This window comes from Arachis ipaensis, chromosome B3, assembly GCF_059453495.1.
Source record: "Arachis ipaensis isolate K30076 ecotype BB chromosome B3, ASM5945349v1, whole genome shotgun sequence".
NCBI lineage: Eukaryota > Viridiplantae > Streptophyta > Magnoliopsida > Fabales > Fabaceae > Arachis > Arachis ipaensis.
The window spans coordinates 2,640,382-2,763,209 of record NC_142438.1 but is presented as its reverse complement, the minus strand read 5'-3'; the positions used below and the strand labels follow the sequence as shown (position 1 = coordinate 2,763,209).

At 31.7% G+C, this 122,828-nt stretch overlaps 11 protein-coding genes and 2 pseudogenes across 18 annotated transcripts; 5 read left to right on the top strand and 8 right to left on the bottom strand.

Moving 5' to 3' along the window:
- Nucleotides 1–17,917: 17,917 nt before the first annotated feature.
- LOC107629284 (Ring/U-Box superfamily protein) lies at nt 17,918–22,948 on the top strand. Its single transcript, XM_016332034.3, has 8 exons — nt 17,918–18,114; nt 18,681–19,775; nt 20,119–20,237; nt 20,591–21,520; nt 21,610–21,928; nt 22,076–22,241; nt 22,392–22,494; nt 22,592–22,948. The coding sequence occupies exons 2-8, from the start codon at nt 18,936–18,938 to the stop codon at nt 22,707–22,709; spliced, it is 2,595 nt and encodes an 864-aa protein (XP_016187520.1). The 5' UTR covers nt 17,918–18,114; nt 18,681–18,935; the 3' UTR covers nt 22,710–22,948.
- A 1,065-nt stretch (nt 22,949–24,013) lies between these two features.
- LOC107634124 (RING/U-box superfamily protein) lies at nt 24,014–25,562 on the bottom strand. Its single transcript, XM_021117749.2, has 2 exons — nt 25,457–25,562; nt 24,014–25,032 (listed from the first exon to the last, which is right to left on the bottom strand). Exons 1-2 carry the CDS (start codon nt 25,495–25,497, stop codon nt 24,369–24,371), a joined length of 705 nt encoding a protein of 234 aa, XP_020973408.1. The 5' UTR covers nt 25,498–25,562; the 3' UTR covers nt 24,014–24,368.
- A 3,952-nt stretch (nt 25,563–29,514) lies between these two features.
- LOC107632381 (putative methyltransferase At1g29790 pseudogene) lies at nt 29,515–30,621 on the top strand (annotated as a pseudogene).
- A 3,308-nt stretch (nt 30,622–33,929) lies between these two features.
- On the bottom strand, nt 33,930–36,297 carry LOC107634125 (PLATZ transcription factor family protein). 2 transcript variants are annotated; one of them, XM_016337699.3, is made up of 4 exons: nt 36,144–36,297; nt 35,887–36,057; nt 35,062–35,316; nt 33,930–34,261 (listed from the first exon to the last, which is right to left on the bottom strand). In XM_016337699.3, the coding sequence occupies exons 1-4, from the start codon at nt 36,144–36,146 to the stop codon at nt 34,043–34,045; spliced, it is 648 nt and encodes a 215-aa protein (XP_016193185.1). In that variant the 5' UTR covers nt 36,147–36,297; the 3' UTR covers nt 33,930–34,042. The 2 variants fall into 2 exon arrangements, with proteins under 2 accessions (XP_016193185.1, XP_020973409.2); XM_021117750.2 differs by lacking the exon at nt 36,144–36,297 and having other exon boundaries at nt 35,887–36,063.
- A 5,906-nt stretch (nt 36,298–42,203) lies between these two features.
- On the top strand, nt 42,204–48,147 carry SCPL51 (serine carboxypeptidase-like 51). Its single transcript, XM_088509767.1, has 12 exons — nt 42,204–42,635; nt 42,728–42,822; nt 42,919–43,026; nt 43,104–43,388; nt 43,502–43,569; nt 44,128–44,233; nt 44,321–44,547; nt 45,338–45,407; nt 45,483–45,533; nt 45,653–45,705; nt 45,826–45,958; nt 47,741–48,147. The coding sequence occupies exons 1-12, from the start codon at nt 42,524–42,526 to the stop codon at nt 47,807–47,809; spliced, it is 1,377 nt and encodes a 458-aa protein (XP_088365893.1). The 5' UTR covers nt 42,204–42,523; the 3' UTR covers nt 47,810–48,147.
- Nucleotides 48,148–50,169: 2,022 nt separating this feature from the next.
- LOC107629287 (coiled-coil protein) lies at nt 50,170–62,318 on the bottom strand. Of its 4 annotated transcripts, none has more exons than XM_016332036.3 (25): nt 61,622–62,318; nt 60,750–60,917; nt 59,760–59,834; nt 59,373–59,451; nt 58,883–58,947; nt 58,708–58,797; nt 58,351–58,440; nt 58,127–58,213; nt 57,848–57,931; nt 57,520–57,639; nt 57,272–57,300; nt 57,042–57,174; nt 56,118–56,582; nt 54,779–55,317; nt 54,612–54,675; nt 54,376–54,478; nt 54,123–54,283; nt 53,519–53,644; nt 53,135–53,205; nt 52,535–52,597; nt 51,943–52,015; nt 51,537–51,656; nt 50,915–50,992; nt 50,691–50,741; nt 50,170–50,605 (listed from the first exon to the last, which is right to left on the bottom strand). In XM_016332036.3, the coding sequence occupies exons 1-25, from the start codon at nt 61,874–61,876 to the stop codon at nt 50,504–50,506; spliced, it is 3,291 nt and encodes a 1,096-aa protein (XP_016187522.1). In that variant the 5' UTR covers nt 61,877–62,318; the 3' UTR covers nt 50,170–50,503. The 4 variants fall into 4 exon arrangements, with proteins under 4 accessions (XP_016187522.1, XP_016187523.1, XP_088365891.1 ...); XM_016332037.3 differs by having other exon boundaries at nt 58,883–58,942; nt 61,622–62,316; XM_088509765.1 differs by lacking the exon at nt 57,272–57,300 and having other exon boundaries at nt 57,042–57,188; nt 57,508–57,639; nt 61,622–62,316.
- Nucleotides 62,319–65,149: 2,831 nt separating this feature from the next.
- On the top strand, nt 65,150–72,878 carry LOC107629288 (vacuolar protein sorting-associated protein 41 homolog). Its single transcript, XM_016332038.3, has 19 exons — nt 65,150–65,766; nt 66,129–66,398; nt 66,516–66,695; nt 66,886–67,146; nt 67,721–67,853; nt 67,940–68,030; nt 68,628–68,730; nt 69,227–69,330; nt 69,406–69,499; nt 69,605–69,760; nt 69,840–69,902; nt 70,067–70,132; nt 70,475–70,675; nt 71,055–71,132; nt 71,214–71,333; nt 71,423–71,503; nt 71,649–71,734; nt 72,009–72,090; nt 72,187–72,878. The coding sequence occupies exons 1-19, from the start codon at nt 65,500–65,502 to the stop codon at nt 72,616–72,618; spliced, it is 2,868 nt and encodes a 955-aa protein (XP_016187524.1). The 5' UTR covers nt 65,150–65,499; the 3' UTR covers nt 72,619–72,878.
- A 4,191-nt stretch (nt 72,879–77,069) lies between these two features.
- On the top strand, nt 77,070–82,887 carry AGO5 (Argonaute family protein). The gene is made up of 22 exons (XM_016332041.3): nt 77,070–77,855; nt 78,003–78,232; nt 78,371–78,526; nt 78,617–78,750; nt 78,864–78,970; nt 79,218–79,321; nt 79,427–79,565; nt 79,638–79,754; nt 79,828–79,935; nt 80,020–80,091; nt 80,280–80,402; nt 80,498–80,648; nt 80,724–80,845; nt 80,935–81,072; nt 81,164–81,306; nt 81,388–81,450; nt 81,543–81,606; nt 81,760–81,895; nt 82,049–82,122; nt 82,223–82,317; nt 82,415–82,446; nt 82,547–82,887. The coding sequence occupies exons 1-22, from the start codon at nt 77,427–77,429 to the stop codon at nt 82,708–82,710; spliced, it is 2,901 nt and encodes a 966-aa protein (XP_016187527.1). The 5' UTR covers nt 77,070–77,426; the 3' UTR covers nt 82,711–82,887.
- Nucleotides 82,888–83,385: 498 nt separating this feature from the next.
- LOC107629290 (aspartic proteinase 36) lies at nt 83,386–87,477 on the bottom strand. Its single transcript, XM_016332044.3, has 10 exons — nt 86,969–87,477; nt 86,617–86,746; nt 86,246–86,496; nt 85,905–86,132; nt 85,363–85,525; nt 85,196–85,269; nt 84,989–85,085; nt 84,546–84,612; nt 84,165–84,236; nt 83,386–84,033 (listed from the first exon to the last, which is right to left on the bottom strand). Exons 1-10 carry the CDS (start codon nt 87,199–87,201, stop codon nt 83,876–83,878), a joined length of 1,473 nt encoding a protein of 490 aa, XP_016187530.1. The 5' UTR covers nt 87,202–87,477; the 3' UTR covers nt 83,386–83,875.
- A 4,245-nt stretch (nt 87,478–91,722) lies between these two features.
- Nucleotides 91,723–93,562, bottom strand: LOC107634126 (recQ-mediated instability-like protein). 2 transcript variants are annotated; one of them, XM_016337701.3, is made up of 5 exons: nt 93,401–93,562; nt 93,210–93,309; nt 93,040–93,101; nt 92,117–92,212; nt 91,723–91,982 (listed from the first exon to the last, which is right to left on the bottom strand). In XM_016337701.3, the coding sequence occupies exons 1-4, from the start codon at nt 93,524–93,526 to the stop codon at nt 92,138–92,140; spliced, it is 363 nt and encodes a 120-aa protein (XP_016193187.1). In that variant the 5' UTR covers nt 93,527–93,562; the 3' UTR covers nt 91,723–91,982; nt 92,117–92,137. The 2 variants fall into 2 exon arrangements, with proteins under 2 accessions (XP_016193187.1, XP_016193186.1); XM_016337700.3 differs by lacking the exons at nt 91,723–91,982; nt 92,117–92,212 and adding an exon at nt 92,628–92,920.
- A 1,076-nt stretch (nt 93,563–94,638) lies between these two features.
- LOC107629291 (GDSL esterase/lipase At5g22810) lies at nt 94,639–97,491 on the bottom strand. 2 transcript variants are annotated; one of them, XM_016332045.3, is made up of 6 exons: nt 97,380–97,491; nt 96,255–96,656; nt 95,990–96,120; nt 95,522–95,755; nt 95,107–95,362; nt 94,639–95,021 (listed from the first exon to the last, which is right to left on the bottom strand). In XM_016332045.3, exons 2-6 carry the CDS (start codon nt 96,508–96,510, stop codon nt 94,828–94,830), a joined length of 1,071 nt encoding a protein of 356 aa, XP_016187531.1. In that variant the 5' UTR covers nt 96,511–96,656; nt 97,380–97,491; the 3' UTR covers nt 94,639–94,827. The 2 variants fall into 2 exon arrangements, with proteins under 2 accessions (XP_016187531.1, XP_088366366.1); XM_088510240.1 differs by lacking the exon at nt 97,380–97,491 and adding an exon at nt 97,112–97,355 and having other exon boundaries at nt 96,255–96,715.
- A 14,370-nt stretch (nt 97,492–111,861) lies between these two features.
- LOC107632382 (putative phospholipid:diacylglycerol acyltransferase 2) lies at nt 111,862–113,564 on the bottom strand (annotated as a pseudogene). Its single transcript, XR_015907597.1, has 5 exons — nt 113,423–113,564; nt 112,877–113,209; nt 112,666–112,765; nt 112,204–112,463; nt 111,862–112,158 (listed from the first exon to the last, which is right to left on the bottom strand). The product of XR_015907597.1 is annotated as a putative phospholipid:diacylglycerol acyltransferase 2 (transcript).
- Nucleotides 113,565–116,019: 2,455 nt separating this feature from the next.
- On the bottom strand, nt 116,020–122,155 carry LOC110269878 (uncharacterized). The gene is made up of 4 exons (XM_021117740.2): nt 122,097–122,155; nt 121,770–121,970; nt 121,528–121,678; nt 116,020–116,049 (listed from the first exon to the last, which is right to left on the bottom strand). The coding sequence occupies exons 1-4, from the start codon at nt 122,153–122,155 to the stop codon at nt 116,020–116,022; spliced, it is 441 nt and encodes a 146-aa protein (XP_020973399.1).
- Between the last annotated feature and the right edge of the window lie 673 nt (nt 122,156–122,828).

The window sequence follows — 122,828 nt, the reverse complement described above, 5'->3', positions numbered from 1 at the left end:
GCCGCAGCTCCTCTTTCCTTTTCTCAGAAATCTCACACTCCACCGGTGCCATTATCTTCGTCACAGTAAGTAAATTATGATTAGGTTATACGTTAGGGCTATTCAATTAACACCACCATAATCAAATTGAGAAAAAAAAAATTATTCATCGTATAAGCCGACCTTATTTTATGTATTTTGTTTAATAATTTTTTAAATATTATAATTAATTATTTAATTAATTTAATTGAAATAAATATTAAATTATTTAATATTTTATTTTACTATTTTAATTATAACTAATCAATTACATTTATTATTTGATTTGATTAAAATAAATATATTTATTTTATTTAGTTGATTTCATCTTACATTTTTTAATTAATAGTTTTAATAGTATAACTAGGTATCCTTTAAATAGAATTTGGATCTTCTAAATTTTAAATTTTTATTTTAGAGAGTAAAGAGTGATTTCTCACCCTTAAATGATTTTTCTCTCATAATTTCTCTTGGTCTCATCTATAAAATAAATGATGAGAGATCATATTTTATCTTCTAAAATAAAATTTAAAATTCAAAGATATGTGAAAGTGAATATTTAAATAAATTAAAAAATAATAAATTTTAAAAAAAAATCGATTAAAAATTGAAATTAAAGAATAACTAATATTTCTGTTCAAGTTTACATGGTTTCGTACCTTAAAGTGGCGCCTACAGCTGAATCTTTTACCTTTGATTCTATAAGTGGGACCAAAAATAAATAAAAAAAGAATAATAAATGGTTAAATTAAACACTGCATACCATCCAGTTTTCTTTTCATTGGAGATTATCCACTCCGATAGTGAAATCGGAAACGTTCATATAATGTTACTTTTTGAAACAATACTATTCGACAAGTCTGGAGTCATTATATACGTGTCAGGCAGGAGAAGTGGGAGGCACTGTTCATTCACATGACATGCATTCATTCATACATACATATACATGACTAATCATAATGATGTTAGTCTTCTTCTTCCCACATTCTCATTAATTTATTGAATGATGTGGAAGAAAGAATATTGGTAAAGAGAAAAGTGGTGTTGGGGGGTTGGCTTGGCATGTGAGACTCACCATATTTGAGAGTGGATCCTCTCTGATAAAAAAAAAAATTAAATAGTGTTTAGTGTAGAATCTTACCTTTCATTGTTCTCTCTCTTCTATTTAATTTTAGTTCCACTTATAGAATAAAAAGTGAGAGATCATACTTTATTTTCTCAAGTATTAAAAAAATGGAGAGGATCCATTTCCTCGTATATAGGAAAACCCACAAGGAATATAATAGTAGGTTTTCATTTATTGGGCTTTGCTCATTCATTCTAAATGCTACAAGCAAAGAACATTTTTGCTTGTAAGTTTCATGCTATAAAACTCCAAAAGAAGAAATTAAAGCATATATACAAGAGCATACATCTCCAATACACATGAAGATCAATTTTTTCTTCCTTGCCCTGAATCCCAATGCCAAGTCTTCAATTAAAGCATATAAGAGCATACATCTCCAATAATCCATGGCTAATGGTTCAAGCTGTGGCCAAATATGGCTGAATTTAAAAGTGAAATTAGTTGGTTCAAGGCAAGGATGCGGTTCAAGGTTTTAGCTGTGGAAGTTTGATAGAGTGTAATAATCATTACTAGTTTTTCTTATTCACATGTGTTCAATGTAACTCTTCTAGTTGCAATTATGTTGAACATAAAACAAATAAAATCATACTATTAAAATTGATCTTCCATTAAATGTTATTTTCTGAGTTTAAGTACTTATCTATTGCAAGGGTATTTTATGTATAGCTGCCTTGAGTTCTACTTTCAGATTATATAACTTAGATAAATTGAATAAAAATTAAAGATTAACAATATTGTATTTATGTCAAATACTTGGTTAAGATCATTTAAGAAAATAATAAAAAAAAAATCTGAAACCTTTCTCATTCTAGTTGGTGATTTGCAAAAGTTATCTGCAGTCATTGGTAGAACTTAATTAGAATCATAAAGCATTAAAGCTCAATAAGATCTTGCATACAGAAGGTATTGTTTTTTTTTTATTTTTTTTTTACCAAAGATATAAGACTCGAACTCGCAACCTCTTAATTGAGTATGAGGAGATTATGCCATTTGAGCTATTACTCATTGGCATATAGAAGGTATTGTTGCAATCATGTAAACAAAATAATGATATAAGTAGCATTATTAAAACATGTAAACATTGATTTCTATAGGTCTCTTTAGAGTTATACGATAGCTAATAAAAGATAAAAAATTTGTATATTATAGATATGTTATGATGCACGGACTCTGACATAGTTAAATACGGGATACGTGACACGACATGAGACACGCGAACACACGAATTTTAAAATCTATATAAGATACATGGACACGACATATATATAAAATATAAAATATTTTTTTGTTAAATAATAATATATTATTTCTAAATTCATTTTTAAAATATATATTAAGAATAAGACTGAACACGCTGACATGTGATGATATTTATGTTTGTCCAAGTGTGTTTAGAGAAAAAAAATATTGAGACACGATTGGATACCGCAGATACGTGTTGGACAAGTATCGATGAGTGTCGTATCCAAAATATGTCTGATATGCGGACACGATAACTCAACAAAGCGTTCGTGTTTCATAAAAGATACATATTCATACAAAATAATAAGATATCAAATTAATAATTCAGATAAAGTAAACATTAAAATATAGATGCATATATATACACAAATAATTTATTTAGTACTTTATTTTTTGTCTAACACATAATAAGTTTGTAAATCCATTAATTTGGAGGTTGTGGGATTGGGGTTTTCATATTTACATGATTAGAAAACATTTTTTCCATCCTTTTTAGTGAAATATAGTAGGATTTTCAAAAAAGGGGGACCTTTTTCTTTTTCTTTTTCTTTTTGTTCTGATCTTTTGGTAAGCCTATATTTGGAAATAAGACATGAGCTGTATTTTTTTTTTCAACAAATCAGAAAACAAATCGTTAATTTATCTTGGGTTAGAAAGCAAATAATCTTTTGGGGCTATATTTCAATCCAATAATTAAATTTGGGCTTAAACTTGGACTAGAAAAAATTGGGCTTAGATGCATATTTGGGCCAATTGCCCATTTAAACTGCTAAAAAAAGGGGCAATTGCCCATTTTAACTTCTCAAAAATTAAAGGCACTAAAAAGAGAGGCATTTATTTGAAGGTGGCAATTGGCAAGAATTGATTGGTAGTGGTGTTAGATTAGTTGGTAGTTGGAAATGCACCTACCTCCTTTCAATTTAGCCAGCTCCTAATTAAATGCTGAGAGAGGAAAACAAGCAAGCCTAACAATTAAGGCAACACTAAATTAATTCAATGGAAAATGACATATACTTTGGTATATTTTTCCTTCCTTAAAAAAAATTATCTACAATAAAAAAGATCCCTTTTTGTTTGTTGTCACATGCCTCCAACCAAATTGAAAAATAGAGCAATCCTTATATGTCAGTAATTTTGGATCTAAGTAATCAACATCTCTTTGGACCTATAAGGAAAATTAAAGCCAAAGATAGGAACTTATGCTTCTCTTGGAATTTTTTTTTTCTTTTACATCAATGAAAGTTGCATAAAGTTAAAAATTGTATTCATCAGAAGTTGAAGTATACACATCTGTCTACGGTACCACACATGAGGAAGCTGCAAAATAAAACACTTTGCTGGCTTCATAATCTAAGCATCCTATGCAATGTACATTAATTATTAAATATATTTAATATTACAAATATAATATTAATCAAAATAATAAATATTTTACACTTTAATTTAGAGGTTTAGAGTTTAACCTTTTTCAAATGTCCATTATATATATAGTATATACTTATAAGGCATAAAAGTAGTGCTTTTAAGGCTGTGTTTGTTTACAGAAACAGGACACAGGGACACTGAGATACAAAATCGTGTTTGGCAGAGGAGACGTGGACAGAGACAATGTGTTCAGAGACACTGAATTAGTGTATTTTGTGTCCATCCTAACAGTAAGGACACGGAGACATTAACAAGAGACACAACTTTTTTTTTTTTTTCATTATTCTCGTTAATCTTTCATAATTATATTTTTTTTTTATATTTTTCATCTCAAAATTTTTGAATGAAAAAAAATGAGAATAAATTAAATTTTTATAATTTATTCTAGTTTATCATCAAATAAAATACAAGAACACAAAATTTTGTGTTTTTGTCCATTAATATCTTATCCTATTCTATTCTCAATGTCTTATTCTGTTATGTTCTTAAAAACAAACGCAGCCTAAATTTTTATGCCACCACAAAAATATTGTATCCGTTATAGTGTTTATCTTTTTTCTCTAAATAAATCTAAGTATATATAGTACTATTTTTCTCATCATTATAAATTGCATGGTGTCAAGTTTAGATGAATTTACACTCCGAAATGAAACACGTACCATAATTCTCATGCGATCTTTCTAGTGACAATGGAAATCAAATAAGTGAAGGCCTTACATTGAAATGAATGGATTGTATTTAATTTCTTAACTAATCATCTTTCAGTTATTATACTATTCAAGAGCATGACTATGACAATGTGATACGTGAAGATGTGAATAGAAAATAAAGAACAATGCTGTAATATCACATTCCTTTTTATTTTTTATTTTTTTCTCTTGGACAGAATTCGTCCATGTAAATATAATTCCGGATTCCACGTTTCTGAAAAGGGTCTCTCTTATATAATAATTAATCAAAGATACAATGAAATTATAAAGGAAGATAGGATCTATCTATATGTTCTCAAAAGGGTGAGGCAAGGGATAGCTACTACCCAAATGCTTTAAACTCTAGCAATTAGCATTTTTATAGGGTTATATAGGTGATACGGAAATAATAGATAAACATAGAGACAAGAATTCAAACTGAATAAAAAGATACATTAAAATTGAAATAGAAACAAAAATGATAGATTGAAATTGAGTACAAAGAGAATCACTCTACTTTCTACCCAATTTCTTGACGCAACAAGAAAGGGACTCCTCAACCTAACTTGTCAACGCCATGGTTTGGAAATTGATTCGAAGGGACTCCTCAACCTTCTAACCAATTCCCCGATGCAACAAGAGAGGGACTCCTCAACCTCAATTGTCCACACCATGGTTTCATCACGAAACCAAAAAGGGGTTTTGAAACCTCTAAAAATTCTATACTACGACTATAATAGCTAAGGAGGTATTTATAACCTCTTATTAGGTTAAAACAAATAAAAATCCTAAAGCCCATAAACATAAGGCCCAATCTAGTAATTAAATAAATAAAATCAAAATACATTAAATAAAATATTCTAAAAATGTAAACTAAAATATCTTCTAAATAACTCTTGAACTCTTCATATCACGAACATTTGAAGCACGTATCATTCTCCTCCTCTTCAAAAAAGATTCGTCCTCGAATCTTGTAGGTGAAAAAAATAATATATGAAAAGGACAATAATTATAAAGAAGATAATTTCTTTTTTTTTTTGGTTTTTTTTCTTCTTTTTTTTGTTTTTTTTTCACTTTATTCTTCTTCTTCTTTTTTTTTTTTAATAATAAACGCAGACGAAAACAAGAACACAAGAACAAAATGAAAGACGCGACAAACACTGGACTCTTTTTTTTTTTTATGATAAAAGAAGAACAAATATAGATTAATAAGAATTAATCTAATACCTGAGCTCTGATACCAAATGATACGGAAATAATAGATAAACATAAAGACAAGAATTCAAACTGAATAAAAAGATACATTAAAATTGAAATAGAAACAAAAATGATAGATTGAAATTGAGTACAAAGAGAATCACTCTACTTTCTACCCAATTTCTTGACGCAACAAGAAAGGGACTCCTCAACCTAACTTGTCAACGCCATGGTTTGGAAATTGATTCGAAGGGACTCCTCAACCTTCTAACCAATTCCCCGATGCAACAAGAGAGGGACTCCTCAACCTCAATTGTCCACACCATGGTTTCATCACGAAACCAAAAAAGGGTTTTGAAACCTCTAAAAATTCTATACTACGACTATAATAGCTAAGGAGGTATTTATAACCTCTTATTAGGTTAAAACAAATAAAAATCCTAAAGCCCATAAACATAAGGCCCAATCTAGTAATTAAATAAATAAAATCAAAATACATTAAATAAAATATTCTAAAAATGTAAACTAAAATATCTTCTAAATAACTCTTGAACTCTTCATATCACGAACATTTGAAGCACGTATCAATAGGTCTACTATATATGCATCATTCACTTTGAATCAAGAACTTATTAGGTCAAAATTGTGTAATTATTTATAAGAATTAAAATTTATTTTTGAATAAATATAAAAAATTAACCTTTTAATTAATTAAATTTTTTATTGTAAAATTATTTTTTAACTCTTATTTTTTTGAAAAGTTGAAGGCTTAAAATTGACTATAATTTAAAATAAAAAATAGGTTAATTATTCTGTTAGTCCCTATAGTTTCGCGAAATTTTCAATTAGGTCCCTGTACTTTTTTTCCTTTTAATTGGGTTCCTATACCAATTTTTTTTTTCAATTGAGTCTCTATACTTTTTTTCCTTTTATTTGAGTCCCTACACCAATTTTTTCTTTTTAGTTGGGTCCCTATATAATTAAGTCAATTACTACTAAGAGAGATCTAATTGGAAAAAAAAAATTGGTGCAGGGATCCAATTAAAAAAAAAAAGTATAGGGACCTAATTGAAAATTTCGTGAAACTATAGGACCAACAGAGTAATTAAACCTAAAAAATAAAATTTTAAAAAACTATATGTTAGTTGAAAAAAAATTCTAGTTGAATTTTTCTTACAATAGTATTTAAAACTTGCATATAAATAAAATCAATACTTAGGTTGGACCAGTTTGAAGAGTAAAAGTCACTGTTTTATTAGTCATGTAATAATAACTTGATCAACACCTCATAGGTTGGACCAGTTACAATTGGATTGGAGCCTTTGCATTGTGTGATAAATAATAAAAGAAGTTACATAATGAGACCTTAAATGCATATAGCATGGAGCTGTGTTTGGAAGATAAGAAATAAGAGGGGGGGAATTGAAAGACATCTAACCTAACACATTTAATATACCAACTTTTTTTTTTTTTAATCTTCTTTCCATCTCAATATAATGTGGTGGATGCATGTGTTTGTATTTTCATGGATGGATGTAACTGTGTGACCACTTGTTCTTGATTTTTCTCAGTTATATTCATTCATCACTTTCTTCTTTGACTTTATTTGGGTTGGGAGTATTTATTTCCAGATTGCCTAGCTTTATAGGCAAGCAATTGTACTTTATTACAGTTCACTGTTTGCTGAAGCTTCCTATATGAGTATCTATGTTAATTTCATTTAGTACTATGACCTATACTATATATCTACACTATTTATATTTCAACTATATTCATATTGATTAACTAAGAATAAGTGTAAATTTTTTATTTGTCAAAGTATCTTTCAATATAGTAACTAAATGACTAATCTGTTATGGATCTAACTTTCATTTAAGAAATGAGAGCCACTAAGATAAAAACGCTGAAAACGTCTTTTTATAAAGATGTTTTTTAATAATTAAAAGTTAACACATATAATTGATTAAATCGTATTATTTTTTGTCAAAATTAGGCTAGACAATTGATCTGATAAAAAAATGGTGAATTAAATCTTGAATTAGTTTAAATTAATATTATTATTTTTTTATAGAAAATGACTACAATACCCTATTATAAAAAATGACTAAAATACTTTTATTATATATATTAATTTTGATAATTTTAAATTTTAGTCCTTTATTTTTCTATCGTAGGATTAGGATTTAGAATTTTTAAAAAATAAGAGTATTGTAGTCATTTTTTATAAAAAATTAATATTAATTTAGACCAGTTCAAGATTTGATTTACCATTTTTTCGGTTAAATCAATTTGTCTAGCCTAATTTTGACAAAAATAACATGATTTAATCGATTATATATGTTAAATTTTAATTACTGAAAAACATATTTAAAAAAAGACGTTTTAGGCGTCTTTATTTGAGTGACTCCCTTAAAAAATTATGTGATATTCACTAAATGAGATTTGAACTTCTAATACTTGTTTAAGCAGACGAATAAATTAACAATTCGACTAAGTTAGTTCTAATTAATAAGTGTAATTTTATTTATATATATAAATATATCAAATCAACATCTTGTTTATTTCACATATAGTTTATCACATTATTTCAGTTGAGGTGTGTCTACAAATAAATTATGTTTTTTTTTTGTTGGATGTGCTTTAATAAGAGACTTTATTATGATATGTTATAGATTATTATGTATAACTATTAATTAACTAATAATAAGTGTAAATTTTTTATTTGTCAAAATATCTTTCGGTCTAGTAATTAAATGATTAATCTGTCATGGATCTAAGTTTCATTATTTAAAGAATTATGTAATATTTACCAAATAAAATTCGAACTTCTAATACCTGTTAAGCAGACGAGTGAACTAATGTCTCGATCAGATTGGTTCTAATTAACAAGTGTAATTTTATTTATATAAATACATCAAATCAACGTATTGTTTATTTCACATATAGTTTATCACATTATTTCAGTTTAGGTGTGTCTACAAATAAATTATGTTTTTTTTTTTATTTGTTGGATGTGCATCAAGTATGCTTCTCTTTATTTATGTTATGTTTTAATTTGTGGCCATGCGTATTCTGCTCCCTAACAGGAAAAATAAATAAATAAATAAATAAATAAATAAATAAACATCACAATAACCTTTTAATTAGTATATACTGAAAAGGATCGATATTTAAACCTCATATTTTTCAAAAACTAACTATATGGAGATACTATTATAACAAGATATATAGAGGAAAAAAACGTTACTTCCTTATCCACTTTTGTTATGTGTTAGGATCAAAATTGCTTTTAACGTTGTTAATTCAATGCCAAAGGTAAAAGGTCACTTTATTTTTATTTTGTGTGGCTTTAAATTGTTGGTTTTTGTGTGTCACTAATTCATATAAAATTGACACTTTATATATATATGAATTGAGTCTTCTTCTATTTTCAAAATTCATAGTTTACGTATAAATAAAGAATGTGTCACTTTTTAAAGTAACGTATATTGCTGGAATGCTGGATCGGATATCTACTATCTAATAATAATTAAGGGAAAAAAACACTAATTTACTTTTTAATACTAGCTATTTGAGAAAAAAAAAAAAACCAGTGAAAATAATATAAATTTATCTTATTTAGTATTTATTAATTGTCGCTATAATTAATAAATATTAAATAAGACAAATTTTAATTTTTTTTTGTCCTTCTATATAGCATATTATCATTTGGTATTGATATAAACTCTATTTTTAAGAGTTTTAATTTCGACACTGCTTTAAGTGGACTAGTAAATTATCGGTTAAATCAAACCAAGTTGGTTGTTATCCAAACTAACTAATGAAAAAACATGTCTTCCTACCTTAGCTTTTTCTAGACAAACGAATTAGTTCTTTTTATAGATTGATATACATGGTAATGTAGTAAACGTGACAAGACACAAGACATGACCAAAATACCGTGGCTTTAGGGGGATGCATGCAATGTGTTCGGAAATTTGTCACACATGAATTGATGATATTCCAATGTAAAGTTTTGCAAAATGGTGGGGTGGAGACCAAAGGGGTCATTGATCTTATATTTTATGGATTTAAACCATGAATCCATCCAACATTATAGGGTTCTATACTTTTCATTTGTTCTTGCATTGTCCTCCAACTAGGTTGATTGATTTATTATTTGGCTTTAATTTGCATGGTTGGTGTGTTTCAATATAATGTTCGGAACCAATGAGGATAAGTAGATTTAGATAGCCTCCAAATGAATAGTAGACCGATATATATCTTCATTTGCGAGCTGCATTATCTCTCTCTTTAAAAAAAAAAAAAGAAAAGAAAAAAAGATTATTCTATAAGGGTTTAATTGCATTATCTCTAACGTTGTCGGCATTGGCTTAGTTTAAGGTAACTGATAATTTTCTTTCAAGAATAAATATACAAAATTAATTTTTAATTTTTCTATATTTACAATAAATTTGGGTATAACAAAAAGATATCGAGTGTATTGTTTAAGAATTTTTGATGTATGTGTGCTGATAAGTTCCGCATAATTCAAAACTCTTACTCTTCCTCCTCCTCATCTTCTGCTACTTGTTCTTCTTCATCTTCTTATTTCATATTCTCATAATTTTTTTTGGAAAAAAAATCAAACAAAGAAAAAAAAAACATAATGTTGCAAAATCAATAGAAAGAGGAGGAGGAAAAAATGCAATAACAACAACAGTGATAAAAAAATGACAATAAAAATGAAACACGCGAAGAAAATGAGGAGAAACGCAAAGAAGAAGGAAGAGGAGGACAAAAAAAAACGACGTAGTTTTATGCACGCGTGATGTAGGTAATTTGTATGACTTGTATGTTAAAAAGACTTGTATGTATAACAGTACTCTTAATTAAAAAAATTAATTTAATATTATATGTATGATATGACATTAATCATTGTAATTCAACTTTCCTTCCCTATCATGGAGACATGTAATGTGGGTCAACTGCAAGAAACACAAAACAGGATTAGAGTGGTTGGTGATGGGGCAGCCAAACTTAAGCCAACCACGATTTAATGTTTGGTAACTAAAGAAAATCAGTCAAAAATAGTTATAATTTGTCTTATTTATTATTTATTAATTATTGTAATATTTAATTAATACTAAATAAAACAAGTTTTAACTATTTTTTTTGTCTACCTAACATTACGCTTAATTTTATTGGGATTGCTTTTTTTAACCCAAGATCGATGAGAAGAAATTTATTTCTTTATTTTCAAAAAAGTCATAAGTTAACGAGGAATCTATATATATTGTATTGTATATGTGTTCATATAAAGCAAACTCATGACTATGCTGAGGTACCCTTAGATACATGTTAATGAGTATCTTATTCATTACAATAAATTATTAGTATAGTGATTAGCAATTAATTTTGGTGATCGCTAAAATTTTGGTCACTAAATTTAAACAGCAATTCAAATTGATCGTTCATCATTAGCGACTAAATGTAATTTATCAATCATTTTTTTTTGTCTTAAAAATTTGATATCGATTGCCAAATTAATCGCTATTAATAACCAATTTTTTTAGTCACTAAAATCGATTATTATTCTAGTAATTTTTTTAATGAAATAAAAATATATTTTCTCTAATAGTTTAAACTTGGAGTTTATTGTTAACTTTATACCCAAATCTAACCATGGATTTCACAAATTTTACATAAACAATTAATTTATGAAAATGTTTAGTAACTAAAGAAAATCAGTCAAAAAAGCCATAACTTATCTTATTTAACATTCATTAATTGTCGCAACAATTAATGAATACTAAATAAGACAAGTTCTGACTGTTTTTTTTTTTTTTTGTCTCCCTAGCATTGTACAATAATTATAAAATGCAAGTGTAATGTAGAACAATTTTAAAAATATACTAAAGTACACTCGATTTTAAAACATTAATATTTACAATAATTAATAAGTAGTTATAGGTAGTTATATGAAACAGTCATATGTTAGAGGAATGCACCCTTTTTTGTGTGCTTCATGATAGCTATACTTTATTTCTCAATGATGATTATGCTCTCTTCTTCTTTAATTTTTATTTAATTGTGTTTCTTAACCCTTTCCATTTGAATGATCATCGTTGCACCAACATTTCTATAAGTTAGAGGATGACCAAGGATATTTAATTCACAGGCCCCTAATTAATAAGTACAAAAGACTATGATTAATTTGCCTTACTTTTCAGTTGTGTAAACCGGCTCTTACTTGTTTAATAATATTCTCAATGTGCCTTTTCACTTGAGAATAATATTTAATGTATTATAGTATATTATTAAACAAGTTATTCTCATTCTTATTTACATGTATTCATTACTCCCATTAAACACTTATTTACTAAAATCGAGTTATATATATATATATATATATATATATATATATATATATATATATATATATATATGGTTACGTTTAGGGCCTAATCAAGTTATCAAACCCTAAAATCGATTTTCTACAAAGAATTTTAAAACTTATGAATACAGAAAATATATATTATAATTTTTTTATTATGGTCCAGTATATTATATATCGGAATTGGACAAATATTGTTCAATACAACAACAACAACAAAATCTTGTCCCACTAAGTGGGGTCGGCTACATGAATCAAACGATGTTATTGTGCTCTGTCATGTATCATGTCTACAGAGAGACCGTTTACATGTAGATCTCGTTTGACCACCTCATGGATGGTCTTCTTAGGTCTTTCTCTGCCTTTCGCCATTTGTCCATCTTCCATCTCATCCATCCTCCTGACTGGATGTTCTATCAGTCTTCTTCTCACATGTCCAAATCACCTGAGACGCGATTCAACCATCTTTTCCACAATGGGTGTTACTTCAACTCTCTCCCTTATATCTTCATTCTTTATTTTATCCAATCGCGTATGACCACTCATCCATCTCAACATCTTCATCTCTGCCACACTCATCTTATGTTCGTGCTCCCCTTTAGCCGCCCAGCACTCCGTACCATACAGCATAGCCGGTCTTATAGCGGTGCGATAGAATTTACCTTTAAGTTTTAAAGGCACTTTTTTGTCGCATATAAAACCATATGCACTCCGCCATTTTGACCAACCTGCTTGGATCCTATGATTTACATCATGTTCAATCTCTCCATTATCCTGTATGATGCACCCAAGATACTTAAAACTTTTAACTTTTCGTAGGATGTTTTCTCCAATTTTCACCTCTATATTGGGGTTTTCCCTTCTCAGACTGAACTTACACTCCATATATTCCGTCTTGCTATGGCTTATGCGCAGACCATACACTTCTAGAGCTTCTCTCTATAACTCCAACTTCTTATTTAGGTCTTCTCTTGACTCTCTCATAAGGACGATCATCGGCAAAAAGCATGCACCATGGCACAGGCTCTTGGATGTGCTCTGTGAGTACTTCCAAGACTAATGTGAAAATGTATGGACTTAAGGATGATCCCTGGTGTAATCCTATACCAATAGGAAATTCCTCTGTCATACCACCTTGAATCTTTACACTAGTTGTGGCCCCATCATACATGTCTTTAATTGCCCGAATATATGCAATCCTTACTCTCCTCTTTTCTAAAACCTTCCATAAGACCTCCCTTGGTACCCTATCATACGCTTTTTCCAAATCAATAAACACCATATGTAAATCCTTTTATTACTACGATACCTCTCCATCATCCTTTTTAATAGGTATATCGCTTCAGTGGTAGATCTGCCTGGCATAAATCCAAATTGGTTCTCTGTTACTTGTGTCTTTTTTCTCAACCTCCGTTCTATCACCCTTTCTCATAACTTCATAGTATGATTCATAAGCTTAATCCCTCTATAGTTTTCGCAACTTTGTATATCCCCTTATTCTTGTAGATATGTACCAAGGTGCTCTTTCTCCACTCATCAGGCATCTTCTTTGACCTTAAAATCTCATTAAAAAGCTTGGTTAACCAGTTGATGCCTTTTTCTCCAAGACCCTTCCAAACCTCAATTGGGATATTATCAGGTCCTACTGCCCTACCATTTTTCATCTATTTTAGAGCCTCTTTTACCTCGAAGTCTCGAATCCTTCGATAGTAGTCAAAGTTTTGGTCTTCTTCCCTTGTGCATAATCGACCAAGGCTCGGAAGAGTCTTCTGTCCCTCGTTAAATAACTCGTAGAAGTAGTTCTTCCACCTTTCATTAATCTTCTCCTCTTGAGCCAACACCTCTCCATCATTATTCTTTATGCACTTAACCTGATCCAAATCTCTCGTTCTTCTTTCCCGGCTCTTTGCGATTCTATATATACATTTTTTTCCTTCTTTCGTGTCCAAAGACTGGTAGAGACCCTCATATGCTCTTGTTCTTGTTTTACTTACAACCACTTTTGTCTCTTTCTTAGCCGCTTTATATTTTTCCCAGTTATCTGCATTGCGGCATAAAGACCACTCTTTAAAGCATTCCCTTTTTATCTTTATCTTTTCTTGTATACTCGCATTCCACCACTAGGACTCATTGTCTCTTGGTCCTATTCCTTTAGATTCACCAAAACTTTCTTTTGTTGTTCTTCTAATAACTTCTGCCATCTCCCTCCACATCTCTTCCGCGCTTCCATTCCCATCCCACTTTGCCTCTTCTCCTACCCGTCTTAGGAAGCTTCTTTGTTCCTCACCTTTCATCCGCCATCACCTCTCCTTGGGTTCTTCGTATGATGTCTTTTCCTCAACTTTTACTCAACGCGAAAATCCATGACGAACACCCTATGTTGTGTTGTCAAACTCTCTTCCGGGATAATTTTACAGTTAATGCAAAAATTCCGGTCGACTCTCCTCAACAAGAAGAAGTCGATTTGAGAGCTTGTCATGCCACTCTTATAGGTTATAAGATGTTCGTATCTCTTTTTAAAACATGTATTTGCGATGAGAAGATCAAAAGTTAAGGAAAAGTCCAAAATAGTTTTACCATCGGCATTGATTACCCCGAAACCATGGCCTCCGTGAATACTCCCATATCCAGTCACTTCTCTCCCAACATGGCCATTTAAATCTCCTCCTAAGAAAATTTTATCTCCCAAAGGTATGCCTTGAACCAAACTCTCTAGATCCTCCCAAAACCTTATCTTGTGTTGTTCGTCCGAACCTACTTGCGGTGCATATGCGCTAATCACATGGAAAGCACCTCCCTCCACCACAAGTTTGATAGAGATGATCCGATCTCCCACCCTCTTGACATCCACTACGTCCTTCTTCCACTGCTTATCCACAATTATTCCAACCCCATTCTTATTCTTCACCTTTCCTATATACCAAAGTTTGAAACCAGAAGTATCCAACTCCCTAGCCTTTGCACCAACCCATTTTGTTTCTTGTAGGCACATAATGTTAATCTTCCTCCTTGTCATGGTGTCCACCACCTCCATGGACTTTCCTGTTAGAGTGCCTATGTTCCATGTCCCAAATCTCAATTTTCTGTCGCTTCGACCTTTACCTTTTACTTTGTGAACTAGCTTATTTACCCTCGTCCGTTTACGAAAACGCGAGAATCCTTACTCATTTAACACTATATATATTTATTAAAAAAATATATATATAAATTAATACAGATTCTATTTATATTTTTTAGAAATATATCTTATAATATTGTAACATTTTTGTGTAAATCTAAAAATTAAAAAGACTCAAATCTATCATCGTTTTTATCTGTTATTTTAATTTTTTTTATCAAAAAAATATTTCATTAACGTTATGAAATTAAATGAACGGTCCACTAGAAATTATACACATATGGTAAATTTAAAAAAAATCCAACAATGACTATAATGTAATTGAATTATATTGATTGAGTAAGTAGTCAAAAAAAAAAAAAATTGAGTAAGTAACTTTTCTAATTCATCCGTAAAAGTTTCCTTCTTCTCTCTCGCAAAAAACACCATGCCCGGTTCATCTAGATTATTGTAATCAAAATTTATATTCATTGTCAAGTTATAATTCGACATATAGATTATAGTTTATTCTTCTTTATAGTTAAATTTAATATATTTCTACACTTTGAAGTATCATTCGGCTCTTTTTTATGGATGAAACCTTATTTTCGTTTTAATAAGTGTTAATCAATAATTATTACACCTTGTTTGTGAAGATCTTAAATTCAACGTCAATCCAAACTAAGAGCTCTCAAACAGCGTAGTGTTAAGTTTTGGATTTCAAAACATTTTCTTACGCTCTTGTTTTTAATAAGGGCAGCAATTAACAGCTTTTATTTGTTCTAATTAATACACACCTAATGAAGACTTCGGATTTCTTCATTTTTTAGGGGGTGATCTTACAGCATTTGAAATTCAAATCTATGTTGAACTAACTTTACTCTTTTTTCCTTTTTTTTTGTTTTTGTTTTTGGAGAAGATACCTTATTATTTGTTCAGTAATAATAGTACTTTTGTAGTTTTATGGTTTCATTTTAATTTTTCTTTATTTTTTTTTACCTGTATTTAGAAATGGCAACACCACCCAAATCTGTAGATACCCACTCCGTCCCTCTATCCATTCGAGAGCGGGTTTTGAGCGGGGCGGATTTTTAGGCGGGACAGAGCAAGGTCGGATTTAGGTAATACCCGCTTATATCCGTCTCAGTATATATATAATATATATCATTTTAATATATAATATATATAAAATAATTAGTAAATGATTATTAATATTGTATCATATTTAAATTTTTACTTTAATTTATGTTATGTATGTGATGATGGTTATATAAATTTTGAAATTTAATTTTATTTATTAGATTTTAATAATTATAGGGGCGGGTAGGAATAGAGCGGGTATCCGCAGGGACAGGTTAGGACTCAACATTTTACTATCCACAAGTAAAAACGAAGCGGATTCTATACGAGTTGTTGTACGATAGTCGACAGAACAGAATCGAATAGAGCAAAAATCCACTCCTACCTCTGTTGTCACTCCTACCTGGTTTTCAATCTTTAGGTAGTATACTGCTATTTTTAAGTAGATTACACCCATTTATCTAAAAGTAGTTGATATACATACATATATATATATATATATATATATATATATATATATATATATATATGCACTTTTTAACAATTTTATGAAGTTAGTTAATTTCTTTCATTCTTTTAATTAAGAATGTTCACCAATAACGACCCAACGAGTAAGATAAGGGTAATATACATGCAAAAGATTTTAACATCCAAATTGGTTATTATTTAAAAGGTATAAAAATTAAAAAAAAAATAACGAATCTTAAATTAGATATTTTACCTTGCATTTTATTGAATTTGGTGAGATTTGTTACCGTTATTATCCAAATAATTAGTATTTTGACACCTAACTGTATCCTAAGAAAAGAATCTGTTTGGGAAAATTCTAGGCCCAACAATTTTAATAATTTTGATAATTATTTAGTCAGTATAAATATTAAATTATTTTTAATGAATATAAAATTTATTAATTTAGATGATATTATTAACCTTAATACTTTTCTTCGATGACCTTAAATTTTATTGAAATACCGGTTTTTTACACGGTTTTGGTATAAAATCTATTGAATTTAATTTCTATAGTAACTTCATATGATTAATTAATATAAAGTTGAAGAAACTAATTTATCTACGAGAATCTAGAATTTTTCTTATCCATGTATGGATCCAGATATATTTTTATTATATTGGCGTATTTTAATAAGATAGAAGTTCTTTTGAGGAAATAGATATAAAATAAAATTCATGTTTTATTTATAAAATTATTAGTTAAAAATTAGTTATTAAATTAATATTATATAATTATGTATAAATATATATTATTTAATTTATTGGGTTATGCTAGATAATCAATAATTTTCTTGAATAACATGAATAATAAGTTTTAAAATCGACCAAATTCAAGTAAAATACTGCACTTCAAATTATTCATCTAAATTTTAATATTAGAATAACTATCTACACACTTAATAAATTAAACATCCAAACACCTAATAAACATCCAATATATCAATTATTCACATTGTTTAATATTTTTATTGCCTATCTATATTTTTTTTAATTTATTTTATATAGAGTTACATTTTTTCTTAGTCCGTTAGTGTTACGGCATTTTCTATGCCAATGACAATAAGGCGTGGGCACTCCAATTGACGTGTCAAGATCTCTTTATTATATTATATTTTTTATTTTTATTTATTTATATATTTTTATATTTATAAATCGCCGCTCTTCCCTCTTTTTCTTCTTATCTCTCTCTCACTCTGCTTCCAATTTTTTTTTCCTTTCTTTCTTTCTCGTTTTTGTTGTCATTATTCTCATTCTCTCTCTATCTCTCTGCGTCAGAGAAGATTTCCTTCCATCTTTCTATCGTAGTTAGGGTTTCGTTCCCTTTACTTCCAAATCAAAAACCACACCTTCGCAGGTACGTTCATATTCACACTCGCGCTTCAACGTTACTTCAATTCAATACGCATTTTAATATTGCTTTGCTTCCTTTTTTTTTCTTTTTGTCCCCGCTTCAGTTACTGATTCCTCTGGATTCTGATTTGTTTCTCTCTGATATTTGAGCAATTTACAATGTGGATTTGAATTTACTTTTTCCTTTTTTTTTGTTTTTTAAATTTGTCCTATCTGTGGTTGCGTGTGGTTCATGATTATGGGTGAAACAGTGAGAAATGGACTTTCGAATTTAATTTTCTGGATTTATAATGAAGAATTCCAGCTCGTTGAGGTTGATGATCTGAATGGCTTGTTTTTGCCAAGACTTGAGGATATACTCGAATCTAAGGTTCATGAAACTGGGAATTTTGTTAACTTTCAGTCATGGCAGTTTTAGCTTAGCTTTTTATGTGCGTGGTATAGAAACCGTGGTGCCTTGTTGTTTGTGGTTTTCGTATTCAAATCATCCAATTTATGTTCTAAGTTTAAGTTAACATGTTTTATAAGTTGATATGGTTTGTTAATCTATTTGTACTTTCTTTGGTTCAGGCTGAATTATAGCTCGAGGTAATTAATTCAATTGGGAAGTTCCAAGTTTGTAATTCCTTTCCTTGATGGGGCTAGTAGTGATGATGATGGTGTCGAGGAAAGTAATACCATTGGCATATAGGATGGAGGTTAAATCCATGAGAGTATAAGAAAGATTTGTCTCTCAATGCTTTGGCTGCCATTTTTCTAAATTCTGGTGCATTTAAATCAGATGGGTTGAAGATATCTGAGTGCTTGCTAGTAAAGTAGCTTAGGATGGCTATTGCTGGTCTGCACAATGTATCTGTACTCGAGTCTTCTTTCCTGAGGGATTCCCATTCCCAGTCATCCAGCAGGCGGGGAGATGGAAGGAGGGGAGGAACTCGGTCATCCGCACTCTTGCAAATGTGGCAAGAGCTTGAAGATGAACATGCAGTGAATCAGGTTCAAGGAAGGCCTGGTGAAGTACTACTTGAACAAAGGAGTGATGGGTTGATTTCTGACCTCTCACAGGCAGATTCTCCAGGTAGCCATGAGAGAGGACAGGATCGAATGCTAGACGACGCAGTTTTGGGCGACACTGAATCTGAAACATGGTCACAGTCACAAAGTCAGAATGAATCCCATTACGATCATGAGGATTTAAACAACTCCAGCTGTGAAAACTCCTCTGATTTGGGAGAAGTTGAAAGGGAAAGAGTGAGGCAAATTTTTAGGGAATGGATGAGCAGTGGTGCTGGGGATCATGGATCAAACATTTCCCGGAGAAATAACAGTTCAAGGGGAGAATGGCTTGGTGAAACTGAGCAGGAAAGGGTGAGAATAATAAGGGAGTGGGTACAAATGAGTAGCCAGCACAGAGGTGTTTCTTCTGGGGAAACCAGGGAAGAGCAATCTGCTGAAATTGGTACACAAATTGAACGTGTTCGTGACGGCTTTGTTGTTAACCAGGGTGAGGGCCAGACTGAACATTTTCGTAGGGGCATCCGTAAATTATGCGGACGACAGGTTATGCTTGATATGCTGAAGAAGGCTGAGATGCAAAGGCAAAGAGAAATTCAAGAGTTGTTGAACCATCGGGCAGTATCTCATTTCCCTCATCGTAATCGCATTCAGGTTTGTTCTGCTCTGCAGATATTTTATTATCAATTGTATTTCTTCACTTTTCTGTACAATATGGTTGTTAACTATGAAAATTGGACTTTGAGCTTTGTTAATTTGAATTGGGTAAAATATTTGCATCACTTGAGATGGAAGTACTCGTAGGTGAGAATAGAATCAGAAAGTTCTTATTCAGAAGCAATATCAAATATAAAATAATTTGGAAAATCTAGGAAATGATTAAAAGCAGAAATACTATAAATGCTTCCAGGAAATATAATTCAAAATTTAAGATTTAGTATAAATTGGAGGTTTGTACTCAAATTGATGAATGCTTCAAATTTCAAAATGTTTTCAGGCATTGCTTAGAGGCTGGTTCTTGAGAAATGATAGATCTGTTGATAATAACAGGTCCACTTCTGTTGCTGAAAGTGAACTAGGTTTATTGAGGCAAAGACAAACTGTATCAGAACTAAGGTATTAATTTCTTTATGAACGAATTTTATGAGAACTTTTACATATCTATTTCTCTCTGAAGCCTTTCAGCTCTCTGTCCCCTCTTCTTTCTTGAATAATAATAACTTTAGTATAATCACTTTTTTCATACTTTGACCTTGCTTACATTTTGAAAAATAATCTTCTCCAGCCCCATTTCCCATTAGTCCTGTAGAATGGTAATTGTTCTTGTGTTGTTATACCAGTTAAGTTAATGCTACTGATCCTTGTTCTCATCATATTGGAGCATGTGCTGATATTTACCACCCTTTATTCATTTTAGTGGTTTCATGTATATTTTTATACCAACGACATTTAATTTGTCTTCTGAACAGGGAAGGATTCTTCTCCAGAAAGGATAAAACTGGTTGCAGTCAAGCAACTGGCAACGTATCTGATATGTCACCTAACAGTGATATTGAATTTAATACGATTGAACAAATCGGTGCTAGCAATTCACATGTGGTCCCCACTCTGAATTCTGAACGGTCTGAATCTAATACCAGAAGAAATGATGGACTTGAGATGTTGGGGGGCCAGAATTGTTTGCAGGAAACAATGTCTGACAATCCAGATCAACAAGATACTACTGGTCATGTAGAAGGAGCTCAGTTACAGAATTTGCAATTTGAACCAGTAAATCAGCTATCATCCAGTGTGGCCGTTGAAAGAAGAGATAGCACTGGGCAAAATGTTGATGTGAACCATGTGATGCCAGTTGAGGATACTGCTAGTGATCATGTGCAGCAAAGTTTGCAAACTGAAAATCCATTTCAGAGTGCTATGCAGGAATTCACTGAGGCATACAATGATCAACTTCGATCGGGTGATATAAGTAATGGTGTAAATGACTCATCAAACCCCAACCACCCCATGGAGGAAAATATTGTTGATATGAATCGGAATGAACCCGCTGCTCTGGTAGGAGAACAGCTGGAAGAAGATATTGAAAATGAAGGAAGTGTCTGGAATCAGAGTAACCGTGAATGGAGAAATAGCACGGAGGAAGGTGTAGATGATAATCAAGTGAGCAGTACATCAATGCAGTGGCCTGAAAATGAATTTGGAGATGAGGATGGAGAAAACTCTCGGCTGCAAGAAGGTCCTGAAGTCTGGCAAGAGGATGGTGGCTTCCAAGAGGCTGTAGAAAATTGGTTGGGGGCTCCTTCTGATCTTGAAAGTGCTCCAGTCGGTAGGATTCATGGATTTTACTTTCCAGACGACGACAATGTATATAGTGTTGAACTCAGGGAACTGCTTAATAGGTATGTAAATATGAGTGGAGAGTTTTTGCATTTATCCTTTTCATACTTGAAAATGTAATTTAAAATCAATATTTCTGTTTATTCCACAGGAGAAGTGTCTCCAACCTCCTCCGTAGCAGTTTCCGCGATAGTCTTGACCAGTTGATACAATCATATGTTGCAAGGCAAGGCCATAATCAGATGGAGTGGGAGCTACAAGAAACAACCCCGTCTTCTGCCTCTGTGGAACAGGACCTTGAACAGCAGAGTAGGGATCAGATTGTTGGTCAGGAGGGTACTGTTAATAGTCCACATGACCTACCTTCTTTACCTATTCCTCCTCCTTTGCCTCTTTGGGACCGGCACCCTCGCCGTGACAGCTGGTCACAGTCGCAGAGTGACATGAATAATCAGCATCTAGGAGGAATTGTACGTTTTTTTTTTGTTTCACATCTTTAATAAAGTTAAAGGTGTCTCTGGCACACTGGCACTGGCATGATAATTGATTTTTTATTAGTTTGTGTTAAAAATTTATTTGTATTTATTATTTGAATATTTTTTTCATTATTTTGGCAGGATTGGGAGGTTGTCAATGACTTGAGAATTGACATGTCTAGACTGCAGCAAAGGATGAACAATATGCAAAGAATGCTGGAGGCTTGTATGGATATGCAGCTGGAGTTGCAGCGTTCAATAAGGCAAGAAGTTTCTGCTGCCCTAAATCGTTCGACTGGTTCATCAGGTCTGTATTATTATTTTGCACCTCGAGGTTTCTTTTCCAGTGCCACTAATCTTTGGCCTTCTTTTAAACTTTATTTTTATATTTTACGTGATTGTGTTACTTATCTGTCATCAATTATCCACTAACGTGACCAACTTAATCTTATTTCAGGAACAAATGAGTTCGAGTCATCAGATGAATCCAAATGGGAATGTGTGAGGAAAGGGCTTTGCTGTATATGCTGTGAAAGCAATATTGATTCTTTGTTGTACAGGTACCATTCATTATCCCATGGTTGCATCTTTGCCAGTTTGCGCATGACTATAATATAGTCTCTTACAAATTACAATACCGTTGTGCATTGGTTGCAGATGTGGGCACTTGTGTACATGTTCTAAATGTGCCAATGAGTTGCTTCAAAGTAAAAGGAAGTGCCCGATGTGTCAAGCCCCCGTGGTGGAGGTTATACGTGCTTATTCTATACTATAGATTGACATAAATAAAGACCACACTCTTAACAAAATACAGGTTTCTAACAAGTTTTATCTCCTGGAAGTTTTCCAGTTACTCTATTTTTTATTTTTTAGTTTTTTCCTTCTGGTTTAATACCATGTTACTGTATTTAATTTATGTTGAGTGCACCAATGGAACACATGATGGCAAATTTTTGGTGGCCATGATTCTGATATCATTATAAATATAAATAAAAATTATGTTTTGTTTCTGAATTTTCGATTTTCTCCTTTTAATTGATATACTGGATAGAAGATTCTGTCCCTTTGTGTTTTGTGTGATTATAGTGTTCTGATATGTCATGATTCATGTCTGGGTTGTAAACTATACAATATTAAATCATAATTAGCTTGCCTCTGAATTACGTTGCTATGAACCTCTCCAATGTTGATTTGTTGGAAACCAGCATTTCCTGTTTTTTTTAGGTTATGCAGGTTAAAACATATTCAAGTGTTCCCTGATTGATGATAGAGTAGAAGTTGCTTTACAAAATGACAGCGTGTCACAACGGGAAAGATTTTGTTGGATCAGATATCATACATCGCGAAATGTTGTTCAGATCTTTTTAAAATTTTTTATTTGTTCTTTTTTACTTTTGCTAGGTTGGTAGTTTGGTGAGATACCAAATATTGACATCGCTTTTAAGTTTTAACAATTTTATTAGCCACGGTAACTAACTAATTGCGAGTATCATTTTCAGTTGGGTGTAGGTTTGTGAGTTTGACCCAATAACATCCAATATACACGATTTTGGGTATAAGATAAGATCACAGAAACCTAAATAATTAGGCAATTAGTAGGCCCAACATTGTCTTACGTAATGAATGGAACTCGTTCGTTGTATCGAGCAACCACAACCACACAACCAGGAAGGAATATAAAGAAAAAACTTATATATTGAGTTGATGTAGATTGCGTAGTCCAGAAAACTGAGTAATTTGATATTGTAAAGTGGGTTTAGGTTAGAAGTTAATTGGCACAAATCGAGATTTATTGTGCTTGGCAAATATGATATCTGTTCAAACATTTCTTCTGATGATTAAATAAAAAGAAAATGTAATTTTTCAAAGCAACAATTTTGAGAAATTTATAATCAATATAATTTTGTATTGAATGTGAATTTTTATTTTTCAAATGATACACAAACTTCTCTTTTGGCGTAACATATATGTGATATAACGAAAATAAAAATGTACACATTGAAAATTCAATTTTGACACATTGATATCCAAACAAATAAATATACTTCAAAAAAATGAAACTATAAATAGTAAGTGTGTTTAGTGTGAACTAGTCAAATCTGTAGAAGTATTATTTAGCTTCAAACTAGAAAATAAAATTAAAGAAATAACTAAACTTATGTAGCATGTAATTACATTACAGTTTACCCAACAAACTAGAGATCAAATAATATAGTCTCTCCATTCACACCTAGAGATGTTAGGTTCAAGTTTCAGTTAACTTTGAAAAAAAAAATAAAAAATTACATTACAGTTTACAGGTGAAGCCGCAAGTAGCTATCTCTCAAGTTCTCAAGCGTTTATGCAAAGAGTGGCTTGTTTGTGTTGCATGTCTACACTATGTATTTAATTTACACGTCTGAGGAAGCTGAATGTGAGGAAATCAAATTCATAGTCAGAAGCTGAGTGATCTCCTCAACCCAGTTACTTCTCTTCTCTCATCACTACTCACCGCTCTTTCAGTTTGAGACTCTTGTAACTGAATTTCAACTACCTCTCTTCTTATTCTTGTTTCTCCCTCATCATTCTCTTCTTCTTCTTCACAAACCTTGGGGCATCTGCACACGGGGCATGTCACGTGAGTGAGGAGCCACGTGTCAATGCAGTTAGGATGGAACACGTGCTTGCAGTGAGGTATCATTTTTACCGTTTCACCCTCGCGAAGCTCTTCCAAACATATCACGCACTCCTCTTCCTGCTCTTTCACCTTCCTCTTCCCCCTACTGTACGCAACTGTCGGCAGCGCCCACTTCTCCGTCGTTTCCTCCGAGCAACGGCTTCTGCTGCCGGACGACGAGAATTGGCGGAGGAAGAGGAGGATGAAGGCCAGGAAGAACAGCGTGGTGAGGAGGATGATGAAGGCGTAGGCTACGTTTGAACTGAAGATCGGACGAGCTGGTACTTGCAATGACGATGATCCATACATCGCCATCACCGGTGATGACGACGCTGGCGGCTGCGGCGGCGGCGGTGAAGATATTGGAACATCCTTGTTGAGGAGTAGTAGCACTCTGCGGTTCTGGAATTCCATCATCATCATCATGTATGTGTATCTTTCTCTGTTAATTTTCTCGGGAAAAACAAAGAAACAAACAAAAACGAAGAACAATGTGAAGAGATTTAAGAGAATCTAGAGAGAGAGAGAGAGAGAGTGTTACAGTAAATTGTGAAGTAGTGTTTAGTTTATCATGTTATTCATTTTCTGAATATATATACACTAAGGAATTGCATCCTCATATTCTAATTAACGAATTAACAGTAGTAAATTTTTTTTCCATTAATATTGATGAATATTCTAAGCATCATTAAGAATCATTCACGGACTCACTTCTTTTCTGTGGTTTCTCCTTATTTTGAGGTCCTGACTTAGTACACAATATTTATATAAAATTTTGATGAAATAATAATTACTACTAGAATTAAATATGTTAAATAGTATATTAATGTTTTGCATGGAATTTTATTTTATAATACCGTACTAACCTTGTGAGGATAACGAAGATTAGTAACTTTTGAAGGAGCATTATGATTGAAAAGAAGAGAGAGTAGAAATAGAAATGGAGTAATAATGCATCATGTATCGAAATGATTGAGATGTGGAGTGAGATGATTGATAAGGACAGAATGTGGAGACCACAACCATATGTAATTAAATTTGATCGGTGAGTCTGGACGATGCAGGAATGTTGCAGATTCACAAGGGAATATGAAATATTTATTATGATTTATCATTTCATACTATCATTTTTTCTTTTCTTTTCTTTTTGGACTCTATCAAAACAATTTTTCTTTATTACTCAACTGTCAAGTGTCAAGCCATGGACAGTTCATGTTAAGACTTCCAAGTTGCCAAGTGTTGTTTGCATAATTACATAATTAGCAATTAGTCAGCCATATTTAAAAATATAAACTAAAAATATGGACCAAAATCAATAAATTATGCTAACACTTAAACTTTTCTCTAAAGTTTCTATGCAGGAAAACAAATTGTTTTAGTTTTCAAGAATGATAAAAAACATAAATTATCATTGAAAATCTAACTAATAAATATGTATTAAATTATTATAAGTTAATTAACAGTATGTATTAATTAATTATTCCAATTACTTAACTCATTTTTTGTGGTTTCTTTCTTTGTCGTCCTTATCGTTTCTGACCTTGAGAATAAGCACTGTGAGTATCAGTATATTCGGATTTGAAAACATGACTGAACAAACATTGAATTCTTGTAATCTCTAGAAACCCCTTCAAAAATTTCATACCCAGACTGGCGCATTTCTCTATCCTCTATATTTTGTAGTAGTTAAAAATTAATTGTTGTCTAAATAAATAGCATAAATGTTTTTCTATTAATGAATGACAGAGAGACGCAAACTAAGTGCTGAACACAAAAACATTGCTGGGCATAAAGCCCAAACAATATTTAGGGCTGGCCCATCTTGTAGTATTGCAATTAAATTGGACCCAAACATGTTTCTCTCTCTCTCTCTCTCGTGGTGCTCGTGGTTATGTAAGATATGCATGTCTTGGTCCCCTGGGAAAGCAACGAGCGCTACCACTTACAACTGAACGTGACTCTTATTCTATCATATCACTATGATGGTAAAAACTCAGGTGAAGTCGACTTCGTGTGAAGTTGATACCTGAGAGCTGTTAGATGATTTGACTGATTTGACTAAATTTTCGTCCAACGGCTCTTAGATATCAACTTCACGTGAAGTCGACTTCACCTGAGTTTTCATCCAATAGGATATCAAACATGTGGAGACCATGCTTTCTCTCTCTCTCTCTCTCTCTCACTCCCTACTCCCTTATTAGCTTCTTATTTTCCTTCTGTTGCTTTCAAAACTCTTGTTTTCTTTTCACCCCAACATATACAAACAGAACAACAATATATAATCACCACCAATTAGATAAGTGCCAACAATAATATTTACCAGCTAGGATTCCTTAGAATCTTCTCCTTCAACTAATAAAGTAATAAGTTCTATTTACCATTCTGGTAACAAGTTTTTAGGTATTTGAATTTTGAGTTCGTACGGTTTATTGTTTGTTTTTCGTCCTTGTGCCAACAATGTATCTTTTGAACAAGATGGGATAAATTAATGACTAAACCGAAAGTTGAGAGGAATGGAACAATAATAATATAATGAACCTCAAATTCTTGGAAGATATAGTCTTTGAAACTATCATATAAAAGTGATGAAGTTAATTAATTAATTAATTAATGATATGGTTTTTGGAATATATATAGTTGAGTGAAAGCAAGATCAAAATTTGGTATAGTTAGACTCGATCATTACAAAGTATATATTGCAAACTGTCAAAGAATAACTAAATAAAAAAAATAACGATAACATCGATTGAATTGCAAACTAGCATCTTCGCTATTTCTATTTACATAAAAGTTATTATCTTAAATTTGAGAAAAATATAAGATTATATATAGAAAATAAAACTAGATAGAATCAATTTATGACTAAATAAATTAGATGATGGATTATCCATATATTCTTAACCAAAAAATGATTAAAAAAAAAGAAAAAAAAATCTCATATACTTTTACATCTCTTGTTATTGTTAACCCTAGAAAGCTCAAACATGGATTGGAAGAAAGACTCTACCTCCTCATCATCATGCTTTATCATCACTCCAAAGTTGAACTCAATCTCTTGTGATGATGATGATGATGATGATCTTTTCATATGTTGTGATGATCTTCTCCTTTTCTTTCTTGGGGCATTTGGACAATTCTCAATTTTAGGAATCTTGTTCCATTGCCATGTTGGGGTTTTGAACCCTTCTTCTTCTTCTAACTCCTCCACAACAACAACAACCTCTTCTTCTAGAACCTTCTTTCGCTTCGAATCTCCTTCTCCTCTTCCTCCTCCTCCTCGCATACGAATAACACTTGATTCTTCCATTGGTGAAGGATCTTGAATGAGCATAGCTAGCAAGCTTCAATAATATTATAAAGTAACACAAACAAAAAACACAATAAGATATAATAAAATAATGTATATATAGTTATCATATGATTGAGAAGGGATAGATAGTGATGAGTACAATAGCTTTTGGTACAAATTATTTGATACCTTTTTAGACTTAGTTGCTAAGAGACTTTATGTGAGGCTTTTTGCTTCAATGTTGAAACTTGAAAGAGGGAGTGACAGTGCCGTGCGGTTGTAGTTGGCATTTGGCAATGACAATTGACATATGCATGTGACAACAATGAAACTCACTCTTCCAATACCATTTTTGTGTAATCTAATTCTTCCACTCATTTCCCTCCCTTGTCTAATTGTATAATTCAACTCCGAATATATTTTTTTTTTTTACCAAAAATAGAAGATTCGAACCCATAACCTCTTAATTGAGTATGGAGAGACTATGTCATTTGAGCTATAATTCATCCGAATGTTACTTCCTATATTTTGGATTATCAATATATATTGTTAATGGGAAAAACATTTATTTTTTATTTTTAAATTTTGTAAAAAAAAATAAAAATAATAAAATCCTAAATATTTCTGTTTGTATCTTCTGGTTTTTCTTTTTTATTTAACAAAATTTTAAAAAAATATTAAAAATAAAAATAAAAAATAATAATACAAACCAAACGCATCTTTAATTTTTTTTTAGTTTGTGTTTTTGTGGTGGGCTATTTACTGCCTCAATAAAATATGTATTAGAAGTTTTAAGTGTAGTCATGATAGTTGCTATAGTTACTTGATAATTCTTATTTTTGAGCTTTTTTTTTAATTAAATTATATTTACACAGTTTTCATATAGTTTGAGTTTTATTTACCATGCATGTATATATATTTGATCAATGGAACGATATATATGTTTGTCGTATAAAAAATATCATCTAGGAAAACTTTGTAAGAAGATTGGTGAGAGTGTTTCTAATAAAAAGAAAACATATATTAAAGTATTGGAAAGCTTTTAAGTATATTGGTACATTAGTGTTGTTTTAGTCATTTTTAACCGTTAATCTTAATTATATATATTATATATTTTTTTTATAATTAAAATCAACAATTAAAAATTACTGAAATATCGATATACCGGTATATTTAAAAATTTTCCTAAAATATTTGGTAAAAAGTATTTAAACTTATGTTAGAAGTATGAGATTTAATGTTCATGTATCTTAAGTAATTAGATTCTCATCTTGCTCAAGAAATTCTATGCAGTCTGTTATTATTAGTGAACCATCGAGAAATATCAAAATTTAAAATTAGAAAAAATGATAAATTAGTTTCTGACTTTTTATTCCGTGAATATTTTAGTCTCTAACAATTGAAAAATACTTTTAAGTCCCTGACGTTCTTAAAAGTTGGATGAATCAGTCCCTCCGTCCATAAGCCACCGTCAGACCCAACGGAAAAGACTGTCGTGACTTCTCCTCTGCTTACCTGGCATTACGGCTTTCCACGTGGCATGTTAGTGGGATGAAACTTTTGAAAAATGGACACATAAGTTCCTGTCGCTCAAAATGACGTCGTTTTGTGTGCAGCAAGAAAGGAAGGGAAGAAATGGCTTTGGCGTTCACCACAATGATACTGAACCTTGTTCTTCTGATGGCAATGGTGGCCACCAACATCCTCTCACTCTATCACCTCTCTTCAACTCTCCAATCGCCAAAATCCCCAAACCACCCACTCCCGTCCCCGACCAGCTCCTCCACCTGCTCCACACAATACGCGCCACCATCAACCACCTCACGCGCCTCCAACACTCCATTGACACAACCACCACCTCCTCCACCATCCCACCAAATCTACTCCTATACTCCCACCTCAACCCGATAGCCTCTTCCTGCCACAACCACCCTGACCTCCTCCACAAGTACATGTCCTACACTCCCTTCTCCCTTTGCCCCTCCGACTCCGACCTCGCCGAATCCCTTATCCTCTGTGGCTGCCACCCCCTTCCCCGCCGCCGCTGCTTCTCCTGAACCGCACCACACAAATCCTCATCCCCTTTCCCTCAAGACCCTTTCCCTTCTTCACTCTCCGATTTCTCTGCAATTTGGGACCATTACCCTTGCAAATCCTTCGATTGCTTCCACCGCCAAAACCCTAATCTAGGCTTCAACCATTCCTCCGATTCGTCCAAGTTCACAACCTACAAGACCGATCTCGATCTTCCGATCTCGCAGTTCTTCCAGATCGCCAAGTCTGCAAAGTCAGTCATCTGGTTGGGCCTCGACGTCGGTGGCAGCACCAGGTCATTCGCCGCCACGATGAAGCTCCACAACGTGACAGTTGTGACGATGACTATGAGCGGTGGCGCTGAAGGGGCTTGTGCCACTTCACGTGCCGCTGTAGCAGCGGCTGCCGGTGTTCGACGGAGTGGTGGACCTTGTGCGGTGCGGGCGTGCTGTGAACCGGTGTATTCCGATGACGATGATGGAGTTCTTGCTGTTTGATGTGGATAGGATTTTGAGAGGTGAAGGGTACTTGTGGATTGACAGATTTTTCAGCAAAGGGGTGGACCTTGAAAAGCTGTATGCGTCATTGATTGGAAAATTAGGTTGCAAGAAGGTAAAGTGGGCCACTGGGAATAAGGCTGATGCTAGTAACATCAAGAATGCTGAGGTTTTTCTCACTGCATTGTTGCAGAAACTTACTTCAAGATGATCAATTTGAAGCTTGTTTCTTTACTTCTTCACTTACACAAGGATGAGGGCAGCACACAAAACGACGTCGTTTTGAGCGACAGGGACTTATGTGTCTATTTTTCAAAAGCTCCATTCCATCACTAACATGCCACGTGGAAAGCCATGATGCCAAGTAAGCAGAGGAGAAGCCACGTCAACCTTTTCTGTTGGGTCTGACGGTGACTTATGGACGGAGGGACTGATCCGTCTAACTTTTAAAGACATCATGAATTTAAAAGTATTTTTCAATGGTCAGTGACTAAAATGTTCGTAGAGTAAAAAGTTAGAGACTAATTTATTCTTTTCTCTTAAAATTATAAGTACAATTATTATAGGAGCCAGTAATTTTTTTTAATCATAAAAAAATACCCAATTTTTCTACAGAAGTAAGATAAAAATATGTGTTATACTTAATTTTATAGACTTGGATGCTGTGGACTGGTTTTGGCGTTATTATTGCTGAAAATTCTAATTGTTATAAAGAATGAATATGCATAATTGTGTTTTTTAATAGAAAATTAGAAAGCCTTGTTCTCAAACTAAAGACCTTATTTTTGGATAAGACTAATTTTATATTGAAGGTAGAGATATCTATTAGCACTTCACTAAATTTGTTATGACTATAAAAGAAAATATAATTATGGATAATTGAAGCCTGAGTGCCTGACTGCCAATCTGATTCTTAAAACTAATTTTTTTAAATTGAATTTGTCAAAGTTATTATGACTACGATTTTAATTTCGGTTACTAATATTGTTAACATTATCTTATGCAGATAAAAGAAGTTCTAGATAGTTTGTTAAGATTCTCTCTATTGTTTTATATTTTTAATTATATTACAAATTTTGAATCACGATACAGATAAGAACATTTATTATATTCTTCTAGCCATGAATTTCAATAAAATGGACCATCCAAAACTTAAAAGGAGTTTTATGATTGAGATTATTATTAGCTTTATACATTAGGATTATGTGTTGGGATTATATTATTTGAATTTACATGTTATGGAAACATATTAAAGACTTATTACTTGAATTTATAATTTCGTATGATTATAACTATATAAAACTTGCTAGATATATTATCTTTTGAAATACAATGTTGGGTATTTTTGTAAAATTCTACTTGTATATATATAAATTATTATTTATAACGAAAACAATTTTTGTAAAAAAAATTAATAAAAAAAAATTGATGTTAGAAAGATTGTGACAATTTTAATTTATTATAAACATTTAAAAAGATAAATCTGATGTTAGAAAGATGGTGATAATTTAAAATAGTCACTAAATATAAAAAAAATTATCATAGAAATTGATAATTCAGTGGTAAATTCAAACTATTGTGACAGTTTAAAATAATTACTAAATATATGAAAAATTGTTACATAATTTAGCAATTTAGTGACAAATTCAAACTGTCCCTAAATGTAATATAAAAAACACTCCGACAAGTGCTACAAACTAATGACAACAAGTGATGGAACTTGAAAAAATCTTTTGGAAAAATAAAAAATTTAACAAAAAATATTTAATGATAACAAAATTTAATTTTTTATTTTTTAATTAAAATTATTTATTATTTAAAAATCTTTATAAATTTGATATTTATTAGTCGAATTCATTAAATTATTTATATATCATAAGATAAAATTCAGATAAAAAAATATTAACGTGATCACTTAATTTTAAAGCTCGAAATATATGGAATATATCAATATTATTTTGTGTTATTTTAGAAATAATTTACATTAATAAATTAGTAAAACAAGTATTTTAAAAAGAATAACTTTTTAAAATATTGTAAAAGCTAATAAAACACAAGAAAGATATGAAAATAATTGGGAATGTGATTTGAACCCACAAATTTATAAGAGAAAACAAAAAACTAACTTAGTAAATTAGCCAAATCAACTACAAAACACTTGTATCATCATATGTATACCTAATAATTTTTAAAAACTTTAGTTGTCATAGCCCAATTGTTTCTATTAAACTCCGCTCTTCGTTATAATTAAATATTATAAATTAGTGACGATTTTAAATTTTGTCCCATTTTTTTAATGTATTTTATATTTTAATATTATTTTATATTAATAATTAATTTTAATATTTGATTTTAGTATATATCTAATATAGTTATGTAAATAATTTTATACATGATTTTTTTGTAATGTTATAAATTAGAGTTTAATTTTAATATATTAGTAATGTAATTTTTTTTTCCAATCATCTGATTTAATAATTAGATTTATATATTTAAATAATTTTTAAATAATAAATTTTTAAATTAATTACTCTTATTAATATATCAATACGTAATTAAGTATTTATGTAAAATTCCTTTACATTTATGTAAATAAAAAAATTAAATTCTATAAACTATTTTTAGATTTTCTCTTTGTCAATATCATGAACTTTTAAACTTCCCACTACTTCCCGCGTGTGGCACGATTAACATAATTAAAAGATTATTACTCAAAGAAGATATACCAATGATTAAGAATGAGAAAAAGCAGTTGCATCATTGTTTCCTTACATAAAACCATTCATGTGTTTGGGGTACATTTACACCTATCATGTTTAATATATTAATTTAAAGGAATGCAAAGAACATACATAATTGCACCTAAACCAACCTGCTATATCTACAAAAGCAACATATATTTTTCTTTTTTGTTCTTAAATTAATGCTACCCGTTAAGCCAGCTTAGAATGCTTGGTTTATGGGTATTCATACCCACATGGGCTTTGTGATCAAATGAGCTGGATAAAGACGCCAAATCCACCCTTCAAACTAATCATTTGCAATTATAATTAAATTTTATTTATAAATTTATTATTAATTAATAAATTATTGGTACATATATTATATAAGATTTCAACTTTTCACGTTTTCTTAAACTAACGGTGAATTAATCATTTAATATTTCAAACTAAATATAATATTATTATTACTCCTTATTTTATTTTATTTATTTATTTATTTTAACTACACTACATATTGGATCAAATGTAACAAATATATTTAGATGCATTGATATATAAATTTATTAAAAAAAATATAGTGACAGATAAAAAAGCACATAGACACAAAAGAGAAAAGTATCATATATATATATATATATATATATATATATATATATATATATATATATATATATATATATATATATATATATATATATATATATATATATATATATATATATATAACAATACTATTTAAACTAAACTACTATTTGAGTGTTTGAAACACAAAGAAAACAATAATAATCTTATTTTTCTTTATAGATCTCTTTTTGTTGGTGTAAAAGAGACACCCAAATGATGGTTCAAATAGCATTGGCGAAAAAAACAATACACATTTTTTTTTAATCAATTCTTCTAAGTACTAGTTTAGAATCCTAAAGGCGCCCTTTGAGGTATTCCTTTTCTTCTCCTTGAATTATTATTATGATTAGAGCAAGGAGTGTTTATTTGGTATACTTGTTGTTTTTGTTTGTGGATTACTATTATTCCTTCACGCAATAACAATTCTTCGTTTTCTTCTTCTTCTTCTTCTTTCTTTGCGCTTGAGACAAAGCTCCCATTCCCATTTTTCTTTATACCTACAAGCTATTATCATATACATACATACACAAACAATTACATCATGCATTTACAATTATTATTATTATTAGGTGGAAACTCAGGTGAAGATGACTTCACGTGAAGTTGATAACTAGGAGCCGTTAGATGATTTGATTGATTTGACTAAATTTTCATCCAACGACTCTCAGATATCAACTTCACGTGAAGTCGACTTTAGCTGAGTTTTCACCTTATTATTATTATACGTTTATCCAAAATAAATAAAAAAAATAGTAAAACCAACTACTCCAACATCACAGCTATATATGCTTCCACTTTATTTATTTATTTTTCTTTAATTAAATAAATAAAGCAAAACCAATAATAACTCCCTAGGAAAAAATATAAGTTTCTAGCTAGCTAGCTACCCTCATGCATGATTAATGTAGCTTCATGATGACTTTATTTAAATGAATTAATAATGAAACATTTGGGATTATATAAGCCAATCATCATATATAGAAGAAGATAATTGCAATTCATTATTTTACAATAAACTAATAATATAATTATCTAAATAAAATAATGACAAAAGAGTTTTCCATTTCTTTCAAAAATAAGTAAAAAAAAAAAAAGAAAAGGACATATTATTGTTAAAAATGTTAATATATATACAACTATTAAAAATTAATTATATTTACAGCAAACAAATCAAATTTTAATTAGTAACTCCTGCAAATTAACTTAAATAATTAATTTAATAACTTCTTCAGTTTGTGAACCAGTTTGCAAATTTTAGAAGGAAAAAAAAAAGGATAATTAATAAATTGAGAAGACGAACTAACCTTGCATCCCAAAGAGCAGAAACGAAAAGGATCAAGGAGATTTCTTCTACATATTTCACAAAAATGTGAATTGCTTTTACCATTATTATTAGAAGCACTATTATTATTATGATTGGCCTTAAGTTGATTCTGTGGCCTCTCATTGAGAAATAGAACTCTAGCACTGTTTATAACATATGTCTGAACACCACTTATGTCCAAAACATTCTGAATTTCCGTTACTCTCACTACATCATGATATGAAGACCTCCTTATCTGCATTATCATTGTTATTATTATTAATTAACGACTATGTTATGTGTCTATTAAAATCAGTTATCAAAATCAACTACTAATATAAAATATATGTTAAGACTGAGAGTGAGAAACAGAGACTAAGAGACAGAGACCGAAATAAATTTTAGTATTCTGTTTGGTGTAAAGTGAGTGACAGAAATTGAAATAAGAATAAAACTCTAATTTAATTTGCATAAAGAATAAATTTAGAATTAATTAATTAAAATGAGGATATTTTAAGTATAAAATGTTATTAAAATTTCAGTCTCCATATCTAAAAATTTTAGTCTGCTGTGTTCCTACTTTTTGGAAGTACTAAAATACTGAAATTTTAGGGACAGAGACAGAAATTTTAGTACCAGAATAAATATGATACTGTGTCTCAGTCTCCCAGTCTCTATCCCAGTACCTCAAAATAAATGCAAATTAAACCATACATATATTTATATACAAATATATTGGTGTACGAATAACATTTTTGAATAAGTAATTATAATATATATTGTATAATTAAAATGAAATGAAAGAAGATTAATTATATATACGCACTTGAATGACTTGATGATGGTTATGGAAAGAAGATTTGCAGTAGAAGCAGAATGCATGGTCCCCACAATCGAGACAGAACATGTTGCATTCGTTTCTTGGTGACTTCATGTGTTCTTTGCATATTCTGAAGAATGTGCTTCTCAATAGTCCTTCCAGCCATGGAGGTTCCACCTTCATCATACACACTTACACATATCAGATCAACAATTCTAACATATATATATATATATATTCAATGCTATATATATGTACATTACCATTTTGAAGCAATGTTGATTAATTATTAATGATAATAATTATATATAGTTGATGATAATGATGATTATGGAAGCTGGAATAATACAAGCATGGAGGAGAAGAAGAGAGAGTAATGGCATAAGATTCATCAACAAAACAATAGTAGCGGATGAAGCAAGGAACAAAGCAAGAGCATTATATATATATATATATATATATATGCATTTAATTATTTAATTAATATATATAATGTTATGGTGACGGTTCAAATGATGAGAGGATGGTAGGTCAAGTGGGTTTTGGATCGTTGGATTGGACGAAAATTATTATTTTAACATCTTAGTGTGTGATTATTTAATAGGTTTAATTACTCTGTTGGTCCTATAGTTTTGTAAAATTTTTAATTAGGTTTTTATACTTTTTTTTTAATTGGATTTCTGCACCAATTTTTTTTTTTCAATTAAGTCCCTCTTAGTAGTAATTGATTTCATTATATAGAGACCCAACTAAAAAAAAATTGGTGCAATGATCCAAATAAAAGGAAAAAAACAGTGTAGGGACTCAATTGAAAAAAAAATAGTACAGAGACCCAATTAAAAGAAAAAAATATAAGGACCTAATTAAAAATTTCGCAAAACTATAGAAACAACAAAGTAATTAAACCTATTTAATATCATATATGATGTATGTGTATTTGGATTTTGGAGGGGTTACGTTATATATATATAGAGCTACTACTAATAATTATGATTTATAATTTTTTTTTTTTTCAATTTTAGTAATAACTTTTGGCGTCTTCTTCTTCGTTGGTCTATCTTCACCAAATTTTAAGTTTCCAAGTTACGTGTGATTTGGGGATGGCAGAAAGTGGAATTGTGGAAAGGAAGATGAGACTGGATGTCAATGTAATTTTTTTAAACTTTGAAATTATCCAATTTTGACATTTATAATATCTAAAGATTAGGCTCCACCAAACCCCTTCTATTCCACATGACACAATCATTTTATAAAATTTGAATTTTCTTTTGAAATTATGTGTTGTATATTTATGATCATAGTTATAAAATTGTCTCGTTAATTACCTTAAAAAAAAAATACCCATTGTCATAACTTAAGCACAGAAAAAAATTTAACCCAAAATGATATTGATCTATTAAGTTAGAAAATATCATAACTTAAAGTGCATATATAATATATATATTAAACCTTATTTATTTACACAATGTAGAATTCAAAACCCTATTTTACCAAAATGAAGCTCCATGTGTAAATGTTTATTTCTCTTAATATTATCTATTATTTTAATATATTTATAAATTCTTACATGTGGATACAATTTATATTTAAATACACTAATTATATTACATACATTAATTTATAAATATACCAAAAATTCAAAATGTAGTGGTTAATTTAATTCTAATTTTAATATTTTGTCCCTTCTCAGCCCGTTGGTAACATAAGTGCAATTAGGGGTGGCAATGGATAGGATATGGTAGGGTTTGGAGCCAATCCTAACCCTACTCGCGAGTTGAGAATATCTCAACCCTAACCCTACCCGCTCTTAACCTGTGGGTACCCGACCCTACCCGCGAGTTATAAAAAAATATGCAATATTATTATATAATTTGATGATAATTTAAAATAGAACTGACTTTTATGTAAAAAAAATATTAAATTATAAATTAATGATCTTCTTTTAATGACTAAGGATCTTTTGCATTTAATGAGAGGTCTTTAATTCAACATCCATTTAAAAAATATTTATATATAAGTATATAACATATACATATATAAGGTGCGGGTTGATCGGATAGGATTGAGGCACAATCTACACCCTACCCGACCCACACCTTACACTATCCGCTACGAATCGAATTGACAACCCTACCCAATCGAATGGGATCGAGTTGAGTACCCGTGGATAGGGTACATGTTGCCGCAATTCCTTCAAAATTGTAGTGTGTCCATAAACTTTTTAAAACTATTACCTCTTTTTCTGTTAGTGTCACTCATGGACTTTTGTTTTCAGCCCATGATCTAGAGCCCTAAACCCAAAAGATACCTATGTTGACCAAAAACAAGATACCTGTTAAAATTATTTTAGGGCTAGCAAAAAATATCTTGGCCCAAAAAATAGTTTTTCTCCAGAAGAAAATAAAACTTTGTTCATAGTTCATAATTTGTTGAGGAAAATGCAAGTAGGTGAGTAGAGTATGTACACATTGCACAATGGTCCCATAATTGACAAGTTACTATTTTTTTATTTAGGCTCAACATGGTCCCATATTATATTGAATATAACCATGGTGTTTAGGGAAAAATTAATTACTATTATTGTTGATGATAGGCAACTCAAGTAGGACCTAAAAATTCCTTTAAGTTGTAACGACAATAGAAGGGATAATTAAGACAGCAAAAGTGATAATAATGTGCAAACATATGCTGATGATGCATAATTCTAATTCTGAGCTAGAAGGCCAGCTAGGTTCCCATTTTTTTGTCCCCTAAAGTTCTTTTCTACTTTGACAACGACCTTATACCATAAAAATTAAAAAACATCATTTCATCCCTCATATTTCGGGAACTTTTTTTGTTTTTTAACATTTTATTTTAAATAAATCCATGGTTGGTAGTGTTTGAAAGAGCTATATTTATATAATATAAACTCATCTTAATGTTAATATAATTATATGGTAATGGTAGAGAAAAAAATAGATAGAATTTATCTTATTTAGCATTCGTTAATTGTTGTTGTAACAATTAACGAATACTAAACAATAATGAACGAATGTTAAATAAGGTAGTGTTTGGTTGTTGTCCATGTCTCAAAGAGACATACACACGGCGACACACCTCTCCTGTTTGGTTTAGTGAGACACAATTTTTTTATGGATACGGAAAGATACGGATGGATACGGAAACACTAAATTTGTGTACCAAATAGCTGAGATACTAACACATAACTTGTGAGACACTAATTTTTTACAATTTTACCCTTATTTAATTTTCAAAATTCCAAATTCAATCCCCCATCCTCTCAAATCTGTCTCCAATTCTTCTCCCATGCATCGCTTCCCTCTTTGGCTGCCACTTCTCATTGTTCTCAGCAGCTCCATCCTCTATCCTTTCTCATTCTCCCACTGCCGATCGCCGCCTCTCCATCTTTCTCTTCGCAACGCCAACTGTTGCTTCTCTCCCACTTTCTTTTCTCAGCACCCAACACTCCTCTCTTCCACTCTCATCTTTGCTCACTGTGCCTTCTTTCTCTGTTTTGTCCTCTTCCTCGGATAGTCAGATCTGCATTCAATTTTTTTTGCCGTCGATTGCCATTGCTCCTCCATCAAGAACTGCTGCGTTTGCTCCTCCTTCTCTCTCGAAGGATTCGGACTACGGGAGTCCAGATCCATTGTCATTCAGATTTGCCAGCGACTTCAAGCTTGGATGGCGCTTCCCTCCACATCCTCTCTTTAGCGACGTCATTCATTCTTTTCAAAAAGAACGTCTCTAATCTTTTTCTCTTCTATTATTCCTTTATTAAAAAAAAAATAAATTTGTGTATCTTATTTTACAGATATGCAATAATATAAATTGAAATTTTTGTTGATTTTATTAAATTTAATTTAAATTGGTATATTGTTGCTTTTTGTATTTGGTTAAAGATTATAGTGGTATTGATGTTGATGATAACTCTAAAAGAAGGGATTGGACAAAAATAGTAGTGGAAAAGAATGGCAGAGATAAAATTGATATTTTAGTAAAATTTTGAATTGTATATTCTATTGTGTCTAAGTTATCAAACAAGATAAAAAATTGAGTGTTTTTTTATATCTATGTATTTATGTGTATTTATGTTTATGTCTTTATTATTTTGAAATATCAACCAAACAGAACCTAAAGGCAAATTTTAGTTGTTTTTGTTTAATTATTTTTTGTTTTCAAATATTTCCGTAATTATATATGGACAAAGATTCCTACTACTTTTGGCTGAGACTAATTAATATGGCAATGTAGCGTCACATGCATTGTAATAATCTTCAATTAGACAATTAGCAAAGGTGAAATTTTGTACACTTCGTTCATAGCTCATCAACTCCTACTCACCAAAGCATAAACCACTTTTATATAAAGAAGGACGATGACAAAATGAATATTAATGGGGAGTTTTTCTTCATACCATAAACAGATTTTGTTGACCAATTAAGAAATAAATAAATAAATAATACAAAGTTTCAAAATTTACAACTTCTTCCAAGCAATATAAGGGGCCTACCGTGAAAGGTCTCGACTACCAGAAAAATTTTGAGAGACAAGTGAGATAATATAAAATGAAAATATATCATATCTAATTTAAAATATTAAAATAATAAATTAATTAATCTCTTATCTTATAAATTTTTTATTTTATTTTATTTGATGTGAAACTAATTTTTATACACTTCTCATACTTACAATATTGACAATATATTATCCTGCTTTTGAGACTTCAATTCCGTATTAGAAAACAATTTATTATAGAACTTAATTAATTATTATGTATGCTGACTTTTGCCAATAAGGTTAGCAGCCACTGTGGTTATAATCATTAATGAGATCCAAATCCATAGCATGAGTAGTTTTCTCCGTAATAAACTTTTTGCATTCTCCACCAAAATGTTTGACCACTGTGTCTTTGGCTATAATAATAATAATAATAATAATAATAATAATAATAATAATAATAATAATAAGCCACCCAAAAGTAATAACTCAATGAAATGATACCCAAAAATATTTTATTAGCTAAAGTTAAAGTGCAAATAATTGAAAATAAGATAAATCTTTTACGCACTTTGTTTCTCTTTTCAAGAGCAAGTTGTTGGGGGGTTTGTATAGGGCATGCAACACGTGATTTATTTTGCAATAAATTAGTTGTTAATTAGGTGCTACAATTATAAATAAAATTATGTTTAGTTAAAAAAATATTTTCACCATATTTGGATAAATTCTTTTAATAATAGCTAGATCATCAGAAAAAAAATTATTTTGTTAAACTTATAGCTTTTTACCAACCAGAGTAATATTTTTTAAATAAAATATACTATAAAAACGAACAAATGTTTAATTTTTCATTAGTTAAATAAATTATAATTAAATAATATAACATGTAGTTTCTAAAAGTAAGGACTAATAATTAAAGTACCTTGAACTAATAATAAAGTATTCTCATTTTATTTTGATATTTACCCATTTTTATAAATAATACTGGAAAATAAGTAATATTTTTATAAAATGTACTATTTTAATTTTATTATACCAAATACCACACTGTATTAAAAGCTTATCAGATTTTATACCATCACACTGTATACCATTAGCATTTAATTATCCAATCAAATATTTGAAGTGGACTTGGAAAAAATTAATAAGCATCCATATCTCTTCAACCATCCCCATATTAATAAGACAATAAGTTTAGTAAAAAATAAATGTGAATTTTCTCTCTCTTTAATAAATTATACATTATCATCTAACATTCATAAGTTATATTTTCTCTTTCTACAGTATAATTTGTGACATTTTCTCTCATTTAATTTACTAGAAAGAGAGAGAAAACAAGATGATAATTACACGCTTTTTAATTTGAATATGGAAGCAAAGAAAGTGTTGGACTCGCGTATGGAGAGGAGGGGTGCTTCACCTCGTTGTGGGATCAGAGGAAGCAAAATTCGAACCCTGCGAGTTGTGTCCCTCAAAATATGAAAAAAAATTACCCAAAACAAGAAAAACGGATGGTTCGAATTCCATTCCATCAACTGTAAATCGGACCATGCGATTTGTGAAGTAAAATTTCATGACCAAAGAACTCGAATGGTCCGAGTTGTGTCCTCTGAGTTTTTTCAATTTTTTTAACATAAGGTCCGATTTGTGTACTCTGAATTTTTTTCAATTTTTTAAATACAAATTGGAGGGTTCGATTTGTATACTCTTACAATTTTAAAAAACACAAAAAATTACCATGTTAAAGTATATTACTCATTTTTCTTACATATCAAAATTTTTTAGCCATAATTACAATATAAGACTAAATAACTTCTCTCGAGAAAAAGACAATGATTTATGATGATAGTGAAACAAGACACAAAGTAAGTTAGTGTGGTTGGGTTTGTTGTTGTTCATGGATTCAGGTTGTGTTATGAGTGTGTGTGTGTGTGTGTTTGCAGTAACTAGTTACCTTGCTTTTAAGGATACCCTTTACCTTAAAGAACAGAACAAATAACCTACTTGCTTGACTCATCTTTTGTCTTCCTTACTGACACAATATTTTGACTCAACCACTCTGTCCATATATATATATAGGTACCCTTTTATATATCCTTTTATTATCTCAATCACTTTTTTTCCCACCTTTATTCTCCAAATGGCTAAGCTTCTTCTTCTCCTATTCTTTGCTCTTCTCTTTCATGGAGGAATTGGAATTAAGAGTAACCAAGATGGATCAGAGGAATGGGGCTATGTAGAAGTAAGACCAAGTAAGTCCACAAATTCTTAAATTCATTCCATACTCTCTCATCATCTCCAAATTAATAATTGAATTTGTAATTTTTTTATTATTATATTACAGAAGCTCACATGTTCTGGTGGCTTTACAAGAGTCCTTATAGAGTGGAAGATCCATCAAAACCATGGCCAATTATTCTGTGGTTGCAAGGAGGACCTGTAATAACTACTTATATATATATATATGTTATGGTTTTATTAGATTGAAATATTGTGAATAGTAATATATAATTGTTAAAACATTTTAATGAATAGGGTGCTTCAGGAGTTGGAATTGGAAACTTTGAAGAGGTTGGTCCATTAGATACTGATTTGAAGCCAAGAAACTCAACATGGCTCAAAAAAGCAGATCTATTGTTTGTGGTAAGTGGTGAATAACTAGTGAAACAATAATAATCAAATTATGACAACAATTTTATTTTTTTTGTTTTTTGATATAGGATAATCCGGTTGGAACAGGGTACAGTTTTGTGGAGGATAAGAGTTTGTTTGTGAAAACAGATGATGAAGCAGCGACAGATTTAACAACATTGTTAATTGAGTTATTTAACAGAAATGAGAGCCTCAAAAAGAGCCCTCTTTACATTGTGGCAGAATCATATGGTGGCAAATTTGCTGTGACGCTTGGATTATCCACCACTAAAGCCATTGAAGAAAAAAGACTCAACCTCACACTTGGAGGTGTGGCATTAGGTGATAGTTGGATCTCCCCAGAAGATTTTGTGGTATGAAATAATCTAATCAAATAAAATAAAATCAAATAGAATAATTATAGTTCATCATCCATGTGTTTTTGTTGGTTGAAGTTAACTACTTTATTCACATTCATATATTGTAGTTCTCATGGGGCCCTCTGCTTAAAGACCTTTCACGCCTTGATGACAATGGGCTACAAAAATCTAACAGGTAAATTCAAAGATAAATAGGCTTTTTTATTTTTTTTAATTTGTTTGCTTGGATTTATAAATTTTTAATCGAAATTAAATATTTATAGGCTTTTTAGATAACAAATGAAAAAAATAACTATTTTTTGTTGAGATATTTCGATATTTTTCCGTAATAAAAATACTATATATGCACTAAAATTTAGCTATTAAATGAATTATTATGTATTTATGTATGAATATATTTTTTATATATTTTAATATGTATTCTATATTTAAACATATAATATGAGTAATTAATTTGATAATTTATTTTAATTAAAAACTCAGGTATTTCAGAAACGGAAATATTTGGTAGCCAAAGAAAATCAGCCAAAAACAGTCATAACTTGTCTTATTTAATATTCATTAATTGTTGCGACAATTAATGAATACTAAATAAGACAAGTTCTGACTGTTTTTTTTTGTCTCCCTAGCATTACCCTTTAGAAAAAAGATATTAGGAGTTTAGGTATATTTTATTTATGGCGTATTGTTGTATATACATTAATGTTTGGATGAAAATATGAAACGAAATCAGTGTGGCTGAGAAGATCAAGCAACAAATTGAGGAGGGTAAATTTGTTGATGCAACCAACTCATGGAGTGAACTTGAGTCTGTTATTAGCCAAAACAGTAACAGTGTGGTACCTACCATAATATAATATTAAAAATTCATTATCACCTTCTAGAAGAATTCATTTCATTTAATTAATAAATTAAGCGTACGGCAGGATTTTTACAATTTCCTAGTGGATGCTGGAAGTGATTCAGTAGCGTTATCGTCAGCAATGGAGTTGGGGTTATTTAGGGAATTTTCTATGAATAGATACTCAAAATATCTGACTTCAATGAGGTTGAGTTCTTCCTCATCTTTATATCCCGGTGGTGGCAATGATCTTGACACTTTACTTAATGGGGTCATCAAGAAGAAATTGAAGATCATCCCCCAAAACGTTACGTAAGTGCAATTAATTATTTGTATGGAGATAGTAATTTAGATGTTAATATATATTATGTTAAGTTGTTTAGTTATGTTAAATTATTAAATAATTTTCAATTATTAAAATATTATCAAATTTCTTATTATAAATCTAAATATCATAGTTTTGTTTTTGGTGTCAAAACATCATAGTTTTGTTGACATAAAAAAGAAATGTTTACATGCATTTTCGGTAAATATAATAAGTGTAAGATAAATAATATAATAGTTAATAAATGTTACTTTTTTTTTATTGTTAGTTATAAGCATATTCACTTAAATAAATAGAATTATATATATATATATATATAAATAAAGATGTTTAAAATATTTTTTAATAATTAAAATTTAATATATATAATCAATTAAACTGTGTTATTTTTATTAAAATTAAACCAAATAAATTAATTTGACCAAAAAAATAATAAATTAAATTTTAAATTGTTATAAATTAATATTATTTTTATAAAAAATAACATAATTTAATCAATTATATATATTAAATTTTAATTATTAAAAAATATCTTAAAAAAATATTTTTAACATCATTATCTCAACACCCTCATCTATATATATATATATACTGAAATACTGATTAAAATGATCAATTATTTGGACATGATTTGAAGTCCGAAAAAGTAATGTTAAAATAATAGGAATAGAAGGACTTCAAAATGAAAAAGAAAAAGAAAAAGAAAAAGAAAAGCTTATGCACAGTTCCATTTTATTGGAAGGGTTTGATGACACAGATACTGTGGTGACCTGACAGGTGGGGAGGACAGTCTGATGGTGTTTTCACCAATCTTGAATCCGATTTCATGAAGCCAAGAATTAATGAGGTCAGCAAATAATTACTATAATTATAATTATATAAATGTCAAACCAACTAATTGTTTTTTTTTTTTTTTGGTTAGGTTGACCAACTTCTGGCTAAAGGGGTCAATGTGACCATCTACAATGGACAGGTAATACTTCTTTTAATGTCCACAACACTTCATTCTTGCTAATTAAAAATCTTGAGTTCTAGATTTTGGAATAGGAATTAGATGACTATTATTTTGCTTTAATTGTGATTATATTATAGGTTGATCTGATTTGTGCAACCAAAGGGACCGAAGCTTGGGTTAGGAAACTCAAGTATGCATCTATTATAATTTATATCCCTCTTAATTTATACCTTTTAAAGATTAGTGAAAAAAAAATCAATAATGCTTATTCATTATTTTATTGTATGGTTTATATTTGTTACTAATATAGGTGGGAAGGGCTTCAAAATTTCTTGAATAAAGAGAGAACACCACTCTACTGTGGAAGTGACAAAACAACCAAAGGATTTGTTAAGTCATACAAAAACCTACACTTCTATTGGATCCTTGGAGCTGGCCATTTTGTAAGTCAACATCTAACACCTATCTTATATTATATGCATGCCTTTTTAATTTGGCAATATTAACTTGCCGTGTGCTTCATCCCTCCCCGTTATCTATTAATAGTGATGGATAATATAACCACAACCAATTTTTTTTTTTTAATTGTATCATATATTTATTTTTTTTAATTTGTATTATGTGTTTATGTGATGTGAATAAATTATGAACATTTATGAACCTTTTGTTTAAGAGTTTTTGCATTTACAAGATTATTACTCATTATTCGCCAATGAGTTATAGCTCAAATGACATAGTCTCCCCATACTCAATTAAGAGGTTGCGAGTTTGAGTCTCCTATCTTTGGTAAAAAAAAAAAAATTATTACTCATTATTCTTTCTACTTATTTGGATTCTTTCGTATGAAGCTAAGCCACTAAATAATTTCCACTAAAGAGAATAAAACCCAATAATTAGTGGGAATCATTTTAGAATTGCATTTTTCAAGACAATAAAATTAAATGGCATATTACAAGATCCGATGAATTCTCATGTGTATGACAACTAGCATATTGGAGTTTATCTATTCCTCATGTGATATATAGAACAAAAACGAGTGTCTTGTTAAAATTTAAAATAATTAATTTAGGATCACTTTTCTGATTTTCTTTATCCGGAATAAAAGAGGAATGCTAGGGGGCCAGTAATTTTGATGTTTTGTAACCATCAATTGGCCATCAATAGTATTTTTAATGGTGTGAAATTACATCTAATGGTGAGAGATCACTCACTTTTGTTTTGATGGTTGAGTGCTGGTCAAAAAACATAAAAGTTGCTGGCCCTAAACTTTTCAAAAAAAAAAAAAAAAAATCATCCTTTGAATCTTGATGTGGATCTTAGTGGAAGGTACTGAAAATAACATAAGAAATGATGGCGTAATGATACTGGAATGACAAATATATCCAAGAGAAAAATGTACGAAATGATATGTAATGGATCATAATATTCGTCAACCACATGCCTATTTAAAGAAGAAATATAGGAAATTATTTTTTAATTAGTTAATTTTTTACTGTAAAATTATTTTTAATTTTTTTTAGAGAATTTAAAAATTTAAGATAAAACATTATTTCAAAAAATTAAGTGAAAGAAGTTGACTCCATAATTCAACTCTATTTAAATATATGTTTACTGAGACTATTGTATTTTATTAAGATACACAATTTTACAAATATTTAATATTTTAAGAATTGTAGGGTGCAACTCCATGTGTAAGAGCATATTTGGGAAGCCTACAAAACATTTTCTATTTTAAATATTTATTTTAATTAAACATGAATATTAAAGAAATTTAAATATTTAAACTATTTACATTGAGACTCTTAGGTAGCGTTTGTTTTGAGGTATTAGAACAGAGACTGAGAGACTGAGACAGTATCATGTTTGTTGGCTCAGAGACTGGTACTAAAATTTCTGTCTTTGTCCCTAAAATTTCAGTATTTCAGTACCTCCAAAAAGTAGGAACACATGAGACTGAAATTTTTAGAGACGGAGATTAAAATTTTAATAACATTTTATACCAAAAATATCCTCATTTCAATTAATTAATTCTAATTTTATCCTTTGTGCAAATTAAATTAGAGTTTTATTCTTGTTTCAATTTCTGTCTCTCACTTTACACCAAACAGAATATTGAAATTTATTTCGGTCTCTGTCTCTTAGTCTCTTTCTCTCAGTCTCAATCTTTCAGTCTCTGTCTCTCTACTAAAAGCTACCTTAATTAACTTGTTTGCTTTCTGGTGTAGGTGCCCACTGATCAGCCATGCGTGGCACTAGACATGGTGAGTGCAATTACACAGTCACCAGCAGCTTGAAGTTAACCATAGAAGAAAAAAGAAAATAATTAAATAAGAGTATAATTATTATTTGTACAATAATAAAGCGTACAAGAAAAAAGAAAGAAAATGATGATGAAGCAAGAAAGGAAGAGCCAACAATCAAACTAGAACAGAACAAAACAGAGCAGAGAATAGCAATGACCAGATGAATGGAAGAGCTATATATATAGGGATGCTATTTATTGATTTTTCAATTACAATGTCATTCTTTCTCTTTTCCTTCAAAGTTTTGGACATTCATGTCTTTGTTTTCTGATTATGAATGATCAATGAGAAATATAATTCTTTTGGTTGGCTCTGGATAAAAAACAAAACATGTTATTTATATTTATTTTCAGACACACTACTGACATGCAGCGATTATTGTTCAAACATTTATGGATTTCTACTTTATTCTGTTCATGAAGTTAGATATTTATAACACCAGAAAGATTCCTTACATAACATGAAGTTACTAACAAATTCACATGAAAACATCTGCACGTGAGTCTCTACCTGAAGTTAAACATAGCTAGACTTAACACGTTGTAGGGCATTGATAAAATCCTTTGCTTGCTTTGGAATTTAAATAGGAATTGACATCGTTTTTTTAAAAACTTCATCGTTGCTTCTAAGATTTGATTATCGATCGAGATGGTTTTCAATGTATAATGACAAAAGGTACCATGTTTGCGACAACTTGTTTGGTGCTGAGAGCCAAAACATAGAAAAATAAAAAAGCGAGGGTCACTTGAAGCTTCGGTTTTTAAAAGTAATTTAGAGACGGAAATATGTTGTAAGAACGTGATTTTATGAGCTGAATGGTTAATATAACTACAGATTAAAGCCATGTTCAACCATATATGGTATTCAAATTCGCTATTATAAGTTTATAACATTGAACTCCAAAGCTCATCTGTTATAGGCACAAAAAGTAATTAGAACATTTTTCAGACAGAAAGTTGAAGGTATATAATAAAAACAATTAAGCAGTCTAAAAATGCGATAAAAAAATTATAGCGGTATAAAAATGTTATACAGGTATGTAACCTGCAAAAGTTTAAAGCTTAGTGTTGATGGCATGATAGCTAAACCATGTGATTAAAAGATTCACTAGCCATATAATGAACATGAAGTCATGATTAGCCTTAGCAGCAGTCACATGGTATAACAAATTATTTTGATATTTTGTGCTTTTTCATTTAAATCCACAAATGCACTTTTGTTAACAAATTATCATAGGATCGGTGAGTTATCTTTAGCAATTAATTAACCTGGGATAATCTTATATTTTATTGTTTATTATTTTTAAATCTAAAGTGCTAGTTACTAGTTAGGATGTGCCAGATCCCTCACGTTTAAGAGCTGGTAGCTGAGAAGCCAATAAGTCTCAGTTACAGTTGACGACAACATTACTATTTTGATTAACAAAAATGCTATTTTCATACCAAAATTAACTATTAAAATTAATTATCACGTATTTATACGTATATGTATAATTTAATTTATTATTAATATATACTTCATATTCTAATGTTATATTCTATCTTAGTGACTAATTTTAATATATACTTATCATAGTTATTTATTGAATAAATTATATTAAATCAATGGCATGAGACTTTCCATTTAGATATGTACCGCCCCAATTATGCGACATGATGCTTATATTTGTAAGCAGTTTTAACGTGAAAGAAATAACCAAGAGATTGTGGTCAACGAGGTTGCTCGTAAATCTAATTTGGAGATTTTAAATCATGTCTTTATCAGCGTCGCTTGATAATATCTTCAGTACTGGTATCAAGTAATATATTTGTATGGTTATAGATATAAGAGAATGAATACAAAATAATGAAGCTATAAAACTCTAATGAAAACAGATGCAATAATATAAAGTCATGATTAAATATATTTATTGAGAAATATTTCACGTACTAATCTTTTTGCCAATTAAATTCAATCAAATTAAACAATAAAATATAATTAAATGAATGAATAACAGTGATAAAATAATTTGTTTTAATATTAGACTAACATGATTGAGAAAAAAAAATTATGCGTATAACATTACTCTTGTATAAAACTCTACAACACTAATATTGAACTGAAATTAAATTTATATTTTAATTATTTATAGTACATCCGTAAGCGATAGGAAGAGGGTTGACGCGTTGCTAGCTAATAATTATCAGTCTCCGATGGAAAATTACCCCACCGACAACCAAATGCTAATGAATATTGATGGTTGAATACGAAGTCTGCTATACTGACGTAATTACGAAAAATCTCAAAAAACAAATATTACAATTTTTTTTATTTGAGTAAAGTTCAAGGTACATAACTTTTCATTCAAGCAATTCAAATAAAATATTACACCATATATATTGACGCATTAAAGAGTTAGGAAAATACAGAGGGCCAACAAGAAGAATTATACGAGACTTTTATGTGATTAACATTATTGTACAATTACATGTTAATTTTCAAAGGACTATCTACAGCAAACCAGAATAAGCACAGATTTGGGAAAGACACTTCATAATTAATAGGGGATAAAGTATCGTGCGATTGATATACAATACCTTTACAAAGAGCTCTGCCAAAAATGGAAGGTGTGGGCGAAACGGAAGAAGCAAGAGATTCTGTATGCCTGACCTCATACGCAACAAGAAGCAACTAAGACGGCAACTCTCATTCAATCTTTTCCAGTACTTCCAACCTCGTTTTCCTCTTCCAACCTTTCATAGTGGCAACAAGGTTGATCAACCCAACAATCTGGCTTTTAGTGTATTCCTGCAAGGAAAGGATGCTTTCTTAAAACACATCGGCAATAAAGATAATGCATGGTAGTAGAACTGTAGAAAGGTGCTGTTCTTACTGGATGTGCACGTGCCCAATGTACATATTCTGTCTCTGGCAGGTAATAAGCCTGGTTTGAAGTCCAAGAAAATATGTCCATGAATAACCAATAAATGTTGATTGCATAGAATAAGACTGAATATTGCAACTGATCAAGGTAGCAACACGATCCAACTAATGCTACCCAAGTGACCAAAACTCACCTGTATTTAGAAACAATACAGTGGATAAGTTGTTACTTACCTTAATGAAAGTTTCAACCATTTGTAACTTGGGCCTCACATTAAACGACACAAAATGCTGTAAGCCATTGATCAAAACCTGGAAGAAAGACAAAAAACAAAGACCAACATAACTTTTAGAAGAATTACTTAATGAGCAAGAAGATTCATCAATATATTGATCATTGGCTGCATCACATAAGAATTTTTATTTCATAAGAAATTCATTTCTTCTAAGAATAGATTATTACTGCATCCATCAAATTACAATTTTTTAAAGGTTTTAAAACACATTAAGAAATCATAAAAATTGCACAAGACAATACTCTTATTTATAATAATACGGGAACCCTAATCTATCAGAGAAGGAAAAAATCATGAAATAAAAATATCAAAACATCCTGCAATATCACAGTAACAGATTCATATACGCCTTTTCAATGTATAATCTCATAATTTCAACAGGGTAAGCAGTATCTGTGGGTCTAATTTCCTACAGTAGATGCTGAAATCTTAAGAGACTTGCTAGTGGACGGGGATGATGATGATTGAAATGAAATGAAAGGAGTAATACTCTACCAAACAAGCTCCAAATCCAATCTATTTAAAGCACTGTAAAAATTTTATTACAGCTCAGAAACAACCTGCAGATCCAATGACATTAGAGCTCTTCCTTCGTCACTACATCTCTTCACCCGTGAAAGTCCTTCAACAAGAGTTTCTGCTACGATTTCGAGTCCATAATCCAATAATAGGTCTTGAATCTACACATACACAAAGCATAATTTTTGAACAAGTCTTGATGCTAGCAATTCTTATCCTCTGTTTTTCCTCCCCCCCCCCCCCCCTTCTTTTTCTCTTTTTCCCCTCTTTTCTAGGAGAGATAAATAAACAAACAAATTAAACAGAAAGGGTTTAACACACACTTGAAGAGTATGTCTCACTATAACGAGTAACTAATAATAAAAAAAGAATACCTCTTTCCGAAGTCCCACACACTTGAAGAGTATGTCTCACTATAACGAGTAACTAATAATAAAAAAAGAATACCTCTTTCCGAAGTCCTCCATGAGCAAGTCGTGTTTTAAAATGCTTAAATTCACCCAGCAACAAATCAACATACCTACAATACAAGAGCTTAAGTTATAAGAGAAGAAGACAGAACAAATGTAGGAAAAAAGGGGTCTGAATATAACTAAAGCTAAATGACACCAACATATCTAAATTTTCAAAGTTACTCACTCTGGTCCCAAGACTCAAATATCAATGAGAATCTGATGATATGAAACACATTCTGCAAAGATTCTTAGACTTGAATAGCAATACAAGCATGTGGAACTAAAATCCTAGAGTATAGTTTTCCTAAATTGAAAAAATATTAATTAATAGCTGCTAAACCGTTAGTCTCCCTAATTTCTTCACATAGTCAAAAACCCCATGTTTTCCTACTGTAAAATATCAGTGATCCAATATTGCAGATAAACTTTTGCAAGTACCTGTAATTAATTGTTTATCTCTTGTATAAATTAGCAACTAGCTAGACTTGATGTAATAGATTATAATATAAAGAGATAAAACTAAAAAAAATAAGAAGAAAAATAAAAAGGAAAAATTGGAACTCAGATAATCGCAAAATACGAACCCATTATGCTCCATCCCAAGCTCTTTTACCTCCCATTTAGCATTGGCGACGCGCTCAACATACCTGTAAGAAATTGGCTAAAAATTGTAAAGCTGAAATTATAGTTTAAAGTAATTACCATGGCCATGCAATAAATAAATAGTTCACCCCAAAAATCATGTCGAAACCTGTTTCCCTGTAAACTATCATACATTCATACCCACTATAAGTAGTGCTCAATATGATGTCAAAGACACTCCAGCTTATCATCAAACATTTACTAACAGTTGAGATGGTTATATGCCCTTAAAAATATACTTAAAGAAAAGGAATCCTTATTCGTTAAAATCTTTATACAATCCAAAAATACAATATAGATTGTATTTTCCGCACGCTTTTTTTTTTTTTTGGTAGTTTACAAGAGCAGGACACATTTCTTGAGTAATTAGTTCATTTTAGTAGTTTATGCAAAATATAAAAAAAAATACAATTCTGTTTCAAGTTCTCTTCAAAGATGATCATTCTACTATTGTGTCAATTCAATTGCAGAATGATCATATTTATTAGCACTCTGTCCAAAGCAACCTTGCAGACAACTAGCTTCATGTACTTTTGTCTTACCCATTAATGTGCAGCAATAATCTAACTGTTGTCCGATTAACATGCTCTACAAGATCAGGTACAGCATCCACCTAAAGAAACCATTATATATTAAAGATCATTGTTATCCATAGTTCAACATATCAGAAAATAGCCAACACAACCTTATGATACATAAAGATAAAGAATCAGACAAAACTATATCCTAACAATCCAATCCAAAAATGAAATTCTACAGGACCTTGAACCTTGATTAATATGTATGCATGTGCAAATCTCTAACTGATGTCATATTGTCATTATACAAATTTTTTAATAACACTTGACAGAATCAAGTTAATAGATCTGTCAATATCTATTTACAGAATAGCTTAACCATCACATGGATATTAAGATTCCACTTACCAGATGCACAAAGAAATCTTCAAGTACAGTTGAATTACTTCGCAATAGCATTGATTGGAGATGAGCTTTGGATCTATTCAATATTTGAGCAACAACAGAGATAGTGTCAACAGCTACACATCTTTCCTGAAAAATAGAATTTACAGGGTCATGTGCTTATACTACAATGCATCTATATTTTAAAATCTAAACTAAAAAAATAAAACAAGCCACAAGAGACTGCAATATAAACAATAATATGAAGCAAGAGAGGAAATATATTTCCTGAAAATAAAATGTCTCCTGAAGTGTAGCCTGGACAATAAACAAAGAAATAACCACAAAATGTTTTATGATGGAGTATATAATGCAAGTTGCAAATAAAAATTAATAAAAGATCTGCTCAACCAAATCTGAGTCCAGAATACTTTCTGTGCCAAATTCCAGAAAATAATAGTTTACACATACTATACAGATGGAATTTTCTAAATTATAACCAAATAAATAAATAAAAATAACAAAAAATTGAAAAGTTGAAAAGCAGTGGATTTTAGCTATGTGAAAACCTCTATTTTAGAACATGTGAGTCACTTTTCTTTGCCACGGAATAAGTTAACATGAATACCTGGAGACCAAAAGAAGTTGCCGAAGAGTGACTGAAATTTGTGCTGGGAGGGCTCGTAGGCTTCAACTCTGCATGTACAAGAGATGATGGTGAAGATGAGTGGGTCTTAATCCACTCATCACAATCTTGGCTTATTCTTGATAAGGCTGTCTTCAACCGATCTGCATCCACAATTGAAGTCAATTGCTATTTACAATAGCTCAATTGTATGTCACTACCAATGTGCAAGTATGTAATACACTATGCCACTTACAGTTGAGAGAGTTGCTTGAGCTTTTTCCACTTGAATTAGTGTTTTGCTGACCAAATATTTCATATATAAAATAGAAAAAAATTTCAAACAATTGGCACATTCCCTGCATCAATATACTCAATCAGGAAAAAACATTTAAAGAAAAATAAATAGATAAAGTACCATCAAGTTTATATGTGTAAGTTTAAGAGGAACGGGAGGAGGTGGAAGGTAAAGTGGTGCAAACTAAAACCCACCTTAAAGAACTCAACATTTATTACTTCTAACTTCTGCATAAGCCTTGCATATTTATCCATAGATCTGAAATGTTCAAGACATAGAACATCCAGTTAAATACTTGAAACAACATAAGTATACGGAGGCCAAAAATTAGTTTTCTAGTCAAGAATGCAAAACAATTCACCTTAAAAGACACAAAGAAGATCCAGTTTGTGTAGTATTATCTGCATCATTACCATGAGAAGAGGGAACTCTTCGATGGGGTTTAGAACGACGACTTGGCAATTGACTGTCTTCATCAATAAAGTCCGCAAGAAGATCCTCATTTTCATCTTCTGAAACAGAATTGCCACCATTCATCTTGTTGGAATCATTCTTTCCAGGTGACTCTTTATCACCATTAAAGTTATTTGAACCTCCCTCAAGTTCACTATGTATTGATCCATTAGATTGGGAATAACCATGACCTTCTCTAGAGGCTGATAACTTATGCAAAAAAGGGTTTCCACCTTTAACCCAATTAGAGAACCCACTCCTTCTAGCACTGGTGTGAACCATGTTCATTGATTTGTCAGACTGGATTGCACCGGAATTAAGTGATTTACCACCAGATAAAGAAATTAGCGGTGCACCATCACCAGTAAGTCCAGCAAAGCTGACTAGTTGCACTGTATCTGGGGGTAATTTTAGCCAAGTCTCTTTATCTAAAACCATTTTTAGTGCCTAAAAAGAAAAAAGTAACAAAACAAATTTAATCATAAATATAACAATGGAAACATTATAGCATCATTTGATCTACGTAGCCAACTCCACCTAGTGGTATAAGACTATGTTATTGTATATATAGTAAAGGAGACATGCACATCCATGAGGCACAGAACTGGGCAATTCAACAAGCCTGAGAGATTTAACAACTTTAGAGCCAATTAATTAGCATTGCAAGATTGAGTACCTCAACAAAAAGTAGAATTAATTAATTTTATAGCAAGTGACAAGTTATTTACTTTGCAATAGCTTTATCAAACTAGCAAATGTTCATGATTCTCCACACAATTATAGCAGAAGAATTTATAGGATTCTGAGCATTCTGGTATTTTAAGAATACATTACAGAAAACCAGCAGCGCCACAGATCGTGGAACAAAATGTATAGGTCACCATTTTTAGATTGAGAAATACAAAAATGAAAAATCTCTGTAATTTTGGTTATTTTATATCACAATTAAATTCATTAGAATACTGAACCAAAAAAAGATGTGCCAGAATGCCCAAACATGCAACATAAGTTCAAATTTTATAACAATGAAAAATATTGATGTTAACATAATCATCTTCAAAGTTGCAACATCACCCACTTAGAGATTACATATGATGCTAGAAAGCATATGAAACAGGAGACTTCATATGACACTGTACCTGCACTTTACATATCATACAAGGCTCTAAGGCACTGTATGAGACATTGCAATCAATATAATGTGAGTCTAGCATCCATGTAGAATGAAAAGCGATAGGGTTACTTACATGCACATTTTGTCGATGAAAAGCGTTGAAATAGTTTTCACAAACGACCTTCAACTTCTGCCTGAACTCAACTGCTTCAACTCCACAAAAGGCTTCCCCAGCCAAAATGAAAACACTTAGATCTTCATAATTTCTCAAGAATTGGTGAATACTTGCAGAACATGCTGCAGGAGAAGAAAGTAAGACTGACATACGACTTGCAGTGAGATGCCACAAATTCTTGCGACCTCTTTGAAGGGTTTGTGAAACAAATGCTGTAGCTTCTTTGCGAAGATGGTACCATGGGGATTCACTGCTTGATGCCACAATATCCTCCTTACTAGCCTCATTTATGGGATCATGAGAATCAATGTATGATGGTCCAGTAGCTTCACTGTTTGTTGCAGGTTCCTCCCCACAATTGCTGCGGCTTCTTTCATCTGAATCAACTTCCTGGGCCATAGTTGAAGTTTGTGCTGCTGACTCCTGATATTAATATTGACCATATGCATTAAACTAAATAGCATGTATCGACAACTATAGACCCTTTAATCATGAATTTACACGACATAAAGTAACTTGCTTCCCAATCTCAAGCAAATGATGGATGCATAAACTGAAATTTTTTGAGTTGAGAAAAGAATAGTCTGTGAGAGAATGATGATTTGCTCAACTCATCAAAACCAAATCAAGAAGTTATCCAACTCATATGTTGAATAAGATATTAAGATCATTTCTTAATCTTGACTGGTTCATAGAACAAGAGAGTACATCCAAGAATGATTTTTAGCCTCCAAACATCTCAAAGAAATTTGAAAACATAAATAAACGCCAAATTTGACAGAAGTTTATACATACATATTTGATAGCTTAAAGTAGAATTAAAAAAAAAAAACACAACAAATGGGGAAAATGTGTTTACTTCTAACGAACAAATAAATTTACCTCTCTCTCCAGCTGAAAATCCATAATTTCATGGTATGAACGCATAATGTCAAATAGTACAGCCAATGTTCTTAACAAGCATTGCCTAAATTTAGACTCAGGTATTTGAAGGCATAGGTCGCTGTAAGTGAGCCTGGAATTGAAAAACTAACATATCAGTCAATCTAATGTAATATGAACCAAAGAGCGATTAAGAAGGGAGTAAATATGCTTGCAGATGAGAAATGTACCTACTATTTTGGGAAGCATCCTCCTCATCCTGCAAAAAATACTGATTAAATGAGTCTTAAAGGACCAAAATATGTAAACTAAGAGCAACACCGGTAAGCTTCAGCAACCAAAATGTCAACAATTCCACACTAAATTTAATTCACTTGTCAAGTGGGAAAAATATGCTATTAAAATATCATGCTTCCTAAACAATTGCTTAATACAGATTATCTAAAAAGAAAATAGGCTAGAAAACATGCTCGCATACCTCAAGCACAATAGCCTTCAATACAGTGTGTGTTTCTGATATAACTTCTTGCATGAAGAAACTCTGTATCTTTTCAGCAAGACCAGCAGTATCCCCTATCAATGCATATGCATCTATTACCTGTATCACATCTAAGTGTTATTTCATTTACAATATGTTTCCAATAGCCTAATTGTGAATCACCGCATAACATAAAAGGTAAATGGGAGAGCATTGAAACACATCGAGTGCTGGTGTGGAGAGAGAGAGAGAGAGAGAGAGAGAGAGAGAGAGAGAGAGAGAGAGAGAGAGAGAGAGAGAGAGAGAGAGAGAGAAAATTGAAACTCACTGTTATATAGCCATTTTCCTTGAATTGCTGACATACCCCCAATAAGAGAGCATCCAGCATCTGTAAAGTTTTTCCCAGCCAAACCTACATCGATAAGAAGATGAAGAATAACAGTCAAGTACACAAATAGTAACAATGTCACCAGGAATATGTAAAGATACATAAGTAAATGTGATTTATTCAATTACACAAATTCTAACAAATAAGGAGAATCTCAAGGACAAATCACTGCTCAATTTATCTTTGCCAAATTCTTCCTAATAGTCATTTAAAATTCACCTCCACACCCCGGCTCATCTCTTGTATTACTGAAAGCTCTGACAAACTATCCAAGAGTTGCAAATACTCAGAGAGGACTTGAAATGCCTACATAATAATCAAATATAAGAAAAATAAACAACAGAGACATTGGATAAAGTCCGTGAAACTAAGAAACAAACATTTGATGTAAGTTGGGACTAATTATATGCAATCCCCATATTAAAACGTATATAAGAGCCTACTTTGCAGTAATTTCCTTCTTCCGCAAGAGATTCAAGTGTCACTTGCATGTCCAACGCACGTTGAAGCTCACTCAAGATTGGAAGAACGTCCTATAAGGAAAATCATGCATTCAAGAAGTTATCACCATATATTATATGAATGCACGGACATACATCTTCCATACCCCAACCCAACACCACCCCCCCCCCCTCTCTTTTCTCCCACAAGGAAAAGGTGTCCTTGGCTAAATTACATTTATTTCCCCACAATCAATTCATGAATAACATGAAAATCAGTTTTGACAGTACATCATAGAACAATGTCATGAAAATAGGGAAAATTTAAGCACAAGCATTTTATAAAAGAGAGAAATATACCAGAAGTGCTTGTTTCTTTTTTGAATGTGAATTCACAATGAGATCCCTTGAAACCTCATTCATAGATGAGGTCAAATGTCTTCTTCCATTCTGCAAACCATTAAAAAAATAGAGTAAAGGACATAGAGAGCATTAGAGCAACAGTAATATTTGCTGACACCGTCATGATACTTACCATGCATATGACATTTGCAATTCTCAAGTCTTTTTCTAATTCTCTGACCAAATCCATCCCCTTCACTGACCAAAAGTAAGTATCAGCTTCTTAGCCAAAAAAATCACAATAAACAAAATCATCCAAAGACGGAACTAGCATTGCTTGCACCCAACTTCAAAATTTGTCAATGAACTTAGACAAAGAATGTTGATTATTTAAACCAGAAATGATACGCCATACTTCCAAATATATTAACTCATTAATTATAGAAATAGGATTCAAACATTATCTGGTCAACCAACAAGCTATTGACTTATTTATACAAGAATCTATCCGATACCCAGGAAAATCAACAACCAATAACCCCAAAATAAGCAAATGTGAGTGTACAACAGAAAAGAAATGCAAAACAATATTTATGTCATGCATGGTTGATGTACTGCAAGTCTATAACTTGCACATAGAAGGTGACCAAATTCTCTAAATTCAACTCGAGTCTTGATCTTACCCATTACTTCATGATGCTGCATAACATGCCGAGATAAACGTTCTGCTACTCTGTCCAGTTGTGCTAATCTAAGGGCAGCCTATATGAAAGAGGTCAAAGCACCTTGTTAGGGGAATTCATAACATGTAATGGAACTAACTCAATGGACTAACAAGAATCACACAGAGAATAATAACAATAATCATGATAGTGAAACCAAACTAAGAAAAACCGCAATAATCATGAAACAGCAATTTTCCGCGAGCTGATAATCATATGATGGATGCCTTATTTTTTGTTGAACAGAAGAATGACATAACACAGGACCCATAGAACGATTCCCCCCTTAAAGATAAGAAAGAGTTAAGCATACCCCAAAACAGCAGGATTGGAAAACATGAACTATACCTGTTTTTCTAAATATGTAAGCTCGTCATCTTCAGCTGGAGTGTGCTCTAGAACATGCTTAATTGGGTCAAAATCCTGTATAGAAGTTTATATAAATATTTTAGTGGACATTTGCACAAAACTCACTCACCTTGTAGTGATGATGTACAAATGCAGGTAAATTTTGAATAATCCAATTAAACATGAGAATAAACAATTATATAGCCTTTTTACCCCCCCCCCCCCACAAAAAATATTTTTAGCATTATTTAATGTCATTGAATTTTTCAGTTTTCTCTAACAATGTTTCAAAAAAAAAAAAATTAGAGGCAACACTACTAAGAATGATTTATTGTTCCCTAATAGTTTGTAGATAGACATGGTTTAGACACTATGGAATTGCTTGACCATTTAATAGTGAGGCAAGGCTCAGTTGTTACATCATCAGTAATTCAGTATATATGTGAAGTATAAAGCTTATATAAATAGCAGTATGTCATAATGTCAACAGGAGAAGTTATAAGCAAAGGTAAAGATGGTAATAGAAAGACAAGGTTTTGCAAATAAGCCATGAATCAAAAGAAATAAATTCTCAAACAGAAATTACAAATGGATATGGATTCACATTGGCAGAAGCTCGGTTCTAAATAGGACTATCATATATTAGTGAGGGATAAGTTTGCAGGTACCAATTTTTACCAATTTTTCTAACATGAAGTGTAATATCATTAGGTTAAAGCTACAAGACTAATTCTTACAAAGAAGAATGCCGTGCTCTAAATTCTAGTGTTCACAACCATGTCAAGTTTTCTTGAAACAGATAAATACTCAGAAATTCCTACAAGTTTTTTTTATAATTGTACAATCTTCCAATAAACATGGACACATTTAATAGTTCTCTTCTGATTAAGCAACATGAGCTCCATATAACAACAGTTTCATTGTCACAAGGGAAGTTGCAAGAAAAAATCAATATGAAATTAAAACTAAATAGATACATGCAAGCAGCACCTCCTCATAAAATTCATCCTCTAGTTCCTCCACCACTTGGCTATTTGGTCTGCTACCATATATTGAACTCAGTTCTTCTGAACTTGATGAAAGACTATACCTCTGATGAGGAGGTAATCCTGCAAGAGCACGAGCTACAGCAGCTGCAGCAGCAGCTCGAGCTGGAACCTGTTCAACAAGATTTATAAAACATGAAAACAAATCAAAAAAGAAGTCGTTCGTTTGAATAACTGAACACTACCAGCAAGAATGCAAATGTGAAAAGCATCATAATTACAGAGCGCATTCACTGCTAGGTTCACTGGTAGGCTTAAGACATTATCAAAATATTAGTAGACCTAAGCTATCCAGAATTCAGAACCATCAACTTTCTGGACAATAGCTCTTCATCCTCGCTAAAGAGTCAAACTACTGCAATATTAGAACAAATTTCCTAACAAGTTGCAAGTAAATATGAGAGCGGATGCAAATGTCATCCAAATTAGAACAAGACTCCATGCGTATGCAATGCAACCACGACTTAAATCCATGATCTCATGCACTTCTATGCCGAAGCACACTTACAAACTTTTACATCCTAACCTCACAAGTTCATGCACGAAATTTTAAAGTGACTTATAATCAGTGCTGCCATAACATCAAAATTAGAATCCCGCAGTTTATTACCAAATTCAAAACTCTGCATTACATACATATAAACACATTAGAAGCAACAGAACTTACGCATCATCACATTCCCAAACTAACAATATCCATAACCAAATCCTCCTCACAGTTCAACAATCCAATCGCACTACATTATCCAGAACCAAAACCAATAAAGCATTACCAAATTCAGCTCCACGTGAATTTCGAGTGACAGAATCGATTACCTCGGGGCGATCGGAGACGGAAGGGATCAAGCCGAGAGACCTAGCGGACCTAACGGAACTCAAGATCTTTTCGCCGACTTTAGAGAGATCCATAGCTCCTCCTCCCTGAGAGAGCAAGAAGAAAGGGAGCAAGAAGAAAACCCTAGAGCTATCGATCCCCTCGCTTACTTCGCCATTACCAGTGTTGAAGCTACTGGTATTGAGTGTGAACGGATTCCCGAGAACGCTTGCAAAGGGGAAAAGATTCGGCTGCATAATCTAGCTCAACGCCACTCTCATGGTTGTTCACTGGAGAGCGAGTGAGATCTGAGCGGTTAATGGTTTATATACTAGAAGCGAGTGAGACATAGAAGCTCGATGAAAAAGAAAAAGAGAGAGTGTGTGTGTGTATATAGAGTAAGGTGTGGTGGTTGGAACTTGGAACTAGCTACTGATTGTGTGGATGCGGTGGTGGTTGTTACTTGTTTGGCGGTGCTTTGTGCTGAAGAGGAGTGGATTGGAATTTTATTCTGATCGGAGACTGACTTTTTTAAGCGGAGGAATGGGGATTAGAAATCAGAAACTATGAAAAATCATGGCACTATTTTTTTTTTTTTTATCGCCTAGATAATTCACGTCGTCCCGGTGGAATTCAAAAAAGAGTAAAAAACTAAAAATTAGCTACGCGGAAACTCTCTTACCATTTTCGATTTTTCGCTCCTTTTTTCCGGTTTCCCCCTTTCTTATAGTTAATTTTTTGATCAACCGGAAGTAGTAAAAATCATAAACCTGGCAATGCATACTAAATCCTATAAAATACTGTAAATAATTTAGTAGGGAGATCTTTGAATTTAGGTTTGAACTTTATCGTTATAATGATATATTGATATTCATTCTTTTAAAATAGTAATTGTGAATTTAATTGTTTTACAAATTTGTATAAGTTTTTCTTTCGTAATTTACACTAATATTTTATAAAAGAGAAAATGACATATAAATTGTTAAATTTTTTTGAGATAATTTCATCCCTCAATATTAGAAAATATAACACCATCTCTTACTATTTAAAATGCACGACGTATGAATTTTTTTATACAATTTTTTTGACGAAACGTAATGGAGTTGATGTGTCCGTAATGAAACTGATATGATCTATTTAAGAAAGGTTATGAAACAACTAAGTCCTAACATCTAAAACGACGTCATTTCAAAAATAGTGAGTGTAGCCCTTAAATTTAAACACAATACTATGAATGCCATTATATATAATCACACACACACAATTATATCAAGCCCTAGTACATAGAAGAGTGACGTTGTCCGTAAAAAAAACAATGATTGATCGTTGTTGTTCCACTATTGCTGTTTTAGGAAGTAGCTATGATCAAGCTTTGTTGGTATAACTGTTTTTGTCTTGCACAGTAATAAGTATATTTTTCTTAAAACTTATGGTATAGTATTTAATATTTGTGTTTTTTGCTAAAAAATATTGCAAATAGGTGATGTATTTGTTGTTTCAGCTTTTTGTCGTAAGACTACTTTTCAAAAGCACCCAGTGGTGAGTTAGTTTATCTTCATAGTCAAATTGAGATGTTTTCACCAATGAACTTTGATTTTATCAATTTTGGTGATCTGATTACACTGTTCAAAAAAATTAGTTATCAATCATAAGGAAACCTACTGTATGATCTTAAGAGAAAGGACATAAAATTCGAGGGGTGATACAAGTATCAATCGAATGGGATCGGCTAAAACGAAAAACAAAAACACTTATGAGTTTTATATATTTTTTTTTATCATCCTCTTTATATATTTTTTGATCATCCTAATCATGATCCAGAGCTTGCAGAGATTGCTAATAAGAAAGATGTGGATCCAGTTGAGGGGGAAAGCTTAGGTAATTTATCTTCTATTTATGATAGCTATGAGATTGTAGAGGATGAACATCTTCCTCCCGGTTATGAAAATAACTATAAGAGTGGTGAATAGGGTGATGATAATGGTGATGGTGACAATATCATTAAACTGTCAAAAGAAAAATGAAAGAAGTATCACTATCTTTTAAGAAAAAGAATAAGTAAAAAAAAAAAAAGCCAAAAAATTAGTCTACACAAGTGTCTAAAAAGAAGAAGTTTAATGCAAAAAGAGGAGGTTATAGTGAAAAATGATCCTCAAAGTTGAATAGCTTTGCTGATCAGCCTACTACAGATGATTTGAGAGAGGAGGATTTGAATTTGGTACAAGATTTGTTACAATTGAGAGGTTCAAAGCGGTTGTTAAGGATTTATTTATTGTTGAAGAGAAAAAATTAATTTGGATCAAGAATAACAAGAAAAATGATAAAAATTGGGTGCAAGGATGAAGAGTGTTATTAGAGTTCCTTATTTGTCTTATAATAAGGTATTGCAATACTTCCAAGTTAAAACATATAAGATTGAGCACATTTGTACATGAGAGTTATAAAGTAATATAGCTAATCAACACTGGATCAACAAAAAAATGGAAAAAAAAGATGACCGTCCATCCACACATGACTACTCATGAGGCCATAAATTTTATGAGAAAAGAGTTTGACCTAACTGTATATCCAAAGATGGTTTATAAAGATGTAAAAGAGTTAAGAGAGAGGATCATTGGTAATGAAAAAGAACAATACAAAAAGCTAAAGAACTACTTGTTAGAGATAAAAAATAATTAAAGATCTACTACACTATTAGATGTAATTCCAATACCATAATCACTCATTTTTGACAAAATGTATGTTTCAAAGCTTGCAAACTTCGGTTTGAACTTGGGTTTCCTGCATAATTTTATGTGCTTATATTTTAATCTATTTTGTTGGATAATTTTATTGGGTATGTTGAAAGAATTTTATTAATCGATTCAAAGACTAAGTCGTCATAAATTTCAGCTCTATTTAATGGTTTGTTATTAGCTAATGGATTGCTGTATGTACAAAATGCGATTCAAACTCCAAACATTTATTTGAACGGACGAGTGAGTTAATCAGTCAACCAATTCAAATTGGTTTAGTGAGAATATTTTAATTGGACTATTAAATCCATTTTTACTCATTTACATTTACAAAACAAAGGCCGAAACTCTAAATTTTAAATTTTATTTTAGAGGGTAAAGTGTGACTTCTTATCATTGGATAGTTTTTTTTTCATATTTTTTTAGGTCTTACCTATGAAATAAATGGTAGATTATACTTTACTTTTAAAATAAAAATTCAAAATTTAGAGAATCCAATTTATAAGGTAATAAAGCCCACGACCTCCATTGCATGCACCAAGCACCAAGCACCATGCACCAAATTTAGCGGGGAGCCTGAGGAGGTGTGTGCTGGTTTGTTTGTGGGCTTAGGCCCTGTCCACGAAATGACCCAAAAAAAAAAAGGGGAAACGCTGTTGACCTCACAAAAAAAAGGGGAAAAAAATCAATAAATAAGGACTGCAAGTCTGCAACGCAAAAAATGAATAAAAAATTGCTTCTCACTAGCACAGCACAAAATTACAAGTTTACAACACCCTTGACGTTCTATCCTTTGTCGTTTACCCCGTTAATTAATCACCCTAACTACTACAGTACTCCTACTAATGCTAGTTAGCTAGCTAAGCACCGTTTCTAAGCATTTTCAATTCAGGAACCTTCCATTCATCACTTCCCACTTTTCCCCCTTTGATTCACCATTCAACTTCAACGACAATTTTCCATTTCAACCACAATTAAGAAGAATATATATAACATAACAAAATAGTAAAAATAAGAACGGGGATAGAAAGAGAAAGAAAAAGGAGGAAGGGAAAATATTTTCTGCTGCAACCAAACAGATCCGTTCTCTCATCGGAGGAGAAAAGAAGTCCAGAACCACGAGGCAGCCGGGGATAACCATCCGAATGGCTCCGATTCCGTCAGAGAACGGTGTAGATGGAGACGACGAGAGAGAAGAAGAGGAAGAGGAAGAAGTTGAAGAAGACGAAGAAGAAGAGGAGGAGGAAGAAGAAGACGAAGAGGAGCCACGGCTTAAGTACCAGAGAATGGGAGGGAGCATACCTACGATGCTTGCCACCGATGCTGCGTCATGCATCGCCGTCGCCGAGCGGATGATCGCGCTCGGCACTCAGGGCGGCACTGTTCACATCCTCGATTTTCTCGGCAATCAGGTTCACTACTAACCTTTTTTTTTTTTTGTAGTTGTCGCACTTTGTTCCTAACCTAATTTACTGCTTCAGCCTGTGTGAATTCGAGCTCTTATTGCTCAAATTGGACCTCGATAGATCGAATTCGAGGGTGAATACTGAATACAATTAGTTCTTGTGTTCGATGTCCATCAATATACTGGTTTTGAAGTTTGTGCAGCATATTCGGATAAATTTATGATAGCTAGGTTTCTCAAATTAAAAGTATTTTTATGATAGCTAGGTTTTTAGTTAGCTGTTGTCACTTGTCATCTGATAGTGATGGCAGAATGCTTGGATGATTGTGGTGTTGCTATTTTTTAATTTGTTAGAGCCACTTGTTGCAGGTGAAAGAATTCGCCGCCCATGCTTCCGTTGTCAACGACCTTAGCTTTGACATAGAAGGGGAGTTTATTGGAAGCTGTTCCGATGATGGATCAGTTGTTATAAACAGTCTCTTCACTGATGAGAAAATGAAATTTGAGTACCAACGACCAATGAAAGCGATTGCATTGGACCCAGAATATGCAAGGAATGCGTCTAGGAGATTTGTTGCTGGTGGTTTAGCAGGTCATTTGTATTTAAATTCGAAGAAATGGTTGGGCTATCGTGACCAGGTTTGTAAGATCATTTTAACTTTTTCATCTATCTCTCAATGTTACTTTTTGGTTTGTCAGCTAAATAAATACCAGCACTATACCTAACCATCTTCCCACATCCAACAAAAAATAAAGGTTTTGCACACCGGGGAAGGTCCAATACATGCTGTGACATGGAGAACAAGTCTTGTTGCTTGGGCAAATGATGCAGGGGTGAAGGTTTATGATACTGCCAATGACCAGCGTATAACATTTATCGAAAGACCGCGAGGAAGCCCACGCCCTGAGCTTCTGCGTCCTCACTTGGTTTGGCAGGTTTGTCAACAATTTATGTTGGAATGCTATTGGGTTATATCATGCTGGCAAGCAGAGTCCACTGCTATGATTGAAGACTTGTTTAACTGCTTTGAAGTTTGAATATCAGCAGTAGCATTATTTCATTTGTTATTGCATCTTGAGAAAAAATGTTGCAAGTTGTAACTTAATATCTGTTTGATGCTTACAGGATGACACCCTCTTGGTTATTGGCTGGGGAACATCTGTGAAAATTGTTTCTCTAAGGACAAATAACCATAAAGCAGCCAATGGGACATACAGGCAAGTTCCTTTGTCTGGTATGGTGCAGGTTGATATTATGGCATCCTTTCAGACTGGCTATTTCATATCAGGCATTGCCCCCTTTGGTGATGTATTGGTAGTTCTAGCTTATATTCCTGGAGAGGAAGATGAAAATAAGGATTTTAGTAGTACCGCTCCTTCGCGGCAGGTAACATATATTCGTTTCATATGATGGAAAAATCGAAACTCTAACTTAATGCTCGCTGTACGTTCCTTTCTTTACCTCTTATAAGCTATAACCATTAATTTGAGTTCATTCTTCTGCATTCTCACTTAAAATAAAGGGAGCTGTTTTTGAGAATTTTAATTTACACTTGTCATTCTGGTCCACAATACTTTGATATATTGGAAGTTTGGAATTTATTTTATTTTTATGTGATGTATATTAATTGGAAAATCTTACATTTCTTTATAATATTGGATAAGGTACAGTACCAAACTTATTGAGGGTATATATCATTTTAATTAATATTTTTTGTAATTCAATTCCTAACTTGCATAATTTGCTTCTGTAGAGAGTGTTTTAACACATAATTGCATATTGTTAGCTGCATTTAATTACGTGATGAATAAATAAATTAATTTTGTATTTAACACATAACACATAATTCCATGTTGCATGTTTTAGAATGGAAGAGAAGTGAGGTGTACTTATGTTGTCCTCCTCATTTAATTTGGAGCTTTGCTATGTTTGTAAGGCAAATAAATATAATTTTCAACAGGGCAATGCACAAAGGCCAGAAGTTAGAATAGTATCATGGAACAATGATGAACTTTCAACTGATGCTCTACCGGTACATGGGTTTGAGCATTACAAGGCGAAAGACTATTCTCTTGCTCATGCTCCTTTCTCAGGTTAAAGTTTGGTTAGTGTTGTTTAGGTTTGTGTTTTCAGAATGGAGTAGTTCTACCTCAAAATATTTGTTTTCATTCACATGTAGGTAGCAGCTATGCTGGTGGTCAGTGGGCTGCAGGTGATGAACCACTTTACTATATTGTATCCCCAAAAGATGTAGTTATTGCAAAGCCAAGGTTACTTTTAGTTTCTTTATCCTTATTTGATGTTATCAAGTTTTGATGCATTCACATTGAATTATCATCACCATTCACCATAAAAAAGATGGTAAACATGTCACCTTGACTTGCCAGCTGACTGGTTGGCACGAAAGAATGTACCGACCATTCTGTTTCACATATTGATGTTGTCAATGATATTATCAGGAACATCATTGGTTAATCTTTTTATTAATAACAGTTGATGTCTCGTGGTGCCTACAAAATATTGCTCTCCTCTGTGTGAGATTCTTCAATTCAACAATTGCCAAAGGAATACAATCCTTCTTTAAAATATTTTTTTTTTTTGGTTTTCAGCCAATAACTCACTTCCCCTTCAACGTAAGCTGTTATTGCCATTAGCACTGTGAGCAAATTACTTCATTCATCACTACCCTCAAAGGACTTGAACTGTTGAACATTCAAGTCAAAGCAAACTAAGTTTGTCCTGGGTCAAACTTCGCTGAAATACTTTATATTATGTTTAAAATGTGAAGCTTGTGCTATAAGATTCTATACAGAGTAAAAAATAGTAAATTAAAATTTGGATAGAAGTTGATGCATTTTAATAATCAGGGATACGGAAGATCATATTGCATGGCTTCTTCAGCATGGGTGGCATGAAAAAGCTTTGGCTGCAGTTGAATCTGGTCAGGGACGCAGTGAACTTCTTGATGAGGTAGAGATTTTTCAAGTCTTTTTATAATAATTAAAGTTGGATGTGTAAAAATGTAGAATAACATAGAACATAACTGGAATAAGGACATACATATATGCCACTGAAGGCACTTGTTTATGTTGATTGCATGTATCTGAAGGTTCTTCAAATATTCTGTTTCTCAGTAAATCTTTTACTTTTTCATAATTTATTTTGCTCCCAATAAAACTACATAATATTATACACTCAAGATGCAAGCTCAAAAGAAAATGAAATGCAATCTCTATATCTGCCCATTTAGTTAATTAACATTGCATGTATAAAATTGATTTCTTTAATATTGAAGCTTGATTGGTGTTCTATTTTTCATCTCATTTTAATATTTGTTTCTATAGAAAAGCCATACCATATGTCATGTATTACATGTCTTGGTCAATGAATTGTTACCTTCTGCAGAATTTTCCCATTTTTTAGCTAATTAAGACTTAAATTTTCATTTTTACTACTATCTTTGCAGGTAGGATCGAGGTACCTAGATCATTTGATTGTGGAACGAAAATATGGTGAAGCAGCTTCTCTATGTCCCAAGTTGCTGCGAGGATCAGCTTCAGCATGGGAGAGGTACTGCATGGCACTAGTAGTTCTGTTTGCAGTTTGTGATTTGTTATTCAGTTACTGATGGAATGTATTCAACAGATGGGTATTTCACTTTGCCCACCTTCGTCAACTCCCTGTTTTGGTTCCTTACATGCCAACAGAAAACCCTAGACTACGTGATACTGCTTATGAGGTAGGCTAAAACAAAGCAGTCGCTTTCAAAACTGATGTGCTTACGTGGTATCTGTTTTGAGCTGATGTGGGACCAAAAACTTTGATTTTGATTTTGGTTCTACAGGTTGCCCTTGTGGCATTGGCTACAAATCCATCTTATCATAAGGATCTCTTGTCCACTGTGAAATCATGGCCATCTGTAATTTATTCTGCGTTACCTGTAATTTCAGCCATCGAACCTCAGCTCAATACTTCATCCATGACCGATTCGCTCAAGGAGGTTAGCCTGATTATTATGTTTTTCTTCTTTGAATCTTTTTTACCATTTTGGACATTAACTTGTACTTGTTCTTTGTCAGGCATTGGCAGAGTTGTATGTTATTGCTGGGCAATACGATAAAGCATTTTCATTTTATGCTGATGTACGTTTTCTGATTAATTTTTCCAGTGTTCAGGCAGCTATTAAATTAATTAAATATCATTCAAATGCTTTGATAGTAGGATAAATAGTCTTTAGTCTATTTTGTTTTGACTGTTAATTCACTTCCCTTTTCTTTTTTCTTTTTCTTTTATTTGAAATTTTCAGCTTATGAAACCAGAACTCTTTGATTTCATTGATAAATATAACCTACAAGATTCAATCCATGAAAAGGTAAAATTATACTCTGTAGCAATTGATCTTCAAATTTCATGTTTTTATATGATTTTGTGGTATTCTCTGATGTGCAAAATCATATTTCTCATCTTTGTTGGCATTCTATTGCAGCATCCGATGAGTTTCATTTACAAGCTTCAGTGTAATATATTAGAATCTTGAGCAAACATGTTTGCAATAGTTGTGGATTGAGATTGAACATTTCTCAGACATTTATAGGGTTAAAAAAGTAGATTGATCTTCTTCTTGAAGATGGACATATTTTCATGTTCTATCTTGTTTTTGTTCTCATTAACTGATAAATGGACTGTTACTTGTTTACTTTTGCTTCTTGTTCAGGTTGTCCAATTGATGATGTTGGATTGCAAGCGTGCAGTTCCTTTATTGATCCAGCATAGGGACTTAATAAGTCCACAAGAAGTTGTGAAGCAACTTCTAAATGCTGATGTTAAGTGTGACTGCAGATACTTTTTACATTTGTATCTCCATTCACTATTTGAAGTAAATCCGCATGCTGGGAAAGACTTTCATGATATACAGGTAGGCTATTTTCCTTTCATTTAAGCATTGCAGGCTTCCTTTTGTTTGGGAGCTAAGGTGAACCTTATTGCTGCAAATTTGTGTTTGCAACCTTTTAGGTTTTAACAGACTCTAGCCATGCCCTGCTTTTGTAATGCATTTCTTTGTGATAATCCAGCTACTTCATTATGTGCTTCAATTGTAATACCATACCCATATTCATATACCATATGCATTTCGGTGATGGGGTTTCCCCCATTTATCTTCAAATAGTGCCTGGTTGTTATGATATTTGTTTTGTGCTGCTTAACATGAATAATGGTTCGTATGTGCTGAATGCAATTAAAAGTTACTTTTTATGACATTCAATAATCTGGTTTTTTTGGTCTTATGTGCATAGGTAGAACTCTATGCAGATTATGATCCAAAGATGCTGCTACCTTTTCTACATAGCAGTCAGCACTATACTCTTGAGAAGGTTTGTGGTGAACCAATGGCAACTTTGACCATTGTATGTATGCATTCACATGTGAATCAAATTCTCAATTCATCTTTTCAGGCCTATGAAATTTGCACTAAAAAAGAGCTACTGAAGGAGCAAGTTTTCATCTTAGGAAGGATGGGAAACTCAAAGCAAGCCCTAGCAGTTATTATAAATAAACTGGGGGACATTAAGGAGGTGTTTCTCTTTCTCTATTGAAGTGGTTTTCTGAATCTTGAATCAAGATTTAGGGATTTTAAGTTTGAGGTGGTTTTTATGTTATACAGGCTGTAGAGTTTGTCACTATGCAGAATGATGATGAACTCTGGGAAGAATTAATCAAGCAATGCATTGACAAGCCTGAAATGGTATATCATGATAACTGGATTGTGCATTTAAATATGGGCCTGTTTTGTTGCTTTTAGAATAATTTGTTCCCTCTAAAATAATTTGTTGCTTTTAAATATCCTGCTCTTTCTCAGCCTACTCTGAACGTGGTTTTTTGAACAACAGGTGGGCATGCTATTGGAGCACACAGTTGGAAATCTTGATCCCCTCTACATTGTAAATAAGGTTCCCAATGGGTTGGAAATACCTCGGTAAGTAATAAAATTATAAAGGTGATTTAATGTAACAGCAATCATGGAACATACATAGGCAAATTGTTGGTACACATAAGATTTTCAATGGGTTGAAAATACCTCAGCAAGTAATAGATGTGGTTTAAGGCATATTACATTATCTAATCATAGAACATATGCAGGTAAAAGTATTAGTATTTGTAGTTCTCATTAATTAGGGACTACCTTTCTCACTATTTCTGGTTATATGCTGCTTGTTTGCAAAACTTCAATTCTGTTTGCTTTTCTACAGGCTTAGGGATCGGCTGGTTAAAATTATCACTGATTACAGGACTGAAACTTCGCTTAGACATGGGTGCAATGATATCCTTAAGGTTTGTTTTTCCTCTTCACTCGTCATCCTTCACTAAGCAGAAAGGAAAATTCTAGAATCTCATGAACTTGATACCTTACAATATCTCACTGAATAGGCGGACTGTGTCAACCTTTTAATCAAGTACTACAAGGAGGCACGGCATGGAATTTCTTTAGGTAGTGAAGAAGACGAGCCACGAATAAAAAATAGTGATACTCATGATTCTTCAAAATCCCTTGGTCTGAGAAACATGGAAATGAAGTCAAAGACCAGGGGAGGTGGAAGATGTTGTATATGTTTTGATCCTTTCTCTATACAGAATGTTTCAGTCATTGCTTTCTTTTGCTGTCATGCTTACCACACAACTTGTCTCACGGATTCGTCGTACACTAGTAATAATAGCAAGAAAGAGATTAAGAGCAATTCCCGAGAAACATATGATGATTACAATGATTATATGGATGAGGAGGAGGAGGAAGAGGATGAAGAAGCCGAATTGGGTGCCCCTCGAATGCGTTGTATATTGTGTACTACTGCTGCTAGTTGAATGTGCTTGTGGTGTTGTATGTGTCAACGGCTTTTTTGTTTGCATGATTTGAGGTTTGAGTATAGTTCCCATGCACGAGGAATGTGTGTATTATCATCTTGTCAATTTTTTCAATATGATTATATAGTTTTTCTTTTTCTTTTTCTTTTTCTTTTGTGTAATTACCTTTTTGCGTAGTTTTTCTTTTTCTTGAAATGTGTTCTTTTCGAGAGATCACGATAAACTTAGTAGTTGAATGAGTACATTTGGAATTTCAGCAAGTGGTTTCAAATTCGTAGTATTCCATCGAGTGATAGGTACTTCAAGAAGCGAAAAGTGAATTATTACTAAATTTTACATCTGAATTTCTTCGTGTCACCTTCAATGCTAAATGACCCAAAAGAAACATCGTAACACCAGTAAATTCGAAGGTATGTTACGATAGGTGATTCACCACATTCACAATCTTCTTGCCCCCTAGGCATTAACTCATTAATTTACCATTATAGTATTTCGAAGAACTGGAAATGCTGTATTAAGCAAAATGCTTCAATTGGGGTGATTAAGACCCTTTTCATGTATACACATCGAGAGTTCAATTTAGAATGTTCAATGCTGCTTTATAACAGGCATTTATCTTTTGAATTCCTCAACGTAGCTTTCTTAAGACCAGGTCAGTGGTCATGATGATTATGGCTTACTAGAGTTTTAGAGTAATACTATGAAAAATATGAAAATTTTCGCTAACAAGTATCTTAGTTTTAAGGTACAAAATTGGAAGAATAAAAAATAAGTATTATGCCTAAGAGAAAGTCTAGGGGCCCGGCAGATTTTGTAATTTTTAGTCATCAATGATGTTTTTAATGGTGTGAGATTATATCTAATGGTGTAGAATCATTCAATTTCCTTTTGATGGTTAAGTGCTGGCCCTTAACACTCCTCTTATGGCTAATCTGATGTCTATAATAAGTTGAAATTCTTAATTACTGCATATAATCATCAATTCGAGAGCAATTCATGAAACATTTTAACTCTTTGGGCATAATACATGAGTAGAGAACATAACGCATGATGCTATGAAATGAGGGAAATACATCCAATTAATAGTCAAATTCGTGAAATCAGTAAGTTACTATACAATACACACAAAATCAAATCAATATTCAAATGTAATATGTTGGTTCGAATCTTCTTTGGTTGTGCCTGCACGGCATAAAAAGCCAATATACTCCATCTATGGTTTTCAATTATTGTCCTTGATTTTCACTCTTTTCTTGACTTGTATTTACTTTCTCCTTGAAACTATACATTTGTGTTATGGAATATGTGTCTTTATGCTGCTTGTCTTGTTTTTTAGAATCTCAACTCCCAATTTGTATCCATTCCATGTAACTATTTTACAATGTATTTATTATCAACCATCAATTTTACACCTTTTTTGCCCATCTCTTTGGGGACAAATTGCAAGGACATTTACAATCCAACTAGTAATACATCTCCCTTTGACTCACCACTCACCAAATCGCCCATATAACAATGTATCTCTCCATTTGATTCCTATAAATACCCACTAATATAAAATATATATATTTCTATCCTATTTATACAAAATACAATTTCACCATATCCATTTCCTGTCTTCCTTAAATTGGATAACAACATATTATGAGAGTCAGTTACATAAATAATAATTCTTTTAATTTATTTAAAAAAACATTTTCACCAAATTAATTATTGATGACCATTAATCTTTTTTATAATGCAAAATATGAAACTAGTTTTTAAGAGATTTTCTAGCAGTATTTTTTTTTCATGAATTGAAATATCCTTACAGTTCATCCAGGTAAGCCCAAATAAAAAAATAACTATACCCATTTAAAAATAAATATAAAATTAATTAAGATAATAAATACTTTAACCAATATAATATACATTATGTATTTCAGGGTATTGGAAAAGCTTATCAGACAGTCTTATTGTTGTTGTCACTGTTAATGTTATTAATATATCAACCTTAACTTCTTTACTATGAAAGAGCAATTTTAGTTATTTGCTATGTATTAATATTGTTATGCTTATGCATAATATATATAATTGCATTGGAGCTAAAATTATAAGCATTATTACTGCGAGGTCTCAATGCTTTGACATATTTCAAGCAGAACAAAGTGACCCACAATGGCTGGTCAATCAGAGACAAATTGAAGTCAATATAATTACAAGTGGGATTGTTCAGCATCAAATTGATCGATTAGTAAGTTAATAAATAAATTAAAAACCCATAATAATAATAATAACAAGAGTATTTTCATAAATATATGTAAGGTGAAAAACTCAGGTGAAGTCGACTTCACATGAAGTTGATACCTTAGAGCCGTTAGATGAAAATTTAGTCAAATCAGTCAGATCATCTAACGACTCTCAGGTATAACTTTACGTGAAGTCGACTGCACCTGAATTTCCACCTATATGTAATTATGTGTTATGTTCCATTGACTTGTATCAACATAACGTGTAGTAGTGATATCCAAGTAAAGACGAATTTCATGACAACAACCAAAGCAAGTTCCCAAGCATAAATTAGTATTTGTGCAAATTATTATTCAATCGGATCAATGACATATTTAATTCATACCAAAACAAACAAAAAAATGAAGCATATTCTGAAATCCCAACTCCCAAACCGTTCTAAGACCATGCAGACACCCCACATGTTCAGCCATAAACGCGCTGCAATGACCCATATTGGCTTCTAGGCACTAGCTATAGAGAATGTACCATCAGATGAGAGATTCCTTACATCCCATAAAATATTCCATCCCTGATCCCTTAGCTCCTATGATTTCAATGATTTCCTGTTGAAAGTGTTCTTGTAAGAATTGAATATCCCATTCCCCCCTGTCAGTTAGAGCCATATTAAGATCCTCCTCCATGTTACTAGAGGTTTTATGTATTAGGCTTGGTTCATTCCTAATCCATGATCTTCATAACTTCGTAACAGATAATTCACACATCTTATGGGTTGTGACTCGTGACGCAAGATTACGTTACAATGATGACTTCACAAATCACCACCTTTTTCTATGCCACGTAACCAGTTGATCCATAAGCAGTAAGTAGCGTGTGGAAATATAAAAATGGAATTTTAAATCGCATAAAGTAATATAAAGAGGACAACAAATTGAAACAGAAAGTGAAATTTGAATGACTTTCATATTAAACATATTATAATGGGATCGAGTAACGCTATATACATAATTTTGTGTGTTTTGTGTTAAAAATAATTGATAAAAAATGAAAACATAAAACAATTGTCTTTTATAGAAAAAAATATGTGCATAAAAATTTGTGTAAATATTATTTTTCAAAGTGATCCTGTACCTAATGATTGTATCATTTTAAAAATGTTTTTCATCTGTCTTAAAATATTTATCTCTATTCACAAAAGAAAGGTCCTTAATTAAAATGTATTATACTCAGAAGTAATGAATATATACCTTCCCTCTCCAAACAGGATTTATCATATACTTAAAATCTTAAAAAGAATAATGATCAAAAGAACGTCTATTGAGTATTGACGTTCAAGTTTGGCTTTTCTTTTGAGCTTCCATGAAAAAGCAATGCAATTAAGGAGTTGCCATGTAAGCACTAAGCAGCCTCTCTATCTCTCTCTCTTCGAAGCTTCCAAAATCAAACTTCAAATGCCAATGCCTTCTTAATGAAGTTGTCAACTATACGGACGCGCATGGGAATTTGTTTCTTTTCTTCAACTCCATCCATAGGCCCCCTTTTTTTATTTGCTAAAAAAAATATTATTTCCAAGAAAATAAAATATTTAATTACAATCATGCACAGAACATTTTTACAATCATAGAATATTTAATTATAAAATATTTGCTAATAAGTGTTGTAACACTTAAGAAAAGTAATATCGTAGTTTTTACAATCATGCACAGAGCATTTTTGTGTTAAGAAAACAAATGCAAATATTTAATGGAATCTATAAAATTATCAATTTTCGGGTTCATCAACCTTATAATCTTAGAGCAGTAATGGCTTAAATTGTATAATCTCCCCGTACTCAATTAAGAGGTTGTGGGTTCGAGTCTCCTATCTTTGGTAAAAAAAAAAAAACCTTATAATCTTAGAAGAAGTTGACCCGTGTTTTTCGTTTCAATTTTGTATGGAAATATGGAATCCATATAAATTGGTGGAGCTGGAGCTCAGGGGCCGCAGTGTTGTGTTTTAACTGTCAAGTGTAAACTATTGAGGAATTTGAAATAATCAGAAATAAATGTCCTTGATTTTCCTCATCCATTTACCTCACGCGCTTCTCACTCCACCCTTCGTTTATTATTCAGCTTGCTCCACACGCCATTCACTTCTCAGGGAGCGTGCACGTTCTTCGCCACCACCGTTAGGTGACATTCCCCTCAACATATATAATAATAATAATACCAACACGCATAACCAAATTTAAATATAATAATAATTATTGCTATCAATGTCGAATTATATACTAATTAGTAACTTTGATTTCTGATTTTCGGTTTATTGATTTTATTCGACTGTATCATTATCAATACGGAAAAGAGAGGGAGGGAAAATAAAAAGAAAATAAAATAAGAGCAGGAGCCGAAAAGCTTTCCAATTTCGCCACTACACCACTCGTCCCTGTTTCTTCCGTTTCGTACGGTTTAGTGTGACTCTTCTGTCACCAAAACCGTGCGCTCTATAAAAACACACAATCGTCACTACTAACCACTCGCCACCTACACTCTCTATCTCTATAACCGCTTCCACTTCCTTCATTTCCTTCTTCTCCGACAATGTCCCACCGTAACAAACCTTCTCCACCTGATTCCGCCGCCGGAAGAGGCCGCGGCCGTGGTCGTGGACCTGGTCCGGCGCAATCCGTTCCTGCTGTTCGTCCGTCAGCTCCGAAAACGTCATACGCTCCTCCTGATCCGTCAGTGCCATTTGCACCTACTGCTGCGCCCGCACCGGTGATCGGTTCATCCACCTCGATTCCTCCTCTCGCTGCTGTTGCTTCTGCTTCCGCGTCGAGCTCGACGGCGCCAGAGGCGGTGACTGCCGGCGTTGAGAAGCTCGCATTGCAGCCGGCGGCGCCACTGTCGTCGTCGAAGGCACTGCGGATTCCGAGACGGCCAGGTTTTGGAACACTCGGAAAGAAGATTCAGGTTCGCGCGAACCACTTCCTGGTTCAAGTTGCTGATCGTGATCTCCACCACTACGACGTGAGTAAAATCTTCTCAAAGTTCTCTTCCATTTTTCTCTTTTCTGAATCTCTTTACTCTTTCTCACTCTGTTTGCCTGCGTTGAATTTTGAAATTAATGTAATGTGTCATGAATTAACATGCGTAAAATTAATTTGGTTTCTTCAGGTTGCTATCACTCCTGAGGTAACTGCTAAGAGCATTAGAAGAATTCTGGTGAACCTACTGGTGACGAAGTATCTTAAGACGAACCTCGGGAATCGCATTCCAGCTTTTGACGGTAATAAGAACCTCTACACTGCTGGACGGCTACCGTTTGAGTCGCAGGACTTCGTCATCAAGCTTTCCGATGATGATCGCAAAGGTTCTTCTGCTGCTTCTGCTTCTGGTTCGGCCAGGTTTGTGTGTGCTTAGAAAACTTTGTTGACTATATATTTCAGCTCATTTCATCCTTCTAGAGAATGTATGTTATGAAATTGCTAAATAGTTATTTGTTTTTGTGTGTTTTTTTTTCACATTTTATTTTTATGGAGCAGCAAAAAACGCGAAAGGGAGTTTAAAATTACGATCCGATTTGCTGCGAAGGTGGAACTTCAGAATCTTATCCAGTTCCTTAGATGCCAGCAACGGGAAACTCCACAAGATACCATACAAGCTCTTGATGTTGCCTTGCGTGCGTTGCCATCCGAAAAGTGGGTTTCACTCTATCTTTGGTGTTGCATTCCCATTTTTGTAGCTCAAAATAGGTTCTATAGTGATGTGTTTTTTGGTTCTGTATTTAGGTATAATATTTCGGGGAGATCGTTTTTTTCGCCATTGCTGGGGCAACAAGGGTTGCTTGGTGGTGGGATAGAATACTGGAGGGGTTATTATCAAAGTCTTCGCCCCACTCAGATGGGACTTTCGCTTAATATTGGTTTTGCTTCTTATTTCCCGTTTTAGTAGTTTGTTTACATGCTGTTCTTGGTCTTGTTGATGCTAAGTGCATTAAATAACTTACTGTGACAACTGACTATCCTTATTCTGCAGACGTGTCAGCAAGGTCCTACTATGAACCAATTCTTGTTACTGACTTCGTTGGGAAACACTTCAATCTTGATTTGTCTAGGCGTCTGTCTGACCAAGATCGTGTTAAGGTATTTCATTATTGGACTTTTTCTGTTGTAATCATCTTGAGTTTGCAAAATTCCCTTGGGAGACAGATACACATGATGAAAGTTTGTTTCCTAAATGGCATTTTAAATGAATTTGGTTTTCTATAGACTATAGAGTACTATAACTTGAGTATGTGAAAATAGACAGGAGGGAAACTGAAACAAACCATTTGTTGTTCTTTCACTGTGTGAACTGTCTCTTATATCTGTTATTTGCCTGGGAATTTAGATTAAGAAAGCTTTAAGAGGGATCAAGGTAGAAGTTCGCAACAATGAGAATATTAGAGGCTACAAGGTTACTGGAGTCTCAAAGGAGCCCTTATATGAGTTAACGTAAGCAGTTTTTCATTATGACTCAATTTGTACCATTATCTTTGTTGACTTTCGCCATTAAATGTAATGACTGACTATTGGTCTCTGTACTTTATTGCTTCTTAGGTTTACTCTTGATGATAATGCAACAAAAAAATCAGTTGTTCAATACTTTCATGAGAAATATGGTATTCAATTGAGATATCTGAATCTTCCTGCTATCCAAGCCGGAAGTGATGCAAAACCTGCCTATTTGCCTATGGAGGTTTATCTCTTAACTAATACTCTTGTTTAGACTTCATTTCTGCTTACCTTTTTTTTTTAAATTTTACTGTAGGTTTGTTGGATTGCTTCTGGACAGAGGTACACCAAGAGATTAACTGAGACCCAGGTAACTGCACTTCTGAAGGCAAATTGTCAGCGTCCTCAAGAAAGGGAAAACTACATCAAACAGGTAGCTTTGTATTGTATTGCATCATTGTTATGTGATGGTGTGTACAAATATTCAACATTTTGTTACCTATCAGATTGCTAGGCAGAACAATTTTAACAATGACAAATACGCTCGGGAATTTGGGATTAGTGTAGCGGCGGATCTGCCATTGGTTGATGCTCGAGTTTTGCAACCTCCAATGGTATATGCATTCCTACTTGAGAATAGAGATAGTTTTGTAGCTTTTCTTCCTCTTTATTAACTGATGTTTTTACCTTTCTTGCAGCTGAAATATCATGACAGTGGAAAAGAAAAAATGGTTAACCCACAGATGGGTGCATGGAATATGATTAATAAGGTTAGCACATGAATATGAAAAGTTTCATTTTAATGGGTGTTTTGTACTTAGTATAATGGCTGATTTGCAATTTTAACATAATTACTTTGCCAACTATTTTAATAAAGTTGAATATTATTTTACTTTACAATATTGTTATTTCTTTTATATTTTCTTATTTAATTTTCTTATATTTTGATATTTTATAGAAAATGTATGGTGGTGGGACAGTGCAACATTGGACTTGTATCAATTTTTCTAGAAGAGTGAACAGAGATTTGCCATCTCAGTTTTGTGATGAATTGATCAGCATGTGTGTTAGTAAGGGAATGGTATGATATACTTTAGCTACTTGCATGATTATTTTGCACGATTTACGAGCATCTTGAACATAACAACATTGTTTTATCAATTTTTATTTGGACAGATTTTCAAGAGAGAGCCTCTAATTCCTATAATTTCAGCTCAATCCAATGCAATAGAGAGAGCTCTTGCTGAACTTCATGATAAGTGTAAGAAGACGGGGAAGAACCTTGACCTTTTGATAATAATTTTACCCGACTCAAAGGGGTCTTATGGTAAGTTCTGTGTACCCCAAATCAAAATCCAAGTTATAAGATTTGTTTCTTCATTGTTTACTGGTTTCCTTGTAGGAACAATAAAGCGGAAATGTGAAACAGAACTAGGAATAGTGTCTCAGTGCTGTCTACCAAATCATGCTTATCAGATGAAGAAGCAGTATCTTGAAAATGTTTCTCTCAAGATAAATGTCAAGGTAACCTGAAAAATGTAGAGCTCTGTATTGTTTCTATAAATTTTTTGTATTGCTTCAAAATTATAAATTTGCGATTGTTGATTGTTCAGGTTGGTGGAAAAAACCTGGTGTTACATGATGCAGATCTCCGTAACATTCCCTTTTTATCTGATATGCCAACTTTAATCTTAGGAGCTGATGTAACACATCCACAACCAGGGGAAGACTCAGCTCCCTCTATTGCTGCAGTAAGCAACTTGTCTCTCTCTCTCTCTCTGTCTCTCCCTTACTGAAGTTTTATACTGGAGCTTTTTTTCCTACTGTGTATTATTTTTGTAGGTTGTGGGATCCATAGATTGGCCTCTGGTCACACAGTACAGAGCAATTGTTTCTGCCCAGATGCACCGTCAAGAAATCATTCAGGATCTTTATAAAACTACTGTGGTTCCGAATAAGGGAATTGTGCCTGGTGGAATGATCAGGTAAGTGTGATTATAAACGTGCAATTCCATTTCCACTTTTGAGGGAAACTTGATTGATAGTCTCATTTAATTTTTTCATAGGGAGCTGCTCATGGCCTTTTACAAAAAAACAAATCGGAAGCCTGACAGGATTATATTCTACAGGTTGGATTCTGTCTCAACAAAACATGTAATATAATTCAATGATCATTTTTTTAAAAACGTTTGATTGATTATATCAATTCTTGCATTGGCAGAGATGGAGTCAGTGAGGGACAGTTCAGTCAAGTTTTGCTTCATGAGATGGATGCAATAAGACAGGTGTGGCTTGCTAAAGAAATTTTTTGGTGCAATAACCTTGTGCCTTTTAGATGGAAAAAATAGAAAGAACTTCCCAAGTGACTAGTATTCTTTTACTTGTATTTTTCAAAATACACATGTTGAATGTGTGTAACAATTTTTGTTATTCCCCAGGCTTGCGCCTCCTTGCAGGCAGGTTATCAGCCCCGAGTTACATTTGTCGTCGTTCAGAAACGACATCACACTCGCTTCTTCCCTGCTGATCACAGAAGACGGGATCAAACTGACAAAAGTGGAAATATACTGCCAGGTTTCACATTTTCACCAAAAGAACTTTGTCATTTGATTATTTTGTACCAAATTGGGTTCATATCCTTCGACATGATCTCCATGTGTTACATTGGATTTCTATACGCCCTGCATTGTACTAAGAGTATTATTTTTATGTATAATCCTATAAAAGGTACTGTTGTGGACACCAAAATTTGCCACCCTTGGGAGCACGATTTTTACCTCAACAGCCATGCTGGAATTCAAGTAATAATCACTTTTGTGCTTGACTCAGCTATTGGTTATTATTCAATTACGCATTTCATTTATTACAATTTTATTTAATCATTGAAAAATTATGACTCAGGGAACCAGTCGACCTACTCATTATCATATGCTGTTTGATGAAAACGACTTCACTGCTGATGGATTCCAGACTTTGACTAATAACTTATGTTACACGTAATTTTCCTCACTCAAATATCTTTCCTATAGTCGATTTGTTTGGTTTGTATATCCGTTTATTCTTATACCGTTGTTATTATTATAATACATTCAGGTATGCCAGGTGCACTCGTTCAGTATCAATAGGTTAGATCCTCTCTATTTGCTATGTATCTCTAATCCTTTGATTATTCTTATACCGTCATCATCATCATTTTAATAAAAACAAATTGATTATTGTTTGCAGTTCCTCCTGCATATTATGCGCACTTAGCTGCTTTTCGAGCTCGCTACTACATCGAAGGTGAAATGTCAGAAGGGGATTCTGCGAGTAGGGGCGGCGGCGGTAGAGTGATGTTAGACTTGCCTGCAGTGAAGGACAATGTCAAGGAAGTCATGTTTTATTGCTGAAATGCGCCTCTAGTTGATTTATCAGTTTTCAGGCAACTAAGTTAAGCTACTCTTAAAGTACGAAAGAAATGGATTTTATTACGTGTTTTTGGGTTATAGAACTGCATGGATTTAGGATTATATTAAGAACTCATTATGGGAATAAAAGTTTAGTAGAAGATCACATATAATTGGAAACGATTGCTTTCTTCCCCAATGCACGTATAATTTATGGTTACACCAAGCTAAGTTATTAAACAATTATGTCACAGGTAACAAATTATATGTTCGTTGTTATTATAAGCTGTATAATATTTAATCTTTTTATACAAATTACACTCAATAGGTTACTCTTGTTCCAGTGAACTTGAAAATCAGCAATGCCGTTTTAATACACCACCATTTTCGTAAAGTTGAATCATATGTTGTACTATAGAGGAACTAGGATCGCTAATGTGGTGCTGCACATGCCCTCAATCAATAACAATGTCAAAGCAGTAATATTTTAATTGTCAAGAAACTATAGGATATAATTACCATGCAGATATTTTTGTATATTGAACATAAAATATTTTGAGATATACTCTAGCATGTCGCTAAGCCATTTTCAACAATCATTTTATGCTGACTAATAAAAAATAACAATAAATAAATAAAATGAGAGTGATGCAAAATGCAGCAACCGAAAAAATGTACCAAATATGTGCATATAGCTTTTTGTAAGTTGTAACTACAACTCAATATTAACCACCTGTGAATTTACAATGTTACCCCCAAAGAAGAATAAAAAGAACCCCGAGGAACAATTTGATTCCACAGGGCTCTAAATAAAGAGCTGTGACATAACGAAGCAGGCACCTGAAGCTAAAAAATCAAGCCTATTGCACAAGTGACAACCCAAATAATGATGTGTGAGAAACTAAGGATAGATCTTCTAATTTGGAAAGCTTTACATGATTTAATCATGTGTAGATTTTCACTATGAATTAGAATTTTCAGTGGAATCAAAATTTTAACCACCTTCCTAATCAACGGTGAGAATCTACACGACTAAATTACGTGAAATTTTCACTATGCATTCCCTAATATGTGATCTTGCCGATTGCCACATCTTAGGGCATACATATACAAGGCCAAAAAGAAAAGAAAAAAAAGAAAAGAAGATATTAGTTACAATTTTCAAATGCTACAAAACTAGAAGGTATAAGAAGAAAGCCATGACTCCAATGTGTATCAACTTGTGAGGTCCATCTTGTAAAGAAGTGCTTCCACTTAGCTCTCCTGCATTCACAAATTCACTTCTTCCTCCCCCCGTTGATGCAGTGACGTTAACGGACAATGAACCTATAGAATTTTTAAATACAATCATATATTGGCTTCAAAACTAGCATCCCATGCTCTTTTTTTTTTTTTTAAACATTCAATTATATAACGCCACATCAATAAAGTGTCTGAGTAGTGTAGCTGTAACTTACAGTCATAGTTAGTCCACCCAATGCGCTGATGAGCAAGATCATAGATAAAAATTTTATCTTTTAATACAAGGTCTGTAAGAAAAGAATGCAGTGTTATCAGGGTCTTAGCATTGAAGAGAAGAAATAACAAGGATCACTAAGATAAACAACTATTTATGAAGAAGAGTAATGTTTTTTAACTGATATTCTGGCATGTTGTGTGTAGAAACATATTCATAATTTGATTATGCATAGTTTGTGGGTAAGAAAAGCTTATCAATATGGCACATTTTCATTCTAAATAAAGCTTTTTAAAGATTCAATTAAATATGCTATCAACATATCACCAAATAACACAGCATTATTGTAGGACTTAAGAAAGATTCTAAACTATCATTATACCTCCTAGAATTGTTATGCCTTCACCTGGGATTTTTTGAAAGCCAATACACCACACTGCTCCATCAACCTGTACACATAAGATACATCATTATGAGGAATAAGCATGAAGGTAGTTAATGCCTTAAACCATGTCTATGTTTCACTGTGATGATGCTCTGGAATGAGTATTAAGACTTTCCCCTACGATAAAAGTCGATTTGATGGTGGTGGTGGTGGAATTAAAAGAGATGTTTTTCTTTCCCCCACAAGAAGTTATTCTATTTAAGAAGTTTTCATGGAAATTGAATTATAAAGTAGCAGGCACATGACACATCTTTATAAAGAGTGGCAAACAAGTGGAAGGAAAGAAAAGAATCAGACTGATTGATGATGAATCCTCATCAATTGTCAAATATAATTCACACCAACTATGAAAAAGATGTCTTTGCAAAACAAGTTCTTACAATAGGATTCTGTTGTATGAGGTAGTCCTGTGGTCTTAGAACCAAAGATGCACCACCGGCAAAATTCAGACTTACTTGAGGAAATGTGTCGGAAACACTGAAAAATTAGAGAAAGAGAGTGTCAAGATCCTTGAATTTTCAGCATCCAATCAGGAGAAAAAGATTGTAATTAAAAAAAAACCACCATAAAATATCTGCAAACATAACCTGCTGGATATTAAGAAGCACGGACTTCCCTTGGAAAGAACAGTGCGTACAGATGGTGGAACTGCAGCTACAATCTGCATGAACAACGTTGTCATTTACACAGAGTTTCGAAGCAATATCGACCATTGACAAATTGGACAAAAAGAAATTATCCCATTGAAACTCACCGCATTGACAAATGGGTTGTAAGCCTCTTCGGCAAGGTATGCCAAAGTTGTTCCAGAATCTATAATGGTACCTCTGTTGCTTGATGTAGCAAAAACTGTAGGATCAATTGGCAATGGTTGACCATTGACAGAGATGCTCTGCAGATTTAAATTGTAATGAGGCCTGAAAATTTTTCCAAGTAAGCAATTAGTCTAATTTCTTTTCTCAAAGAAGATTCCTTCTAGAGATCATTTCAATTGTTTTAGCAGTGATATTCTTAAAATACGGAATTCTAATTGAACTTCTGTATGATATTTAAGGATGCATATTATCGATTGAGTTTAAGCTTCATATGAGGAAGAATTTCAATCTTCAAGTCAAATTCATAACCTAAATGATAAAGATTGTACTAAAATTTCATTAAAGCCATCAATCTATGCTCCATTTATCGAAGAATTCATACAATCAACAGCATTTATATAGTACTTAACATACACCAAAAAAGCAAGTGATATAAAGAAACCAAAAAATCAAGCATTTTAATACCAATGAAAGAACTTACTGTGATGGAACAAGTGGACTATAAATTATGTTTGGTTCCACAATATCTCCGAGTACCAATATCCCCCCACCACTATTATCACCCTTCAGGCAATGCGAGAACACTCTGGGGGCTATTCCTTGCGAGGAGAGCTGGGAGATGACAGACATTTCCTGCTGCCCAAATCCAAATATTCCATCGATCGCTCTATCAGACTTAGTCAACTCCCCGGTCTGTAGATTGCTACAACTGCTCCATACCACAACATACAAAGTAATTATTTCCTTGTTTAAACTAATAAACACTGGGGGATAAATTAGGGAATGCTGCTTTCAACTATTCAGAGGCTTGTGATTTCTCACCCGAAAACTATAGGCGTTGAAGAATTTGCTGTCACGGATCCCTCAAAAATACTTGCAAAATGCATCAAGTCTGATACATAATAGCCTGAAGTCCCACTACCATCTCCATACTGGAATGTGTAAGTGCATTGGTTGCTCTGAGTAGAACAGCTTGTATCCGAGGACTCCTCTCCACTCCTACACCTTTGGTCCAAACAAGAGATCAATGAGGATGTTGATGAACTCCCCGGGTCGAAATAATTGAGCTGAATCTGCAACAAAATTCTACCAACAATGATAACATTGACAAGTCCTAGCATTATATTGGACCTACTGTAACATTTATATTGGCATTGAGCTTAATCTTTCAAATGAGTCAAAACTGAACTTACTTGAAGGCCACTTGTCTCAGGGCAACCATTGCAGGAACCACAACTAACCCAAAGAACATCACTGCCAGTGTCAATCTGCACATGAAACTCCCTTGGAGGAGAACCCAACCTCACCTTTGTATAGTAAAGCCTACAACAACCCAAATTTTGATTGAACAAGCTATAAATAAAACAATTCACTCTGCTACCATTACAAAAAGAAAAATTGAGAACTGATAATAACAAAAAGAACTAAACAAAAAGCTTTAATTTTGCATTTTAAATTAAAAGAATCTTCTTTGACAAAGACCGATGAGAGTAACTGAGTAACAGAAGAATGAAGCAAATTTGGAAGTGAAATTGGAGAAATTACCCGACTTGGGATGGATCGAAGGTGCCCCTAACAGGGAAATCGACAACATAGGTAGTTGTTGTTTGCTGCAACAGCCTTCGATGTCTGACAGAGTCCCATGCTTTGAGCTGGCTCAACTCCACTCCATGGTTGGTCGGAAAAGCTCGCTCGAGCGGGAGAGTCACCGGAGAAGGCCACACCGCCGGAGCTAGAAGAAGCAGCAGTACGGCGGAGAAGAGAAGTGCGGCAGGCATGAGTGTCGGTTGTTGGCGAAAGAATAAGAATAAGAGAGGGGAAAAAGCAAAAGTGGGCGAGAGAGAGAGAGAGAGAGAGAGGCTAGAATATAAGAACAAAGAGTAAAAGAGAACAAAGGTTAAGGTTATCGTTAAGGAGGTGGTTGTTATTTTTGGTTGGATTCATGATCGTAATTTTTGGAGATACAGAAACAGAGAGAGAGAGAGAGAGGATTCGAAATTGCAAAGTCCAAGTTGGAAGTTGGCAACTGCCAGTTCCAAAACAGACTCATCAATTGGATTACGTATAATGCCTGCTTTTTATATTACACTCTGTCACAATTAAAATACTCCTTTTTTTTTTTTAAATAAAATAAGTCATGCTTAGTATTATATTAGCACTTCATTTGGCAATTCGAATCATGTGATTTGTGAAGCAAAATTTCATGACCAAAGAACTCGCATGGTTTGAGTTGTGTACTCTGAGTTTTTTCAATTTTTAACAGGTCTGATTTGTGTACTCTGAATTTTTTTTAACTTTTTTAACACAAATTGGAGAGTCCGATTTGTGTACTCCTACAATTTTAAAAAACACCAAAAATTACTATATTAAAATATATCACTTATTTTACTTTCATATCAAAATTTTTTTGCCTTCATCTACAATGTTGGATGTACATTACAAATCAACAAATATTAAAAAATATTACATGCACAAAAAATTAGTATATATATTAATTAATTTAATAACTAATTTTTTTTTGTATATGTAATATTTTTGTTTAATTTCCACACAACTTTTTAGTCTTTCAAATACAAAATAATCAAAACAACTATATACAGAATTTAGCCAAAGATGACCCAAAAACATTGTTAAGAGAAAGATTTAATTTTTTCAATATATTATATACATAAAAACTTACAAACTAATATTTTATTTATATTTTTATAATTTTTTTGTTATTTGACTTTGGGCCAAACCAAGCCTCTTTATTTTTAAAACATATAATTAGCTACTAGGTTTCAATTTAAAAGATGTATCAAGTCAAATTTCACATTTTAAACCAATAAAATAAGTTCCCCATTGGTCAAATCAGGTCTTAGGTTCCCCTAAATAGTTTCTCCTATGTTAAGCGCTGTGCATGAGCTTAGTAGCTACTCTCTTTAATGCATGAAAGATAAAATAAAAAAAATAAAAATAAAAATAAAAATCATATATATTTAGGTACAGAAATACTAATATTCGTCCTATAAATGATAAACTCATGCTTAATGATTAAGTCATCTTAATTTTGGACACAAATCTCTAGGTAAATACTACTCCACTTTCTTTTTGGTTTTTACTAAACTTGTAACTCACTCAAATGATTGGTTTTGAACTTTGCCAGAGACAGAAGTAGAACAACTGTGCAACCACAATAATTTTCTGCATGAAAATTATATTTTTCTTTTCAAAGTTATTAAAAAAAGTTATAAGTTATGAAATTGAAACAATGAAATTCGTCCGCCAAGATGAGAGACAAATTCTATAGTGCTTATAATTTTGGTGTCGAATAAATTTTAAATATTAAAAAATTATTTATTTTTTTATTTTTAATTTAAATATTAATTTTTATCTTTTTTTAGTAAGTTAGACAAATATAAATAGAAACTTAAAATGTACTAAGATGAGATATTTCTGCTTACCAAACACAGTACCCGCACGCCAGCAGCCCCACCTTTCTTATGTCGTTCTATAAAATTGCTGTTTTCAAATATATTGGACTTTTTTTTTCTATAATAAAATGACTTCTTTTTATTTTTTTCATTTTAGTGAAGTCCATCGATTCATTGAACTCTATTATTACAAATTTAATTAATATTATTTAAATTACAAAATAGATATGGATGATTATTTATATTATTATTTAATAATGGTATAATTGCAAAATAGATATGGATGATTGTTTATATTATTATTCCTATTTTATAATTAAAATTAAATTGGTAAAATTATTATAAAAAAATAAAGTATATTTTTTTTCTGAAATCTACTAAAAATTTTAAAAACACCCACTATTTTAATTTATTTTAATTTTGTTCCAAAAAATTTTGATTTATATCAAATATATTTTTTATAGATAAATTTTAAAAAAGTTTAGGATTAATCTAACAATAATGCATAATATATAACTATGACTAATTTGCTTATATTAAAGGTTATTTTTGTAAAATTGTTATTGAATTGGTCTTAATTTTTTTTAAAAATTAGCGGTTAAAAATATATTTGATGCAAATTAAAGTTTTTTAAAACAAAATAAAATTTATGAGTATTTTTAAAGTTTTTAACAATTTTATAGACAAAAAATATACATAAAAAAACGTTTACTTACAATCATAATACTTAAAATATTATTTTAGCTTATAAGCTAATTTTTAGTTTAAAATTATCAATTTTGATTATAAAAATTTATTTAACAAAAAAAAAATGCCCCAATTTATACAGACTTAAACATACATAGGATTTTCAACATAAAAAATACGACATAACCAAAAAAAAAGTTCAAAAGTAAGAGAAATATTCTTTATTTGTTTCCTTTATTTTAAACTAGTAAATTATTGGATCAAACGGATAATCCATCTTCCTTTAAAAAAATGGGTGCCACACTTGGGTGAAAAATATCATTAATCTTATATAGAATCTTGCTAACAATGGTTCTGTTTATTTTCTATTGGTGAGTAGAATACTAGTATAGGAAAAACACTATAACTCAACCTTTACTTTATTTTCTCACAACTTTATTTTTGTTTTTCCCCAACTATATATATATATATATATATATATATATATATATACCATATAATATAACTAAAGCCAAGAATACTCTCACATCCTCCAGGTGGTGAGCCAAACATCTGTAATCCAAAAGTTTGAAAGTAACAACAGAATCTGTCATCCAATCAATTACTTGATATAACATCAACACTTTGATAATAAGAGGGGTCAAATATGTATGTAGGTCACAAATACTTTCTTTCAGGAAAATAAATAAACAAAATAAAAAATTCTTTCATATAGTATTTTCCCCTCAAAATGAAGTTGCAATAATATAAATATTTTCTTAGAATATATGATGAGAACTACTTAAAATATATCTTTTGCGTGATAAAACTAGCTATATAACCAAAAAGCTATAATTATAATTAAGAATTTTAAATAATTACTTAATCTATCACACATCATATAAATACATAAAAATTTAAAAAGTCATAAGAAAGGGAGGGATTGGAAAAGTATTTTGATCTTTTGCTATATGTTCAATTTTATATCACTTTTAATAAATGAAGGTCCAATCCCAACTATCTAAAATTTTAAAATTGACATTAGGTTGTCGGTTTTTATAAGGAAAATGCCTTCCACATCCTCTGTCCACCATATTCATCTTTTGTGCTGCAATGTGGAGGATAATTATATTTTATATAAAGCCGAAAATAGCCAAAGTTCCTATATCCCTATTTAATGGAGTAGCAGTAGTTGTCTAATGATTATTTGTTTTTTGTTTGTCTTATTTCTCCTTACAAATATATTGCTTTTGTTAACATATATCATTTATTGATATTTGGTCAGACTTGTTTACAATAAGACAAACTAAATTGATAAAAGAATATAATGCAAATCTAAGACTATATCAATAAAATCTTATACCATTCTAAACAACAATAATAAGCACATACAAGACCAAAAACAAATCTCCATGCTTCATTCACATTTTGATAACCACAAAACATATTTTGAGCTCATCACACTGATCATATATCTTAGATGCGATATAAGACCCACTATTTATTTATTTAATTTTTAAGTAGTAATAAAAAAAATGCATGTGCATGCATGGGAAGTGAACAGAAGAAGAGAGAGGGCATGGATTTGCAATAGTGAGGTGAAAGGCATTGCCATTATTGTTTATTTATTATGCAGATGCTGTGTCAGAAAGTTAGGAAGCTGCGTGCGGAGAAGAGAAACCGTGGAGGACAAGTACTTAGTACGGTTCTGTTCTTTCTCAATGGACAATGGACAATGCCCACGCCAGATATTTATTTTTTTAGAAAACAGAAGTTTGCTTACCAAAAAAAAAAAGAAAACAAAAGTTTAGATAAATTCATCACAAATTCGTATGTCATATTTCCACAAACCTAGTGTATTTTAATAGAGAAAATGTGAAATTAAGGTTTTCTTTTTTAATGAAATTGAGTATGTTTTATTAACTATATGAACCGTATCAAAAATCAATATAAAAATCATAAAGATAATGCAACTTTTTTCCTTCTTTTCCCTATCCAGTTAAAATTGACCGAAAAGTGCTGGGAAAATAGTACCATTGGATGAAGTGATTGATAGAGTAAAGTGGGCTATATATAGTTTCATTTGCTTGTGCATAAGGGTATACCATATCAGCTTTTTGCTTCACCAACTTATTCTAAACTTTTCTTGCAAGATATACGTGTCTGATGCTCCTCCACTTACATCAATAATTAATTGAAAAATCACGAAATCTCTCTCCCTTGTACAATGAGTTGTTCGTCTTAATCAATGAATTATGAATGTAATGTTCAATAGTAATCCATGCTTGTGTATTATCAATATTCTGTAGTCGTAGAAAGAAAATGTTAGGGTCTCTTTAGTCTTTACTAGGAAAAGAAAATCTTTAGGGAGTGGGTCTATTCTCTAGTAAGTAATTGTTGCAAGACTCTTGCCACTTTACGTTGTTTGTTTCCTCTTTGGTCCCTTCCACTTTATAAAGGTAAAGCTGCCTCTGTCTAATCTGTATAGTAGGAAATTTAAAAGACAAAAAGAAATTCAGAAGAACATCAATTTAAGTTCTTATCACATTTGGGTTTCTTAATTATGTATGATGTCTATAACAAAGTTTAATATTCAGAGATCATAGGGCCCTACCTGTAATAAACGTTAATATTTTCAATAGTATCCAATGATTGGTTGGCCGTTGGCGTCTTGGCGAAAGGCGATTACATATCTTCTATAAAAAAATCTCTGTGGACAACAAACATATGTGTATTTTTAGTCCAAAAATTGAGATGCATCAATTTGCTACGTCCTGTCTTATGGCCCAACTTAGCAATAGAAAGATTTGGGCGCGAAAAAAATTGGGCGTTCAACCTCAAAGCACAAATAATTGACAGATTTTTTTTTGTTAAGAGACTTATCATAAAGAGAAAAGAAACAAAAAAGAATAGATGACTTCTCAGTTCTCACCTTCGCATGTCTTCACGTAAAACTCATACTTATCATATAGGAAGAGTTTGAAATTCGGTGTTTCAATTGTTTTATCCATAGATTTTGATTAATATATATTATATATATTTTTTATAATTCAGATTAACGGTTAAAACAACTAAAAATATACCTAAAAATTTTCCTATCATATAATTGGTATTATATTAAATAATTTAATAAAAAATATCAAATTATCTAATAATTTTCCATTATCAAAAACACTAACCATCTAAAGAATATTGCAAACAATATTTAGCACAGTCTATTCTCTTGCTTTTACTACATATTTTTCATTCCACGTCTTTTGACTAGAGTGATATACATTGCTCAAGATTCATAATGTGTTTGGGATTAGATGAAATCTTCAATAAGAGGCTGATAGAAGAGTTTATATGCCTCCATCACTTCAAGATACCACATTGCCTCTCGATCAGGCCATGATGAAAGATCAACAATCTTATGAACCTGTTATTATTATATTACAGTTCATTACTACATTTTGCTCCTAATTCCTTAATTAACCATCATGACAAGTTCTATAATCGCCTGATTCAATCAGAATTACAGTGAGAAATGCAAATTACCTTTACCATGGGAATGTCTCCGGTACCGACAACATAACCTCCAACTACCATCACATACATCCCTGCCATTGATGAATAAAAACAAAGAAAAACAATGAATTAATTAGTGAAACTAGATCTGAAAATAGTTGCAGATTTTGAGGAGGAAATGTGAGGTTGAGTTGGATGACCAGGTTGCCAATGGCGGTGGAGGAAATCGCGGCCGACGGACAGCTCAATGACTCCGGTGCCGTCATCGAGAACCAGAGGAGTGTCGGAGACCAAAACGCCCTAAGAAGAAGAATCGAGAATGTTATTTATGGTTGAAGTTAAACGGCGTCGTTTAGAGAGAATCGGAAACGGTTGAGAACTTAGTAAGTACCTGCAACCAAACGCGTTGGAAGAGGATGCCACCGAGTGTGTAACTGCTTTGAGAGTGATTTGGAACCTCACGCGCGTGCTTCAGCTGCGAGCACACCACCTTCAACGCTGCTACGTTGTAATCCATCTCTCTCTCTCTCTCTCTCGCTCTCTCTTTTCCCCCTCTCTCCGCCTTTTGCTAATTTGCTTTGCGATAATGGTGAAGAAAAAACCAGATTGGGCTTCAAAAACCTTGATTGGGCTGAAACATATATTGGGCTCCAAAAATCCCGATCGGGCTGAAACAAATATATTGGGCTCCGAAACCCAAGAAATAACTATCTTTGTTTTTACCTTTTAATTTGCCTTCTTATTTTCAATATTTTTTTGTATGAGATAAAAATAGAAAATAAAAAATAAAAATTAAAGATAAAAACCACACACATTCCAAATTATCAATAGAAAAATAATATTTTGTTTTTTGTAAGCATGTGTTGTTTTAATTTTGGTCCCTTATTATATTATTTTGATTTTGATTCCTTATTCTCTATTACTAATTTCCTTTTTGGCCTATTATATAATACTAAAGTGTGATGTTAGATGAATGTTAGTTGGGTAAAGTACTAAATTGGTCCCCTAGGTTTGGGCGTAATTCTGTTTTGGTCCTTAAGGTTTAAAGTGTTCTATTTGAATCCAAAACGTTTTCATTTAGCATCAATTTAGTCCCACAGTGAGGTCAAAATTAAATAATTAACAAAATGTCCTACATAACAACAGTTCAAGAACAAAATCGATAATTTGGAGAACAAGTACAAGCTCCAGAGGCATAAAATCAACCATTGATACATCAATATATTTATTTATTATTTTTTATAATATAAATAAAATATTTTCTATAAAACTAAAGAAAATGATAAATAAATGTATTGATGCATCAATAGTTGATTTTGTGCCTCTAGAGCTTGTATTTGTTCTCCAGATTATCGATTTTGTTCTTGAACTGTTGTTATGTAGGACATTTTGTTAATTATTTAATTTTGATCTCACTGTGGGACTAAATTGATGCTAAATGAAAACGTTTTGGATTCAAATAGAACACTTTAAACCTTAAGGACCAAAACAGAATTACGCCCAAACCTAGGGGACCAATTTAGTACTTTACCATGTTAGTTTTAGTTTCTCTTAACTCACCTCGTTTTATTGATATTAAATAGAGTTAAAGTGAAAAATAAAATGTGTTGACATGATAAACAATAAAAATATGATAAATTATGTAATAGTATATTTATTAGTGTTGTTCAATTACCCTTACAGAAAAGAGAACACACAGGTAACTTTGCAATAGAACATAAGAAACCAAATTTAGAATTTGACTTTTACATAGTATAATATAAGGCAAGTGCATAGAGCATTACAATAATCACAAGCATAGTGAATGTTTGTGATTAATTAGGATATGAGAGAAATGCCAGCAGCTAACAAATCATTGGCCAAAACTTGGTTTGCAGCCTCTGAGGGATGAAGACCATCCCAGAATACATACTCAGTTGCATTAGCACATGTTCCTATGGACTTCTTGTTGCACAATATTGCTGTTTCTACCAGCCCCGTTCCACAACAACCTTTCCTTGCTTCAGAAAATCCTGTCATAGTGTAATAAGAATCAGAAAAACTTGCAGGGATTGTACTGTTAAAGAATAATAATGTGACATGATTAAATTTTGGTACCATAGTCTTGGGGCTTAGTGACAAGGTCATAGAGAGGCTGATAGATATCAAGGACGACCAAGTTGAGTCCAGGAAGCATTTGTCTCAACTTCTGAGAAGTTGCATTCAGCTTTGCATTGAAGTTGATAGCATCATTGTTGAAATTCGACACGCATTCGTTGCTGTGAGGATTAAACAGAGTTATGCATGCTGGCAAACAACCCATTGGAGGCAATGTTGTTACACCTATTCTCCTTGCTCCTAGTGCATGCAAATTCTGTTCATTACTAAATATTAATATTCTTTTAGATAAATGCACATACCCTTAAGATGAATAAGCTCAGGTCATACTATTTCAATTTATTTATTCAATAACCAAACCTGCCCTTGGATTTAATTACTAATAATAAGATGTCAAGGTTGAGAAAAGACATGCCTGAATGAAATTGGAGTAGCGTTGCAAGAGAAGATCCGAGAATTTATCAGCTGTATAAACCTTGTTTAGCAAAGGATTTATGTAAAAGTTTTGAATAAAGTCACTGCTGCCTGCGGTAACAATATATATAGCATCAGATATAATTGATGCAGCCTTTGATTGCCCTGCTGTTTCCACCAATTTGTTCTGACAATCCTTGTAATATTCCAGCTGATGGCTCAATGGAACAGCATTCTACACCCCAAAAAAAAAAGGTGGGAAGAAAAATTGAAGATCAAGGCTCGCTAAGATGCTGTTTATATTCACTATTGTCTCGCACACCAAGCTGACACATTCTTTTGAAGAATTATATGCCAGTTCGATGTGCGAGATAAAATGAGTACACAAAATATTTTTCTACAATGAGAAACTAGGGAGGAGAATTGAAAATTTTGAAAGAATTGAGTTTTAAACTTGTAAATTGTTTACATATAGTGTGGCTGTAGCATCTAAGTAACCAGAAGCAGCTGAGGCAAAGTTAGTTCCATTCAAGAGGTTTTTTCCTCTAGGCTTTAAGTCCATGTAAGCTGGTGGATAAGAGGTAAATCCAAGAATCTCAACTGCATTGAATGAATTAATGTAAGGAGAAAAGTGAGTTGATTTAGAATCCAAGAAAAAGTTTAGTTCAAATAACACAACTCTGTGATTAATCAAGGATTATGAGGGGAAAAGGAGAGAGTTAAGGAGAAAGCACCAATGAAATCTGTGGCCAGCTTTCCATTGCAGAACCTTCCCGTTGGATAGTGATTTTGGAAGTCTCTTCCATAAGGAGGGAAGTTTGCTTTAACAAGAGTTAATCGGTGGTTATTGTTGCCAACATCAACAACTGAGTCCCCAAATATGAACAATGCAGGAACTAGTTGTCCATTCCCCACATTCACCACCAAAACAACAAAAACAACAACTACAACAACAAAGGAACGAAATATAGAACTCCTTGAATACCCCATAAGTCACAAATTCCTCTTCAAGCAATGAGCTTCTTCCTCATGCAAACACACACACAAAGCAGATTCTCAAGATGGTTTGTAATATTGGAAAATATGTGATGACTTTAATTTACTCTTGTTATTTGAATATGGCTCTGCTAAGAAGTCTGCAAGTTCCAAGAATTGTAACATTAATGTATCAACTTATTATAAGAAAATTTAACCACTGACAAATTGACAATCATGCCTAATTTTTTTTTATATTGATTAAATATATGTGTAATACATTGTTATGGGAAGATTTGGTGTTTTTTTTTTATATGGTGTTTTATTCAAATTGGACGGTCCGATTTGTTTAAAGAAAAAAATAAATTACAAATCGGAGGGTCCGATTTTTATTTTTTATTTTTTTTATTTTTTAAAATAAAAATCGGACGGTCCGATTTTAACATTAAATTTTTTTTTATTTTCGAAATCACAAATCGAACCGTCCGATTTGTGATTGTTGGTTTAAAAAATGAAACAAATCGGAGGCACCATTTACGCCATACCATTATAAAACTCATCTCTTCTCATATGATTGTGAGATACACTCTTCTCTCTCATATGAAAAAGAAAAGGCGGACAATCATATCAACCTCAGAAGTATGCTTTGAATGTAAGAAGTAGTTGGCATTAAAAATCTTAGCAGAAATCAAGGAGATTAAAAAATAAATGGATTAAACTAGAAATCACAATATGTACTATTCACTGTTCCAATAACAATGTCACTCGTCAAATGATTGAAATACATGCATGGAATCACTTGAATCTGAATGAAGTATTCATCGTACAAGAAACTAGGGATAAACAATTACGGCAACATTAAAGGATGTTGGTTGGTTACTAACCTCAAATAAGTATAACTGTGTTGAACTATTGACACTTGATGTCTTGAATCTTGAGCTGTCTCAGGCTTCAATAACCTCCTATGACTAGGCCACACCAATATTATAAAAAGCTGTGGGGGCAAACATGAGATATTGACTAGTTGAAAGAGACTATTAGGAGCACTTTGCAATAATGCGGTTGTTGTTGGTGACCACTTAGTGTTTTTGTGTTGCGTGCCTTATTTATTATGTCGGTGATGGATTTGGTTCTTCTAAAGTTTGAATTTTATTTTAATAATTTTATAGAGTAAAGTGTGATCTTTTATCATTGATTTCATAGGTAGGACCAATAATAAATATGAAAGAGAAACTATTCAAAGGTAGAAGATCATACTTTATTCTCTAAAGTGAACTTCAAATTTTAGAGGATCTAAATCCATCAGTGATCTCTGTCACAATATTTGACTTGTTTGACTTTATAAGGATTTTTTTATGAACACTTAAAACTTAGCTGTTTTTGCTTTTTCTTAGTTGATAGGATACTAACTTTCTAACACATGGTGGGACTATTAATATGTTATTCATATTGCTATTTTTGTTGTATCTATCTATTTATTTATTTAATATACTAAAATTGGATTATTTTTAATTAATAAAAAAATGAGATGTTAATTTTTATATACTTATTTTTTTCTAAAATAAAAATATTATTCTTTTTTTTAAATTTATTTTTAAAAAATATCTTTATTATAATTATATTACAATTAGCATTTAATGAATAATACATAATTATACTAATTTAGAAAAATATTTTTATTATAATTATATAAAATTAATATTTAATACATTATCAACTAATAAAAGTAAGGTATTAATTTCTCATAAATTCATTTTTTTTCCAAAATAAATGCATTATTCTTTCTTCTAAATTTAGAAAAATATCTTTATTATAATTAGATTACAATTAGCATTTAATGAATAATACATAATTATACTAATTTAAAAAAAATACCTTTATTATAATTATATAAAATCAATATTCAATGCATTATTTATCTACTTAATATACTAAAACTGATTTTCTTTCAACTAGTGAAAAGGTGAGGTGTCAATTTCTCATAAACTCATTTTTTCTCTAAAATAAAAGCACTGTTCTCTTTTCTAAATTTATTTTAGAAAAATATTTTTATTATAATTATATTACAATTAGCATTTAATAGATAATGTATGATTATACTAATTTAGAAAAATATCTTTATTATAATTATATAAAATCAATATTTAATACATTATCAACTAATAAAAACGAGGTGTCAATTTCTCATGAATTCAATTTTTTCCAAAATAAATGCACTATCTAAATTTATTTTAGAAAAATATCTTTATTATAATTAGATTATAATTAGCATTTAATGAATAATCCATAATTATACTAATTTAAAAAAATATTTTTATTATAATTATATAAAATTAATATTTAATGCATTATTTATTTAATATACTAAAACAGAATTTCTTCCAACTAATGAAAAAATGAGGTCTCAATTTCTCATGAACTCATTTTTCCTCTAAAATAAAAGCACTGTTCTCTCTTCTAAATTTATTTTAGAAAAATATCTTTATTATAATTATATTACAATTATATTACAATTAGTATTTAATGAATAATATATAATTATACTAATTTAAGAAAATATATTTATTATATTATATAAAATTAATATTTAATATATTATCAACTAATAAAAATGAGGTATTAATTTCTCATAAATTCTTTTTTTTTTCAAAATAAATGCACTATTCTTTCTTCTAAATTTAGAAAAATATCTTTATTATAATTAGATTACAATTAGCATTTAATGAATAATGCATAATTATACTAATTTAGAAAAATATCTTTATTATAATTATATAAAATCAATATTCAATGCATTATTTATTTACTTAATATACTAAAACTGAATTAATTCCAACTAGTGAAAAAGTGAGGTGTCAATTTCTTATGAACTCATTTTTCCTCTAAAATAAAAGCATTATCATCTTTTCTAAATTTATTTTAGAAAAATATTTTTATTATAATTATATTACAATTAGCATTTAATGGATAATATATAATTATACTAATTTAGGAAAATATATTTATTATAATTATATAAAATCAATATTTAATACATTATCAACTAATAAAAACGAGGTATCAATTTCTCATGAATTCATCTTTTTCCAAAATAAATGCACTATTCTTTCTTCTAAATTTATTTTAGAAAAATATATTTATTATAATTTGATTATAATTAGCATTTAATGAATAATTCATAATTATACTAATTTAAAAAAATATTTTTATTATAATTATATAAAATTAATATTTAATACATTATTTATTTAATATACTAAAACTAAATTTCTTCCAACTAATGAAAAAATGAGGTCTCAATTTCTTATGAACTCATTTTTCTTCTAAAATAAAAGCATTGTTCTTTCTTCTAAATTTATTTTATAAAAATATCTTTATTATAATTATATTACAATTAGTATTTAATGAATAATATATAATTATACTAATTTAGAAAAATATCTTTATTATAATTATATAAAATTAATATTTAATACATTATCAACTAATAAAAGTGAGGTATTATTTTCTCATAAATTCATTTTTTTTCAAAATAAATGCACTATTCTTTCTTCTAAATTTAGAAAAATATCTTTATTATAATTAGATTACAATTAGCATTTAATGAATAATGTATAATTATACTAATTTAGAAAAATAACATTATTATAATTATATAAAATCAATATTCAATGCATTATTTATATACTTAATATACTAAAACTGGATTTCTTCCAACTAATAAAAAAGTGAGGTATCAATTTCTCATGAACTCATTTTTTCTCTAAAATAGAAGTACTATTTTCCCTTCTAAATTTATTTTAGAAAAATATCTTTATTATAATTATATTACAATCAGCATTTAATGAATAATGCATAATTATACTAATTTAGAAAAATATCTTTATTATAATTATATAAAATTAATATTTAATATATTATCAACTAATAAAAGTGAGGTGTCAATTTCTCATGAATTCATTTTTTTTCCAAAATAAATGCACTATTCTTTCTTCTAAATTTATTTTAGAAAAAATATCTTTATTATAATTAGATTATAATTAGTATTTAATGAATAATGCATAATTATACTAATTTAGAAAAATATTTTTATTATAATTATATAAAATCAATATTTAATGCATTATTTATTTAATATACTAAAACTAAATTTCTTCCAACTAATGAAAAAATGAGGTGTCAATTTCTCATGAACTCATTTTTTCTCTAAAATAAAAGCACTATTCTTTCTTCTAAATTTATTTTAAAAAAATATCTTTATTATAATTATATTACAATTAGCATTTAATAAATAATGTATGATTATACTAATTTAGAAAAATATCTTTATTATAATATAAAATTAATATTTAATACACTATCAACTAATGAAATTGAGGTGTCAATTTCTCATGAATTCATTTCTTCTCCAAAATAAATGCACTATTCTTTCTTCTAAATTTATTTTAGAAAAATATCTTTATTATAATTAGATTACAATTAGCATTTAATGAATCATACATAATTATACTAATTTAGAAAAATATTTTTATTATAATTATATAAAATCAATATTTAATGAATTATTAAATTAATTATCAATCGAAAATATTTTTAATCGTTTTAATTATATTGATACAGTTCTAATTTTTATTCATTATGTAATAATTTTATTAGTGGCAAATTGTTACATTAATGGTGACCCATTTATATTAATAATAATAATAATAATAATAATAATAATAATAATAATAATAATAATAATAATAATAATAGATATCATTAATTAAATACTAACATAATTATCAAACATTATCTATGATTCTAATCATGACAAAAATGTATGATTCTAATCGTAATAAAAATGTATATGATATGATAATGGTAGGGATTATTTTAATCATGATAAAAATCTATGATTCTAATTATGATATGATTGAATCTTATAATTTTAACAAAACAAATATACGATGTATAAAGTAAATAATAAAAAATTAATTTAATAATAAATAATTATATAATTATTTTTGTTCTAATAAAGGCATATAGTATTTTTTTGTGGTTCAAACTCAGAGATGTAATTTTAATGATGGGTGTAAGACCCAGAATATTTAAAAAGTCTTATTATGATTAAGTCTCAAATTATATGATTATTTATAGTCTTAATTTCAGAAATTATTTTATTAAGGATAATTAAAGCAAGTTTTGATTAATTGAATTTGAAATATTGTAAGGTCCCACATCGGTTGGGGAGGAGAACGAAGCATGCCTTATAAGGGTATGGATATCTCTCCCTAGCATGACGTATTTTGACGAGTGAGTGTGGGAGGCTTCGGCTATCATCCCTATCGTCAAATGCAAAATCGTGAGACCTTGTATGCCAAAGCGGACAATATCGTGCTAGCGGGTGGTCTAGAACTGTTACAATGGGTAATATATTCAAATTTTCTTATTTTAAACTTTTCATAATTAAAATAATTTTATAACATATTGTGATTTTTTTTTTCAGAAAGTACCGGCTTTCTTTTGCATCAATGCAATGCCATTGAGGGAAATAAATGTCAGTTTAGTTTCTTGGTGTGGCAATTCTATACCTTGCCACATTGCATGGATAGCGGATGATGAAACTTATTTAACAAGGGGATGGTATAAATTTGCACGAATTCTAAATGTTCGAACTTACGATATTGTTTCAGTTGATTGTTGTTACGAGAATGACTCTAATTTATACGTGTCTAAGGACTAGAATAGATTAAATATTATTTAAATAATTTAGTTTTAATATTAGCATTTGATTAAATTAGTTTTAAAAAAATTTAAATTGTTGCTTCAATTTATATATTATAACTATTTTTCTTAGATATATTATTTTTAAAACTTTAATATAAAATTTCTTTTTTTTTAATCAAGTAGAATAAGTGGCAAATTGATACATACATTAATGGTGACAAATTGATATTGATATCAAATAATAATAATAATAATAATAATAATAATAATAATAATAATAATAATAATAATAATAATAATAATAATAATAATAATAATAGAAAATGTCTAAACAGCACACATGTTATACTTTAAAAAAACAAAACATATTTTTAAAAGGATTAAGATATCAATTATTAAAAATAAAAAAATAAATATAAATTTATAATTCTAATTGCTATATATATGATACTAACGTTAATAGTGGTAAATTGATATTGATATCAATAATTAATTTCCATAATTATTTTTGTATTACTAAAGGTTATATATAGTATTTTCTTTTGCGATTCGTGGGTCTAGATCTAAGAGTCAAAGCATTCTTTTTTAACGTGGTATATAGAATAATAGAAAAAATTTTGAGAACTTATAATAAAAAGGTCATTTCTAAATCTCTTAGTCAAATTTATTAAAATTTATTATTATCAATTAAAAAATTAAAAAATTTTAGGTGCTAAATGGTAATACATTCTTATTCCATATTTACATCTTGAGAATATTAAAATGATCATAATATTATTTCAGGTATATATTTTGCAATCATAAAAAAAGTGTTAGGTTATTCTTTAGTAATTTTAAATTCTTTATTGTTTAATAAAACAAATTGTGCATTTAAATTCTCTACTAATTTATTATTGTTCATTTTAAGCTAATTTGTATATATTTTTACTTTATAGTAGTAAAATAACATATAAATATTTATTGAAAAGTTTAAATATTACTAAATTATTTAATTTGATATTGAGTATATATGTGTAATTTATTAAAAAAATAAATTAATAAAAATAATTAATAATTATATTAAAATTGATATATTTAATATTAAATTAAAAAAATATTTTAAAAGCATAATATGTATTTTTTTATTAATTAAATTATTATAATTTAAATTAATTTTAATAAAATAACTTAAAATTATAATTTTAATTTTACCACGTGGTATGCACGAATTATTACACTTGTATACTATTATTATCCTTTGCTAATCAGATATTAGCAATGTTCTAATATGAAAACATAATATAGGTTGGTGCCATCTACTGTAAAGATGCATTTTTACAGATTTTTGTCTTTTATGGCAAAAAAGCGTCTTACTAAAAAGTGTTGTTTAAAGAAAAAGTGTTACCCTTAATCGTTAACTTGGCTCTGATACCAATTTTTACCATTTCTATCCAATTTTTTACTAGTCCTTGATGTATATTGTGATTTCATTTTTATAGTTTTCAATCTTGTTTTAGTTTATAATATTCTTTTTTGCATGGATTATTGTATATAAAATCTTTTATCTGTTTATCTTTTTTTTTAATATAATTTCTCAAATTCTCAAAAACTTCGTTTATTTCTACACTTTCTGTTGTTTCTAAATACCTTCTTAATTTTTCGACTTCATTCTCCATTTTTTCTTTCAACAGTTTTAATTCTTTTAAGTCATAATATGGTTTTTCAGGCATTTATAATTTTTTTAAATTTAATTCCAACTTGTTTATATTTATTCTTATTTCTATCCTTTTTATTATAAGGTCATCAATTTCGATCTGAAGGTTATTTAATTCCCTTTTATACTCTTTTATTTTACTTTTTAATTTTTCCGCCCTTTTTCTTTTTATTTTATTTTCTGATTTTTCAATCTTTTTATGCTTCATTATTTATTTTAAAATTTCTGCAAACTCTATCATCGATTCATCACTATTTTCTAGAGATTCTATTAATTTTTCTAGCTCTTCAACTTCTCTTCTTAACTTGTCATAGATTATTTTTAGAGCTTCAAATGCTCTTTGATTTATTTCAGAAAACTGTAAATAATTCAAACGATTTTCTCTTTCAAAGAGCTCTTGTTTCTTGTCTTGATAAGTTACATATATTTCTTCTTTATTTATTGTCATAATTTAGTGTTTAGGGTTTCATTTAATTTTTCGACATTTTTTGTTAATTCTTTTATTTCAGAATTTTCTTCTTTAATCTTTAACTTAGATAAACTTAAAGGGCTATTAATTTTAGATTCTCTTATTTGAAAATTCGATGAAAATAATTTTCCTGATGGTTCTTTTAATAATAGAACTGGGTTTTCAATAGCTTTATATTTTGGTATTTCTGTTTTTACAATTTTCTGAAATAATTCATCGACATAAATTCTTTCTCTGTTTTTAAATATTATACTATGATGGCTATTTGTTAAAGCATAATTTATTGCATATGTAATTGAAAATGGTTCATCATCTTGTTCCATTAGATTCTTTCTGTGAAATTTATAAGCCAAACTTATAGATCTTCCAAGATTTTCAGTTGATAAAGGTATAGCATATCCAAGATGGGCATTGAATTTAACATTTACGTTTGCCAAGTTTCCATGAACAATTCCAATTATTTGATCTATTGGGTTATCAGTAATTCTTTTGTCACAGATTGCTAAGCTTATTGGTGAATTAATTCCTTTCATATATGTAGATTTGATTAAGACTTGTATAGTACTAATATGAATCCATCCAATTTTAGATCTTTTTTGTTGATCCTTAATTTTTCCAATCTGTTTACTTAATTCTTCATCATTTATCAAAGCTATTTCAAGTTCTCCATTGGCGGATTTTATCTTTATAGGGGCTTCAAGTTGAATTTTTCCATAGTATATTATATTTTTTCTATTAAAAACTTCTTTTAAAAGGTTCTGTTTATTAAAATTTTCATTTGATTTGAGATTTAATTCTGTTTTTAGAACAGCCTGTTTTTCATTATCTAATAAAGCAGTTAATCTATAATAATCAGATTCTTCTGTTAATTCTAAACTTTCTAAATAATTCATAAATGAAAGACTAGGATGAAGATGTACCTTTCTGGAGAAAAACTTCCTTTATTTAGTATATTTTACATAAGGTGTTTTTATCTCCAGAGGGGAGATTGTAAATACTAACTCCAGAGGGGAGTTTAGAACTATTTTTCCTAAAGGAATTCTTCCTCAGACCATAGAATCGCCTCGGCAGCTTCCTCCTTGCTCTCCTAACATGTGAGTACTCTTTGCCTCCTGCTTTCTATTTTCTGATACTTCTACAATTGCCTAAGCAACCTATTTATAATAGTTGGGTTTGATGGACAATTCCCATCCTTACCCTTCTTATGACGTCATTGCTTACGTCATTGTTTGCTTATCTTGCACCAGCTACATCGTTGGTGCTTTATGACCTAAGTGCTTACGTCACTATGCAATAATATTGAGAGATGCTTCAGATGTGTTGTCCTCCTCTTTTATCATGTGACCCTCAGATGCATTGTCCTCTTCTTTCATCATGTGAGTTGATTCCGTTTCATTATTGCTTTCTTCAGATAACTCTGAGGCACATAGCTGGCACTTGTGGTCTTCTCTGTTTTTTATCAAATAGCAGAGATTCCTCTTTATCCCTTCAGGGAGCTTTTCTAAAAGTCCGGATAAGTTGTAGAATGCTGATTCAAATTCCACCAAAAGTCTCATCTCTCTTTCTTCAATTTCATTTCTTTTGCTGGACACAAGCAAAGTATTTCTACTTTTATAATTAATCCTTGTGTGAGATTCCTTCGTTATTTTTTGAGTTCTTTCAAAGACCCTTGCTAATGTGCTGGCTAGCCTTCCTTCATGACTGTAAATTGTTAAGTCTTAAATCTGATCAATTGGTTGAAAATTTCCTGGGAAGACGGACATGAATATTACTTGGTGTGTTGGAACCAAGCATTCTTCTTCTTTATTAAAAATAGGTTGACTGTTTATAAATTTTAGGGATATATCCCTTGGATTTACATTGTCAATCATATTTTTAAATCTCTTTACTGCATCAATGAATCCTGCAGGAAACTCACTAATAATTTTTAGATCATTAAAAATTAAAATTGTATCAATTAATCCATATTGGAAAAATTGATAGGTGTCAGATGGGGAAGCATCTGGAAATATAACCAACTTTGTTAGCTATTCTTTGGCAATAGGATAATATCCCAAAATTGCCCTTTTTTCTTCAGTCCAATTCAGGACTATGTTAAGGGTTTCTCTGAGATTTGATCTGCAGACCCTTTTCTTTTCCTTTATTTCAGTCCTTGTAGGGATGTTTCTTATTATCCCTGTTCTCTGGGTTTGAATTGGAGCTTTATCTGCTCTTTTTAAGGTTTGTTCTGGATGAAGAGCTTCATATTCCCTGAATGATTCCTTTGCTTCTTCCAGTGTTAGAAACCCTCCTTTATGAATTATCCTTGATTGATGTGTGAATGGTGCTGCTTTTTCCCAGGCATCATATACTCCTTTCATGGGGCCATTATAAATTACATAATATTTTTTATCTTGGGTGGATTTTTAAATAATTTCAGCAATTGTTTTATTTTCCGAAATTTTTTCTTCACCTAATTTGTCCACCACGCTTGGCTGGCTGAACTCTGATGGTGTTGCTTGTTGTGTTGATTTCATTGCTTCAATGGCCTTCTTGAGGGATTGGATCTGTGTCCTTATTTGCTGACAATGCTTGCATTTTTCGAGTTCTTGCTCATATTTTTGAATTTCTTGATCTAATGCGTTGTAGACGAACTCCATTCTCTTGTTAATGTATCTGCAATAACATTTTTGTCACCCTTAATATATTCAATTTTTATTGGATATTGTAACAAAAATAATTGCCATCTTACCAATCGTCCATGATTATAATCAACTTTTAAATTATATCGTAGAAAACCTGTTAAGTAACTTGAATCTGTCGTTAATGTAAATTCTCTGGGTAGTAAATCAATTTTCCATTTCTTAAGAGATTTAATTGCTGCTAGAGTTTCCTTTTCATGAGTGGTATATCTTTGTTCTGTTGGAGTAAAAGTCCCTGAAATATACCTGTAAAGTAATTCCTTTGGGGAATATTTAGAATCTAGTGATTCTTTTTCTTGTTGTAAACTTTTTATAACTTTCTTAACTTTTAGACATCTTGACCAGGTTATGTCTGAAGCATCTGTATCTGTTTCTACTATTAAGTAGTCATTTTCTTCTGGAATATAAAGTTCTGAAAGTTTTTCACATAATTTTTTAATCTTTTGAATTTGCATACTGTCTTTTTCGTCCCATTTCCATTCTTTTTTAGTACTTATTTTTGGAAATAAGCTTTTAGTGTATTCTGTTATATTCTTTAAAAATCCTTGATCAGAAATATAATTTATACACCCTAAAAATCTTTGTAATTGTTTTCTATCTTCTATTTTACTAGGAAATAAATTTACCTTTTCTAGGACATTTGGCTGTAGTTTTAGCTTTCCTTGAGTGGATAGAATTAACCCAAGAAACTCTATTTCTTGTTTTGCTATTCTTGCTTTCTTTTTGCTAAGAACTAATCCTTTTTCTTTACATCTTTCTAAAACTATTAATAATTTTTGAAGATGATCTTCTTTATCCTGTTTTGTAAAAATTAGTATATCATCAATGTACACTAAAACAAATTCATTTAACTCTTTTAGATTTTCTTCCATAAATCTTTGATAAATACCTGGGACTTGTTTTAATCCGAATGATAATACATTCCATTCATAGAGCAACACACTTGTTGATTCTTTTGTTGGGCAAGTAAAAGCAGTTAATTTCTTTGTTTCTTCGTCTAAACGAAGTTGCCAATATCCTGATTTTGCATCAAGAGATGAAAACCAAGTTGCTCCTTTGATTTTTTCTAAAATAGAATCTTTTCTTGGAAGCTTATGAGCATCACCAATAGTTGCTTCATTCATCTTCTTATAGTTAATAACCATTCTTCGTTTTTCCCTTTTAATTTCATTATTGTTTTCGACATAAAAGGCTGGAGCCGCATGAGGACTTTTACTTAATCTTATAATTCCTTTTTCCAAAAGATCTCTACATTCTAATGAAAACTCTTCTCTATCTCTTGCGGAATAAGGAATTTTATTTGGAACATTTATCTCTTTTGTAGGATCTTTTAATTTAATACTTACTAATTCGTTATTTGTATTTTTAATATCTAAAGGATTTTCAGCACATATTTCATCCAAGAGTTCTTCTATCTTTATTTCAAGATTATTTTTTGGGATATTTATCTGAAAGTATAGATTTAAATAACATGTTTTTAAAATAGAGAATATTTTAAATTTTAAGATTTTATCTATAGTAGTAGTCGGTATTTTTATACGTTTTGATTTTTGATTTATTGAAGAATCGTGTGGAGCTTTTAAAACTATATATGTTAATTCTTGAATGAATGGATGATATAGCTTTAAAAAGTTATTTCCTTATGATAAAATCCATTCCAGAGTCTAACATATATATAGATGGAACAATGAACCTATAATTTTGAATAAAAATTTCAACCATTTCTGCTTTTTGGTCAATTTTATGTATTGATTTGTTAGCTATTCTAACTCTTAATGGTTTCTTTAATTTTTTCCAATCAAGTTTTATATTTGAACTAGCAAAGCATTGTGTTGCTCCAAAATCTATGAAAGCATTTATAAATTTTTCTGTTATTTTTATAGTAATAAATGTAGCATTATTACTCAGTCTCTGAGTCTGTTTCTGAGACATATTCAAAAATATAGTCTAAGTTATCATCAGATTCTTCTAATGGTTCCATGAAACAAGATTTAGCAATTTCTATTTGTTTAGTAAGATCCTTTTTATCCTTCTTTTTCGGGCATTCATTTGCATAGTGTCCTTCTTCTTGGTAATACCAACATTTACAATTTTCTTTTTTATTCGGGCAATAGTTATTTCTTTGTCTTTTGTTTTTATTGTTATTTTCCTTTCTAAAATATCTCTTTTTTCTCCAGTTTGGATAGTATTTTCTTTTTCTAAATTGATATTTTCTTTTTTTTTTGAAAATTTTTATTAAGACCATATTTTTGAGGTATCTCCTCATTATCCTGACAGCAAATTTTAATTATATTTGTAAATCTTTTTTGAGTTGCTTCTTGCATACAACGTTCTTTTATTTCCTCTCTTATTGCAGAGGTTGCTCCACCAAAATTATTTTCAATTGTCCCTCTATTTATTTCTCTTATAAATCTTCCCATTATAAATTCATTAGCAGGATATGGAAGTTTTGTTATATACATACTAAGATAATGATTTTTATCTTCTTCTTTTAATTTGTAATAATGTATTCTATATTCATATATATAAGACTCCACATTACATAAATCATATATCTGAATATTAGCTAAATGGTTTTTCGCTTCTTGATATTCTTTATTATAGACTTCTTGTCTATGATCTATAATATTTTTTCCAAAAAATTCTTTATATAGAATCATCATTATATACAATATCTTATCATAAGCTGATGTTTTTGTTTCTAATTCTTCTATTACTTGATTTTCTATTGATGTCATATAATCTCTTATAGTTCCTTTAGTATGAAACCCTATGTAATTCCAAATGTCTCTTCCAGACAATTCACTAAGTTTTGGATTAGTAAAGGCTTCTAATAAGAAGGAATTCAACCAGTTTTCGAAATTTTCTTTTTCATTCTTTTTACAATCTAAATCGAGCATTCTATCTCCTTCCATTTCCTGGATTTTAGGGATGTATTTTGATGGTATTTTTGTATATTTTGAATCTTTATTTATAAACCCTTTTTTAAAGGCATAATTATCAAAACCTGTTTCCCATTTAAATTGAGATTGATTATCTTTAGATGTTCCAGCTTCATTTTTTACTTGTATTGGAATTGCTGGTTCTTCGTCACTTGAGTAATCTAGGATGTGTTCTTCATTTTCTATATTTTCAGAATTTACTAATTCTTCTTCTATTTGAAATCCCTGTTCCATAACATTATTTTCTTGAGTCATTTTTAATTGTTTAAAAAGTATTGTAACTTCTTCTAATTTTTCTTCAATATTCATAATTTTAGTGGTGGTTTTACTTTTAAATCTGTTATGTTGATTATATTTTGGAAATTTTCTTCTTTGGAATATTCTTTTTCCTTATTTCTTTGAAATTTTATGGATACTAATATTTCTTCAAGCATGTCTACTATAGAATTTAATTGTGGGTTAAATGTATGATAAAGATGTGGTGAATCATTTCCATGGTAACATTTTTTAGAAATTTCGTGTGAGAAATAAGTTTTTTCAGGTTTTTGGAGTCCTTCAATAAAACTTATAGTAAAATAAAGATTTTAAGAAAAATCATTTTGTATTGATTTTAAGAATTCGGTGTCATTACAGTTAACATTAGTTAAAATCATTAATTTTTGATCTATTAATTTTGATAACTTAATTATTTCTTCTCTTAAATCTTCTAATTTACTTTTTTCCATTAGGTGACGCTTTTCTTTATGAAAAGTTACGGTTTTAAATGAAAAGTGTGGCTTTAAGATGTGTAGTATAAATTTTGCCACGTAAACACATCTATAAATTTAGATCTGTACCCTATATTTCACCATATAGGTTTGGTTTAATAATGTGTTTGCAGGAAGTCAGGAACTATTTTCAAACTTGTTTTATTGGTAATCATTATATCTATCTTTTCCTAATAAAGTATGTTGTTGTGGTCGAAACGATTTCTGATCCTGTGACACCTGTTTTCCCAAGAGGCCCCACAAGCATTTCGGCCACATAATTTGAAGCACAAAGTGATTCGCATGGGCTTTTGTCATACATTCATAATTGAGGTGTTACATAAGACGAGTGCAGGGCCAGCACTTTTGTTAAATTCTGACCATCATTTAATCATTAAAAAAAATTGAATAATTTTATAATATTAGATACAATCTCACATCATTAAAAATATTATTAATAATTAATTGATAGTTAAAAATCACAAAATTTACTAGCTCCTAGACTTTTCCGTTACATAATGGTGCTAGAGAAAACTTTTCACCCTTAACATTTTTCTATCCATCATAATTCACCATTTTTCCTTGCTTGATTTAATATCTGCAAGTACAAATAAAAAGGGTATGTAATTGTTCAACTTTTAAGTTTTAACTATGTTGATTAGATATATTTATAGTTATCCATATAAACAGTGTCACCGGAATATGTATGCACCGCAGTTAACTATTTTAATGGAATAGTATATAGTATAATTAAGAGGTGATGACCTCTTTGAAAACAAGTAAACAACCATGAACATGCAACCACCTTTTTAATTTCTTCGTGGCAGATATCTACAGAAGATTGTATCAAATTCCACCAACAAATCTATATTATTCTTCGTGACATTGCTAGTTCATCCATTCAAAAATACTAAAATCAGTTATCAATATATTTGTATATTTGTATATAAATATATGTATAATTTAATTTATTTTTAATATATATTTATATTTAAACATGTATTTTATATCAACGAGTAATAGTTCAAATGGTATAGTCTTTCCATACTCAATTAAAAGATTACAGATTCGAGTCTCATATATTTGATAAAAAAAAAAAACATATATTTTATATTAGTGACTGATTTTGGTGACTTATTTTAGACATAAGTCCCATGGTTGTTTCGCATTAACATTTGCAAAACACCTTCTACACCTATCTACAGATTATTTACAAGTTAACTACTGAGTTGGATAACATTTCATGCAAGAAAATCAAAGCATAAAACAGATAAAAATTATTTATAAGCTGAGATTTATCCTCTCAGACATTCTCATGATATCTGAGAATATCCTATCATCACCAATATCTTCACCAGTGGCTCCGGCAGCAACTCTCAAAACATCTTCAACCAATGCAACATTTCCCATAATAACTTGGTACTTGGTAGTATAAAATTATGAATATCTCATAACTTCCTATCCTTACTTGGTTTCAAGTGGATTGGACCAGTATCTGTAATGAGCATATTTTGGATCATCTAAGTTCTCTGCAATTCCATGAGAGAAGTGAGCCTTAGCACGCTTCATCGTTTTTGGTGCTGCAAAATTAAGCAGATCAATAACAGTTCTTGCTGTGTAAACCTTTTCTGTAGCAACTTTTTGGGTGCTTTCTCTGCTCATCTCATCATATTCAGTCCATACATCATCACATGCAATTTCCTGTTGATGCTCGAAAACATTATTGTTCTAAAACATGTAAACAGAATCTCAATGATCAAATGCCTTATAAAACAAGATATAAATGTACAACCTTAATTTGATCAAATGTCTTGCCAAAAGAGATTATCCTTTGGTACTTGATAGGCTTCTTTTGCATATGATCACTTCTGTTATAAGTATTGTTGCTTATAAATTGCTTCTCATATCACTTCTGTTATAAGTAAGTTGCCCCCATAGATTGAGGCACCAGTACCACTTTCTTATAGCCATTTGTTTAAAACAAAAGCTTCAATTTTACTCTTGAATCTACTTAGTGACTGGTCTCTAATCTGCATTGTCCAACTTAAATCATATTAGTTCAAAGTATACTTCTCCAGAAATTATAACGAGAAAAATTTGTCAGTTTCAAATAGAAAACACTCTTGAAATAATAATTGAACCTCAGTATTTTGGAAAGAAAGTGTCCAGTCATAGGAAGCCATGTGCAAGTTCTTCCCTTCATATCCAATTTTTGCCAAATTTTGAATTAAGAGACCAAAAGGAATAAGCAGGAACAAAGTTATCTGCAGCAACAAGCCCAGGTACTGCCCTCACTCTAATGCCTGGTGGATCCATTCCAGTTTCATTATGCAGAGAAAGATGTTCTAAATAGCACAGAGGCCTGAATTCCACAGCACAAAAGAAGGAATTGCTTATTATAGTATATGGAATTGAATCGATTGACAGTACTATTATGACACCAACAATGGACAACTCACAAGTCACTACTTCAACTAGAATTAAAATTAGGCCATCTCAAATTGCCAAAAACACTATAACTAATAACTGTAAGGGTATGTTTAATTGGAGACAAAATGAAGTTGAAAATTTTATGGATAAGCTCTATTTATAAGTGTATACGTCAATCAATAACTTAGGTTCGTTAAGTGGTCAGCTCACTCGTCTATTTCGTTCATTTAAATAAGTGTCGAAAATTTGAATTCCGCCCATAGCATTCAGCAACTCAGTCACTCCTTCACTCCTTAGCCTCACTCCTGCTGGTGACTCTTGTCCATGAAAACCACCTAGTGCAGCCACATAGAAGCCACCAAATTGTGTAAACATAACCAACCACCCAAAAACACTCATCAATGTGCCTCCACTTCATAGACTCTTGGAATGAGTCAAGTTGACCAGATTGAACAGCACAAAAAAAAATAAAAAATAGGTATATTAATGTTCTGCTAATAAATATGATTACGTACATGACATACACTAATTACTCTTAACATATAATTCTGCCAAGTCCTTATTGGTGTTTTAGATGTACACTTGTATGTCTTGAATTTTGCATGCAAGCATGGATGATCTACGTGTCAAAAGCCAGAGACGTTTCTATGCTTCTTATGTGGCAATGGCACCACCCTTTTGGAAACTTTCCACCACCACCGAGTCCTAAAGTCTCTGAAAAAAGAGTGTGATGTGACAATATAGAAATTTCATATAGTATATGTACTATATTCTTTATCTTTATTCTGAATTCGACGCTGCTTTGGAAAAATAAAAAATGTGAATTTCTTACGAAAGTGATAATGATGGTGCCACAGTATATCGATAAAATAATTTGAATTATATATGAAACTCAACGTGGGATGTTCATGAATAAAGAAGAGACTAATATAGAAGCATCGATACTCTATCATTTGTGTTTGTTCCTCTTTGTTTGATGGATTTTATTTGTGCTTGTTCCTTATTTCTTTTGAGATTTGATTCTTCCCTACCATTTTAAAATCAAATATTTGGAATAATGTCCATCAACTCTCTTAAATGAAACTCGATATTATATTTAAGATTTGAAAAATGTTATTTGTACACCAAAATTAATCACCAATGTATTTATGTATTTATATTTCAGTATATATTTTATATTAGTGACTAATTTTGATAATTGATTTTGGTGTACACGTAACATAACTCTTAAGGATTTTATTAACAAACGTTCTAATGCAAGCTTTCCATAAAAGAAATCAATTTTTTTTAAGCACCTTGAAAACTATACTTAAATACTAGTTCTTATTGAAAAAAATTTTAACGAAAAAACTCAACACAACAAGTTGGGGAGCATCTGAACAAACATATAAATAAAAGAAAACAATAAAGCCAAATATTTAAATATGTTTTAGGGTAATCAAGATATTTAAATATGTTTTATTGGTTATTGTCAATATTAAGTTGGATGTTGGCTAAAATGTGTGATGATGCATCTTTAATTTTATAGGAGGGAATACTATTTGAGATAGAATAATAAAATTTTTGAGAACAATTAATTGGTTCATCCTTAAATAAATTTAATTTTATATCAATAATTTAGATCTAGAGTTTGAGATTTAGAATTTAAAATTTTGATTATATTATGTATATATTAAAATTAGTTATCAGTATAAAATATATATTAGAATATAAATATACATTGAAAATAAATTAAATCACATATATATTTAAACTATTTATACACAAATATATTAGTAGCTGATTTTTGTAGTTGATTTTGGTATACAAATAGTATTTTTGATTAAAATTTAGTATATAGAATTTAGAGTTTAAAATTCAAAATTTTTTATTTAAGATTTAAATTTTAAAACTCAAAAAATATTGTACCCTTTATTTTTTTTCGAAACATATTAATATGAGTTTAATTTTGATGTATTGATAGTATAAAATATTTTACATAGTCATATAATTACATCTATTTTTTTAATGACTACTCACACGATTAATATAAAAAATAGTTATTTTTGCTAATGTGGCGTTACGTAATAAATGTACATGTAAAACTACTTTACCCTAACAATGCATCAAAATTAAATTCTATTAACATTTGCCATAATAATTGAATTTAATTTTCATGCAACTAGAATAGTTTACACAAATATTTAATCATATGTTATTATAATAAAATAATTAAATTTTAAAATTTATTACTTATAATAAATACATAAATTTAATTAAATAATTATATAAAATATTTTATGTTATTATTATATTAAAATTAATAATTTTTATAGGAGTGTTACTATCTTGTACTCTAAGAATATTGGTTCAATATATCACAAAAAAAAAAATATTTTAACATTTTTGATATATTCAATGCATTGAAAATTGAAAACGTAAAAAAAATTATTTTTGTAATAAATAACATAAAAAAAAATTATAGTATGTTTAATCAATATTCTTAAAACAGAGGATAGCAAATCCTTTTTGTAATAAACCTACCATTTCTAAGAACCCTAAGTAATACGGCTTATCAAGTGGCCCATTAAGGTTACGGTTTTGTCAACACGCTGAAGGTTAATTTCGTTTGTAACCTACACAAAGCACATTGAGATGGGCTAAACAATAAACTAGAGGATGTTAACATTTTTGGTACATATAACAAGCTATTAAACTAAACAAAAACATAGGTACACTTAAAAGTGGAGCTCTGCACTTGGGAGCTTTCCTCTCTCAATAGGAGAATCGTTCAAGAACTTCGGGTTCTTCTCCAAAAGAGAGTTCTATTCAACCTCAATATCTACAACATACCTCTAACCATCCCCAAACTTTATCAGCCTGAGCGTTTAAACAGCTGAAAGATCTGTAAAACACAACAAAATATATTGAGCAACATACAGCATGAGCAGCATAGAAGGAAGAGTAATCAAGCTGAATAAACCAGGAGAGCTAGGATACAAGAAAGATTGCCTAAATATAGTAGGCAAGATAATAAGTGACAAAGAGATAAGCTTCAAAGCATGCAAGAATGCCTTGCTGGGAATGTGGGGAAACCCACAAGGGGTTACAGTTATTGATATTGGTTCGAAGAAGATGGTGTTCAGTTTCAAAGACAGAAAGAAAGAACTACAGATCATGCAGAACGGGCCATGGAATATTAGAGGAAATATGGTCAATCTTAGACTATGGAGGGAGGGAGAATTAGTGTTCGAGGTAAATCATGACTTCATAGAATTTTGGATTCAAATACATGGCATCCCGCTCGACTTCATGGATAAAGAGACAGGCGCGCGCATAGGAGAAATGTTGGGAGTATTAGCCGAGGCGGAAGACCCAAAAATGGATGGCATTCTGAGGAGATCATATCTGAGAATCAGGGTCAGCATTGACAACACCAAGGCGCTACCTACAGGCTTCTGGTTAGACAGGGAGGAGCTGCCTCCTCTGTGGGTCATCTTCAGGTATGAAAGGTTGCCGAATAGCTACTGTTTCAATTGTGAAATTTTAGGGCATGAAAAGAAGACTTGTAAGAACCCAACAGCAATGACAAGCTGGGATCCTACCAAGAAAAGTATGCGCCAGGCCTGTGAGCAGGTTATGGACGACCAGGGTCAACGACGGGGGGAGAAAGCTCAAAACAACAACGTTGGAGTGAGGAGGGAGATGAGTGGGCGCGTGAGCAACAGAACCGGGAAAGGGAGAGTGGAGAGAAACAAAAATCGGAGGAGAGCAGGATAACGGAGGAACAGGCGCTTCAGCAGAAAATCAGGGAGGAGAGTGTCTGGAAAAATTAAATTGAGAGAGAGGAAGAGATGGCTGAGGCAGAAGAGCAGGTAGAGAAAGTATAAAAAATCTCTTATTTTCAGGGAATTAGGAATACGCATACTACCCTAGAAGCTACCTATAAATTTAAAAGCCTCATTGAGGAGATAAGGGAGAGGAAAAATGAATGGACCAATAACAATAAGGTCCAGAAGGGAGGAAATATGATTGGGGTGCAGAGGTCAGGAAGGAAGGGCCCAACAAAGGAAAATGGGGCTAATACAGGGACAAATATTTTACATATAGAAAATGTGGAAAGAAATGGGATGAAACAACACATAATAGAGGAATGGGAAGTGAATAGCTACAGCATTGCGAAGGGGAGGTTGGGCCTGGAGAACGAAGCAGGAAAAGAGACCATAGGCCAGAAATTAAAAAGGCTGATGTTAGCAAGACACAAGGGTAAACAAATTTGTGATGGCAGAATGAGAGGGAATGAAAATCTAGCCTTACTGAAGGGTGAAAGGGAAGAGGACAAACAAAAGAAACCTTCAAAGGAAAGGCAGAAGAGGGATTATGATTATGAGGATCAACATGCTCACTTGGGGGAGAGCGACTACTATGTTGAGTTAGCAAGTGATGAAGATCAAGAGGAAGAAACGGAAGCACAGGCAGATTGGGAAACACATCTAGCTAAGAAGCTGGAAATAAAACTGAATTTAAAAAGGAAAAAAGAACTCTTACAAGTGCCTTTGCTAACAGACACGGAATGGAGGGAGGAGTATGAGGATAAGGAGGCCAAGAAACTGAGGAGCAGCAATACTTCTCGGGACTCAGGGGAGTATCAACTAGCAACACATGACTCTGAATTTCTCAAGGAAGGACAAATGGCTGAGGAGGCAGGCCTTAACATGCCTCAATCTCAGCCATGAGTATTATAAGCTGGAATTGTCGGAAAATATCGGCTGTCCCGACAATCTCTGAGTTATACAATCTATGTAAAAAAGTAAAGCCACATATAGTATTTCTAATGGAAACTAGGGCAAGTAGGGACGGAATGAATAGGATTAATAGGAAGTTGAAGTCTGATAACATGTTTTGCATAGAACCCCGGGGCTTGTCCGGTGGACTATGTCTCCTATAGAAATCTAATGTGAATATTAATGTTTGTGAATGGTGTGATAACTATATTAAAGCTAATATTAACATTAATAATGATCTGAATTGGCAGGGTATTTTTGTGTATGGAAATCCTGTTTTTCAAAAGCGGAAAAAATTATGACAGGAGCTTACGGTAAGTAACATAAGCAAGGAGGAACCTCAAGCTTATTTGGGGGACTTCAACGACATATTAAGTCAAGAAGAAAATGTAGGTATTCTTCCACAACCAAAAATCTGCTTAGAAACGTTTAGAAGGTTTGTAGATGATAATGGTTTGATGGATGTTGACCTTAAGGAAAGTAAATACACCTGGTTCAGTAATTCTAGAAACAATTTCATAACCAGGGAAAGACTAGATAGGGTGTTAGTGAATTGAAAATGGTTGTAGATATACCAGAACGTTAGTCTAAAAGTAGCTTCGGCTATAAGCTCGGATCATTATGCGCTTATATTCGAAACTCAACCGAGATGTAGGATAAAAAAAGAATTCAGGTTTGAAGCGTACTTGGCTGAGCATGAGGAGTGCAAATAGGTGATCAAGAAGGGTTGGCAACAGGATGAGGGAAACAGAAATTGTTGGGGCAAATTCATAAGGAAGAGAAACAGATGCATTAGGAAGCTGAGGGAATAGAGCAGACGGAAGTTTAAGAGAGCAGATAAAGAATTAGAAAGAAAGAAATCAGAGTTACATCACATCCAAGAGGCCGATTTGACGGAAAGAGATCAAGGAAGAGATAAGGAATTGAAGAACCAAATATCAGAACTTTGGAAACAATAGGAGAAATATTGGGGGCAAATATCAAAGCTGAAATGGCTAAAATGGGGGGGACAAAAACACAGCATTCTTTCATGCAACAACCATTCAGAGAAGAATTAGGAATAGAATCGACAAAGTGAGAGATGAAACAGGTCAGCGGATACAAGGAGAGAAAAATATAATGAGGTTAGTGGAAAGGTACTACACTAAGTTGTTCACCTCCGAAGGGGACAGAAATCTGGAAGAGTGCGTAAGAGACATACCAAGGAGAGTTACCAGAGAGATGAATGAGGAACTGATGGCAAAAATTAATGATGAGGAAATAAGGGAGGCAGTGTTCAGTATGGGAGGGTTGAAAGCTCCGGGGCCAGATGGTTTAAATGGGCTATTTTTTCAACAACACTGGGAGATCCTAAGTAAAGAAGTTTGTGGAGTAGTGAAGCAAACTTTCGAAGAAGGATTCATACCTGGGGATTTAGGGGAAACTACTGTTGTTTTGGTACCCAAAGTTAGTCAACCGGAAAGCCTTAATCAGCTCAGACCAATAAGTTGCTGCAATTTTGCATATAAGATTGTAACTAGGGTCTTGGTGGGGAGGCCAAGAAAAGTGCTTGATCAAATCATTTCTCTAGTTCAGAGTGCCTTTGTCAAAGGAAGACTCATATAAGACAATATAATTATTGTGCAGGAAACTTTCCATTTGTTAAATAGAAAAGGAAACTCGGGAAGTAAGGACCTAGCCATGAAATTGGACATGAATAAGGCCTATGACAGATTGGAATGGAAATTTCTGCAAAGGGTCATGGAAGGATTTGGATTTAGTAATGAATGGGTGAGGTTGGTTATGAGCTGTGTAAAAAGTGCCACTTACAGATTTAAAATAAATGGGAAGCTATCTAATAGGATCACCCCTCAAAGAGGTCTTAGACAGGGAGACCCCTTATCACCCTACCTCTTTATCTTGGCAACTGAAAGCTTCACTATTCTTATGGAAAAGGCGATGAGGGATAAGCTGATTTCTGGAATAAGATTAGCCCCATCAGCACCGGTCATTACTCATTTGTTATTCGCTGATGATTGCATAATTTTTGCAAGTGCGGAAGAGGAGGAGATGTTTCAACTCATTCAAATTTTAAACAAATACACGGAAGCATCAGGGCAAAGAATCAACACTGAGAAATCCAGGCTTATTTTTGGAAGCCAAGTAACTATATAGAAGAGGGTGAACATAGAAGAGATAACCGAAATGGCGTCATGGGAGGATCCAGGAAGATACTTAGGGTTGCCTGTGAGATGGAGAAGATCCAAGAACAGGGCGCTGGAGTGGATAAAGGAGAAAATACTTGACAAGATGCAAGGATGGAAAGAGAAGCTTTTAAATCAAGCCAGAAAGGAGATTTTGATAAAAGCAGTAATTCAAGCGATCCCGGCTTTTGCTATGAACGTCATCAAATTCCCTAAATCCTTTTGCAAAGGAATAGAGGCTGCAATAGCGAGGTTCTGGTGGGAAAACAACGGGAAGGAAAAAAGTATTCATTAGAAAAGTTGGAAAAAGTTGACTAAGTGTAAAACAAATGGAGACTTGGGGTTCAAAGATTTAGAGTACCAAAACATTGTGCACCTAGCGAAACAAGTATGGAGACTTCTAAAAGAGGAGGAAGCTATTTGGGCAAAGACTCTAAAGGCAATTTATTATCCCAACTGTAGCCTGTGGGAAGCGAGAGAAGGAAGGAATGCGTCATGGATATGGAAAAGCTTGTTGGAGGGAAGGAATTTCCTTAGAAGGAAGGACAGATGGAGCATAAGGAGTGGAACGGAGATAGATATCTGGGAGGATAATTGGATGGCAGGAATAGGGAAGATGAGGAGATGTGGAGAAGACCAAATCAGAAAAGTGAGCGAACTAATAAAGCAGGGGGAGGGCTGGGATGAGAACAGAATTAAGGAATTATTTTCGGAGAACATAGCGAAATTGATCACCAGAACACCTATCAGCCTGATTAACAAAAAGGATAATCTGATCTGGCCATACAGAGCCGAGGGATAGTACTCACTGAAATCAGGCTACCGGGCTGCGAAAGAGGAAAAAGATGCAAAAGAAGAGACAAAATTCAACGAAGCTTCATCAAGTCAGAATTTCAAGGAGGTTTGGGGGACTATATGGAGACTACCAGTGCCACAAAAGATCAGAATGTTCTTATGGAAAGCAATGGAAGGAATTCTACCAGTACATAGTAACTTGTATAAACGTAAATGTGCAGTTAAGCCTTCATGTAGCATATGCCAGGATGAGAATGAAACTGTTGAACATGCTTTACTTTTATGTCCGTGGATGAGAGCAGTTTGGTTCGGATTGAGTATTCAAATAACACCTACAGCCTATAATGTGACATCGTTTGGAAAATGGATAATGGATATAGTTCAGAAAATAAGAAGTGGGACAGGGAGGGATCAGGAAAGAATTTTATGTAATATGGGGTGCGTATATTGGTATATTTGGAAGGCAAGGAACCAATACATATTCCAGCAAACAAACATCAATCCAGAACAGGTAATAATCAATGCAGAATATCTGGCAGCAGAATACCACAATACAACAAGGGGAAGCAGCACAGAGCATATTTCAAGTAATGGCAGGATTGGTGATAGGAAGAGAATTACCTGGAGACCCCCGCCACAAGATAGGCTGAAGGTCAATACTGACGCGGCTTTCCATAGGGATACAGGCAAGGCAGCCTCAGCAGTCGTTGTTAGGAACTGGCGGGGTAAGATCGTCACTGGGACAACATCAAAATTTATCACAACTTCGGCACTAGCAGCAAAAGTCAGGCATACAGAGAAGCTCTCATTATCATCAAGAATTTACAAATAGAAAATTGTAATAATTGAAACAGATTGTTTACCTTTGGTCCAAGCCGTTAAGGCTAGAACGCCTATAGCGAAAGTGGACGCAATCCTCAGAGACATTCTGCAACTGCTGGAAGAGGCGCCAGCTGTGGGAGCTACCTGGACTCCAAAGAAAGGCAACATAGTAGTTCACCAACTGGCAGCGATGGCAGTGAAGAATGTTCTTAGGAGCCAGTGGACATTCAATACTCCTACTCCTGTAAGGAATACAATCAAAACAGAAGCTAGATTCGCAATAATTCAGCATAATCAATGGGCACAAAATCAAATTAATGGGGTTCCAATTTCTACCAATCAAGGAATACAAACAGAACAAGACCTACCTCAGAGGGTGGACATGGAAAAACGGGACATGCAAGAAGCTGAAGGGGGAGAGCAGCATCAACCCATTGCGTCGCAGCGGCTAACTATGGAAAGGAGCAACCGCATCGGCGAAGCTTGGACAGCAGGTCGAGGAGGGAGCGCCGAGGGTCCTGGTCATATGCGGAGGCTTCGAGGCAGAGGATCGTTGCGGCTGAGACAAGCCGGCCAGAAGCTCCAAGGCGGATCCATCATCAGTGGCGTCAGTACCGGGCTGGAGAGGAGAACGGTGTTTGCGGAGATCTCAGAATGTCACATTGCAGAGAGGAACTGAGGATACCAACGGGGAAGGATGCTTCAGGCTTCAGATCCATGCAACAGGTCGGCATGGTAAGGGAGGTTCCGGCGGCAACAACAAGCTCGAACAGAGAGCAATGCGACGAAGATGACATTAGTGTTAGGGTCGGACACTAAGGGAGTCGGGCTCTGAAGTGAATTGGGTTCTAGTTGTATGGTCGGGTCAATTTTCTAGCCTATGACTCCTGTCCAAAAAAAAAAAAAAAAAAAAACTAAACAAAAACAAAGCTGCTTAAACTTTTATCATTGTGATTTGTGTGTTATGGCTGAGTGACCGAAAACAAAAACACTTTTATCATTATTAATTGAATTAGCATTTAAGAATGCAGGTTCACGACCAAAAAAAATTTAGGTTTACACTTAGAAGAATTTTTTTTATATCTAGAAATTTTACTTCG

Coding starts and splice junctions, on each gene's coding strand:
- LOC107629284 (XM_016332034.3), top strand. CDS start 18,936: ATGGCTATTGCTGGTCTGCACAATGTATCTGTACTCGAGTCTTCTTTC. Junction 19,776..20,118: donor CTCATCGTAATCGCATTCAG/GTTTGTTCTGCT, acceptor AAATGTTTTCAG/GCATTGCTTAGAGGCTGGTT. Junction 21,929..22,075: donor ATCAGCATCTAGGAGGAATT/GTACGTTTTTTT, acceptor TTATTTTGGCAG/GATTGGGAGGTTGTCAATGA.
- LOC107634124 (XM_021117749.2), bottom strand. CDS start 25,497: ATGCTCCTTCAAAAGTTACTAATCTTCGTTATCCTCACAAG. Junction 25,033..25,456: donor ATCTTCGTTATCCTCACAAG/GTTAGTACGGTA, acceptor GAAAATTAACAG/AGAAAGATACACATACATGA.
- LOC107634125 (XM_021117750.2), bottom strand. CDS start 36,063: ATGAAGGTGGAACCTCCATGGCTGGAAGGACTATTGAGAAGCACATTC. Junction 35,317..35,886: donor ACCATCATCAAGTCATTCAA/GTGCGTATATAT, acceptor ATGATAATGCAG/ATAAGGAGGTCTTCATATCA. Junction 34,262..35,061: donor TCTGCTCTTTGGGATGCAAG/GTTAGTTCGTCT, acceptor ATATGATAATAG/CTTGTAGGTATAAAGAAAAA.
- SCPL51 (XM_088509767.1), top strand. CDS start 42,524: ATGGCTAAGCTTCTTCTTCTCCTATTCTTTGCTCTTCTCTTTCATGGA. Junction 43,389..43,501: donor TCTCCCCAGAAGATTTTGTG/GTATGAAATAAT, acceptor CATATATTGTAG/TTCTCATGGGGCCCTCTGCT. Junction 44,234..44,320: donor GCCAAAACAGTAACAGTGTG/GTACCTACCATA, acceptor AGCGTACGGCAG/GATTTTTACAATTTCCTAGT.
- LOC107629287 (XM_016332036.3), bottom strand. CDS start 61,876: ATGCAGCCGAATCTTTTCCCCTTTGCAAGCGTTCTCGGGAATCCGTTC. Junction 53,206..53,518: donor AAGATTTCTTTGTGCATCTG/GTAAGTGGAATC, acceptor TGGTTTCTTTAG/GTGGATGCTGTACCTGATCT. Junction 50,742..50,914: donor TGGTTGAAACTTTCATTAAG/GTAAGTAACAAC, acceptor ACTTCAAACCAG/GCTTATTACCTGCCAGAGAC.
- LOC107629288 (XM_016332038.3), top strand. CDS start 65,500: ATGGCTCCGATTCCGTCAGAGAACGGTGTAGATGGAGACGACGAGAGA. Junction 71,133..71,213: donor AGCACTATACTCTTGAGAAG/GTTTGTGGTGAA, acceptor TCATCTTTTCAG/GCCTATGAAATTTGCACTAA. Junction 71,735..72,008: donor AATGGGTTGGAAATACCTCG/GTAAGTAATAAA, acceptor GCTTTTCTACAG/GCTTAGGGATCGGCTGGTTA.
- AGO5 (XM_016332041.3), top strand. CDS start 77,427: ATGTCCCACCGTAACAAACCTTCTCCACCTGATTCCGCCGCCGGAAGA. Junction 81,451..81,542: donor GACAGGATTATATTCTACAG/GTTGGATTCTGT, acceptor TTGCATTGGCAG/AGATGGAGTCAGTGAGGGAC. Junction 82,318..82,414: donor ACTAATAACTTATGTTACAC/GTAATTTTCCTC, acceptor TAATACATTCAG/GTATGCCAGGTGCACTCGTT.
- LOC107629290 (XM_016332044.3), bottom strand. CDS start 87,201: ATGCCTGCCGCACTTCTCTTCTCCGCCGTACTGCTGCTTCTTCTAGCT. Junction 86,747..86,968: donor TTCGATCCATCCCAAGTCGG/GTAATTTCTCCA, acceptor GGGTTGTTGTAG/GCTTTACTATACAAAGGTGA. Junction 85,270..85,362: donor ACAACCCATTTGTCAATGCG/GTGAGTTTCAAT, acceptor TTGTTCATGCAG/ATTGTAGCTGCAGTTCCACC.
- LOC107634126 (XM_016337700.3), bottom strand. CDS start 93,526: ATGGATTACAACGTAGCAGCGTTGAAGGTGGTGTGCTCGCAGCTGAAG. Junction 93,310..93,400: donor TCCAACGCGTTTGGTTGCAG/GTACTTACTAAG, acceptor TCTTCTTCTTAG/GGCGTTTTGGTCTCCGACAC. Junction 92,921..93,039: donor GAGACATTCCCATGGTAAAG/GTAATTTGCATT, acceptor TAATAATAACAG/GTTCATAAGATTGTTGATCT.
- LOC107629291 (XM_016332045.3), bottom strand. CDS start 96,510: ATGGGGTATTCAAGGAGTTCTATATTTCGTTCCTTTGTTGTTGTAGTT. Junction 96,121..96,254: donor GCTGGCCACAGATTTCATTG/GTGCTTTCTCCT, acceptor CATTCAATGCAG/TTGAGATTCTTGGATTTACC. Junction 95,756..95,989: donor ATGCTACAGCCACACTATAT/GTAAACAATTTA, acceptor TTTGGGGTGTAG/AATGCTGTTCCATTGAGCCA.
- LOC110269878 (XM_021117740.2), bottom strand. CDS start 122,155: ATGCTGCTCTCCCCCTTCAGCTTCTTGCATGTCCCGTTTTTCCATGTC. Junction 121,679..121,769: donor CTTAACGGCTTGGACCAAAG/GTAAACAATCTG, acceptor TTTTGCTGCTAG/TGCCGAAGTTGTGATAAATT. Junction 116,050..121,527: donor CTTGTGGCGGGGGTCTCCAG/GTAATTCTCTTC, acceptor TGTGTTTTACAG/ATCTTTCAGCTGTTTAAACG.